The sequence below is a fragment of the Tetranychus urticae genome, chromosome 2 (genome assembly GCF_039701765.1).
Source record: "Tetranychus urticae isolate SD_2017Ah chromosome 2, NJAU_TeUrti_SD_1.0, whole genome shotgun sequence".
NCBI lineage: Eukaryota > Metazoa > Arthropoda > Arachnida > Trombidiformes > Tetranychidae > Tetranychus > Tetranychus urticae.
Window position 1 is genome coordinate 22065348 of NC_142959.1, and position 143880 is coordinate 22209227.

At 32.3% G+C, this 143880-nt stretch overlaps 10 protein-coding genes, 4 long non-coding RNA genes and 1 other non-coding gene across 33 annotated transcripts; 7 read left to right on the forward strand and 8 right to left on the reverse strand.

Moving 5' to 3' along the window:
• Positions 1–35527: 35527 nt before the first annotated feature.
• On the reverse strand, positions 35528–44494 carry LOC107368973 (uncharacterized). 13 transcript variants are annotated; one of them, XM_089268020.1, is made up of 7 exons: positions 44352–44494; positions 44243–44281; positions 42735–43254; positions 42575–42663; positions 42301–42496; positions 41193–41478; positions 35528–41005 (listed from the first exon to the last, which is right to left on the reverse strand). In XM_089268020.1, the coding sequence occupies exon 7, from the start codon at positions 39918–39920 to the stop codon at positions 36414–36416; it is 3507 nt and encodes a 1168-aa protein (XP_089124146.1). In that variant the 5' UTR covers positions 39921–41005; positions 41193–41478; positions 42301–42496; positions 42575–42663; positions 42735–43254; positions 44243–44281; positions 44352–44494; the 3' UTR covers positions 35528–36413. The 13 variants fall into 13 exon arrangements, with proteins under 13 accessions (XP_089124146.1, XP_089124143.1, XP_089124145.1 ...); XM_089268017.1 differs by having other exon boundaries at positions 41193–41716; positions 42195–42496; XM_089268019.1 differs by having other exon boundaries at positions 41193–41716; positions 42195–42496; positions 44239–44281.
• A 362-nt stretch (positions 44495–44856) lies between these two features.
• Positions 44857–50847, forward strand: neur (E3 ubiquitin-protein ligase neur). Of its 3 annotated transcripts, none has more exons than XM_015936894.3 (6): positions 44857–45438; positions 46039–46157; positions 46306–46815; positions 47788–48040; positions 48503–49215; positions 49329–50847. In XM_015936894.3, exons 1-6 carry the CDS (start codon positions 45434–45436, stop codon positions 49514–49516), a joined length of 1788 nt encoding a protein of 595 aa, XP_015792380.1. In that variant the 5' UTR covers positions 44857–45433; the 3' UTR covers positions 49517–50847. The 3 variants fall into 3 exon arrangements, with proteins under 3 accessions (XP_015792380.1, XP_015792381.1, XP_089124147.1); XM_015936895.3 differs by having other exon boundaries at positions 44857–45341; XM_089268021.1 differs by lacking the exon at positions 44857–45438 and having other exon boundaries at positions 45976–46157.
• A 3675-nt stretch (positions 50848–54522) lies between these two features.
• On the reverse strand, positions 54523–70400 carry LOC107369011 (uncharacterized). 4 transcript variants are annotated; one of them, XM_015936934.3, is made up of 4 exons: positions 70063–70400; positions 57392–57538; positions 55594–56212; positions 54523–55500 (listed from the first exon to the last, which is right to left on the reverse strand). In XM_015936934.3, the coding sequence occupies exons 2-4, from the start codon at positions 57485–57487 to the stop codon at positions 55484–55486; spliced, it is 732 nt and encodes a 243-aa protein (XP_015792420.2). In that variant the 5' UTR covers positions 57488–57538; positions 70063–70400; the 3' UTR covers positions 54523–55483. The 4 variants fall into 4 exon arrangements, with proteins under 4 accessions (XP_015792420.2, XP_015792419.2, XP_089123658.1 ...); XM_015936933.3 differs by having other exon boundaries at positions 57392–57542; XM_089267532.1 differs by lacking the exon at positions 70063–70400 and adding an exon at positions 67089–67263 and having other exon boundaries at positions 57392–57542.
• On the forward strand, positions 58770–58840 carry TRNAG-GCC (transfer RNA glycine (anticodon GCC)). Its single transcript has one exon. It is a non-coding gene; the product is annotated as a tRNA-Gly (tRNA).
• A 3635-nt stretch (positions 70401–74035) lies between the features above and the next one.
• On the reverse strand, positions 74036–78870 carry LOC107368892 (uncharacterized). Its single transcript, XM_015936777.3, has 4 exons — positions 78299–78870; positions 75283–75644; positions 74923–75029; positions 74036–74247 (listed from the first exon to the last, which is right to left on the reverse strand). The coding sequence occupies exons 1-4, from the start codon at positions 78404–78406 to the stop codon at positions 74216–74218; spliced, it is 609 nt and encodes a 202-aa protein (XP_015792263.2). The 5' UTR covers positions 78407–78870; the 3' UTR covers positions 74036–74215.
• Positions 78871–79693: 823 nt separating this feature from the next.
• Positions 79694–81646, forward strand: LOC107368920 (vacuolar ATPase assembly protein VMA12). Of its 2 annotated transcripts, none has more exons than XM_089267533.1 (2): positions 79694–80982; positions 81090–81646. In XM_089267533.1, exon 1 carries the CDS (start codon positions 80312–80314, stop codon positions 80942–80944), a length of 633 nt encoding a protein of 210 aa, XP_089123659.1. In that variant the 5' UTR covers positions 79694–80311; the 3' UTR covers positions 80945–80982; positions 81090–81646. The 2 variants fall into 2 exon arrangements, with proteins under 2 accessions (XP_089123659.1, XP_089123660.1); XM_089267534.1 differs by having other exon boundaries at positions 79694–80963; positions 81090–81294.
• Positions 81647–82727: 1081 nt separating this feature from the next.
• LOC107368923 (uncharacterized) lies at positions 82728–83908 on the reverse strand. The gene is made up of 2 exons (XR_001570233.3): positions 83735–83908; positions 82728–83544 (listed from the first exon to the last, which is right to left on the reverse strand). It is a non-coding gene; the product is annotated as an uncharacterized LOC107368923 (long non-coding RNA).
• On the forward strand, positions 83538–110492 carry LOC107368918 (BICD family-like cargo adapter 1). The gene is made up of 7 exons (XM_015936811.3): positions 83538–84809; positions 106854–107069; positions 107969–108085; positions 108171–108572; positions 109277–109489; positions 109591–109977; positions 110235–110492. The coding sequence occupies exons 1-7, from the start codon at positions 84444–84446 to the stop codon at positions 110403–110405; spliced, it is 1872 nt and encodes a 623-aa protein (XP_015792297.2). The 5' UTR covers positions 83538–84443; the 3' UTR covers positions 110406–110492.
• Positions 85761–86560, forward strand: LOC149094135 (uncharacterized). The gene is made up of 2 exons (XR_016198680.1): positions 85761–86085; positions 86166–86560. It is a non-coding gene; the product is annotated as an uncharacterized LOC149094135 (long non-coding RNA).
• Positions 89077–92238, reverse strand: LOC107368924 (uncharacterized). The gene is made up of 3 exons (XR_001570234.3): positions 92067–92238; positions 91389–91967; positions 89077–90981 (listed from the first exon to the last, which is right to left on the reverse strand). It is a non-coding gene; the product is annotated as an uncharacterized LOC107368924 (long non-coding RNA).
• Positions 96917–98748, reverse strand: LOC107368919 (uncharacterized). Its single transcript, XM_025162239.2, has 2 exons — positions 98612–98748; positions 96917–98537 (listed from the first exon to the last, which is right to left on the reverse strand). Exons 1-2 carry the CDS (start codon positions 98661–98663, stop codon positions 96991–96993), a joined length of 1599 nt encoding a protein of 532 aa, XP_025018007.2. The 5' UTR covers positions 98664–98748; the 3' UTR covers positions 96917–96990.
• Positions 103200–105345, reverse strand: LOC107368925 (uncharacterized). The gene is made up of 2 exons (XR_001570235.3): positions 105105–105345; positions 103200–104619 (listed from the first exon to the last, which is right to left on the reverse strand). It is a non-coding gene; the product is annotated as an uncharacterized LOC107368925 (long non-coding RNA).
• On the reverse strand, positions 110428–111843 carry LOC107368921 (uncharacterized). Its single transcript, XM_015936815.3, has 2 exons — positions 111332–111843; positions 110428–110803 (listed from the first exon to the last, which is right to left on the reverse strand). The coding sequence occupies exons 1-2, from the start codon at positions 111711–111713 to the stop codon at positions 110529–110531; spliced, it is 657 nt and encodes a 218-aa protein (XP_015792301.2). The 5' UTR covers positions 111714–111843; the 3' UTR covers positions 110428–110528.
• Positions 111844–117244: 5401 nt separating this feature from the next.
• LOC112539563 (uncharacterized) lies at positions 117245–118832 on the forward strand. The gene is made up of 3 exons (XM_025162231.2): positions 117245–118410; positions 118488–118652; positions 118721–118832. Exons 1-3 carry the CDS (start codon positions 117454–117456, stop codon positions 118784–118786), a joined length of 1188 nt encoding a protein of 395 aa, XP_025017999.2. The 5' UTR covers positions 117245–117453; the 3' UTR covers positions 118787–118832.
• Positions 118833–120686: 1854 nt separating this feature from the next.
• LOC107369017 (uncharacterized) lies at positions 120687–123173 on the forward strand. The gene is given in 3 exon segments (XM_089267424.1): positions 120687–121001; positions 121003–121155; positions 122343–123173. Coding segments are annotated over 3 exon segments (1224 nt in total). The 5' UTR covers positions 120687–120761.
• Positions 123174–143880: the final 20707 nt, after the last annotated feature.

Sequence of the window (143880 nt, forward strand, 5' to 3'; positions counted from 1 at the left end):
GCAAATGCAGTTGTAGTTTATGAAGACAATCAATGTGCAATAGCTATGAGCAAAGATCCAGTTCATCAGTCACGATCAAAACATATTGATATCAAATACCATTTCATTAGAGAAAAAGTAAATCAAAAAATTGTTGATGTTCAGTATCTTTCAACTGAAAATATGATAGCTGACATTCTAACTAAAGCTCTTCCTAAAGATACATTTGAAAAATTAAGATTGAAATTGAAGATAATCTGAATTGAGAGTGAGTATTGGTGAATTGAACAATTCATATTATCCAATTTACGTCAACATAAGTATTGTTACAAAACGTTAGCCAAATGGACAGTATTGTTGGACTATTGTTGATTGAGAAAAAGACAATTAATTACGTTTACCATTCTTATCCTTTAAATCATATAAAACCAGTTTTCTGTTAAAACAATTTAGTATTCATTAAATAGATCAATAAGTAAATTACGATTTTGTCTGAGTTGATTCAATATAAACCAACTCTTGTCAATTCAAAATTCAATCTTGTTTTATTCAGAATTTTTTTGCAAAAATATTGGACAATGAAAAATTTCCAAATAAGTTTGTAAGCTTCAAGTTTATAAGCTGCTCGAGAAAATCTTAAGTGTATCAACTGAAAATGTCCAAAATCTGCAAATCGTATTTGACTTTTCATTTGATTCTTCATTTTCCGACTTCTTTTTTCAAGGAAAATTCAACATTCATTCATCCGTTTATAAGGGTTTCGTCGTTTAATGATCATCACAATGAAGTGTTTTCCATGTTTGGATTCGCACTCTGTTGAACTACCAAATAACTTTGTCTTCCCATTGTAAGCTGTCTCGAGTGCTTGTAAACTCAAGCATTTGCACCTGGAAATGCCGTTTACAGAGCTGATTTGATAAAGATAAACTTTCGCTTCAAGAAACTGAAATTGTGTTTAAAACGAAAAAAATTCTCAAATATCTTTGGAAACTAAAGTTGATTTGATCCTAATAAAACATCTACGAGCCATCGAATTCATTTTGAAAAGTTTTCCATTGATCCGTTTTCGCTGTCGAATTGTTCCGAAAGATGATGAAATCGTAAAAAATTGAGTTGAAAAACAACAGAAATTCAGAAATCTGAGTTTCGAGTTTGAATTTTGTTAGGTTTTCATTTTACGTCTAAAAAGCTTGACTTATTACTTGATGTGATACAGTTTCGTTTTGATGAACATATTGAATTGACACTTTTAATTACTCAAGCTAATGGTTTGTTTACCCTGCAAGATGAAGATAAACTGTGTAATAGAAATTATATTCATACAATTTTCTTTTTATGAGCAAATGGAATATTTGTTCAACTATCATCATCATTATTGATTAATGAGCTGAATAAAAAAGTAGCAAATGGTAAAAACGGAATTTTGTTATCAACTGAAGAAGAGTGAAGAAGAAGAAGAAAGTGTTTTATCAAGTGACGATAATAATGATATTATTCGCCTATTAATACATTCGTTTGTGTTCCCAGACAGTAATTGTGTTGAGTTGAATAAAAATTGGTAAGAAAAAAAGGGAAACTTGATAACACTGAATGTTTCCGTTTATTCATTTTTTTCTTGATCAGTTCTGAGGATGAAAATTTTCAACAATTAGAAGAAGGAAACAGGAAATTCTATCAAGGTAATTATCATGAGAAACATGTAGAAAAGAAACTTTTTTTTCTCTCTTCATCTTCGTAATTAAATCTTTTTCTGTCCATCTCTTTGTTGACTTTAGTTGAACTTTTTTTTTCTCGCTCTCTTATCGCTTGATCATGATTTGGAACTTTTTTAAGTTTTAAATTTTTCTCTTTTTTCTCTTGTTTCAAGTCTTTCAATACCTTGTCAAGTTAAACTGACAAACCAAAGAAAACAAAGTTGTAAAGATGCACGAAAAAAACATATCAACGAAGGAATGTCAATGTCATGATGAATTCCAATTGTCAATTTTCAGGACAACAAGCAACAAAATGTCTCCATTTTGCGCAACTAATTGATTGATGAACAAGAATTTCATGCAAAAAATACTCCAATCCTTTAAAACTAAAGCTCATTAGGTGAGATGTTATCGATATCGAAGCGTCTGAATCCAATTTGAAAAATTTTCTCTCTCAGCGAATTCATTTTGGAAAAATTTGGTTGAGTCGAAATGAGTGTTTTTCATCTAAATTTAGTGTTTTGGAAATGAAGGGAATATCGATAAATAAAATATAAATTTTCATCATGAACGACTCTGCATTTTCCTTGATTTCTCAAAAAATTCAAAAGGCTTCATACATCAAAAATAAGTATAACTTTTAGTTTTTGAGATTCTTCGGCAATTGAGTTTAAACAGTATTTTATGCAAGTCCAGTGCAAGTCTTTACTCCGCTTTGACACAGAGACTTAGACTTGAGAATTTCTAGGCGTCAACTTCGATAAAAGAAAATTTAACTTCGATTCTTGGGTTCATTTGCAATTTTTACGGGTGAAAATACTTGACACCTTACAGGATACAATTACTTGTGCAGATTTTAACTAATATGCACTTGTAATCAAGATTAAATTGAGTGAAAATCATCGCTGTGTGCATTTTTGTTGCATTTACGGAAGGCTGATTGTGCATTCAAAGCGCGTTTCGAGAACTCTCTTTATTCATTTAGCACACATTTGATGAGTAGAATCACGACTCTTGATGTTCATGGCTTATCGCCTGTTGCATAATTCATTTACACTATTTTACTATGCATAAGATCGAACGCTCTTGAAAAACAATGACTAAACGCTAAGCAAATAGAAAAGCAAAATTTACAAAATATCGGCACTCGAATGCAACAGTCAAACCACCATCGAATCTAGAAACAGCGCACAGTTCTCCAAACCTGAACTCATTATTACCTTTACTCTGAACCAAAGTCTTTTCAATAGCAAATCCCATTCATTGAAAAAGCTATGTATTTACAATCGAATTGAAACCTTGTGAGCAAATTTTGACTTCAAGCCCAGCAATGAATGGACCTTTTCCTTCGTAATACATTGAAGATTTTCCGTTAATACCGACCAAATAATGCCCTTTTAAAGCTTAGAAAAGCAGCTTTAGGAAAAAGAAACTTTTTTCTGCTCTAGCATCTATTAAGATTAAAATGGATTTACATGAAAGATTATTTTGTCGTTAATAATGGTCAATGCATTAAAAGGTAACTGATCTTTTATCATCAACACATTTTTTAGTCATTTTCATGTTTATGTTGCTTGCCATTTGAAGAAGCGAGCTTGACTGCCTTGAGCAGTTCAACAACATCAACAGCAAAAGCAAAAAAACATTCATTTTGACATTTACAATAACATCAATAATGAACAAACAGTTGAACAACATTGAGTCGATGAAGATCATTAGAACCAAAATGAGCACCTTAACTGTCGTTGATTAAAAACAGTAAAAGGCTGAAAAGGTAACCAAATAAAGAATCAATTGAAAGTTCAAGTTTCAATAAGAAAGAGAAACATTTGAATTTACAATTGCATGAGCAGCAAAAGAGTATTGAAAGAGGCAAAAGAAAAGAAGAAGAGAAAACTGATGAAAATGTTTTGTTGAACTTGAAAAGTTGAAAGAAAAACAAGTTGAATCGATGAAAAGAAACTGGGTTATGATTGATTTTACACTTGATAATCATTGTTATTATTTTCACCATCATAATCACTATTTATGCTTCCATCGAGAAACCAGTTCTGTTGAGAAGATGAACACTTTCATTCAGATTCAACTAAATTTGCTTTTCTTCTCATTATGTAGCAAAAGAAGAAGAAGAAAAAAAACAGAAGAAAAATGGTTCTCCAAATGCTCCTACTTTTTTGCTCTCTTCTTGTTCATCTTCATCCTCTCTTGATCCCTTCTCATCCGCCTCCTTCTCCCTCTCCTCCTCAACTGCAACACTTGCAACTCTACTACTGACTGACTTGGCTCACTCTCACTCTCATTTCCCTTCACCTTACAAAAAGGTTGGTATAAAAAGCAAGTTACAACAGGAAAATGTATCACGCTAATCAAGATACTGTAAATTACTCCACAGGGGTGAATATAAAAGAGACTGTTAAAATGTTGCTTCATTGGCTTTCAAAATCATTTGGATGGGGATCAGTTGAACAGAGTAAAAAGCCATTCCAGAAACGTTTCTACTTTTTTCTTGCCATCTTTCTTTTTCTCCTGTTTGTTTGTTTATTTGTGTGTTCATGTTTAATGTGATAAGTTTTGTTGCTCTCTGTGTGAAATGGCAAAGTTTTTGGTGAAGCAACAGCGATTCATGAAGTAAAGAGAGGAACAAAACAGCGCATAAAAACTTGCAATTGATTCTTTCAATGTTTCTCTACGAAACTTTCCTCAAAAGTGTTTTACCGCAAAAAAAACGATAACCATTATCACAGGCTGGTCAAAGAGTCAAAATACAGATATTGAATATGAATAAATGGACATTTCAAATGTCAATAATCGGATGCATTTACTATTTTTCATTCTCTCCATTTTCTGCCCAAAAACGACGAGCATCAAGTAACCACATAGGCTTTCTGGTCTCTTTCATACTGATTGCCCATTCAAATCTATAGTTTCTTACAAGTTTCTTACAGTTTCTTATTGTTAGTTCAATAGAAAAGTTCATAACAGTGAGTGAATCAAATAACCTTTAGATAATCTTGACTAGCTTGCGAAGTTGATTGATAAATGAAGCATGGACTCAAGGTTTCTTCTTGGCTAGATGGGCTTTCATCTCGAAAATCACAGAATTACAAAATTTAAACTTTTGCAATTTTTATAATTCGATCTGAAATCCTTCGAAAAACCAAATATTTAAAGGAATGTCGATGAATCTCTGAGTAGAATTTTTTTTCCTTATTAAATACATTTTGTAAAAGTGGCCGATTCAGGATTGCCGGTCAGTCGGTTAGTTGGGTTAGGTTGGTAATCAGATGTTAGAATAAAATCAACTTCTTTTGTTCATCATTATTACAAGTCAATTAGCTGTTGATGCAAAATAACTCGCTGATCAGCATTCAACTTTAGTCACAACTTAATCTCCCAACTAACCCGGATCGACTCAAGTTATTAGTACTAATTTGACTGCAATAAATAACTGAAAAACGAGCATCTTTAGTCTCTTTGTTAATAAATTAATTTCAATCTGTTTCTCATCTACATTGACTTCCACTGTGATTTTTATGTTTATCTTTTTCTCCCGTTTCTTTTGACAAATCTACTCATTGACTGAGACCGGAAATTATCAGATAACCAAGACTAAAGATTTAATTTGATTGTCGATTTCAACCTCGCTTCAGTTCGTTTCTTCATTTTTTTCCTCCTCTTTTTTCTATTCTTTCTTCTTCTTTTCTCTTTGTATTTCGTATCCAATTACTTTTCCAATTTTACCTGAAAAGAAAAGTTCAATCTAATTAAGGTTTACATTTGCCTACCTTAACAGCCTACCTTGACAGGACTTTAGATGAAAAGCAGAATTTATTAAGAAAACAAAAATTTCCAAAAAAATGCAAAAACTAATGAAATCAGTAGTCGATTAAATGACATTTAAGTGAAGGTTGAAATGAACAGAAAGCTGGCCAAATTGGCCGACAAGATTCAATCAAAAATGAAGCCCACATTTGAGCCATTTAAAGAGCAAAACTTTCACTTGAAAACACGCTTCACAAAAGGCTAACTATCCAAGTGAACAGACAGGTAGATAAAAAACGGTGAGAAGGTTTAGAGAGAAGAAAATCTCTTTTTTTCAATAACACAATTCTCACAGTTTTAGTATAAAAATTTTTCTCTTTACCTTATTTTTACCTTCATCCATTTGCGCCAAACTTGACCATAAAAATTGTTTGATTCAGTTTGAACCATTCATGATAAACTCTATGAGACTGAAGAAGAAGAGAAAAAAAATGATGGCTTTTTTCACGCACTTCAACTGACTGTTGAACCATTTTCCGCTCTTCTTTACAAACTAACCTTTATAATGTACCAAAGATTACATTAGCCAAAGGTTAACAAAAGGTAAATCTTATTGGATCAGAAAAGGTGCAAAAAGCTGAAGATTAAAGGAGAAGAGAAGAAGAGGAAAAAACGATAAAATGAAGCAACAAGGAGCAAAAAGATTGTCCAAATTGCACACAAAAACATTGAAAGTAAACTGGAAATTTTGAAAGAGCAAAATCGCTTTGAAAAAAAGTTCTAAACTTTTCGCTTCGCTTTCTTGCCATTTTTTCACTTCACTAATCATTTATATTCAACAATCTGAATCTCGATTCCATCATCATTTTTTTCACTTTTGCATCCTATTTAACTGTTGATGAGTTAATCATGATAATTGGATTTGAGTTTTGCCAACAAAACCAGTTTAACTTTTACTTCGGCGTAATAACAAAGCAAACATTTCCTTGCAATTGAAAACAATTAGTTTATCATTTGATTATTTTGGGTCAATTTGTTGTTGTTTTATGAAACATTTATCAATGAAGTTTCATTGAAATGGTGAAAATTGAAATGGAAAACGTTTTGATTTAAAGCAAAGTAATTTGATGAAATGAAGCAGTCAATTACATTTGATGGTGTTAATATTGAAACAGCTTTATTGAGAAGAAGCTTGAATGGGTAAAAGTAAATGTTTCAAATTCTTGTGATCATTTCAATTCCATACAATTTACAGTTTGCTTCTTCCATCAATAAAAGAGTCACAACATGTAAAACATCATTTATCAAAAGGAGAAGCAAAAAAAGCTGAGAAAATGTAAAATTTTTTTGCTTCCATCAAATATTCATCTTTACAACATTATTGATATTTTCAGTCGACTCATTTTAATAATCAATGAACGGCTCAACAATAGACGAAAATTAATGGCCAAACAAGTTTACCTGGAAAATCGAGTTAACAGTTTAATTGCATTTGATTAGTTCAATTGGAAGCGAAGCAGATTGAGTAAAGTGTAAAATTGTGAATATCATTTTCCTTTTTCTCGATCCGAATCTTGAGTCAACATTAATATTGTAATTCAATATTGATCAAACTCGTGGACCTTTCATCTTGCTAATCTTTTTTTCGCACTTTTCACTCCCTTTTGATCATAATTTTCATCTTGCTTGCTGTTGATACAATGATTCTATCATCATGATGATATTGCATGAAAGCATCATTCCCTTTATCATCATCTTTCACTCTTCGTCTTTTCTCTCCTTTCTTCTTTCATTTCGCCATTCTCCAAATTCCTAACATTATTTCATCGCCATTTCAACCTGAATAATCTGTCTACATTTATGTTTCCTTTGCTCAGGCTGTTAGCAATATGTTAATGGCATAAAATTAACGACACAAACACACATACTCACTATGCTGGTAGAGCTTAGGGAATATCAAGTAAGAGGATGAAAAGGGATGAAGAGAATTACACAAAAAAATGAGAAGAAAAGAGAAGATGAGAATTCATGATTGAGAAGAGAAACTGAGCAAGATGATGAAAGGTCTAAAATAATCATGAATGTCATACAGTTTTTGCTACCTTCATTTATAACCTGTCTTATGGGATTGAGACGATTTTTTCCATCTTTTCCAATAGCAAATGAGTTTACTTTGAAACAAGGCAACAGCAACTCCATGAACATGAACAAACGTAATTTGAATATTGGTCATGCTTGAGATAAACTTTTAATAGTTGAACATCCGGTGTCAAAAAAGAGTCCATTCAGGTTCAACTCTCAATCATCCATACATCCAACTCACCCACCTTGTCATCATTTGTTCACCATTAAGAGACCATCGAGTTTCGTCTTTACCCTTTTCGATATGAAGCTGCAAAGAAACGGCACTTTCTCCGCTTGATTGTCATCATATCACGGGAAAGTGCCAGGTTAAAGGTAAACAATGGTTCGCCATTCAACTGATAGTTTAGCCCATTGTTTTATTGGATTATATTGAATACAATTTATTACCAGTTTTCATTCTGCTTTTTTTTCTCGCTTCTTTCCTATCACTTTTCCAATGCAACTTTCAATGGGCAAATAATGTTGATAATTTTATATTCAAGTGAATAATCAATAGTCAATGTGTTGTTGCCGTTTTTTTCACTCACTCTCTTTCTGTTTGCATTTGCCATTTTTGTTTGGTTAAGTTGATGTTTATGCTGCTGTTGCTCCTTACATAATAATGTTAAAAAGATGAAGAGTGAGTGAGTGAAAGATGAAAAAAACTTGATGGTGAGTTAAATTGAAGAGGAGGAAAAATGAGTTGAAGAGTAAGTACAGTAAGTGAATGAGCAAAAGCACAAAAAAAAGTAAAAGAGGAATGATGATGATCGATGAAGCAAGGTGATGAATGACCACATTCCTGTATGATCTTGTCCACTCTTGTAGACCCTTTTTACACTTTAATCATTTCACACAACTGGTTACGTATCAGCAAATAAGTTTACTCGAGATTCTTGTTTTCACTTTTTTTAATTCTCTTGCAAGCTTTTTGTTTCTCGTAAATTTCAAGCCAACAGTCAACCTAAAGCTTAACCTACAGCAAGCTCTTCTTAGGACAACTTTTTACCAACACTTGGCTTGACTTCGACTAAACATGATTTCCACTTTTCTTTCATTCTTAGACCGTTTTTAAGAGACTAATAAACTCTAATCAATTTATTGTTATTACAATTATTTATTTATTTATTCAATTATTGCCATAATTTTTCTTCTTTTCTTTAAAAAACTTCTAATCTTGGATTCGATACTCTTGTTGAACCAATTGTTGGGTGAAGCTGTGTAGAGGGCAACTCTTAAAATGATTGGAACCGGAACTCTTGGAATGAAAAAAACCATAATTTGATTGGCATGGGGAGGAATCAATATTATGAGCTAAACTAGGAGAGATAAAAAAGCGGTTGAAAAAATGAACAACAGAAAAAAAGGTGTCACCAGGGCCAAAGAACTTATTTTATATCACTTTTTGCACACTTTTTTTGTTTCTTTTTCTTGCAGATATATTCAGCTGATTCGTGTTCATCATGTTTTATTGTGATGACTTCAAAGAAAAGTATTGATCTTAAATCGTTTTATAATTATTTCATGTTTTCAGCATTTGAACAATTGAAGGTTAGAAGATATTTTTTGCACAAAATTCATGTCCAACTCAATGAAACTCGTGTCAATTAAATGTCACTTATTAAAAGATTTGCAGCAACAAAAAGTTATCCAACTCGAATTGAATGAAAAATTGTTATTCAAAAGTGAGAAAAGCTAAAGATAAAAATAGAGAAAAAAATAAACGCAATTTAATGGTTTCATCAAAATTGAAATGAAAGACTTGAAAAAATGAGAAAATTCAACGATTATCAAGTTCTGATGAACAAAAAATTTTATCGAATTATTTTCAACTCGAAATAACTTTTGAACTCAAAACAATCGGAAAAAATTTCGAATCGAAAAATCGCTAAATTTTCTTGCAAATTTTACGATAGAATCCGATTTTTACGATTGAACTAAACAATTCCTTCTTACCTTATCATGTTGAATGGAAAGTAAGAAATGATAAACACTGAAATGTGATTTTCCATTTGAAACAAAAGAGAATGAAAAAGTGAGCAAAGAAAGTAAAATGTTTTGAACAGTATGTTGATGGTTCAAGGTAAACTTGTTTACAGGTAAAGTGATTTAGAATGAAAAAGTTTCAATATTTGACATATCACATGTTGTTGACACGTTACAACGTTAATCATGTTTAATAAAGATGAAAAAAGTATTTTTTCTCATGTTAAGTCGATAATAATGACGGCAAGCAAAAAAGAGATTGAAAACATTTTCTTCTTCAATCACTTTGATTTTTTGTTCACTTTTCTTGCTCACATTACAATATTGAACATGATCTTAAAAGAGACAAAATCATTTTTTCCTCTCTTCTTTATCATCATTTTCATCATTCATTCTTCTCACCTGTTTACCAAGCTTGTTGGCAGAAGCGGGAGAGAGAGAAGAGAAGAAAAAAAAGAGAAACTCAAATTTTGCTTCATTCTTTCACCAATGAATATCATGTTGATAAATCAACTGACAGTAAGCATATACAGTATAATATGCTCTATCATTTCAGGCTACTTTTACTGTTTATGTTATTACTATTGTTGAAATGCTCTGCAGGGAATTTATTTACCCTGACAATGTATCTCTCTTCCTTCATCATCTCTCATTTTCATCCACAATTCTTATCGTATGTTTATGAGAGTTTAACATTGTTTTTTATCTTTGCTTTTTGCTTTTCTCACTCTGTTCATTGTTTCCATGAAATGTTTCCAATTTCATAGCAAACTTTTTTTCCCTCTTCCAAACATTCACTTATCACATTTACCTTGACAACAAATTGAGGTGAGCTCAAGTAATTATCACTATTGTCACCTTTGATTCTAATCTTGATTTAGATTGTATTTTCTGATTGGAATGGAATTCAAATGAATCAATATTGATTGTGTTATCAGATTGGTTTGGATTCACGATTTTTTCTTGGAACGTCATTTTATAATTTTAAGGGCTTCACAGAATTTCATAGTTGGATTGAAATGAATAACCGTAATTGGGTGAAAAATGAAGACAACTTTTGATTAGTAAATCATTTGACGTGGTGATGCAGGTGCGGGTGTTGGGAGATAACTTTTTAACCTTTGATAATTTCAATTGTTCAACTCAACATTTACCCGGAATCACAAATGCACCATTTCAGGTACATTTTGATGCGAGTTCTACTGCACGTAACACTGATATCATAGACACCCATAAAAAGAGTTTTCTATGAGAAGAAAAAAAGGTTGAAATGGTCTTTTAGATCGAATGGTCAACTATTGAAGTACTCGATGAAGATCAGCAATCAAGATGAGACTGGGATTCGGTCCCATCAAGGATCAAGTTTGCAATAATTCTTTTGCTCTTTTCAGTCAAAATTTTGACCATTTTTCGAGAATCCTGTCAGGGACAGTTAATGAGTTGACAATATTCAAGTGTTTTCTGTTTAAACTGATTCTGTGATTAATGATAATGGGATTGTAACCGAGCTGTGACGAGCTCGTCTCCACTAGTAAACATCAAGTCGTTTACTTGCCTCATTATTCACCATTTGCCAACCCTATTGTAAACAGGTTCAATCAATTAAAATATAATGTTCAACGCTTCAAAGCTAAACTTGTCTCTGAAATTTGCATCGAAATAGAAGCAACAACAGATTGTATGGATTCCGAGAACTGCTCAAGTTGTTATAAAGTATATTTCACCTTTTATTCGTGGAATGTCAAAATTGAGCTTAAATAAGATTTTCATGTGACTTTAATTATAAACGTTTCTTTCATTAAACCTTGGATCAGCTTGATCAGTTTAACTGTCAACTTTTCTGGTAAAAAACAATTTTTTTCCTTCGGCAAAAAGTGGTCGACATGGTCATTCAAGGATTGAACAGAATCAATGCAATCTAATCAGATGGCTCTGTAATCTCTGAAAATATTCAAACATTTCAATATTGTACAAAAAGTGTTTTGATAAAGATACTTTCTCAAAGCTAACACAAAGCTTACGCAAGAGTAATACTGGCAAAGAAGTAGATAAATGTATTTCCAACGTTTTTGTATTTGCATTTTGATGATCGCGGCAGTCTCATTTACTGGAATGAAAAAAAGTTTAAATTAATGTTCATCACCGGATTATTCAGTATTGAACTATTCACTCGATTTTGACCAGAAAATGAATGAAAAATCACATCCATTCAACTGGTGACAACAAAGATGATTAAAGCTTTGGTTCTGAATTTCATTTCTTTTGAATAAAATTGCTTTTCATCCAGACACAGCAAAAGTAAATTAATGTAAAGTAAATGTTTTCAAATGATAAAAGCAACTTTTTAATTTAGTAAAAACAATGTACAGTTTAATTTTGAGGTGAGGTTAGTTGAGGTTTACTAACTTCTTGGACCACATTCATTAGTTTTGAAAGAAGTTAAAATTTCATTACAAGTGTTCACGGTAAATCATAAACTTCTTACTTTGTTCACTCATAACATTGATAAAGTTTCATGATATTTTGGGGAATCATTAGAAAAGTGAAATTAAAAACAATAAACTTTAAAATGCACTTGAAAATTGAACGAGACATTTGAAGACATGAAACCACCGAATGAAGGTCTAGTTTGAAATGATGATGAATAGGAACCAGGAATAAGCACGTAAAACTTTTTCTTTCAAATTCTCAAGAACTCTTTTGATTTAGCTAAAATCAATATTCTGAAACAAAATTTCAAAATCTTTTCACAAAATTCATTAAAGTCAATTTCTTATGGAAATTTATCACCTTTTATTCAACATTTTGCAACTCTTGTGATATTGTGATAAAATAAGAGTTAATAATGCGTGAGTTGATTCGATTTTCAGAGTCAAGTGTTATATTAAATAAAATTAAAGGTTAATATCAAGTTAATATAATATGAGTTGTACAATTTAGCACTAATTAACACATTTGCTTTTGTGATACTTGAAGAACTGAATGTGCGAGATATTTTTGCATCACATTTTTGTAACCCTTTTGACATCAGAACCTTTTTATCGATATATTTATAAGTTGGGGTTATGCTCTTATCAAGGCGAGACTTTTGAGAGCAGAAAAAAATAGAAAATCATTTTTGCCCAAACAAATGATGTTTGATGAACGACTTTGATTTTTCCGAAATTAGGTATTCATGAGAAAATTGTTTTTTTGAAAAAATTATTAAAAATAAATGTTAGTCTCATCATCTAATGATAGTTTATTTGAAGTTAATCAAGAATGTGATTTGACGTTGTTTTATCAATTTAGATTAGGATAATGGTCAAGGTGTTGAGCTATTTAAAGTAAAACAATCAATCAATTTGCTAATAACTGAGCACGATTTTTGAAGGTAAAAGTTTTGTCTTTTATTTGATTAGCTTCAATATCGGTATAATAATGATTATGAAAAGGCCAAACAGTTGCTATAAATATTTAAACATTTTCACCTTTTCTTGTTCATCTTTTTTGTTAATTATTCATTTTATATTCTGATCACATTGCTTTACTTGGAAGGAGAACCTTTTAGGTTAAAGATTGAAGCAAGAAAAAGATGAAGTTAAAGGTAACTTGAGATATTTCATGGTAAATAGCAGTTGATAATTGATGGTTGAGGCGAAGGTTGACACTGATAAAAGTGGTAATCAAGGTGTGACTCCAAGTTTACGTTATAAGATATCAAGTTTTCGATCCAATGAAATTCATCATTTTTTGCCTCAAAGTTTATGCGTTTGAATCAAAGTTGATAAAATTTTACTCAAAATTTAATCAACTCATTTGGCATTTTTCATCATTACTGCAACATAAATGATCATTAAACAATATTGATCGCTCAAGTTGATTTGACTGCTTCAATTTCACTCAAAGTTTGCTCATCGAATGTCTATTCGGGTTGTTAAGGTAATTTCAACAAGAAATTGTTTAGATCGACCGATAAAAAGACAAACTACTCCAATGGTAAAAGCTAAGTGCAGCTTAAGTTTTAGGAGCAAATTTTAAGAAAAGTTTTCAAGAATTTGAAGGAATACTTAAAAACGAATTGACTAATTGATTATTGATTTTTGGCGTGATTTTGGCTTTGATTAACAATTAGAGTTTGGAAAAAATTGGGTCGAATTGGATTAAAGAGTGAAATTTTAGTTTCTAAAGTTTTTTAAATTTCCTGCAATTCTGTACATTCTAATGCGATAATGGAGTTTAAAGTCTGACGAATTCATTATTCTGCATTTTGTTAAAGTTCATGCAATTAATGCAATAAAACAGTTGAACGAAAATAGCAAATGAACTGCTCAATAGATTTCTCAGATTTCTCAGACTCTTGTCTTCGAGTTGAAAAAAATTTGCCGGAAAATTTTAGGTGAAAGCGAAAGAAGAGATGAAAACTGCAGCAAAGTTGAATGATTGCTAGATGATGTTATCAGAAGAAGAAAAGGTCTTGAAAATATGAAGATGAAGAGATTGAATTATATTGACTGGGATAAAGTGAGCAGTTGAAAGACACAAAAATGGTGAAAATTTAAGCACTTAATTGTGTCAAAGTAGCACAGTTGGTAAAAGTATTGCAAGGGAAAAAAGGGTCATTTTATTATAGTTTTATAGTTGAAATCATGTAAGACTGTGAAATAGATGAAAAGAGATGAGAAGGGATGAAAAGGGATAAATGAAAGGGATTTGTGTGAATTTGCTCTGCAACAAGAAGAGAAAAGAATGAAAATAAAAGCAGAAAGAAGAAGAAAAAAAATTTCTCGATAAAAGGTAAACTTTAAAGTTCATTTTCTATGAGAAAGAAGAGTAATGTTGCCATTTAAATATTTGATATAAAAAAAGGTGAAAATGGTTATCAAAGTTTAAAGTGAATGAATGGGAAAAGTTGACCAAAAACTGGAATCCAAAAGATTACCATATTCAATGTAACGGGACGATGAAAACATTCATTTCGGGTGGTCTCGAGTGCTTCACAAAAGTTATCATTTTTTACCTTCAATGACAGTTTCCATTATAATGGCTTTTCTCTCTCTCTTCATCCCTGCATCTTCATCATCATCTTTTCTTTACCAAACGGAGCAGTTTCTCCAGTTGATCGATGCGTTCATTAAAACCCATTTTTACTGTGAAAACAGATGGCACCAAGTAGCATCAACTTGCGCATCCTCATCTTCTTGATTCTTCAAATTATTAGTCTCTTGATGTTAACCTTTCAGCCCACCCTCACTGTCGCTCATCAATAGTACTTTACTGTCATCCTTTTTTTGCCGAGCAAAAACTCTCAACTCGCTTCGTCGAAAAATCATTGTGATCCAATTTAAAGGTTCCTTGGACAATTCAATGAAAGAGTCGAAAAGAACGGGAAAACATCAATTGAATTAAAAGGTCTCCAAAGATTTAAATATAATGTTGTATGAACACAATGTATGGATGACAACAAAACCAATAACATTGCTTGTTGTAAGAAAACTTTTACTTGATTCACTTATTTTTTTTGGCCTGAAAGATAAAGATTTTTCTCTCTTCATTTTAAGCTCAAGGAATTTCAAGCATCTTTAATGCTCAATTATTGTTGCTATGAAAAGCTATTCTCCTTTGCGTTGTCGACAAAAAACGACCTAAGTGAATGTTGCATAGAGAAAAGGTCAACATATGAATGGCATTCTCGTTACTGTCGCTATCAAGTTTACTCGAAATTGCTCAATCTATTATGACCAGTCCATTGAATTCGGGTCAAGTTGCATTTCTCAAGTTTTGTCCAAAAAGTAGTTTCTCTCTTTATCTTTTCACGAGAATTTTTGGTCCAAAAGAAACTCTAAAATGAAGTCGAATCACAGGCCCACAATGTTGGTTAATGTTGTTCAATAGCATTGAATGATTAACATAAGATTATCATTCACATCATCAGTATCTTTTAACCTTATTTATTGGGAAAGGAGTGACTCTTTTGCCTTGTGTGGATGCAATGTCATGTCAACTGTGCGAGTAGACTCTGGGCTTCTCCTTTTATCTTCATCATTGAAACACATTTTTCTCTCTCTTCTTTCTTCTTCCTTCTCTCCAATAATGAACAAAAAATTATCAACAATGAAACAACCTTGTAATAGCTCCTCATCATCATCATCTTTTAGACCATAACGGTGATGTCAGTCGCTCACAAAGATGATGATGACAGTGAAAAGTTGCAATAATTTTTTTTCTCGACAAAAACATTTCTTTTCTGTATATTGCACTCTTCTTGTAACTACTGGTGAGACTTGTTTATTTGTTTATCATTTGCTTTAGTTGCCTTTTAGTTGATTCAGTTTACCATAGATAACAATCAGGTTGTGCTCAACTGCTGGTTACAGGCTCTCTTTCAGATTTCAAGTTTCCCTTCAAAACAAACAAGTAACCAGAGAAGAAGAAGAAGAGAAAACAATAAAAACCAGAAAAAACACATTGAAATTCAATGTAAATACATTTGGTTGAGTTTTTTCCTGTTGCTTTCTGTCCAATTTGTAGTCAGGTTTAATAAAAAATTAATACCAAGATATTGAACTTGGTTTTACTTCATCGACCTATTTTGCATTACAAAGTTTTCCACTTCAGTTTTGATATTTTCTCATTTCTTTGCAACTAAAGGACAGAATCACTCGATTTGAATTCATTCACAAGTCGTTTCAATTTAGCATCATTGTGAAATGTTGAATCAAATCACAGAGCTTCAACAAGTGAACACTTGAAAATTGAAATTTCAAAAGATTCATTCCAACAAAGTAAGTTGTGTTTGTGAACAAATATAATGAGGAAATGGTGAAGAATCAAGAAAACTGTTTAGGAAAACAAGAAATTAAACACTTTGGAATGGAATGATGAGTCGATGTGAATGAGAAAAATGCCATGAGAGCAGGATGAGTTATCGAAACCTTTGCACGGACTTTATCTCTAGACTGAGCGATCATTATAAATCACTAGAATGTGGAAAATCTAATAATCTATTCTCGCCTCTTTATTTATGCAGTGCCTCTTAAAGCTTATAACAATTGATTTTAAATGAGTTTCTAATAAAAATGCCCTAAACTCAACCCCAGATCTCCAGATCAACCCACAGATAAAACTCACTAAGTTATTCCATAATTCAGTCTGATCAAGTACTTTTTAATACAATCAGTTTTAGGAATGCCATCAAGATCCCTTGTTAGTTCAACAAAATCTTGACTAAAAACAAATAACTACAACAAAGAGGAAAACTGCATTTCCAAAGTAAACTGAATACACATGCAACGGCATTGAACCACAATGACAATGTTTATGATTTATTTGAAATTTTATCCAAACTCATTCAAAGTTCAACCAATTCTTCAATCTCAATCTGTTCAAATTCAAAAAAGTTGAACTAATTTCAAAAATTCATTAATTTCCTCGATTTTAACAGCAATTGTTTTGCTCCTAAATAATTCAAAGGCAAAAAAAATGAACGCAATTTATCTAGCTTGCATTAAATTACTTGAAACAATTAACGCAATTTTTGCAGAAAATGCGCTAATAAATTTGACAAAATAAACTCCAACAAATTTTGTCCCATTCAAATGTGATTAGCATGATAACAATGGGAAAGAATGTATTGCAATATTATTTTACATTAAATGGTTTTTTAGTTATTTTTATTATATTACCATTTATTATCAAGATTATGGTGCGAGTGAATGAAGGAAAAGCTAAAATTTAGTTTATCTCTGTGGGTTTATTGGTCTATGTAAGCTATAACTGAAGAAAGCAAAGCCACAAAAAGTCTTATAACTTATGATGAGAGTTTTGTGTTTACAATACTTGTACTCCCTATACATCAAATGGTCTTTGTAAACATTGTATTTCACCCAAGATGATGATGATGAAGGAAGAAGAAGAAGAAACTAACTTTTCTTTTCCATTATTATCAACAATATCGTATGCTCTTTATGAGATCAATACTTGTGATCTTTTGCCTTTCATCATCCATCTCCTCATCCCAGTCATCATTATCATCCTTTTCTTTTGCTTTTCATTTTCAACAAATTATGGCAAAGCATAAGTAAAGAATAATTTTTGTTTCTTTCATGAATCAAGAAACAGCCATTTCTCCAGAGTCTATCTCGTTGACTTTATTCAGTCTCTAATTGAGTTTCAATGGGTGAAAAAAAAGTTGTCGAATTGAGAATCATGAGGCAAAAAGAAAAGGTAAAAATCTGAAAATCTCATTTAATCTGAAAATGTGTTTAGACTTGTTTGCATCTCACGTTTTCCTTTAATTTGCCTCAACAAGTGTAATGATAATAAGAAGCGAAACTCGGTCTTGGAAAAACAAAGTTGTGCAAAAAAAGCACTTACAGTGAGGTTAAAGGTCGACAAGTGAATGTCATATTGACTGGTGAATATCTGGAAAAAGATTGAGCTTCCAGAGTCCATTGAACGTGCTTTGCCCTTTCAACTGGATAAATGTTTTCTCGCGAAATAAAGTTGAAAAGAATTGCTGAAAAACAGTTTTCTTCTCCATTTACCAGTCAAATGTTTTCTGCCTTTTTACAGCTCGCTTTGTTTCTCTCCTCTTTCCACTTGTATATTTACTCAAGAAAATTATCATCCTCCTTCATCATCATTGATCAATGACTGGAAACACACAAAAAAACTAAATAAAATCTTCTCATCTTTAACTCGTAATCCATCTTGGTGACCAAAATTTCAACCCAAATTTAAAACCAAAGTGAACACTAAAAAGTCCCATTTTCTTGACTTTCACATGGAATCTTCAACATAATGAGGAAACAAAATGTAAGGAAAAAATGGTCAGTCTCATGAAGTCATGATTCAAGGTTAATCCATTAAGGATTGTCAATTAAAGACTCGTTGCAACTCATCTCTTCATTAATTATCATTTATGAAAATCTCGTTTAATTCGCTTCTCTCAATCATTTTCATGTTTCACTTCTTTTCAATAGAATTGAGATTTTGGTGAAAAAAAACTTCATTAGATGACTTCAGGCAAGATGACAAACTGAAAAACCTTTTCTCCATGAAATGAAGAGAAAAGCAAAAAATTCAATATACATGAGAAGGTGAAAAAAGTTCCGAGTTTCAATTTTTTTTTCTTTTCTTTATATCATGAAAAGGTTGATGATGACTTTACATTGAATAAACAGTTATCAATGAAAACAAAGTAAACTTGGGAAAAGCAAAATGGTCAAAGTAATGAAGAAGAGAAAAGTTTCCAACATTGAATTTCCTCTCAACCTTTTCACCCAAATGATGATAAATACAAAATATTTGTTTATCTTTAGATAACGTTTTGTTTTGTAGATTGAAGAAAAAATGTTGAACATTTTTTTCTCTTCTTCAGGTAAAAATAAGGTTAAATGTTCAGGTTTGAGAAGTAAAATAGTGTTAAAAAGCGTTTGGTGACGATTCAAGTTTTTTGCTTTTCTCTTCATCATCTTCTTCATCTTCTCTCTGTGCATTTCAAGAGAACCAATTACCTGTTACGCTAACAACATTTCAAGTGGAAAAGAATCTTCTCTGCTCACTGAGCATTTCCGTTCAAGAAGATGATGAAAACGAGAAAGGTAAGAAATAAGAAGAAACCAAGATTCTCTGTAACGTCTCTCTTAACTTGAAAAATCACGTAACTTCTTCTTCTCTTATACTTCCATGTCTAACCTTTGTCTTCATCATTATCATCCGCTTATTCTGGGCCATCTTCTAATCTGCTTCTTCTCTTTCTTTCCTTTTTCTTCTCATCATTCTTATCATGGTTTCCTACTCAACATTACTTATCTTACCTCATCAGATTACCAAGCAATATGAGAATTGGACGATTTTTTGGGCCAAAATTGAGATTTGAAACTTTGCCTGCAAGTTCGTGTTGCTGGTTGCTTTGAGAAAGTAAAACAAAATCTTTAATCATCATTAGACTTGTCATTTGTTGCAATCAATCCTTAAAATGATTTAATCAGGCATAAAGTGAAATTCATTATCCAATCAAGTTCAACTGTTATCTTGATGTTTCTTCAATGAAACTGTTTTCTTTCATGGCAATCTTGGTAATTTCAATGAGATTAAACTTAGTCAGATCTTCATTTTGGCTGCAAAATCACAGCTCATTTGCAATTGAAAGACTTTACATCTAAAGAGTCTAACTCTGAGCTTCTGACTTGCAAGACTTCGATAAAGTCTCAATCTATTAGAACTTTATTTTGTCTGATTCCAATGCGATTAGTTAAGAGTTTAAAATTTGTTTTCCCTGTTTAAGGTATAACATGGTATTACAAGGAATTAAAGTTAATTTGGAATAACTCATTATGCAATTGATTTTCTCTCAACTTCTTAAGTAACTATTGTAGTTGATAATTAACAATATTGTTGTTCATCTGTTTACCTTTGATTTACTTCCTACAAGAGCATTGATTCCATGATCAAACTCAGTACAGTCTAAAGAAAAATATTTAACAGCAACTAGACAAGGATTAAGGGTGGATCCGGTTAAGCAAAAATCTTAATTAAAAATGAATTAATGTAGATTAATAAATTTAATTTGAATCAATAAATCCTTAACTAGATCAATTTTCGCGGCTTGGCTCATTGAAATGTTTTGTTTACTTCTTAACCGGACACTTTTGATGTGTTTAAAGATGAAAAATTAAAAAATCTTATCAATTTTAATACAGATTAAATATGATTAAATAACATAGATCTAGATTAAACTACCTTAACCGGATCCACCCTAAGTTTGCCAGCAAATGTTTGCTGTAAAACAATTTGCTTTTATTGTTATCAAAGGCAATTCCTTTCATTTAAAGTTGATTCATTTTCACTTTGATTACCGGTTCTTTTCAATCAACAATATCATGATAATCAGAAGGGAATATCATTATTCAACAAGCATGAGATGAATTTTTTCTTCCTTCATTTTATCATCACTTAACTTGAAAGATTCAGAACTCAACTTGAAATGATGATTGAACTTTTCTCAAATCGCTTACGAGCTAAAACAGTTATAATTTCAGTCATTTGGAAATGTTACAAGCCAAGTAATTGAGTCACCTTCAAAGATTAAGAGGTTCGGTAAGTCGTCATTTCACGAGTTGAGGTCACAATAAAATCAGAGTAATGAGAAAAGCATGAATTTCAATTAGAAAAGAGAAGTTGAAAAGAAGCAAAAGTTATTTCATTAAGCATCTGATTAAGCTCTAGATTTAGAGAAAATTTTTAACTTTAATTTGAGCAGTAAAATCTTTTAATCTGGAAATAATAATCCCAAAAGGTTATTTTCGAAGATTAAAAAACTCGATTTTCAGTTTTGTTTTTCATGTGACTCATGACATTATTCATTGATTACATGAATAAATAGTTAACTGTAAGAAAACAAAACGTTCATCTTTAACTCGATACAGGAATCAGGTAAAGAAACTGAAAAAATGAAAGTTTGAAAAGATTGCAAAATGTATTGAAAAGGCAAAAATTAACAAAGTAAAGTTGAAGTGAAGCAAATCAATTGAAAACTTATTCAATAAAAACGGATAATTTTCAAATTTAAATTGAATTAAAGCTGAATTAAATTGCTGTCTGAAGTGCAAATGAACATTTTGATGATTATTATTGCTCTTTGTGTGATTTAACCACAATAATCAGTTTATCAATTTTCAATTTGGGTTCTTGTTTTCAATTGATTTTGATGTTTTCAAGTGTCTTGAGACTGAATTAATTTGCAAATTTGTTTAATGACACTAAACGAACAGCATAAAAAAGACAAATTTGGATGGACACTTTGACCAGGCTTAATCGAGAGTCATTTTGATTAAACATTAAACAAGGTGAGATTATTGAATCGATGGCAATTATCTGTTGCTTGTACTGGTTTTGTTTACACCAACAAAAGCAATTGTTTGCAATAATTGAGACAAAATGGTTCCTTTTTTTAGGGTAAAATATTTTCACTGTTTTTTTACTTATTGACCGACTTGTTTGGCAAAAGTCAATACTCGAGTTGAACCTATTGAGGCTCCTTTACAGGTTTAAGTAATTCAATAGTAAAAAAAGCTATAGAAATGGTAAAAATGGCGAAAAAATAGAGTAACAAAAGGTTAGGCTTGAAGGGAATGATGGAGAAACATGATGACAAGGTAAGGAGGAAAAGGAGAGTTTCGAGGAAAAAATGTTCAACTTTGAGTTTAATGTTTTTGCACAAACAAACCAAAGGACAAGGGAACAAATAATAAATGGAAAAACGACTTTGGAATAAACTTTTCAAACACTTTTCTGTTAATCAAATAGTAAAAATTAATAATCTAAAGTTGATGTGCTAAACCCTGATGTGCCCAAAATCCAGGCCATTTAATGAGTCTTTTAACTTCAAGTGCAAAAACTCAATAAAAATAGTTCGCCAGTTTTCAGGTTTTCAACATTTACTTTTGGGTTTGCTAAACATTTCAAGATTTGGTAAAAGCCAAAAATTCGATGTCAAGTTTATCGCAAGAGTCGACCATTGAGATTGACAAATGGCTGGTTATTGGCCATTAAAGGTCCAGTGTTTTTGGCCATTTGATGAACGTTTGAATACGAATTTTGCAAGGAAAATATTGATGTTAAAGGTTAAGATGTTGGTAGGAAAAAAAAGGTTACTTTTTGAACTTTTGCTTGACAGCGAAAAGAAGAAAAGAGAAGAAGATTGTCAAGAGATGACAAAGGGTATTAAGAGAAGAGAAGAGGAGGAGAAGAGAGATGATAAAAGGATGAAGAGGATGATAAGAGAAACAGCCTGAAGCAACTGCAATTGGTGATGTTTAGCTGATGGTGGACATGTAAATAACATCCTAAGGGTAGAAAGATGTTCAATCCTTCATTGAAAGTTGGTTGCTGTTGTTGACTGTTGATTGCTTTTTGCCCTCAAATCTATCAACTTGATTCAACTTTTTTTTCTGCTTTACCTGCAAATATAATAACAATAATAATGGTAAATGGTAATAAAATAAAAATAATTATGATAAACTGTTGGCAAGTAAAAATCCATAGAGAGAGTTTGGACCCAAAAAAAGAGTCGATATTTGTTGACATGAAAAATGTGAAACATGTAATTCAGTTAAGACTGCCTTTTTAGGTTTTCAAAACCAATGGGAAGGTCGAGGATGGAGGTGTGAAAGGATTAACCCTGGTTGCTGTTTAAATTGAGGAGGACCATTTCCGTCCAGATCGACAACAAATGCTGGAAATTTTAGGCCGAAATATCTGGTGTAGAGTCTTTTCGCAAATTGAGAACTTTCAAATCCGTTCCCAGTAACTCGCTAATTTTGGAAGAAAGGATTAGGATTAACACAAATCAGGGAAAGGGTCAGCAAATGCTTTTGTTGTTTCCGAAAACATCTTGCGAACACATTGATTTTTTTGAAATATATAATCAGGAAAAATATGAATTCAATTCATTTCAGCTATTTCTTGTCATGATGGAAGTTTTTCAGTCTCAAAGAGGTGGCAAGTTACTTGTTTTCAATGAATTTCTGTTCAATTACAAAAATAAAAATAGTGATGTGATCTATTGGAAGTGTTTTGAGTCTCAATGTGCTATATTAGTTCATACTGATTATACTTATAATTTGCTCAGGAGTAATAATGATCATAATCATGGTGTTCATTGTCAAAAAATTGAAAAAATAAGGTTGAAAAATCAAATTTTGGTTATGGGTTTTAAAGCTTTTGACTTTCATGCTTAACAACTAATTTTTAAACCATGTTTTTGCTCACTGCTTTGCAAATAGGATTTGCGAAAAGACTCCAAACCGAAATATCTAGTTGCAGGTTACAAAAATGGACCTCAAACCTGCCCTTCAAGTGTACTCATAAGTTGGCCAAAATGTTAAGTTTCTTGCCAAATTGAACCGAACCAAAAGCGTAATTTGAGCATTTGGTTCAGCATTTTGAAGGATCTCAGGTCAAAAAGAATGAAAGCATATCAAAACTAAAGTCGCTTCAACCGACTCAATCATTTGTACTTGTTTCATAATTAACTGACTTTTATTAGAAAAAAAAGATTTTCGATTTTTTGTCAAATTTTTTCTAGATAAGAGCATAAAGGTAAATATTCCCATTGAGTTGCAAGATTTTTTGATTTTTCGTGTTTCCATAAAGTTGCATGAAAGAGTAAAAACGAAAGAGCAAATATCAATTTTGAAAAGTAGAAGAAAATTTTACATCAAAAAGCTTCCTTGTTGGTTTGGAGTCTTTTCGCAAATCCTATTTGCAAAGCAGTGAGCAAAAACATGGTTTAAAAATTAGTTGTTAAGCATGAAAGTCAAAAGCTTTAAAACCCATAACCAAAATTTGATTTTTCAACCTTATTTTTTCAATTTTTTGACAATGAACACCATGATTATGATCATTATTACTCCTGAGCAAATTATAAGTATAATCAGTATGAATTAATATAGCACATTGAGACTCAAAACACTTCCAATAGATCACATCACTATTTTTATTTTTGTAATTGAACAGAAATTCATTGAAAACAAGTAACTTGCCACCTCTTTGAGACTGAAAAACTTCCATCATGACAAGAAATAGCTGAAATGAATTGAATTCATATTTTTCCTGATTATATATTTCAAAAAAATCAATGTGTTCGCAAGATGTTTTCGGAAACAACAAAAGCATTTGCTGACCCTTTCCCTGATTTGTGTTAATCCTAATCCTTTCTTCCAAAATTAGCGAGTTACTGGGAACGGATTTGAAAGTTCTCAATTTGCGAAAAGACTCTACACCTTCCTTGTTGCATCTCGAGCTCATTATTTGTTTCGGTCTGATGATTACCTTTAGAAAGTTACTTCTAATCATGAAATTTGCATTCAAATTGAGTTAACCAATGAGAATCGATTTCAATTTAAAACCGTCGCGATTTGAATCGATATCTTGTCTCAATGCAAACCACTGTCTCGAGTAATCATTTACAGTTTGTCTAATCAATAGTTTAATGCAAACTAACCTGATGAACTGTAAGCTTTGTGCAGCTCAAATTTGAGTGAAACTTGTAAACCAAAGACATTATCTCATGAAAATTGGTGTTCAACTTGCAGAGAACCTCATTTGGATAAGCTTTATTAAACATCAGTCAGATGCTGTTATCAGTTTTTTGTTACAACAATAAGTAACCTTGTGACTATCAAAGTTGACAATATTGAAAGGTTAGTCTCGACTTTGAGTAAAAACTTTTACGCAAGCAAAAACCAGAGAAACAGAAAATTTCTTCAACAGAAACTCGAGTTTCTTTGCATTTCATGGTAGAATCGGATAAACATTGAAATATTGACGCAGATAATCATCGACTAAATGTTAATTAATCAATCAAGTTTAACCTTTTTTTCCTTTCCTAGTCAATTGATTTACAGGTGAAAATATCTACAGAATAGGCATTTTCCAGCATTCGATAAATGATGAAAATTGTTTTACCCAGATTATACCATGACAGTAAAGTAGCTGTTATTGATGATTATCTGATTCACACCTTTTCTCATTCAGTTAAATAAATGAATTTCACATTTTACCTTCTCTTTAATCATTTTAACCTCAACAGTTTATTTTTGAAATAATGTTTCAAGTTTACAGCAAAAAAGGCTTCAGGTTCAATCTTTTAATTGAAGGAAAAGGAAACCTTGATGAACGGGAACAAAATTAAGAACTTTTTTACCTTCTCTTTGCACACAAACACACATACACTTGAATGATAAAATGAGATTGCAAGTTGATCATTACAAGTTGAACTCATCATGATTATCAATGGTTCAGATGAGAGAATTGAAATGAAGAGAAGAAGAAAAAATGATTGGATAATCATCAACAGGTTTGTTTCAATTATCATTAACAGCAAGTTGAGGAGCAAAGTGATAACCTGATAAATTGAAACAATTCAACACTGAAATCAGGTAACATTCATCTTGATAATTCAATCATTTTTGGTACTTGAATCAGGCCAAGCGATTCCACAAAAATGGACAAAAATGATTCCTGGACAATCGATGTTCATCTTTCCTAATTGCATGTTTTTTTCAGATAAAATGTTCACAATGTAATAGAATCATGTTAACAATTGTTATTCAGCATGTAAAGTTAATGAGCAAAAATGCAACTTGGAATTGTGAGTTTACTTTTTGAGGAAAAAGTTTTTTCTATTTTTGTCAAAATTCCAAAGTAAAATATGCTCAAGAAAGGTAAACTTGAACTAAACTTTTTACACCTTGAGTCAATTTATCAATGGCAATGATCAGGTAAACGTAAAAAAACTTAATGACTGTCATATCTCAACATATTGAGCTTTTAAAGGGAAGATAAAAATTGATGAAGTAAAGGTTGATGCTGATTAAGATGATGACAAGATGGAAACATAAAAGTATCCAGAACCAGGAGGAAAAAAGATGAGAAGAGAAGAGCAATTTTTGTTCAGTTTATTCCTCTGATGAACCTTTTTCATGGCCACACACAGGAACAACATTGATGGAAATGCAAATGAAACTTGAAAAAAATGTTTCTTGCAATCTCATTGTTTTGCCTCTTCATTACGATAAGATGATGAAGAGAAGAAGAAGAGAAAACAGAAAATTTTGAAAATTGCATTTTACTGCCTTCTATCTTGAGCTGAATGCGATTTCGCCTTTTCCTCTAAAGTAAAGCTAAAGTGACTCTATAACTCACTGTTTATTTATAGGTTTCCGGTTTGTGTGAGTTGGAAAGCAAAAGAAGGAGAAATAGCTTTAAGTATTAACATCATCATCATCATCATTTTAATCATCATCCCCATCTTCATCAGTTTCATCGTCAAGATGATGATGAAAAAACGCTTTCAATCCGCGAAGTGAAAAGTAACTCTCGCTCTTTTTTTTCTGCCTCATTTTATTCATCTTTTCAGCTTCCTTTTTCTCCTTCTCACATCATCATCATCCTTCTCTCTGGTCTTTCCATCAATAATCTTTTCTCTTCAGTTTTCAACTTGATCCGATTCTCATCTCTCTCTCTTTGTCTCTCTCAATCAGTAAAAAATTTGCTCATGAACTGAACTCATCAGATTAATATTTCACAACGGAAACGGAAATGTGTATGTTGATAACGGGGTTCACGTGATGAGAGTAAATGATGATAATGATGAGAAAAGATGAACGAAGGCGAGGTTTGAAAGTAAGAAGGGAAAGATGTGAGTAAACGGTCCAATGAGGTGCAATTATATTATGCTATTGATATCAATTGATGGCTTGAGGCGTTAATTTGCTTGTTAATGATGATGATTAGAGATGATGAACGAAGAAAACAGATCGAACAAAAAAAATACAAATTACAGTCTAATGTAAATAAAAGCAAGTTATCAGCTTGCATCAAGTGTCCGTTAAGAAACGATCAAACTCTTTTTTTTCAAACTTATCCGTTTTCTCATTCAAAAATGGTAAATAACCCAATGACTTAAACTTTGAGTAAAAGTCGGTTAAACTTGAATCATCTAAAGACTCAGAACCTCAACTCAGAATGAAACTCGTCACTTTTCCATCTAACAATTTTATCACAGTAATGATGCAAAATGACAAAACTTTGAGTGTAAGTTGGCTAAAATTTTGTATCTTTATAATTCTTGAATCATCCGAATCTCAACTTGGACTGAAACCTTTGATCGGCTTTTCATTTCAAAATTTTCTTGTCACAATAATAATGTAAAATAACCCGATGAATGAAACCTGTGAGCTTCAAGTTTGAATAACAGTTGAGTTTTTGGCTTGTTTTTGTTTCTGTTCAATGTCGACTAATATTGTCAATTGAATCAATTTTGCTGATTGTCACTTTGAAAGAATGTAATGAGAAAAGTAAACAAATGGTTTAGAGAGTGATTCAAAGGTCACCGAGGTGGATTTACCTGTGAAAGGCAATTGTTGAGGGTAAATAAAGTGAAACAAATGATAAGAAAAGTTTTTTTTTCAAAGGAAACAAAAGATGAATTTGATCAACTTGAATTTCTGAGGTAAAATGGCAGCATTTTCATGTGTAGAGTGTGAAAGAAGCAAGGAAAGGCCAAAGTTTGATTATGTTAATCAAATAAAAAGCTCAAGAAAAAGGAAATGCGTGAGATTAGGTTTTGGGTTAAAAAGGTAAGCAACCTTTTCAACTGTTATTTGAAACTTTGAATTACAAATGTGAGTCAATGATAATTGACGATGAAATTATTATCTCAATAAAGGTTGAAAAAAAGTGTTATTTTGTCTGTTCGTGCATCTTTTTCCTACTAAAGGCAATGGAAGTTAACTCATTGTGAACTTTACCTTCTTTGGTTAAAGGGTTTAAAGGCTTCTGTTTTACTCAATGAACAACTTCATTGAAACGCAAAAATAATCTGAGAAAAGAGAGAGAGAGAGAAACGTAAAAGAGGGAGGAAGAAAAAAGGATGATAATGATATGAATGAAGAGAAATAATAAAGTAAATTGGGTTAATTTGAGTCCAACCAATTATGTTACACATGATGCTGGATACCATCAAAGTACACGATAAAATGAGAGGAAAATGGATGAATGAAAATGGATGGAGAGACGATGATGTAGAAAGGAGTTAACCCGCAAAAGGCACGAAACTTTCATCTCATTTGCAATAAACCATATAAATAATCATGTTCACAAAGCATCAACAATTTTTACTTCTCCTTCTTTTCTCTGGGTACCACTCCTTTCAGGGGATCAAGATGATGATCGTCTTCATAATCATCTTCTCTCCCTTAAGGAAGATGGATCTGTCATCACAGGGTCTTCAAGTAAGATACCAAGATTCTTCATTTTCTTCTTCTTCTTCTCTTCTCTTCCTCTTCGTAATGATTACCAACATTGAACTACAAGGTAAGATAGATTATGCAGGCAAGCCGATTAGCTAAAGCAATAGCCAAGAATTAACATTGCTCTTTCGCCATCTTTCCTCTTCTTCCTCTCATCTTAAATCAATCTTGCTCTTCATTTCATCAAACATTGTTTCTTACTGTTTCTTCCCAAACAGATTTCAACCTTCTTCTGTTTATACCTCAATCAAATGAAAGCAATCATTTTCTGCATCATCAAAGTCGAATCATGAGTCTCTCAATGGCTTCAATTTGAATCCATGAGAGTGAAATTGGATGAAATGGGAATAGAAGAGAAAAAAATGTTTTCTCTTTTTATCACAAAGTTTACTTCTAAATCTATCAGATAAGGATTCTGATTTTGTTGGGATAACAAAGTTGATAAATGTTCATTTTTAAAGCTTTAAATGCTAAACAACATCAACTTGTAAACGATTACAATTTGTCACAATAATGATTTGACAATTAAACTAATCAGAATGTTAATCAACTGCTTATCAATTTAAATGTAAAACAATCAAATGATGAACAAATGTCTGAATAAGGCGGTTCACTGGAAATGTTATTTAAATCAACATTGCGCTGGATTCGGTCAATGTTGAGATCAGGATAAATGAAAAGTGATATCAAACGATTGTTTAACGCATTCATCTGGTTGACAGTTTTTTTTGATAAACCTTTGCACCTATTCAGAGGACAAATCAGTTGGAAATGGGCTTTTTGTACAAAATGAAAGACAAGAGGAAAAAAAAGTTTGGATGAAAATTGATGGAAGATGAAAATGAGGGAAAAAGCAGAAGAAGAGGCAAAAGATATTAGCCACTTCCTACATTCGTTTTGCCTCCTTCACACGTTACATCAGTCATCATCATCATCTTGATTCACTTGATTCTCATCCTCCTCATCTTGCAAGTGTTCAAGATTCTTATAACTTTCTCTTGCTTTTCTTTCTCATCTTCTTCTTTAACTTGATAATCTTTCCTTAAATCAACATGAATTTATCAAGATAATAATCATAATCAATTATAATGATATTAATAAGAGCATTTAATTTGATAATAAAAATGGTAAACAAACAGAAGAAGGAAAAAAAATGATTTCAATTGTTTACCCAAACATTTCATTTTGCATTCAATTGGCGAATAGATTAATCGATTATTTAGATTCAAGTTGACATGGTAAATACATGATGATGAGGAAGAAAACATTGAGTTGCAAATGTGATGAAAATAAAGACACAAAAATGATGTTACATGTTTGACATTGTTCAACCAACTGTTGAAAGGTAACCTTTTATCTTCTCCTTTTAATCAATATTGTATTTACTTTCATCTGATCATCATCATAACAAGCTGAATCATTCTCACTCTCATTATCATCTCTTTAATGAAAAACTGTGTCAATCAATCAAAGTTGCCAGCAAAAAACTATTTACTTTTTAAACAATTGCAACAATTACAATTCTTGTAATTGAATAATTTGATATTAAACGAGAATCTTTTTTTTCTCGCATTTTTTCACCAAAAAAAGGTAAGACTTTTTTTTGGTTAACGATGATGATATTAATGAAGTCAAGGTCAAGGTTTCTTCTCATTATTCAGTTGAAGGGAAAGATTCATGATTCCACGCCTCTTATCACATTCATTGGACTTGATAATGATGATAGTAAAATAATAAAAGTCTTATCATTATATCATAATTGTCATTATTACAAGCTGAAAAGCTGTTTGATCAAAATCAGACTCTTTTCACATTCGTTTCTGTTTAAATGTTATCAACTTTACTCAACTTGTTCCAATTACCTGAATCAAGAATAACTTGAGAAGTGGAAATAACAATTGAACGCCCATCAGAATCATTGTCTAATTGTAATTAATTGATCAACAGTTAAATTAAGAATCAACAATCAAGTTGGAAAAGTTGAAAAGACGAAAAAAGGTAAACTTGAGAAAAATAGAAATGAAGAAAAGTTGGAAAGAGTTTCAATTGATTCGGAAAAGAAGAAGAAAAGTTCAAGTGGAAGATGAGAAAAGTTGAGCAAAATGAAAAAGAATAAGATTATTGATTAGAAATTCTTGATTCTCTTTTTTTTCTGGGAGTTTTCTTACTTTTATTTTTCCTTTACACTCTTGTTAAGCAAATAAACAACTGATAATGATATACTTTTAGCTTCAATTATCCAAACTGTTATCGGTTTCTGTTGAATAAACTTGTGACAACTTTTGACTCGATTTTTCGGTCCTTCTTTTTTGGCACTTCATCATTGTTCATTTGTAGTTCATTTTTGTTTCTCGTCTTCATTTGTCGCTCATAATTAGTCGACAATTAGCTGGTTAATGATGAGATTAATTTGTCATTCAATTGTTTAAAACAATTGAGCTTTACTAATGAAATCAAGTGAATGTAATAAAAGTTTAAAATATTTTTTACTTTTCTCACTCAATTTGACTGACTTTGTTTCTAGTTTCATCGAGTAAATGTGATTTAAATATGATGACAAAAATACATTGCAATTAACATTGGAATTGGTGAGAAGCAGAAAAAATCGATTGATTGTAATGAAGAGTTTCAATGAAATCGGGAAATTAAGGTAATGCCAGTTTTTACATGGTTAATAATGATAATGATAATCATGATGAATAAAAATAATGGTGAATAAAATGAAACAGTAAATAGATAATGGTCGTTATATGTATAAATGTGATGATAACAGAGTAAACTTTATTTTCTTTTATCATTTTCTTTCCTTTCTTTGCTGACTTGAAGGGAAAATGACAGAGAATCACGAGAAGGAGAAGAAGAAAATAAAAGTTCTTTGAGAGGATGACAAATGATGAAGAGAATTATATTTCAATGTTTTTTTTCTCTTTTCTTTTTTTCTGCTATTTCTCTTGTTCTCCATCAAAATAATGTGCAACTTTTCACCTTATTGAAGGGTTATTGATATAAAATAATTTGTTAACCCAACGAAAAATGATTGAAAATCTTTTCATTGGACAAGTTTTTTCTGTTCGATTCTTGATGGATCATCTGGTCAGGCATAAAGAATTGAATTAATGTTCAATTGTCTAACAATTTTAAATCTTTAATTGATTGATTTTGGAATTTGCACTCGATTCTAATTTGCAATCGGAACTTTGCAAAAATAATTACAACTGAAAATTTGCTAGCTGACAGGATTGAGACTTTGGACATGAAATTTCAACACAAACATGAATTTTCTTTGAGATGTTTTGAGATCTTAAAAAAGATTCATGGTCCCTTGAAATGGGTTGAATTGGTTTAAGTGCAAAACTTTCGAATTTTTACTCGAAAAACTCGTTTTAATACATCGTTAAAATTACTTTAACGGCCTTTATCAACGTGAAATGAGCTTAGATACTGATGATTATATTATTTTTATCGGCATTGATATAACTCTAAAAATGAAACAAAAAACTCTGAAGGTTATGTTCATAACATTTATCAATCTGTTATCAGTCTCTTGTCAGAGTAAAGCAGTTTGCAAAAGCATGAAATGACGAATGACAAAATGGATCAGTTTTTGATTCAGTCTGGTTAGTTGAACTTGAATCAAAATTGAAACAAAAAATATCTTTTCAAGGAAACAGCAACATTGACTTTTCATATTTTCATCCAATTCGTTGTCACAATAACACAAAATAAAGATCTTAAACCTTTAAACCTAAAAATAGCATCAAATGAAAAAAATTGTTTAATTTACATTGCATTAAAGTTGTCATTGGAGAGACTAATTACATGAGCGATAAATGAACAATCGATAAAAAGCCATCATGGAAAGCAATGAATGAGAAAAGAGAAAAGTCTATTTTTTCAACTGCAAGTTGATTAAAAGTTTGATATGTAAATGAAGAGGTCAAGAAATGTGGCCAATGAGAAATAACATTATTATTGAATGTTGACATGGAGATGAAATTTTCCTAACCAAGAAGAAGAAGAAGAAATAAAATGTAAATTGTGAGTTGCATTGAGGTGTATTAAAATGCTTTCTGTAAATGCTTTATCATGGCTTCTGGCTGAATAAAAAAGAAGAGTAAAAGCAAGTTTCCTCTCATCCATTTGACCTGAAAATAAATCAACTTTACTGGAAAACAGCTACAACAAGATATAAAATAACAGAAGTAACCCGATTCTGGGAGAGAGATGAAAAAAGCTATGCGTGAGTTGAAAGAGAAGAGATGAAGAGAAGGATGATGAAGGATGAAAAGACAAGTCAAAAACAGGGAAAACAGATATTATGGCTTAGAGGAGAGAGGAGGCTGAAGATGGAGAAATGATGAGATGTGTGTTCGCCATGAAAGAGAGGAAAATGATGAAAACGGAAATGCACATCTAAACTTCATCAACATTATCATTATTCAATTTTATTGGTTGAACATTTGTTTATTTTAATAACTTTTTTGTTTCTTGCTTTCAACTTAACCATTTCAGATTATTATTGTTTATTATTGCTCTTCACCTGTAATTGTTAAAGTAACGACAATTTGTTCAATTGTTGTTGATTGAAAACGTTTGGATGAACAATCAGCTTTTCAGGTTTTCACTGTTCATCATTATCATGAGATTAACTAATCAATACACTTTGAACATAATGATGAAAAGAATGAGAAAAACAAGAGAAAAATTGAAACACTTAAAGAGATTGCAAATGGAATCATAATCAACTAGAGATTCAATGAACATCTCGATTTTCAATGAAACTCATGAAGAAGCCTTGAGCACAATCAGAGATCTGATTTTCCTTGTTTATATAAATATTATGTTATTCATAGCTAATCATGAAACTGAATTAGTGAATCTAATCTTGCAAAGCTTTAGGCTAAAACAGATTGAAGCTGATTAACACTGATAAAAGGTGGAAATGGCGAAACGCACCTGAAGACGGCGTCATAAAGTGCATGTTAACGCATTTACGTTATTAAGTTATAAGTTTTCAAGAAAAGCGAAAATCAAGTTCAAAAAGCAATTCAATTAGATGAAGTTTATCATTTGGTTTATTATCATTATTATTGCTATCATCATTACTATCATCATCATTATCATTATTATTACCAATAATATTGTTGCTCTTTAACTGTGAGAGGAAAAGAGTTGCAAGGTAAAAAGAAAAGGTAAACGGAAAAAGGTTCCTGTAAACAGTTTTACCTTTTTTTCAACTTTCTCTTCCTAAAGTTGTTAAAATTGAAAACAAATTAAGTTTCACGAAAAGGTAAATTGCAATGAATTATCAATCAATCAATTGATAAAGTGAACTGTTGAGCTGCAAGAAAATGACACTTTTTTTCGTCACTTTTCGTTTGTTGACCTTTCTTTTTTATTTTGTTTCATGATGATAATTGGGTGAATTAATTGTTACACATTTGATTGTCAAATTGTGTATCAAAGGAAAAAAAAGTTGAATAAAAGGAAAATTCAGTGATTCTTTTTTCTTCATCTTTTTTTTTGTAACGTTAGTGGAAAGCAAAATGATGGTGTGGTGGTAGTGGGTGAGATTATTGTTGATAAAAGCTACTGAAATGGAAAGTCGTTAGAGATGATTTTGGATGATGAGAGGAAGAAAGGGAGCGATGAACGCAAAGAGACAACATATGATGAAAAAAAAGGAAAAGCATGAAAGCATGAAGAAGATTTGAGGAGAGCACATCAAGGTTTATCACTGTTATTATTGCTATTATTTTTATTATTATTATAATCATTATTTAGCTCATGTTGTTACTGTGTTTTTTGTGTTCTGTAACATTCAGCTTTAGAGCAATTGAAAATGTTCACATTTTGGATTCAATTCAATAAGAAGTTGTTGTACGTTGAGAGAGAGAGTTGCAATGAAAAGACTTGAACTATATATTCGTGAAAGAAAATGAATGAATTGCAAGTGGAAAAGGTAAGATGATAATCATGATGATGATATTGGTAATGAAAAGTGGGATTGGGAAAAGAGGTCAACAAGTTTGACTCAAGAGTTGGATGAATGCAAATGAAAAGATAATTTGGTTTAATGTAAACTTGAAAGGAAGCCAAGGTAGACACTTAATGTAACCGATTAGCTTCACTCTTCTGGGTTGAGTCTTGGTCTATGCACTGGGTCGGGCCGTGAGTTGGTTTTGTCCTTAAAGCATCTTTCAAACTGAAAGATTTAATGTTTAATTATTAATTAGCAATTCATTTGATCAGCTTTGATTACATTGAACATTACTGAAAAGTCAAAACCTTTTGTACCAAATGTAAATGTGTGTTTAAATCCACGATTTTGTGTCTTTACTCTTTGTGTTTGGAAGCAATCATTTTTGCAGAGAGAAGAAAAAAGAATGATGAAGAGAATGAAAGGAAAAATGATGAATCCTGAAGATGATGTTGAAAGAAGATGAAAATAAGCAGAAAGTAACTTTCTCTGTCTATTATTTTCTTCCTTTTTTCCCTTTTTACTTCTTTCTCTCTTTTTCTTCCCTTTTCATCTCTTCTTTCCTTTTTCCTGTTAATCTTCCTGTAAGTGTGTTACCCCTTAAATTAAATGCTCGTTACTCTTTCTCTTCATCTTCTTCTTTCTCTTTTCTCTGTCGCTTTTTTGGTTTCTTTTCGTCTTCATCACTCACTTTTTTCTCTCTTTCTCTCTTCCCTTTTCTTCCCTGGTTTAAATGGTATTTTTACAAGAGATTTATTGAAGCCCGCCTAAGGGGCAGACCAAGTATGAAGCCTCCTTTTTTTCCCAGCATATCAGCATTGCGAATTGATGGGGAAAGAAGATGAGGATGATTTAGAGGGAGAGAGAAGGGGAGTCTGTTAAGAGAGTGAAAAGAGATAAATAGAAGAGACCATTTTTCTTCAACATCTTCTTCGTTTTGCACTTCTCTTCTTTCACTTCTCCAGCTCAAGTTGAGAGCTGATTTATGCTGATAAGTGATACAAACAGGTTAACTGCAAAAATCTTGACGTTGAGTTTACTTGAGATGTGCTAAAACCCAGACCATTTTGGCTTTCATTTTTTTTTCTTCTTGATTCGCTCATTTCTCGTTTTTTACTTCAAACGAAAATGTTCAATTCTGTAAGGAATAGAAAGTAATGAATAATTTGAGCCTGAAATAAATAATATTCTTTGATATCAGCTATTTTTGTCAATTTCACTTTTACTGTTAAAAGATTGGCATTTTGTAAATATATTTATAATATAATACACACACAGAAATATATATATATGTATAAGTTATAATACAGAATCTGGTCTCTTTGTGTTTTCTTCACAAAACCAGTGATGACTTGAAAAAAAATAAGTTTGGACAGAGGAGGATTGATGAGGATACAGATGATGGGGTGGCGCAAAGTTGAAAGAGAGGTCATTTTCTTTCTGCTTTTTTCTCTTCATAATCACAGATTTTGAAAAACTTGAAATGGGTCGCTCGAGAGACGCGAGCAGCTCACAAAAAAGGAGTTTTTTTTATGGTAAAGCATGAAGGTTGACATGGATGATTACTCTAATGATTAGTGGCCATGATAGGGAAGCAGAAGAGCTAGAGTTGATGATGATCATGACGTTGAGCAAAGATAGAAAAAAAGGAAAGACGAGAAGAACCAAAAAAGACGATGGATGAAAAAGAGTTAAAATGAGTTTCTTTTCAAGATGAGAAGCTAATGTAAAGAAAAAGGTAAAAATATATTTAACAATACAATAAATAAATATATAAATATATGTATAAATTTATAGCTATATACAGAAAAAATTAAAGTATCTTTTTACTAACTGGCTGAATGTACTTTATATTATTTATACTAATGTAAATTTACTTTATATACATAATTATATACATCTATTTGTTGTTTGTCTCTTTTTTCTGTCTCTCTTCTTGTTTCTTTCTTGTCTTCCTTATCTTCCTTGCTCTTTTCTTTTTTACTCTCCTTCTCTCATCTGTGAAGTATGGATGAAAGCATCAGAAACAAAAAGATGTCGGAGGGTGAGAGCATAGAACAGGATAAAAATGAGAAAATAAAAAGAAATTCATGGTACCCTGAGGGTTTCAATACCAAGTATTTCACGAATAGAGTCATCCAGGGAAACGAGCTCGCTTAACTGTGTTGTATCCTCGACAGAGGGGTGATGAGACTTGCATGAGGTAAGAGCATTTGATATCAAATTGGCTGTTGACAGGCACAAAATTTCAATATTCACGTATTTGTTGAAAAATTGATCCTTTGAGAGGCCCATTTGTTTGAGAATATCACACAGTTTCAAGTAATTTTGGGTATACAAGTTGTTGTTTTTACTATTGTTGTTGTTGGTGGTTCCATTTGTAACATTAAAATTACTTTTACTGTTGTTGGTGTTGTTGATTGATGATGAAGATTTCTTGGTTGATTTCGGTGGACAAGCTGATCTAACAATAGATACTGCTGATCCTGATTTTATCCGATAGGTTGGAAGATGAGGTGTATCGCTTATTTCCAACAATAAATCATTGAGATCATCATTTTCATCCTCACAGGGAACAGATTCTTCATCAAACACATCAAAACCACTTTCCTTTAAATCAAGCAAACGAGATGAACCGGTAAACTTCCACGGGAAAACTGGACGATCCGACTTTTCGGGTTCAGGGTGAGGTGGAATTTCACCTGTTAAATCGTAAATGAATCCTCGAAGAAATTGAATCATACGAGAGGAACGGGCAAGCTTCAATGGAGTTGAACCCGTATAGGTGGCAATGGTTGGATCAGATCCATAGGATAAAAGGAGTCGCACAATTTCAATGTGATCACTTTCAACTGCATCATGGAATGGCCTTACTCCACCGGTTGCAGAGGAATCAATGTCTGCTCCGTGTTCAAGTAGTGCTCTAGCAATTTCCAGGTGACCTCGGGAACAACATTCATGTAAAGGTGTATAACCAGCATTATCACGAGCATTTATATCACAAGTGTTTGTTGCCAGGCAATAGCGGACAATGTGCGTGTAACCTTGCCGAGCTGCTCGGTGAAGTATTGTCTCACCTAAAGCTTTATTAACAATTATCCGTTTAATCTCAATTGGAACAGAGGTGGATGATAAAGAGGAAGATGATAAGCTACCTCCACAACTGTTTCTCATTGAACCACTTGTACTGGTGGTGCTGGCAAGTGGTGAACCATCATCAAAGGTTACTTTGTTATTTCGCTTAATAAACTCATTGTCTTTCATCTTTCCGTTTAACCTAAACATTGCTCCATTAGGATTGGGTGATTTTACTGCCGAGTTGTTGGAAACATTTGCTGATTGGTTTGATTGTTTAGCCTTTTTACGACTCTTTGCATTTCTTATCATATCTAGACCAGAACGAAAACGCCGACGACGAACACGTTGACTACTTGGTGTTGTGGGAGTAGTTGAGGTTGATTTTAAAGGTGCTATTGATTTGTTTGATGTTGATTGTTTAGCTAACGGTAATGTTTCACTTGGTGAACTTGTCTCAACTGTAACTGGTGTAACTGTTGTTGCAGGTTCAACAGTGTTTTGACCTGTTAAGCTGGTTGATTCCAAATCTTTGGTTTTCTTGATTGACGATGTTTTACCCAAAGTTAATAGTGACTTAGCTGAGCTTCCATTAACAGTTTCACCTTGAGCCGATGAAACTAATTCAATATGCATAGTTTGCTTTTTATCTACATTTCCAGACTGTTTCTCTTCTGCTTTACCATCTTTCCTAATGATAACTGATTGCTGTTGATGGTGTTTTTGTTGTTGCTTTTTAGTACAATTGAGTACTTCACTGCAACCTGCAGGTAATTTTGAGTCAACACTTTTCGATGAGATAACAACTGAAGAATCCAATTTTTTACTCTTCTCATCAGCAATGCTGCAAATTAATTTATTGTTATTTGAACTGCTACTATCACTACTGCTTATACTACATGATACATTGAATTGATTGGCAATTAATGAACTCTCTTCAGTTTTCACTTTCTTCCTAACAGGAGTCTCAATTAGATTGCTTGCACTCTGTTTTATATTTGAAGTTGTAACTGGTGTTGTTATTGTTGTTGACTTTGTGATTGGAACTGAAGTTGTGGACGAAGTTAAAAATGTCGCAGAAGGTGTCGAACTGCCCACCTTGGAATCACATTTATCACTTAAAATTACATTTTTAGTTATAACACTATTGCCGTTTACTCCATTGGGTGTTTTCAGGTTAATGTACAGATTTGAATTTGGATTTGCATTCTTTTTCCTTCGCTCCTTCCAATAAGCAAACATTTCACTCTGATGACATGTTGTCGATGCGGTTGATGTTGGTGTCGCAGAAGATTTAGAGCATGGATAAAATGGTTCGCTTTTAGAGGACGATGTTGATTTAACCAGTGTCGTCAAAGATTTGGCTGAAGATCCATTAACTTCAGCTTGAGGAGAAGAGATTAGCTCAATGTGCATCGTTTGTTTTTTATCATTATTTCCAGATTGTTTTTCTTCCGATTTAACATCTTTTCTGATGATAACTGATTGTCGTTGCTGGTGTTGCTGTTGTTGTGGCTGCTGAATTTGTTGTGGTTGAGGTTGGTGTTGTTGATGATTTTGCTGATTTTGCTGATGTTTCTGAAGCTGCTGCTGCTGTGATTGTTGATGTTGTTGTTGCTGTAATTGGTAAAGATGCTGCTTTTGTTGTTGCTTTAGCTGTTGCTTTTGGGCACAAATTACATCGCCGGAACTTGGAGTGAACTTCGTTTCAACACTTTGAGAGATAACAACTGATGCATCCGATTTTTTACATTTATCCTCGTCAGTTTTACATATAATTTTACTATTTAAATTGGAACAATTGTTGTTTAAAACACCTTTATAATCTCTTGTACAATGATTGTTGGATATTGAACAATCTTCAACTTTGACTTTCTTTTTAATCGGAGTTTCAGAGGCATTATCTCTGCTTAAACTATGATTTGATTTAATTGGTGACGACGATTTAGATAATATCGGAGATGATGTTGTACTACCCACTTTAATATCACAGTTATTATTTGTTAAAACATTTTTACTGATAACACTATTGCCAACTCCATTAGATGATTTCAAGTTAACATTTAAATTAAAATGAGGACTCCTTTCTTTACAATAATCAAACAAATCACTCTGATGGCAAGGAGATGTTGCAGAGGTTGAAGATGGCATACCAAAATGATGGAAAGGTGAAATACCACAACATGGTTCAGAGTAAAGGTGGTGAAAATGATTAACAAATGTAGGATAGTGATGGCTTAAGGGAAACAACGGAGTACTCGGTGGTCCATCTATATGGTTAGGAAAGGAGAGTGGAAAAGATACTCGTCGAGTTAAATCGTTGAGTTGTTGTTGTTGAAGTTGAGAGTGTTGATAAATTTGCTGTTGCTGTAATTGTTGTTGTAATTGTTGCTGTTGTTGGCCCGACGGCGGTGTCGATGGTGTTGCTAAAGACGACGGCGGTGGTGGTGCCCATGAATGGGCCTGATGAGGGTGGAATGGTAAAGGAAGGTGAGGGAGAAGAGGGGAAAAGTAAGACATTTGAAAAAAAGTTGATGGTATAACAAACACCAGGATTGACACAAATACATGAACGCTAAAAAGCAAAATGAGAAACCAAACACAAGATTCTTGGTTACTGAGTTGGCTGAGTGTATTGAGTGTATTGAGTATCCGCCTATTGAGTGGCTTCAAAAGATACCAGCCTTGTTACACCAATTTTGCATTACATCTGCCATCTATTGAATGTGAATGCAAGCCAACTTTTCTCTTTTTCAGGGACAAAGCATCATGTGCATTGTGTATGATTTGTTTTCATGGGATGTTTCGAAATTCCAATTATGTTATTCCTTTATTCCCATTACTCGGTGAACCTTTCCTAATCAGGGTCTTTTAACTCGGGCTTCCTTGGATGGAGTGCTCTTCATGTCCTCAAGGTTTCTGGATATGTGTAACAATAAACTTCAGAAGCGCGTTAATCAACTTAACTTTGTAATCACTTGAGTCTGACATTTATCTACAAATTGAGTGATTTATAATTAAGCAATTCTCATGGAAGATTTCTTTTAACACATTGCAATCAAAGGTAAATACAATTGTTTTTAATTTCATTAATGAACAAGTGTATTTACCCATTGATAATTCTAGGTTAATCATTTACGGTGACGGAAAGTTAGGCAATTAGATAAACTCTTCCAATAGCTCTACTTGGTTTTATAATGTATCATAAATTGATTTGGATATGATTAACTCGAAAATCTTGAAGAAAAAGTTTAGTTATAATAATTTACACTGACAATGTTGTGAGATACTTATCATTCAATTGTAGATAAAGCAGATATTTTGCAAATGTTTGCAGAATTGTTTGCAATCGAAAGATAAAGTTTGAGTTGATGTGGAAATCGGGCGCAAGTCGAAAAGGCAGAAATTAATCAATGAAATGCCTATTAACGATTTGAACTGGTCATGACGTGCAGAGAGCCTTTCGTTGTTTCATTAATACAGCCATTTCAAAGTAAAATCCATTTAAAAATTCGACTTGAAATGGTCCAAGAGTCAAATTGTTTTTGTTGACTGAATGATGGGAGGAATACGTTGCGATATCGTTGTTGATTTATGATTGGTATCTGAAAATGCAATTAAAAAGATTGATTAAAAAACAATATCGATTAATCGAACATAACTAAAAGTTGTGTCAACAGATGACAGTACTGTCAGAGATGATGCATTGGATTAGTCGCCAATTGGTGGCGCCACATGAGCTGCAACGTAAACGATCAACAATTATCGATGTTGAGCGGCCTTAAGACTTACTGACTTTAGAAAAGACTGATTCTTACAGAAAATCAAATCGATGTCTGTTTACCAAATCTTAATGGTGGCGCTCTAAATCTGCTTAACAACCAAGAGCCATTTTAATCACTTATCTATGTATTTCCAGACATTTTGTGCTTTGTCCGTCCAGTGAGATAAAACTTGAAGCTGTAGAGGAAGCTCAAAGCCGATCTCTGCTTATCTCGGTCTTTGCTGAGTGATAAAGGTTTCCGAATGGTCCAAGTTTATCAATTGGATTAACCATTGATGCATACGGAATTTTAGTCTAGAGGATCAAAATTTGGTCGTTAAAATGTCAAGAATCGTTTTACTTAAAGCCATATGATCGGGTAGATTAAAGTTTCATTTTAACTGAATTCTTGTTGAAAGATGTTCATATTTTTTCAATAAGTTTATCTGTTTGCTTTCCTAATGGGTTTCGTGATCTCTTCAATTTTGTTTTCCATATTAATTGGTTAATCAAAGTTGATTCCAAATGAGCGCTTTAAGTTCTGCCTGAGAAGCTAATTAATTACAATCTTCCGGTTATTTAAAGATGATAACAATACAATTAAATTATTGATTGTAATTGCAATATTATTAAAAACGAACAATACATTTCTTAAGAAGCGTTATTATCAATAACTCATCAATATCCGAAACAAGTTAATGGGATTCTTTTGCGTCTTACGGTTGTAAGAAAAAAAAGTATTTCTATTGTAAATATGTAATAATGGAATCTGCGGTTCTACCTTTACTATAATAAAGGCGAACTTGAGTTATTTTCGTTTCTTAAGAGCATATATCTTAATAGGAAACTCGGGTGTGATCAGTTTAAAGAGCAACGGAAGTTTATGGAAGAGAAAATAGGTGGACACCATTTCCGTTCAAAGGAAATGTTAAATTTTTCTTAACATTCTAAGACTCCATAAACTTGCGACCTTCGCCTTTCTCTTCTTGTTAATATGTCAACAATCAGAAGCAGGAAAAACAAAATCAAACCTCTTTATTTTCCCATTGTTCCGTTTTGGTGACTTTCTTGTCTCTTGCAAGCTTAATCAACAGAGAGTAACAGCGTCAAGTTAAAAGTAAGCATTACCGTGATTACCTTGCTTTTCTCAGGTAACCTTTAACTTTCTCAGGATAATGAATTATTCACACAGTAAAAATCGTCAAATTATCTAAATAACTGATCCATATACACAGTATATGACTTTTAAGGGTAAACCATATTCAAAGACAAATAGTTGCTCTCATCGTCAACATCAACCTCTCAAATTTAATCTGAGAATTAGAGATTTTACCTGTCAAAAGAAAGGAAAAATTCAATTTACAATTTGTTAGACTGAAGAAGTGGTAAAAAGGTATCTCAACTCACTTACATTTAATGTTGGTGGATAACAAGTTTAACACTTCGTTCTGGCTTTCTCTTCTTATTTTTAATTCCTCAAGTTCCAATGACTGATATAATCTGTAGAGGTTTGAAGAAACAAAAGCATTACTATTCCTCAAAGTTAACAGTCAGCAGTAAAGGTACATTACCTAAGTATGATGAAGATTCATCGGCAAAAAGCTTGAGAAATGTCAATAAACGTTGTGACATTCACCATCATCATTAAATGCTGTTAATTAATTATATTAAGTTCATGAATTTCAGTTTTACTCTGAGCCCTCATCATGGTTACTGGTTGTCATTTGTAGAGTTGATCACAGTTTTGACATTTGGTTGAGTTTGAATTAAGTAAAAGGCAGCTAAAAGGTAATAATATTGGTCTTGTGTCGATGATATTGTTAAGGACAAGCTGGACAAAGCCAGATGTTGATGCATAACCCATAGCGATTCATCGTTTGACTCGTGGCAAGCGTCTGTTGAAGGTCGATTGGTTAATGTAAATGCATTCTGGTCTCTCTCCATTTCCAATTCAGCTGTTAGAGGCTGCAACACGTTGAGGATAAACCCTTGTTTTAAATTCATTAGGAGAGTTCATTTTCGTTTCGTTCCAACAATAACATGAAATTTACATTAAATTGAAATTTCCAGGCAACAATTCCAATTCGATAACTGTGAATGATATAATTATGAAAATCAAAGATTAGAAAGTTGAACAAAACACAATAAAATTTAGAAATAAATGATTTAGATTGACAAATTTGGTTCATTGGAAAATAATTTACTATTAATGAGTGAATCATTGGCAACTCAGTTTCTTCTTTTTTATCTTTTCTCTTGAAATCGTTTCAGTTTTCTCGAATCAAATTAGCAAATAAAACTTAAGAATCTATCAAAGAATCGGAAACCAAGATCATTGAGATGCACTCAATCCAGCGAGATAGAGGATAATTGAAAATAATCGAGGAAAATGCCAATTACATTAAGACATCAAGTTGAGCAAAAACAAGAATAGCTTTCATGATCAAAGCATCAAATGATAAGGCTGTTATTAATATGAAGATTTGTTATTAAATTGTTTATAAAGACATCTGTAGTAGATTCTAGGTGGAGTCCAAGGGAAAGTGCTAAGCATTTTATAATAAACAGGATTTGCTGATTCAAAAATGGTGAATATTCATCTGTATAACCTTTGTTCACTTTAGCTGTAAACACGAAACTGGAAGATCTGTAAACGGTAATTGCGCTAAGACAAAATATTGAAAATTAGCCAAAATCTGTCCAAATTTTTAATGACTATCATAAAATTAAATAAAACAATCCTTCAATTTCTTGACTAACTGAAAGATGGATGTTTTCAAAGATAAAGAAAATCAATTGAACCTTGAAAGCATGGGTCAGGGTAAAATGATTATATTTTGTGTAACACAATCAAATTCATTATTGAACTTGGCATCAATTGAAGGTTGATGTTATGTTTCGTCTAAACAACAAGGGATGCACAAAGCAAAGAAAGTTATTTATAAGAAAGAAATTTGAGAAGCGAGGAACCAATGGAAAGGACAACAGAAAATATCTCAAAATAGAAACATGGAGAGAGGATTTATGTGAAAATTAATCAACAGAGAGAAACAGGAATACAAAACCAAGACATACTTACGGATTATAGTTAATAATTTTCACAAGGCGTACAAATATACTGTTAATTGAGATACCAACGGATTAAGATTTGGAAATAAAACTTGAAACAAAGAAAATCAGCTCCTTACTTTGAATCCATTTGAAGGTTAAGAAGAGATTTAAGTTGAAAAATTAAGCGCTAAAAAATTGTTTCTATGAAGACAAAGCAAATCAACCAATGGCGTAACAATAGTTACTCATCGCTTTTTAGACGACACATTGTCTAGACTTTAAGTCGCTTCAATTTTAATATTTTCATCATTTGACTTCAAAATGGTATCGATTTTTAGATTTTTTTAATCTTTAATGTTTTCATTAACACTTTAATCTCATTTATTATTTTGCTTTTGATTTTGTGATTTATATACCAATAGATTGATAAAGTTTAGTTGTCTGTGAATCGATGTTTGTGTTTTATCCTGTGAAGTTAATTTCATAAGTTCAGTTGGATACCAGTTGAACCAGTTAATCTGCATTGGATGGAAAGTTTTTTTTGAATTGTATTTCCCATAATCGTAATAATCTTTGGATCATTCAAACAATGCTTGGTTATTTGATGAAAAGTGTTTATGACAAGATTACAAAGCTACCTTGAGACAGTTTTTTTGATTAAACTATTTTTTTATATCTGATAAAGGGTATGACCGGCTTTATTTCATCAACTTTAACAGTATCTTTTAAAGGTGTTGGAATGATTATCAATTGCTGATAATTATTGCCTCATCAATGGATGCAGCTAAAATTGAATTGATGATGTAACAAATGACGAGTTGGACCTGTTATCTTTAAATAAAAGTAACTTTAAAGCAAAAAAGAGACAAGATAAAGGGTCAAGATGGAAACATTTGCCAAGAAGAATAAAATTATCAATGAAAATGGATCTAATTTTGGACTGAAATGGAACCTTAAAGGGTCGTAAAGAGAAAAGAAAAGGAGCGAACCAGATTAACCCGAAAAGAAAAGGACAGAGAATAAAGGACTAAAGAGACAGAACATAAGAAATAGAAGTTGAACGAGAGCCACGAGCCAAATAAAAAAATCGGAAGCTGTTGGCACACAAGAAGACGCAGAACAAGATGGTAAAGAGGGAAAAAAAGAAAGAGCCAGGAGGATGAAAGAAAGACTAAAGAAAAGTGATACAAAGGCAGATGTCAGTTAAAGTATTGAGCAAATGTTGTACGTGTTCGCGTGGCACGCGTTAAGTCATTAAGGGTATAAGGAAGATAGAGAGAGAGAGAGTAAGTGAACAGACGTCGTTTGATGTCGATAAAGAGCCACGCGACCAAAAGGCATAAACAAGGCCTCAACAGACAGAGATGGAGAGGAGTCAAAGGAGATGTTGATGTTGTAAGGGAGAGAGAAGCTAAAAAAACAAGCCTGATAAACAACAGCCGCTGTGTTGAGCGATGAGTGAGCTAATCTTGCTAAGGAAATGAGAGAGACGAACCAATGGATAAGAATAAGATGATGAGGGAAAAGAAAATTTAACCTACGATTCAATGGCATATGGTATACATCCGTAGAGCTTTCTTTCTCTCTCTCTCTCTATCCGATCCTTTTTTCATCTTCATCATTTTCCCCATTTCCGATCTTCTCTCTCTTTCTCTTTCTCTTTTCATCTTCTCTTTTACACATTTTGAGTCTGCGCTTCTCTCTCTTCTGATTTTCATCTTCTTGGTTGTTTGTAAAATTTGTTTTCATTCATTCGTTTGCTCTTGCTCATGACTACAGTTTGATTCTTGTTTCTTATTATTGTTGGTCATCTACTTCATCTAGCTTTTTTCCCCTTAATTGTTACCATATCTCGGATAATTATTACTGTTCTTGTTCTTGTGTATACATATTCTCATCATACAAACTCACAATGAAGATACTTAAAAAAATTAAGAATATAAGTAAGTATTAATCTTCTGTTTTCCACTCCAAACTGTTTACCTTCTGATTTTCTATTTTGATTCTAATATCGATTTTTCTTCTGCTCTGCCTTTTCTATTACTTTTCTTTCCCCCTTGTGTTGTGCCTGGTTACATTAAATCATTACAGCTCGATGTCCTAAACACAAACAGGATAAAAATATTACCAATCAACCTACAGCCATTTTATTTCACCAAGTTCATGGTGATAATATTCGTTTATCTGGCAATGGAGCCATTGCTGAACGATTGGAAAGTTTTTGTGAAGGAATTGTTTTCTCATCTCGTCCAATTAAAGTTGGCGAACATGTTTCAATTAAATTTATGACCTCTTCAACCAATTGGAATGGTGCTCTTCGTTTTGGATTCACTACAACAGATCCAATCAAATTGAAGGGTCAACTACCCAAATATGCTTGCCCTGAGTTAACCTCTAAATCTGGATTCTGGGCCAAAGCATTAAGTGATCGTTATGGTGTTGTCGAAAATGTTTTATCGTACTGGGTCGATGAATCTGGTAAAGCTCATTACTCAATCAACGGTGATGACAAAGGAGTATTTTTAACTGAAGTTGATGTTTCAAAAACGATATGGGCTTTACTCGATATTTATGGATCTACCACTGCAATTAGATTTTTAGGTAAGAATCAATATAAATTAATTTTGAATCATTCATTGAAAGTAAACATTTGAAATCCAAGTAGCAACCATTCAAGTATTCAAATTTTAAATCAAACATCCCGAAATCGTTCTTACATTTTAAGTTTGAATCCTATCATTTGACATGTTTCAGTTGAATTGGAAAAGAAATTGTTGAGAATTTAATTGCAAAAATATTAACTGTTGATTGGTGATAATGTAAGAAAAAAAGTGTGGAAACTTAATTTTCCATGGTTCAGTAGATAGTCCAATAATGATTCGGTCAACATCCTACTCAAATAAAGATCAATATTTTATTTCCCTTTTTCAACTATTCTTGTACTATCCATCAACTTGAAACAGACCAGTAGAAGAAGATGATGAATGAAGAGGCGATCAAGAATGAAAAAGAAGATGAAAATTAGGGCGAAAGATTGAAGAGGAGGCTTGTAAAGGGCGTTGGTATGAACATTAAGCAAGAACATGCCTTGAGTAGGCGATTATCAAATAAACGAATCTAACTTTTTTTCGTGTTTCTCTCAAAAGAGACTTATCATACAGCTATGTAATGAAAGTATGCATTTTTGTACATCAATATCACCAAATTATTTTACTTTGAGCGTGTTGATTAAATGAGACAAAAAAAAGTTTAAATTAAATGAAAATAAAATGAAATAAATTAAGAATCAAAAACAAAATGAAATATTAAGTTACTACCAAGCCTATTCTAGGTATTATCATCATTAGTTTATTATAAAACCTCACCAAGCTTCTCTTTCCTGTGCTAACAATCAACCTTAATAGGTTAACCTAGCCTTCTGAGCCTAACCTTGTCAAGTAATTTGTTCCTTTATGGATTTCTCTTTACAATTATTTCTACCTATGATTCCTTTTTTTTGGTTTACCTAACCTTTATTTATCACAACTAATCCACTTCTTCCTCTTTTTCCAATTTTCCCTCTCTTTTCCATAGATTCAAGGTATATTTGTGAAAACAGGTTAACCGAATCCATCTATTCAACTCCTAATCACCATCATCAACCATCATCATCATCATCATTACCATCACCATCCGGTTCATCTTCTTCTCTCCCTGAATATTCAACTATTCGACGAACTTCGGCAGTCAACCGAGAACCTTTACCTCAAATTTACCGAGGAAATAACCTATCACCGTTACCTTTCCATAGGACTAGAGGATGTAACATCACTTTATCCAGTGATGGGTAAGTTCTTATTGCTATTTTCTTGTTTTTCAACTCAAAAAAAAACGGAAAGGCAAAAAATGGAAAGATAATGCAATGAGGTGTGATAAATGAGAAAAAAAATGTAGCAGAGGAAAAAATTAACTAGCAAATACTTTAGCCTTGTTGATGTTTACGATGATGTTGCCCTTAGTGGATGTCAAGGTTAGGGAAAAATCTGAGATGAGAAACCTTGAATATTTAATTTCTTTTCTCTCATAGTAAAACATAATCTTGCGCATTTAATTATTTCATTCATGTAAATAATTTGTCCAACAATTCAAGTTTCTTGAATGAAAACAATGAGTTAAAAATGATTCTACTTGTTTATCTCGTTTGCTTTCTCGTTTTTTGTCATTTGATACTATGTTTGTGTTTAATTATAAAACAGCATCTAATTATGACTATTTTTCTTTCTCTCTTGTTACTTTAACCCATCAATAGATGTGTTGCTGAACGATGTGACTCTCAATATTCCCGTGGATACGTTTTCTCTCAGCGACCCTTACGTTTAGGTGAGAAAATGGTTATCCAGATACTTAAAACGGATGAATTGTACACTGGAAGTTTAGCTTTCGGTTTAACAACCTGTAATCCATCAACATTGAATACTGATGATTTACCTGATGATCCTCACATCCTTCTTGACCGCCCAGAGTATTGGATTGTAATTAAAGATGTTGCCAACAAACCAATTGCCGGAGATGAGATTGCATTTAAAATAACTGAATCTGGCCAAGTTATTATGACCAAAAACCGTCAACCTCCAATTACTTTGATGCATATTGATCAAACTCAAAGTTTCTATCCTTTCTTCGACCTTTATGGAAGTACAATCAAGGTTAAATCACTTGGAGCTATGATGTGCGAAAAAGTGAATTCAATCAAGACAAATAATCAACAAAACAATAGTCAACAAAAACAGTTAAACCTTAAACAATCACCATCTTCCGCTTCACAAGTAACTTATTACTATTCACCACCACCTCACCATCAGTCGAGAATGCCATCAAAAAATATGGTCACTCTGAGACAAAAATACTGGTCAACTTATGGTTTATCCTCTGAAAATGATTCATCATTAGCTAATCTAAGTCCATACCAACAATCATCGAAATTATCTACATGTCAAACTATTCCATCCAGTCATTCTACCGGTAAGTTTTCATTTTTTTTAACGTTTCTTTTTTGTGTTTAGTTTTAAAATAGCTTTCACTTTTTATTTCTTTTACAATTTACTAATAATTTTCTTATCTTTTCTTCTATTCAGGATCTTTGAATGTTGAGTCGGAATGCACAGTTTGTTTTGAGGCGCCCATTAATTGTGTCCTCTACACTTGTGGTCACATGTGTATGTGTTACGATTGTGCAGTTAAACAATGGAAAGGGCAAAACGGTGGTCGATGTCCTCTTTGTCGAGCACGAATTTTGGATGTTATCAGAACTTATTATGCTTAAAACATTCGTTTCCCGTGCTTTACACATTCAAGTTTTATCTCGATATCATCTATAAATTGGTTACTATTATCATCGTTAAGAGCAACACGATTATGGAAAGGTAAATCCTTTTCATCGATCAACAACAGTCAAAGTGAAATCTAATCAAACGAGGTTCATTCTGGTCGAGAAGAGATAACATCTCCTCATAAACATAAACTTAAACGTAAAAAAATGGAAGAATCAACAGAAGGAAATATTGCCATGGTTTCATACATGTTATCATTTTCTACATTTTCAAAACTCTACAGTCAAGGGAAAGTTTTTTTTCGTGAAGTGAAAAAAAATCGTTTCTACTTTAAAACTGTAACATTACTTACCAAGCTGCCTATTTGACATTCAAAAGAACAGTCCAAGACTAATGAAAGCTCAAACCAAAGCCTCTATTAACCATGATGTAATGAGAAATTGAAATCTGATTTAATCTTGAACATCAAAATTGTCAGCAACTTTTCTCATAACTCATTGGCAAAGTTTTTATCCTGTTTTTCCTGCTTCATCTTGTATTGACATTTTACAAGCAAAAAGGGCAACATCAAGTGCAAGGAATCAAGAATACATTCACACAGTAAATTTATAAAACAAGAGACTAATTTTAATTATGTATTCTTAGTCTACCAAAAAAGTTTGGATTCTCTTCGAACGGAAATGGCGTCCACCTATTTTCTTTTCTCCAAATTTTCTCCTCCATAAACTTCCGCTGATGTTTTTTTTAAACTGATCACACCCGAGTTTTTCATTTGAAAGATAAGAAGCAAGCAACAAGAAAAAGAAAAGAATCTTATACAATATGTATTAATACGAACGAAACAACGGTTTTACTTATAATGGTTATAAGAATAACAATTTGTAAAGGAAATGGGCATCATCATGATGATCAACAAAATTATGCTGCATCTTCCTTCGTTTTCTTCCACTATGCATTATGTTTTCATCTTTTCTCATCTTTATCATCACCAAGCCCAGATCAATAAAAAAACTGGGCTTGCGAAGTCAACTAAAATTATTTACAAAATGTAATAATATATTCAAATCCTTTATTTTTTCACCTAAATGTATAATAACTGATATTTTTTTCTGGAATCTCTGTTGTAATTAATCTTTTGAAAATGTCTTTTGTTTTCATGAAAATTAAACAAATTGGCAAACTGAATCTCTTCACTGCTTGTACAATATCAAGTCTTGTAAATAGTATAATGTAATGGTTATACTTTAATGTAAAAAACGCTAAAATAAGGATAAACTGTGAATTAAGATTGAAAAATAAATTTTTTTATATTCAATGAAACAAAGTTTCCATTTTTTTTGTAAATTTAAATTAATTTTATACCTTTTCCCATCCAAAGCCAGGCTAAATATTAAATGGGGATAAAATTTGATTATCTGGTTTTGTATCAAGGCTTGGCTTGAATCTGTAAGGTGGTGATTAAGAGGATAATAGTGAGACAAATGATTATGATGATTTAACTAGACTTGGCTAGATTAACCTTGAAATTGATCACGAATTTGTTGAATGTATAATTTACAAATGATCAACCTTTGCGAGGTGAAAGGTAATCGTGATGAAAGGTACAAAAGTCAGAGAAAGATGAAGAATAGATGGCGAAGAGGATAAAAGAGATCAAAATGGGAGAGGTTTAGTTATTATTAGCAATAATAATGATGATAATTAACTAATGTAGAGTTTCGGTGAAACTAGAATCTCAGCAAAAACTGACAAACAAAGGTTATCTCAATGATGAATTAAGACCCAATGTAAAGCTAAACTGTAAAGCTAATTGAAGCTGTTCTTATTAGAGATTAATATTTCTGAGCTGATTTTTCCAATTGAACTGAAGACTGAGTTATCCTTTTTCAAGGAGCTCCAAAGCCGTAAAGATTAAATATTGAACCCTGAAAAGTTAATCCAATTTATGAAGCTTTCTTCTCATTGAACTTGCCGGTCATTCCTCTACTCTGAGCCAGATGTGAAATTTCAACTGAAAATTAAGTCCGACATTAGCAATTGCTTTACTTGAGTTAGTGAAAGTTAATTGACAAATTTAATTGGATTATATTTATATCTTTGAAATGTATACAAACTGAAACAATTGACTTTCAAATAGACAGGATTCTCGTCTCTTCAACAGCCAACACTAACTTGTTAGCTCTAGTTTTGGGTTGACCTCATATACTAAAAGGTTACAATTGTTGATTCTTTGGTCTTATTGACTGGGAAATGTTAAATTAGCATTTCCAAAGGCGATGATAGGTTTATTGTTGTAGCAGGTAAAGGCTAAACCTTGTAAGCTTGTTTTCTTGAGAAGAAAAAGTGATTTCCTTTTGACGGAAATAGCATCCACCTATTTCAATGCTACTCTTTTATTTCAACTTTGAACTTCCGGAGCTCTTTATGGTTACTATTTTAGGAGTTTCGGATAAAATACTGAGCACACCCTTCATTTCTTGAGAGTTTATAATACAAATAACAAGGAGAAGGCAAGAAAATAGTAAAAGAATAGTAATGAGAATAGGAAAAAGAAAAGAAAGTTTCAATTTTTTAGGAAAATTTATTTTTTACTGTATTCTTTCTATTCATTTATATACATTCACGTAAATTGACGCAAAATAGCGGCAACAACGGGATAGGTTAAACTGAATCATAACTATTATTAAACAGAGAAAATATTACATCCAAAGGAAATACAATTTGCTAATTTATATTCTATTCTTGATTGTTTTTCATCAAGGTTTACTTCGTTGATTTGGGTTCATAGTCAAAACGAACTGAACCAGTATAGACGTTATTCAACAGGTGAATTTAATGATTCAAATGCGATGAGACTAAATATAGAGACTATTCATGTTGTTTACTTGATGGTCCAAGTTAGCTTGATAATGAAAACTCTATTGTATTGTTGTTGACCTCATGATCTTGTAAACAATATTGTTTTCAATAAATCATAAGGAACCTAATTTTGAGCATTTCTGTGTTGCTTTTTTTGGGTTGGTTTCGACTCGCATTGGATCCATATTGAGGGTGGAATGAGATGTAAATTATGCTCCAGATTGACTTGTTGGATGAATCCTTGGTTGAAGTCACGACCAAAGAGACTTCAAGATAATTTAACACATGATTGTGCTTCTTTGGCCTTTTGATAATCAGGTTGGCGTTGTTGTTTTGGTTTAAGGTGTAATATGATCGTGACAAAAGTAAGTGATGAATGAAGGAAACAAGAGTAAAAAAGATGAAAAAAGAGACGAAAGGAAGAGGGGTGGAAATTTGGGAATGGTTAACATTAATCATTCATTAAAGGTATAATGAAAAGATAGTTTCTTGTTTCACACTGATAGACCAAAAGAGAAGGAAATGAGAATCGTTTAACATGATTGAAGTAGAAAACATTTCGAGCGATTGTTGATCAATTTGATGGATGCAAGTAGAGAGTCGATTAGCTGATGATTTGATTATTTCTCCTATGGTATAAATCAGCTGAGATGATTCAAGGTAACAGGATGTATAATTTTTACGAAAATCAGCGTAAGTAGTGAACAGCATGAGCAATTTAACCAATAATTGCTAAACCTTTGATGATTGCTATAAAAGTTGAATTGAGGAATATTTTCTAATAGTATAAAAATCATTCTTTTCGAGTAAATAAGTAAAAAGTTAATGTAAAGAATCAACAGTAAATTAAGACTTCACTAAGAACTAAAATAAGATATCAAGTGTACTTTCACAGGCTGAGTCTTGACCATTCCAAAATTGTGAGCAAATAAGTTTCAGTAGCAATAGCTTGATGCGAGCTTTTAAAATATGACATCTTCGAAAAATTATTGGTTAGTTGAATCTGTTTGGACATTTAACTGGTTGGCACAATGGAAGATAATCGAATCTTGAAGGATTGAAGATTGGCATCGATGAAGAGGAAAGATTAAGTAGAAGTCTTGATTTTTGCGAGCTATTAAACATGATGAAAAAAAATCTAATTTGCTTCGCTCCAAAAGAACTTTAGATTCAGTGTGATTTCCGCAATTCCAATAACTTTAAATTTGAAAAAATAAGAGCTGTGAATATTTGCTTTAGCATTTCAATAATGATGGTTATCTGCAGAGTAAAATGCTTCAAGAGCTCCTTGTAAAACAATATCAGGAAGCTTTGATTTTGTCCCATCCAATGGACAAGTGATCAAATCATTTTTAAATACTATCATTGATTGTGGTCTGAGATGGTTCCATTCGTTATGAGATTTTACCTCCTCTTGGTTTAAACAGAGAAATTGGAAAATAGCAGGTTGAGCCAATTCATTTGTTAACAGCTCTTGTAAATATCTTTCTAATTGTTTCCTCCTCTCTTGTATCACGTTGTTATTCATGTTTCTCATCTTTTTTGGTGGGAAATTGGGTGTTACACAAATCTTTTTCAATTCCTTGTGAAATTGGTAAAAATCTCGATACCTTTTTTCGATTCGACGCCAAGATCCGTTGTGGTATACATCAATCATGTAAACAGTGTATGTCTGACCATTGTCCACACGACGGTTTTCATAGCAAGGAATAATAAGCTTGACCATTTCCGAAGTTGCGAAAGACTGTAGTAATAGCTATTGCACGATTTTAGAGAAATAATAAGACAAAGACAGTGGAAACCCGATACTAAGATACAACTAGATCGTCATGTGCCTAACTAGCATTATAAACATCTCTTCTAATCAATAAGTAATCAAGATTAAGACAATTGAACTTCAATTGTTGAAGAGCTTCTTTTCAAATAAACATCAACATCGAAGAGACAAACATAAACACAACGCTAGAGCCATCTATCAAAAGACATCGACATTCAATTGTCAAGCAAGATCAGGCGCTTTGTTGAGATTTGAAGTTGGATTTATTTGAAAAAAGTGGGTCTTAATTTGACGAAACTATATCATCATTTGAAGCATTGAGGGTGATATTGATCCATTTAGGGAATGAAATAATTGAGAGAAATTTAATCAAAAAGAATTTAATTAATAATGAATTTTTCACTCTAAATTAAACAAAAAAGATCGAAACTGAACAAGCATTTTCCAAATAAAAGTTTAAGTGATGAATATGATCAAATTGAACATGAATAAATATGATGAATAGCACAAAATTAAAATAATGATATTCGATAAGGAATAGAGATCGGCTGAAATATACAGTAGAGAGCATAAAAACTGTCACTCATTTAAACACTTATTTCTCATAAATATGAAAATTAGATCATTGAGATTTGCTGAGTTGAAACATCATGAGTTGAAGATTAAAATTCCAACAATTTAGACTGTTATGGACGTCCTTTGGCTTTTATAAACATAACAATTTGAGTTAATATTGACTCAAAGTAGGAAGCTTAATACTTCTATGGAGGTTTTTGAAGGAATCGACCAAGCGCTGTCTGTCGGTGGGTTGACTTAGGTTGATTTAGGATCAACCCGAATTAGGACCTCTAGCAATCGCTCCAACATTTTCAAGTCCATTTTTAATTCTAAAAATGGCTCTAAGAGTGACAACACACACACTAGCACTGTTAGTGAATTAGTTTGTAATATTGTAATCGAACTTGTTAACATTTTTTGCGGATTTTTTTAATCGAGGCCAATTTAACAGCAATTTTTACATCGAAATTTTGCTCTATTTGCTGACACTTTGTTAGTAAAAATCGTATTCTCTGGATACTAATTGGTATCTCTGAAATTAGTTTGATTTTCAAGCCTAATTTGAGAGATTCCATTTTAAAACAAGCATAAAAAGTTGACAATTTTTATGCTCTCTACTGAATATTATTCACATCTAATTTTAAGTTTAACTTCAAGTTAGCTGATAAATATGAATTTGATAACAATATTTTTATAGATTTATCATTATTTTTGTTTTCTTAATCGTTTGCATGATCTTCTTTGATTGCTGTTGCTTTTTTGCTCCTTAAAATGGTAACAAATCTAGAAGAGAATAAAATGAATGAAAAGAGAGAACAAAGATTAGTAAACAATAACCATAATTGGTGCGTTTATAAGTAAATTCAGGGAACTTACTTGACGTTTGAATTGATCTTTTACCCCGCATGGCGGCAAAAGGTCGACTACGCTTATAAGCACCGACATCATTAAGATTGGCGAAACTGATCAAAGGTGAGTCTTCCATGGCTCCATAACCGTTCCTGTTCATCATGTTTCTGATCAATGCTCCTTGCCTATTATTGACTGGTGAAGATAAATCCATCTTTTTACCTCTCATTCCGGTGAAAGCGGCTTTCTTCCTGTAGCCATCGAAGGCTGTGTAAAATGAGTCTGATCTTGGATGAAAGAACAGATCATCCTTACGTCCTCGAAGCGGTATAAATCTTCTCTTGCCAGGTAAATCGACAACATAATCATCAGCAAAATTTTTCTCGTTCTCGTCAGCTGATGTAGCTAAATAACTGTTTCCTTTGGTACCATATAAATCATACAAATTATTGTTGTTGCTGTTCCTTAATAAATTTGCCACTGATGAAGCTGATGATGGAGATGATGGAGTCAAAGGTGAAGAAGATGATGATAAAGATGAAGATGATGGCGATGAAACTAATGGAATAAGAGACCTTTGATTATCCAAAAAGTAGCTTAAGCCATCAATACGTTCTTTTCCATCCTTACTTTCACGAGAGTTCAACTGGCAATGAAAAAATAACGAAATTCATTTGTAAATTAAAAATATTCATCTTATTAAAATCAGATTAATTTGGCACGAAAGAAATCAATTTTCCAGCTTTTGATTCAAATTTTACTCAAAGCGTGCTCACTGAGATTGAGCTGGTGTATGTTTGAGTGACTTGAGGATACCCGGTGGTTTATCACACAGTATTTGGTGAACTCTTAATATACTGAGCTTGGATTAAACATTTCACAAATAAAATCACATAATTTGCATATTTTGGTTCATATTTATGACCAAGCTTTGCCACTTTTCCTTGCATTTCGTACGTATGACTTTCGACTTTCCCTCCACCCTCATTATTTTTCCAGTTACTCCAAAAGGCCAGAGCGCGTTTGATTGACATTCTGTAATAAATCGTCTTTAACATAAGCCAAATTGCCTGATATTATGTACTTCATATTCATGTGTGGTCTCATCTTTTCTCAACACCAAAAAAAGAGGTTACTGTGATAGACCTTGCAGGTAGATTCAAAGTCACTCAGCCATACCCATGACTTTTTGAAATTTCCAGAAAACAAAGAATCCTCTCAATAATATTTGAAAAATAATATTTCCATTTCACTGATTCCACTGACAGCTGTGAGATCAACTGGTTGATCTGGACCAAGTTTGAGTCACAACATTTCTTACTCACCTCATTTAGGCTTAAACACGAAAAAAGAGAAACTGAGACTATTTGGTGACATATTTGAACACCAAGAGAGTTCAAATATTACATTTAAATAAATTTAACACAAATAAAATAAGCAATTGATACCAAATAAAATTAACAACTGATCAGTTAACATCTAAAATTTAAAATCTCAAGTAAACAAAGAAAGCTTTTCTTTCCCTTCAATAGATGTCGTACAAGTTGAATCGTGAATAAAGCAAAAAGTTAAACTAAAATTTCCAATTAATTAGCAACAATTAAAGCCTAAGGAAACATAAAATATCCAAAATTAATAGCTACTTCGACCTTTTAAATAGCCTCAGAATGGCCATCATCCTTAAATCACAAACTTAAGCAAAAACTGATTCAGTGATAAATGGTAAAATTGTTAAAAAACCTAAAATTAGCAACATTCAACAATTGATTAACAAAAATTGTGTTTCCGTAAAAAGATGATTAATTATGACCAATGAAAGGCTCACCTGATGATCAAATGATGGTTCAACTGAATCTGAAGCCCAAACCAAAGGCCAAATCCCAAGAAGGAGGATAAAAATGGAGCAACGAACAAAAGCCATTGATTGACTGGATTAATTATCAATAAACACTTGTAATCACCTTCAATTAACCTTCCTAGTCAGGGAAGAGAAGAAAAGAAAAGGTAAAAAATTTCAATATTAAAAATTACAATTAATCAATGGATCAACTCAAATTTCGGAAGTTAATCCAAAATAGGAAACAATGAAAACAACGTAAAATGTTGACAAAAAAACGATTTGAAAAAGCTTAAAATAGCCAACCTTTTCAATAGATTGTCAAACAAAAAGAAATTTGATTCATAATCGATAAAAGTTGATTAATCATTTAACAAAATGGTTAATAAAATCAATTAAAGCCAACCTTTAACTTTAATCACAACACACAAAAGTTGTCACAATTAAAACCTTTTCAATAAACCTTTCCTTCACAAATAATGGGAAACATGTTCAGGGTTTTTCAGCTTATCTTGAAACTAATTCACCTGAACTCGGAACTAATTTGCTAATCATCTAATTAACATGATAAATAGCTGACAATGTTTCATAATCAATGAACTTTACTCTTTGAAAACAAGTTTCAATTGAAGGAATGCATGTTTACCTTTACTCAAAGAAATGATTGATTGTTGTTGATGAATCAAATTAAAGACAATCAAGCAAAATAATATTTACTTTGTTGTTAAACGTTTTCCTAATTATCAATGAATGAACAAGATTTGAATAAAATAAGCAATTTAAATGTTTGCAAACATGAACATTAACCTTGCGCACGTTGGAAATTAATTCAATTGAAAAACACACATTTTTTGATTCTCACCGGTCTAATTTAATGAACATTTGATTTGGAAATTAGAGTTTTTTTTATTGTTGAATCAATTTGTATGTTCAAATGAAAACGAAACAATCTCAATCCATTTTCAGGTCCATTTGTGCCTTTAATTGTTAATCAACTAATTGAGCTAAACATGCCCATAGGTTAAGGTTAAATGATTTACTGTTAATTAAAGGCACGTTTGTTACATTGAAACTGATGAACCCTTTGTTCAACTTGATTAATCCATTAGAGTTGATACAGAAAAAGTTGTCAGACTTGTTAGACTAATTAAATGAGCAATCCTTTTAATCAACCTTTTAAACCTGTTGGCAATGTTATCATGACAAATGCCTGATTAACATGGAAAAGAACTGATTCATCATCGATCATAAAATATTTAAAAAGAGGAAAGAAGATATTAATGCATTTGGAGCCTTCAAGGCAAGAACCATCAATCATTCCCAGTTTCAAGTTTATGTAGTGTTGTGTTCAAATGTATGTATAGTCGCAATGGTGGTTCAGTGGTAGAATGCTCGCCTGCCACGCGGGCGGCCCGGGTTCGATTCCCGGCCATTGCATATTTTTTTTCGAACTTTTCAAAAGTTCTTTTCTTTGTGCGAAACTACTTTTCACACTGTTTTTACATCAATGTCCTTTAACGGCAATCCTTTGGTCTAATCATTTATTGAAACTTTTTTGATGAATGAAAAGTTGACAGTTGAATAGCAGATAATGAGAATCAATTTGTCAACGGTCCCTAATTAAGGTGGAGTTAAGTTTCACCAAATTTCATTTCCATTTCTTTAATTATTAATTTAATTCGTGGAATATTAAGCAAAAAACTTCGGCTGTATTTGATTAAAGAAGATTAAAAATCGTAAAAATACGCTGCCCAGTCTAACTGTAGCATTAGAACTGACTGAAGCGCGAGCAATTGGTCGACAAAATTTAATAAACTAATAACTTTTTAAAAGTTGATTTGAATGTCCAATATAATCATTTCTCAAAGATTTCAAGCCTACTGAACATATAATTTCTGAGAAAAAGGTCAACTCACTTGTACAAAATTTTTCCCAGCATTTCATTATCTGGTATCGTCACCAGATTCTGATGTTTTACTCTAGCACAAGAGCTGTTCCTGAATTTGATTATCTGTCCTTTCAATCAAATTGTAAACTAATTTTCTACAGTTTCTTGATTCCTTGGCGATTTGAACGTAGACACATTTGGACAATCTTTGACCTATTTCAGGCCAAAAGCTCATGAAAATTTTATTCGATGGCAGCTGAATAGGAAAGCAATCGTTTCGCGATCATCAAAAATTTACCCATTTTCTGGTTAAGTTTATTGCTAAAAATACTTGCCAATTCAAACAGAAAGGCAAAGTTGTACTATTAATATTATTGTATTACAGGCGATGATACATAATAATGTAGTTAACCACATGAGTCTTTGACCTTTTCCGTCAACTGTTCGCGGAAACGATTAATAGTTGGTTCAAAATAACCATTCCTGATCCATAAAGAAATCTCAATCTTTCAATCACTCGAGTTAGTATACAAAATTCATGGGAAAATTTGATTAAAAATGGATTTGAGTAAATATTTACTTCTTCATCCAACAATAAATTGTCCAACAAATCGTATTCAATTTCAAAGGAGAATCCCAAGGATCTTTCCCTTTAAACTGAACCAAAAAACGAGAGAAAATTTGAATCAAAAGTAATCCAAATCACTCAGAAATGTTGCGAAGTTTCTCATTCTTAATTAGATATCGATTTTCAGAAAGATCTTTAATGATTTTAACTTAATCCCAGCTTTTAAACTCAGTAATGAACAAATTCTTAATAGATTTCACCTACAAACAGTTCTAAGTGATTCTGTAACAAACGAGCGAAAACAGAAAAAAGAAAACTTAAAATTTGATTAAAAAAAGATTCCTATTTTCATGGCGTTTCCGACGATTCTCAGTGAATTCAAAATTGTACGAAAAAACAAAGTTTTGATGAAAAAATGTTTGAATAAAAAATGATTGGAAAAATATTTCCTCCAACTTAATATGGAAAGGAAGCAAAATATAAACACAAATTTCACTTTTGACAAGATCATGAGAAAAAGTTGGATAAATTTAAATTCATTTCAAGAACCTTTTCTACCCTGAATGGATTCCACGTTCATTGTCTGGCTTTTTTCATGGAAACAAATGGAATGAGAAAAATTGGAATCGATTTTATTTCCACTTTTGTTCCTTTTATTCCTTTAATGATAATAATAATACAATTCATTTTATTGTTGCAATTAATTGCAAGTAAATTGGTAAAGTTGAACAACGTTTATGGATTAACAGTTTTCGTTAGCTAATTGTTATCAAGTTAATTACCTTTCATTCCCTGAACAGGGAAACAAGTTTTAGAAACTAATGAAACAATAAAACAATCAATCGTAATTCTACATAATTAATCACCAATTACCGACCATTGGTCATTAGACCATAATCAATCCAAGTGTCGAAAAAGGGTTTAATGAATTGCCTGTCAAATTCAATTACGATATGAATAAATTTCCAAATAATCCATTTAAAATTCGATGGAGAAAATTTCGACAAAATTTTTCTCTCAACTTCTCAGAATCATGAAACTTTATCAGAATCAAGAAGAACGAAAAAATTGATAGAAAATTTGAAGAGGAGAAAAGACAACAAATCTTTAATTCAATTGTTTATCGAGAAAAAAGAAGTTCAATATTTCCATGTTGAAGTGCATTATCATTATCAGAATAATGGTAAAATTGACTTTTCTGTTATTCTGATTAAATTGAAACTTCGATCAAAAGTTTCCCTCTTTTTGTCTCAATTTACTTGATTGTTGGTTTGCCTTTAAGGGTAACAACAATTTAATCATATTAACAGTCTAACAATGTTTTTAAATGAACCTTTGAAACTTTTCACTTCGAAGTTGAAGTTGAATAAAATTCAGTTTTTTTCTCAATTAAATTATCGATTCTTCAATTGCCTCAACTTTTCCAACCTTGAATATGAATTAGTAAATGAAAAGTTGGTGAAAATGATTCAAAGAAAACTTTCGACTTTAATCAACGGAAGTTGTTAATGAAAATTTTCTTGAAAATTTTGTTCCATTCCAATAATCGACTGATTTATCAACATTTACAGAGTTTTTTGCTTTCGAGTTTCAGAAAATTTTTAAATTCTTTTTCTTTTTTAATGAACATTTTGCAAAAGATTCATTGAACGATTGAATCATTTACTTCACAGTTTTGATGGAACCTTATTTGTCCAAAAGGACATTATTTACACTTGAAACCAACATGGAGTAATTGTAGTCAAGGGAATCAGGTTTATCATGAAAACAATTGAAAAGGTAAGATGAAGGAATAACAGGGAAAAAAGTTGAAGATAATTGAAGCTTTTCTGTTGTCCAGTTGAATGGACAAAGTGAAACTAAATAAGGTGAAAATTGTTGTTCCCTTTGATGATGATGATAATGATATTCATTGAGAATCATTGTCAACCATCACAATGAAATTGTGTTCAATTTCGTTGGAAAAGACTGAGAAACGAAAGAAAATAGGTGAATCATTAGTAAAACTATCCCATGAGAAGTTATTTGATATTTTCCGTCATTTTTTAACCTTTTTTTCTTCACTTATTTTCAACAGTTTATATCGTTGTTATAAACTTTAATAAACTTTAATCGACTTTAATGAAAACCTTTTCAACCTTTGTCTTTGCCAAAAGAAGGTGAAAAATGTTCAACTTGTTGGACTTATTAAAGTAAATGAAATATTTCATCAACTTTTCAACTTGAAGTTTCATTTTTTCGTCCAACATTCATCATGTTCCAGCGTATTTCAAGATTTCTCAACTGCAAGGTTAGATGAGAGTAAAAGTTTTCATTTCTCTTTTGATTGTTGCCTTGATCTTGATGAACATTATTATTATAAGAACAATTCCCTGGAAGTAAAGAGTATTAAAGTTGATTCACTGTTGTTTGTTGTTAATTTGCGTTAATATGTCTATTAATAACGTTGTAATCTGTTGAAGATTTGAACGCATTCCTATTGAGAAAAGGAGAATATTGTCAATCTGTAAGTTTACCTTTAATAGTAGAGATTTATTAATGGTTGACAAGTGCAAATTAACATATAATACCTGCAAGTTGACATTCATCTGTAAATGTTTCCTTCACTTATCCCATCATTTGTCACAACTTGAACAAGACGAAACCCAAAAAGGTACAAACTTGCAGCTTAAAAATTCATTCATGCCAATTTGGGATTAAAGTATCAAGCTTGCTCAATTTTGCCTTGTTTTATGCAACAAAAGTTTCAGTAAACCAAAGACTTGTTTGAGTTGAACATTTTCTGCGAAAGTTTACAACTCGACTTGACTTTAAAGGTTATAAAGCATCATTGGTTTTGCATTATTATTTGCAAGCTTAAGTTTAATCTTCGATAAAGTCGCCGAGTAAAGCAACAGTAAAGACACAAGACAGTTCGTCTTTTGCAAATATGCATTTATTATAGAATAGAATGCTATTTTCTCGAAAGTCTCGTATTACGAACAGATTATTTTCATGCAATGAAAGACTATTCAATGAATTAAACTTTTCTGGTTTGTATAATTGCTCGAGTTTCTATGAAATTAAGGTTATTAAAACAATGTTATGATGTTTAAAATATGAAAGAAAGAACTGATTGTTCACTTTGAGACAATTATTGAAAGAATTAGTGAAAGAAAAGGTTCCTTTTGTTGCTAAATTGTGTTTTCTTTTAACGCATATTAATATCTTAGCATCAGTCTGAGTGAAAACTAATGATTCCAGAAGAGATTCAACTCTTAACGATGAATCTCGCGTCGATATTGAAATATAATAGTCTAAAGTCTAGTCAAAAGGTACATGAATATGCTTAGAGTTGCATTAACTAGACTTGAAAAGCTAGTAAATGAGCGATTTGTTTTGTTAAACAAGATAGACATCAAGTGTTTAACGAACTAATGTTTGGTGCTACTGATGTAATGATCAATATTGCTTAAACCGATTCAACCTACCAACGAACAAATTGCTGGTCAGAGTAGTGCAGCGCATCCATTCAAAAGGTTGTACCAAAGTTTGTTCAATCGTTCTTTTTGCATCGCATGAATGCATTGATCGAATATGAAGACTGAGACCAGGCTACTAAAGCTACGCAAGTTGAAGGAAGCAAATACATAAATACATTTATTCCAGGTATTTGCTTTTCGAATGCAATAAATGTATTGTTTAGTTCAAAATTGGATATATTTAGGTTCTGTCTTTCGAGGTTTGATGCAACGTGAGGAATCAAACCTTTTCCCATAATCGTGACAATAAATTGATGAAACAGTTGTATTGATTGAGTTTTAATCATTTCAAACTTGAAAAGTAGTCAAGTCTAACCTGGAATTATTTTACAAGTAAATTAGTTGGAAAACATTATAAATAAAAATTCACTTTTGTACATGATGAAATATTCATTGACGAAAATTAGTTGAGAAGAAAAAGGTTTCTCCAAAATTTAAACTCCATGATAAGAATTAATTGCAAGCCTACGACAGCTCATTAAAATGAATCAATTTGAAAACCACAAGAAAACATTATTTTTTACATCTTTACACCGAAAATGCAAGAGTTTCTCATTGAAAAGAAGCAAAAATAAATTAATTTCATCCTTTCATCCAACAAAATAACAAATGTTATTGTTTTCTAACCTTTTCATCATAATCATTGTCATGATCCATTAACCAATACATGGAAATAAATCAAGTCTACATTTTTTCTGTGTTCATTTCTGTTTGAGAAAACGAGGAAAGAAAAGGGTTTAAACTTTGATTGATTGATTCTTTGAATAATGAAAATAATGGATCAGACTTTTTCGCTGTTAACCATTCATCATCGAAATAAGAATTTATTGTTGCTTTCAATGAACCAAATTGAAAGGGAAATAATGAAATTATCATCAAATCTGTTTCAAAAATCAATCGGAAAGAATCGAAAGAATTGGCTAAAAAGTTTCGATCGCTATTGCTATTAAACAAATGGAAAGCAAATTAGCTTTTCTCCTGAAAATTCATCAACTTTATTTACCTTTGCATATTGATTTATTCTGATTAACTTTGAGAAGTCATTCATTTCTGTTTGCAAAAAGATGGAAAAGTCTAATTTGAAGATTATCCATAAAAGGTTCATTTCATGATCGGTTAATTTTTTCCCTTTTCCTCAACTGTTTGCTGGTTAAATTGGTGTTTATCTATTCAAATGTGAATAACATGAGCTTCAGTTTTAGCCTTAAATTCATAAATTATCATAAGTTTGTAAAACTTATGTATTCTCATCATTAGACTGATGATGAGAAAAGTTTACTTAACTCTCTTTTCAAGCAAAAACGTTTACAATATCAACTGTTTACTCTGTATTATTTGAAAAGTTAAAGGTTAATTGAGTTAAACTGTAACTTTTTCCTGTTTGGTTACCGCTAATCAACTTGATGTATTAGGATTTATAAAGCGATATTTGTTAACTCTTCTTCATAATGCACTTTACAATCGCATTTTGCATTATAATTGACTCTAATCGTAATTGCACTGCAAAAGCTCGTTGGATTCAACTTACATTGCAAGTTCATTTAAGTTGTGAACATGTCTGTCAATATTTTCAGCATTAATCAAGGTAAAAGAAACAAATTATCGACCTTTACACTGCTTTGACCAATGGTTATTGTTCAAGTGAAAAACAGTGGACAAGTTTAGCAAAAGATCAATGGATGTTTCCTTTTTTAGTAAATTGTGTTTGAACAATAAACCTTTTCATACTTTTACTTTGATTAAAATCGCAGTTAGACTCTGAAAGACAAATATTAAGTGATATTGAAACCACAAACTAGAGGTTTTAATATTACCTGAACATAATCATCGATATTTGAATATTGATATAGCAAATTTTATCGACCAATTCGTCCATCAATCAACCTGAACTGCTTAAAGTAGTCAATTACTATGTTTATTAGCTTTCGATTGTCTTCAGTCTGGTAAACTTTTGCAATAGAAGTCCTTCTTTTTTGGACAGAGTACATAGAGTAACTTAAAAGCTCTAAGGACTGCTATCAATGTTAGAGGAACCACCGTTAAACTGTGCAATTTGTTTCCTGGACTGACGACTTGAGGCCATCAAAATGAAAACTTTTGCATGTTATTTACATCTGAAATCGTTAGTTAACACTTTTAACCTGCTCGGAAAAAGTTTGGTACAAATTGTTAAGATGAAATTTAACTATTAAGCGATAGTAATCATTAAACATTTTATATATCAATCAAAAGCTGAAAATCAGTATTTTCTAGTAGGGCCATTTAATCCGCCCTCAGAGACAGGATTAACGCTTTTTTTTCGTATTTTGCCATAGGCTTCAAAATTTGCCCTAAAAACATTTTTTCGAAGAGTTACTTTAATTATTTGTCTGTATTATTTGATTGCGATAAGTTTTGAGTCCTAAAAATTACCAGCATATACTGCGAGCTTCAGGTGATTACAATAGGTTTTTAAAAAAAGAAATTTATGAAGGCAATAATAATTACATGACCTGAAACCTAACTCATGGAAAAGGGTATTCAGAAATTCGGCATTTTGGCTGAATGAAACGCAACTAATTATTGGAGAAATCTAATAAACTAATCAAGCTATTTTTCTGAAATTTGAATCGAATAGAGATACTATCATTATGATCATTTCTAGAAAGTTTCAAATCTAATGAACAAATAGTTTCGGAGAAAAAATATTAACTAACTTGTACCAAACTTTCTCCGAGCAGGTTATTAAAAATATAACTTATTTCTCTTTAATATCATTCAAAACTTATGCAAAAGGTTGATCGAAGATGCAATCTGATTAAACTGACAGTTTAATGGATCTTTCAAAGTGAATGGACAGATATGAATCTTAACAGGATAAAACATCTAAAAGTTGAAGATCAACAAGATACATTTTTATTTGTGTAGCTTTTCAACTAGAATGCTTATAATGATCAACGAAAAGTAAACGAAGTCAAGCATTTCAGAATCGAGTGAAATAGTTTTTGTAACTTAACTGCATCACTAACTGTATCACTCGAAATATTCACATATTTATGATGATTTATTGATGAAAATCGGAAATGAATTGTAAACAATCTTCTGTTCATTTTACATTTTTGCTTTAAAACGATTCCTATTAACTATTTTTGACCTGCAAATGAAAAACAAAACTCGTGTAAAGTTTTGAAAGAGTATTGTTACAAGATTCCATTTACTCTTCATGGAACTAGTTTACTTCATTCCAAGTTCATTATCATGAAAGTACAGAAATAACCTTTAGGTTACATAAATAGTTTGAATCAGAAGCGATTCTTTTCTTTTTACCTGCAAAAATATTGAATTTCCATTGTTTTCCAGTTCAATTTTATTTCCAATTATTGAAGATAACTTGAACAATATGCTTTAAAACTGTTTTCTCTTCAATTTATCCAAACTCTCTGTGAATGTCAATTGAAAAGCTTTACCTTTACAAGGTTAATCCAAGCACACATTCAAGTTGAATGAGGTTAAATCAATCGTTTGACTTGAAGAATGACCATGAAATGTAGACACTGAAAGTTCTAAATCAACAGTAAAAACAAAAAGTCAAAAGGATAAATGAACAAGATAAATTCTGAAATCTGTAACCGTGAAACTGGCGAGAAACAAAACAACAAATTGATAAACATGGAATCGTTTTTAAGTTTGAAAGAAACAAAAATAAAGAATCAAAATTTTCAAGTTTACCTCTTCAGTTGGAATAAAATTTGTGCCAATTTCTGCATCACATTATTTCCATTTTCACATTTTTCACACCTGAAAGGTTCACCACTGAATACACAAGTAAACATGAAATGATCAATCCATTATCGTAACACTGGAAAACTTTCAAGGAGCAAGTTGCCAATCAGAGGAAAAGACAGCAAGAAAAGAAAAAGAAAACTTGAAAAGTCGAAAGACATTCACAAAGAATCAGAAAAAAGTCCAAGCCTCACTGGGAGTTATCACTATCAATGAACCAACTTTATCAACTCGTAAACATTATCTATTTTTGTTTGCTTTGCTCATCATCATTATTAGCATCAAATATTTTCATCAAATATTCGGATAAAAAAGATAGTCCAAGATTCCGAGAACTGTTGAATTTCAGATAAGGTTAAAAGTTAACAGTGTAACCATTAGGATTGATGAAATTGTAATGATGAACCGAATGTATTTCACTGAACAATTTTTTCGCTTTTCCTTTTTTTCTCTCATTTGAATTATCTTTATTGCTCTACTGATGATATTATTATGAAAATTGGTCAAAGTGTCTTCAGCATATTCAGCCAGTTATCGAAATTGTTTACCTCTTATTTGTATAAAAAGGTAAATGATATTTTCTGTTCATCTTTTTGCACTTATTTACCATTTCCTTCTTCCTTCTTATATTCACAATTGGATTAACATCAATTTTCAAATTCTGTTGACCCTTTGGATATATTTGAATAAAATGGCAAATTTCATTCCATTATATTGATGGATTTATCAAGATCATTTGTTGACTATAGAGATAATCATGAACAGCATTTGAATGTTTTGTGAAATGAAAAGATTTTGAAAACTTTTAGATTGAGCAATTCGAAGCGAAAAATCAGATGAACTTGTTTTCCGAGTTAAAAATACTTTCAAGCTCAACATCCAATTCCGCGTTGTCAATCAAAGATATCAATATTCGATTTGAATGAACAATTTTTGAGTTGCGATATCGTTGCAGTTCAACATTAACCTTGCAATAAACTTAAAAATGGTTGAAAACATTAAATTTAGAGTATTTTTGACGACCCAATGTTTCAGTTTTGTCCTGATCGTTAGGTTCAGTTTGCTTCGAGTGTTTACTCTACAGAGCTTAAATGTTTAACTGAATTTCATTAATAAACAAACAGGACAATGTTTTGAGCTCGAAATTGATACCGAAATCTACCGATATCTGTTTATGATTGACCCAACTTAGCAAACCGAAGTTTAGTTAATGTTAGTCCATATTCAGGTTAGTTTTAGAAGATTTCTACACTTTAAGATCATGATTTTTGTGGTCTCAATCTGAGAATTCTCTCGCAACTTGGAGCTAAACTTTCGATTCTTACTTCAAAAGGGAATCTTTTATTTCCCTTTGCAAGTCGATCCAAACGTTTGAGAGTATTCTTGAAACTTCAATCCCTGAATGCTTTATAAAGCGTTTGCTTTTGATTAGAAACGCAGCAACTTGTTTGAAGCAACTTTTTTGTTTGAAATATAAAATTAAATACTTCCATCAAAATGCTGAAAACTCTTAATTTTACTCTCATTTATTCACTTTCGTTTTTCAATTCGAATGGACATTCTATTCTTGGTTTGCTTTAAAAACCTAAAACTTAAGGTTGGACAGAACTGCTTTTTAAGCGAATTTAAAGTTAAAAATTTCCCTGAAAGAGTAGATCAAGCTCAAGCTCGAGCTAAAAATTTTCTTACGAATTGTAGTTCAAATTCAATTTTACTTTGTATAATTTTCTTCATCGTTTCTCTCTTCGGAGTGACCAACAAAATTTCCATTTCTGTCAATTCGTCATTTTCTTTTGACCTTAAGATTACTTGCAAATAAATGGCTGGTTAATTGATCAATTGTATTCAACTGATCATGATTAATCATTCATTGAATTTGTTGATGAAAGCAAAATTGGCTTTTCTAATCAAAATTGATCAATACTTAATGAAACCTTTGGGAGTTGAAATGAACAATTGAAAAACATTTTTCTTTTTTTCTCATGTTCGTCTTTAATAAATAACCTAATCAATCATGTAACATTCATCACGGCGTATAAGTGCATCAACGATGATAATAACAAACTGAAGATAAATATTAGTTGAGAATATAAATAAAGAAGAAAAAAAGAAACAAAATTGTTTATTCCAAATTAAATGTTAATACAACTTTAGCCTGTAGCCAGAGAAGCGTCATGATAGCATTTTAATGATGATAACGATGATAATAATACTTATACTTATCGTTATTCTTGTTATTCTTGGCATTTTCCTTTCCCTACTTTTGCACCTTTTGTTCATTTTCTTTGAAAATAAAATAATTTCTTTGCTCAAAGAAATGAACAAGAAAAGGTTAAAAATCACGAAAAAAGACGATTATGTTGACATGAAAAGGTAGTCATTTCAACATTGTTATTAACATTATTAATAATGTTTGCTGTATCATGAAAATGAGAAAGCCTGAGATTAGAGGAGAAAATAAGTTTCAATGATTGATTTAAATTTGAGAAAATTTGAACTTCTCTTTCAATGATACTTTACTTTTTGATTAATATTTTTCTTCTTCTTCTTCAATGAAAAGTTTTACTTGGAAAGAAGATTCACATTTTTCTTATAATAAATGACAATAAGACTTGATAATGAAGTTGATAAATTGAACTATTCATAAGTCAAAAGTCCATGAATTTCAACCTTTTCTCGTTTTTTGTCTGATTTAAAATTCCCTTTCAATAAGTCTCTTGTTCATTCTGTAATAATACTTCAAACTGAGACGAAAATTTGTTGATTTTCACTTTCTTTTTCAGTCAAGAACTGTTCATGGACAGAATAAAGGAAGGCGAATAAAAAATGAAAATGAACGCTTATTGATTCAACACATTTTGTCAACAAAAGTGTCATTTGGAATTCAGTTTTTTGTTTCTTTTTACGCTACTGAACTTACCTTTATCAGATTTCCTTTGATTTGTTCAAATCCAACAGTTTGAAATTAGAATATGAATAAACTGAGAAAAGTTGATGCCGATGAGTTGATTTGGTTCACAAAGTTTTTCTGTTCTAACTGTTCGATGCACAAGATCACGTTTGGAATTGTTGAATCAACGGAATGCTGAAACGTTTTATGAAATTTTCTCGATGTTTTTTTCAGTCTTTTTTCGATGATTTTACTGTTACATGAGTGTGAAAGAAAATTGATTGCAATTGCAAAGCTTTTTAATTATTGAATCAAAAATTGATTGAACAATGAAGCTTGAAATGAAAGCGAAACTTCGTCAAGTGCAAAAATACAAGTGAAATGTTTGTGAAAATTTCGTTGCAAATGTTGTTATTTTTTCTTCTCTCTTATCCTGAAAAACTGAATTCAACATGCGCATAATTTGATAACAATTGGTGTCTGAATGAAATGTTTTTTTCACTGTCAATACTTCATCATGACTCAACTTGAAATGATATTTTTCTCTACTTTGGTTTCATCAAATTTCACCCAATTTCAGTCTCATTTTTTGGGTTTTCAATCTTTTGTTTTTTATCAAAAAATCAAGTTTAATCTCTCGTCTGGCCTTTCGGTTTGCGTTTCTTTAAAATGAACCGTTTTACTTTTCATCTCTGGTTTAAGCGGCAATAAAGGACTCATTTCTTTGGGAATACATTTCATGATTGTTTATTTGAAAGCGTGAAAGGTCAAATATTACAATGAGAAGCAAACAAATGGAGTTATAAATAATGTGAATGAAGCACCTTTGGGAATGAATAAATCTCACTCCCAGTTTGACGTATGTAGGAGTTGGATGAGGCTCTGCTTTCTTTGGCGAGGGTTTGTATTGTTAGTTACCTGTCATAAGTTGCCGATTAAATGTTAAACAATATTTTTAATCTGAAAGTTTTACTTTCCATTTATAGGTAGTCAATAGTAAAGAGTTGCTCAAATGTCTGATTGTTTCGTTACGTTTTCTACTCTTTTTGATCATTTCATTTTGGTCATTATACAAACAACAGTATGAATGGTCGAAAAATGATGATGAATTCATTATACAAAACAATTAGTAAAATATGCCTCAAATAACAAGAAAAGGGATTTTACTGGTACGATTCGATTCGGAAAATTTCATGATAGATCAATAAAAATAAGTTGTAAAAATTGTTAGGACCTGCAAATTTTCGCTTCAATTTGTATTCAATTTTGAGTCTAACCAGACCTATTGTTATGAATTGAAAACGATATCGTTTTAAAAATGCAATAATATGTCGATTTTTGATTTTTCGCATTAGATTTTCTTCTAATTTATAGATTTAATTTAATTTTAATTTGAAAAACGAAAACAAAACCTTATACTTTAATTTGTTACTATGATTGTAGTTTTCTAAGCAACAACGCTTAGGACAAAGCTAAAGCCGATTTTCAAAAAAAGTTTTTGAAAAGTCTTTTAGGGTTAAACATGGTGTGTCTACGCTAAATCGGAAAATCTTGACTCTTACATGTTAATTTTTCCGTAGGTTTCTGAAAATGTTTGACTCTTTTTAAAAAACGATCCGCGTGCTATTTATGCGTCCCAAAACTCACCAAATGAAAGATATTAGACTGAATTTTTTTATATAAAAAAGACTGTAAGGGGTTAACATTCCACTAGTCTCTCTTTATTTACAGTTTGGAATTCAATGTCTATGCCCTTAGTTGAATCTTACATTTTTTACTCCTCTTCCTTTTGTTTAATATTGTGATGGTTATTTATCAAGATCGTTAAAGATATTATAGATAATTATTGGCCTCTAAAGTGCTGATAAGAATTTGGGTACTTTGTTCGATCTTGATAATTTTGGCCACTCGAGTGGTTGTACTTGACCAAGCTATTTGTTAAAGTACTGATAAGGTCAGCCTTCAACATAGTTGTTGCTTTTCTGGTTAAAAACCCGACAAAGGCCCTTATAATAGACATCGTTATCGTCCTAATCTAAAATGTATATAAAAGCTCCGTCTTCTAATCTGGCTAGCCTAATTGACAACATTAAACTCTATTTTATCAAAAATTTAATTGGTCCTCACAATTTGGAGGTTCCACCGAGAGAATTTATTCATCATTTCATCTATTAGTTCTCACAATATTGTAATGAGATTGTCTAATGAGATGATATGTGGCCACTGAAGTGGCTGTTCCTACGAAATAATCAGGAGGGGGAGAATAAGGTTCTCTCATGCAGTTTGTTCAGGGCTTGCACCCATGCTTCTAGCAGTCATAAGATGGTTATCCTAGCTCTCGTAACTGTCGCTCTAGTCGTAACTGTGATTTGCGACAGTATTTTGCTTTCCCAACGAATTGAATTCATCTTTGTTGTAATCATTTGATTAACGTTTGTGAGCAATGCTGACAATTAGTATTTCTTACTTGTGCTAATAAAAGTATTCTCAGTAGATTTTAATTGTGATAATTATTTAGATCTTAACCATCCCTTTGTAAACGCTACAACCTTTGACATCCCGTAGTGCCATACAATAATTTAACCACGTATTGATTAATAGTGTTGATTATAACTTAAGTTATTGAGAAACTGATCTCAGTTTTAATCTTTTCCCCACCCCTTAAGAGACCTTACAAATCTAATTCAAAATCTGACATGATATTAGATTTTGAAGTCAGTATCATCTTTTTCTTAACTCTTACCATATGAAAAGCGCTCATATTGGTGCAGATTCCAGAGTCAAAACTCATCGAAAACTAAAAAAGTTAAATGACATTCTAAGAATCTTATTAAAAATCATGGCCATAAAATAAGATATCGTTGAAACACGAGTATTTGTCGTTCCTTGATATTTTCTTCAAAAAAATCATTGCATTTTGACCAGCGTTTCAGAAGTTATTCAAATTTCAATTTAGTTTCATTTTTTATTCATCAGCTCTTATTAGCTAAGAATTCGTTTGAAGTTTTTTTCCAAATCAGTTCCTATCAAAGTTAATATTTTGATAACTTTTACTTTAAATTTAGCCAATCCAATTGAAAATGAATAAATAAATCATTTACATTTAAACTCGATATTGATGCAAAAAGGCAAGTTAAATGGACCAATGATAAGGTGAAATGTTACTTGAAAAGTCGAACTCTTTTTGAATCGTTTACCTTGTTGAACGTTTTTCAATTTCAATAACTTGAATGTTTCATTGAAATAATTTCTCAATTTGTTTCACTTTTATATTTGCCCAAGTTTTGCCCAACTTTTTTCCTCGAAAAAAGTTTATGCACCTAATTATCATCAATTTACCATGAAATTGTGAACCAAAATTTTACTCAGTTTAATCATAAAGAACAAAACAGTTTACAATTAGCCAAATTGGGTTGAATTGTTGAAAAAAAGGAAACTGAAAATTTTCCAAAAAATAAACTTGAACATAATCTGAATAAGTAGTCTAATAAAGATACTAAGTGAGTTTATCATTAGTGAAAAAAAACTTCTTAATAACATTGTTAATTTTGTCAAAGGATATTCGTGATTCGAATAATGATTATGATAATTCAATTTAAAGTAATAAATTGATTGAAGATGATGATGAAAATGAAGTGGTTGATGTTATTTTCACATTGATGTACTTTCTCGAGAATAAAATGTGCACAGAATGAATTTTCAATCAAATTTGTAGCACTTTAAGATTATGATCATGATCATGATCCTAGCATTTTGCCAACTTTTTGTCTGCCAACAAAATGGTTCAAAGAGTCAAATTTTTAGACTTGAACATCAGTCTAAAGTTGAACCGTGAAAATAGACTCGAAGAGCCACGAGTTGAAGCAGACTATTAACTTGCTGATTAACCTGGAGCTTGCCTGGTTAAGGGTCACGTTTGTGGAAACATTTGCTAGTCCAAAAGTCACCATTCATTGTATAACTTGAAACACAAAAATGAAATAATTTTCACAAATTGAATCCAAAAAAATTACATTTTAATATTTTTCTTTTTTTGGCATTTCGTCGGAAATAAATTGAACGATTTAAAAGGAGAAGAGAACAAAATTTTGTTTAATTTTCTCTTCTTCAAGTGTAGAGACAAAAGGATTTTTTAGACATTTTCAACTTTTCGTTTTCCATGTTTACAGGTAAACTTGTCCTGTTATCCTCTACTGGCATAGAATCGTGCTCGTCCTTGGAATTGTTCATGGTAAAAGAAACCGAGAAAATGGTTAGCGAATTAAATTGTTGTCAATAAATTTTGATTAGTAAAAATTTAAATATTAAAATGAGAGGAAAAAAAGTTTGCCTCCAAGTTTTCTCTCAACTTATTTTTTTCTTTTTCCTTTTTTCAGGATAAAATAAAGATTATCACTGAAATTGAATAAGAAATGATAACAATGGGAATATTTTTTAATGTTTGCTAAATTATGCAAGTTGTTTAATATTGCAGTTTTATCTTTAGTTTTGCTGTTTGCAGGTTAAATGTCTTTGGGTGAAACAAAAGGTAAACTCAATTTTTTGGATGCTTTTCAGTTAACTATCATGAAATGGTCTGAATGCAGAGAACACAGAAAATCTTGCGAATTTCAGTTACCTTTCTAAACATGCAAAGGTGGAAATGATTTTCTTTGGAAATTCTTACTTCTTCGAAGTGCATGCCTTTTACTTTCATAGCAGCAAAATTGAGTCGCAAGTTAAATATCTTTGGATAAAGCAAAGGTAAACTAAATTTTTGGATTCTTGCAGTTTACTATCATCATCATGAAAATGGACTGAGAAAATATTGTGATTTTTCTGAGGCTTTTTCTTCTGCTCAACCATTCCAAACATGAAAAGGTGGAAATGAGTTTCTTTGGACATTCTTACCTCTTCGAAGTGCATACCTTTTACCTAGCATAGCAGCAAAAGGTCGAGCTCGTTTGGCAATCAAATTATCATTTGTACGATTCCAATGATAAATGCCAAAAGAATTTCTGAAATTGACAAAAATAAGAATAAATGTCGAGCTTGCTGATGGAAAATTCAGAATAATCAAGTTTTCTAATCGAAAATTTAACCAAAAAAGTTCCATGTTAATGAATGAACAAAAAGTTGACAGAAAATCTTTTTTCCTCCAAATTTTCTATTCTTGTTGCAATTGAACTTTTCAATTATTTAAACGAAGCAAATTTTGAAATGTTCAATTTAATGATTATAAAATTGTGATAAGTTGATCAAAATGTTTACCTTAAAGTATATGGTGATGAAGGTAAAGGTAAGTTTACCTTTTTTCCTCTCATTCCATTGAAAGCAGACCTTCTCCTGATCCAGTCATTTAGATGTTGATCCAATTGAATAAATTTTCTTTTCCCAGGTAAATCAATGAGATTGTTTCCATTCTCAGGTGAATAAGTAGACTCTCTAATTCCGTATAAATCGTAAAAATTATTTTCTTTAACATTATTTGAATAGATATTGTTTTTCTTATTGAACTTTGGTGAAGTTGATAATGGAATAATTGATCTTTGATTATCCAAAAAGTAGCTTAAACTTGATGTAGCGTAATGTTTACCAATTTCATTTGATTTAATTTCATGTGAATCGAGAATCTAATTTTTAATCAAAAAAGGAAGAAGAAGAGCAAAAATTATTGAATCTGATTTTGCGAAATTTGCATTAATTTCATTTAATCAATTGTCTTATAACCAGCCAAGTGTTGCCGTCTAATAAATTCATTTGATTAACCTCATTATGTGTGTAAATCGTCAACGAAACAGCAACGAAGTTCATCATTTTTTGATATTTTGTTGAAACTTGATTGAATTTTTTAAGAAACTATTTTTGTTCTTTAATTTATTTTCTCTCTTTTTACTTCAATGTTTATTGAAATGATCAACTTGTTATTGTTCAGTCGAGAGGATAACTTTGTGATTGTACAATTAGGTGCAAAAATGTTCAATTTGTTCAACTTTTTCTTTTCTTCTCTCAACTGATAAATGTTATTAGATTAAGTAAAATGTCTATTAGCATTATTCTGCCTTGTGAAATGGAAGCTCAATTCTGTTGGGATTTTTTAACTAGATTTAACTCATGAAATCTTCAATGAACAAGGCAAGAAAACTATTGTTGAGTAAACTTTCTGGTTAACATTATTTCATCAATTTGTTTGATTTTCCTCTCTTCTGGTTGACATTCAAATTTAATCACTGAAACATTTTCGTTTGTTGATAAACTCAAATCTGACTCGGTTTGGGCAAACATTTCGTCAACATTATCAAGTTTCAACTTTTCCGGGGAAAATTGAGTCAATTTTTTCTATAAGATATTGATGAAACAAATCAAAGGTCAATCTATGTTTTTTTTGTATCAAAATCTAACTTTTAAAATTAAATGAACAACAATTTTTTCTCACATTCTCAAGTCATGTCTGAAGTCTGAATTTTTTCAGATTACAGATTTTTTAAATTCGATTATTGGTTTCGGGACAACTGCAAGTGAATAGAGGCTAATGGAGAGTCGACCCTTTACATTTTATGCTACAAAGTTTCTTGTTTCAATAAATCAATCTTTTCGTTTGGATTTGACTTACTTTTGCTCATTGAAAGACGGCTTTTGCTTAAAATTAAGGTTAAGCTTGAGGCAGGATAAGCAAACTTTTAAATCAAATTTGTTTGAATCAAATCAGCAGTTTCTTATAGAGATTGGTAAAATCTGAATCAACATAATCTGTTCCTCATTAAGTTTGTTTGGTTTCTACCTCTCGAACTCACTCACACTCTTTTTTAAATTGTTTAAACATACGAATGGTCGATAGCCTTCGATATGACCAGCTATTACCAAATCTCGCACTGGTTCCACACTATTGTACTTTTTTGATGACATTTTGTAGAAAATTGAAACAAAACAAACTTCGAACGCCGAACTCAAAAGGTTAACTCTAATGCAAAAATTTTTTTCTTTTAAACAGAAATGTCAAAAATAAGTTAACCTTTAGTGTTGATCTTTTCCTTGACTTAAAATCTTGTCTATTTTAAAGCAAAACTTGTCTTTTCATGTGCAAAATTTAGTCCATTCTGACCGAAACGATTGTAATGCAAAATAACCTGATGATTCAAATTAAACTCTGAAACGAAATTTGGCTAAATTTCGAATCTTGAAAAGTCTTTTATTGTAGCGAAAAAGAAAAATTAAATGACAGCAATGATAACCTTTCTTAGTCAATGTATTTGGTTGAATCTTGACACTTGTTTTCACAATAACAATGCAAAATAAACCGATGGTTAATCTGTCGAGTTTACTGACTCCCTGATTTAATCCATGAACCAAGACCTTTCGTTACCCAAATCCTTTATCAACAAGAAAAGCTTCAACTTCTAAGGGAACAACAAATTTCCCTGATTGTTACCATGTTTGTCTGGTAACAAATGAACAAGAGTTAACCTAATCTTCCTACGTACCTCAAAAATATAAAAATTGTCTTTGCAAGACCAATGCTAATCATGTTGGGTGAAAAAAAGACTGACGAGCGAGATGAAATTGTTAGCTTGAAAATGACAATGATTGAGTTTGTAAATGATGGTTACATGAGAATAAATTGAATGATAATTAGATGAGGAATAAAGCAGCAAGATGTATTCATGTACATTCATTGAAAGGTTTACTTTTCATTTGATAATTTGTTGAATGTTACAAGGCAAAAAAGGTAAAGGTGAACAACAATATCCAGATGAAATTATCTAAAATTTGATTCCATATTTAAATGGATATTTGAGAAGGCAAAGCAGATTCACTGATCGGTTGAATGAATTTAAATAAATTTAAACATTTAAACAACAACTTATTCAACATTCAATGCAACATGAAAACTTTTCCACATCCATCTATATCCAAATATACTTGTATTGAATAGAAATTTGGAAATTGATGAAAAGAATCTTTCATTTTCTTTTTTCTTCACTTGCATGATATTAAGTGAAGAATCAAGTTGATGGATTTAAATTTATTCAATAACAGTTTATCCATTTTTTGTTGACTAAATTCACTTTTTTTTCAGGGAACAGAATTTCAACATTTCGATAGTAATGAGTTATTTATCTAGCAAATGCAAGTAATTGATAAGATATTAAACTGAGCGAAAAGGTTGAACAACTGAATCGATAATTGGAAAGCTAATTGAACCAAGTTTTCAGTTTCATCTGTCAAACGAGTTTTCAATGGAAATTTGAAATGAAAGTGGAAAAGAGGGAAAAACTGATTGGCTTACCTGTTGATTGAATGGTGAGTCAATATTATCAGAACCGGAAACTGAGTTCCATGTAACACAGAGGAAAAGAAGTGAGAGAAAAAGAAAAGAACCATTTTTAAGCAACATTTCAATGAAAGTTGCAGGGAAACACTGAATGGAGAATAATGATGAAGATGGCGAGAGAAAAGTAATTGAATCGAATTCTTTGGATGACAATAATTTCAAGTTATCATTAATATCATGACATTCAGTTGAACTTGTTTATTCTCTCTTCTCTCTTCTCTCAGTCTTGATCAAAGTTGTTAACGTTTTGTTTATCAAGTGTACAGTTTCAATGGTAAAGATGAAGAAAAGGATTAAATTTTTCGATTCTTTTTTCTTTTTTCAGTTCGACTTTGTTCACCAATTTTCACTCTTTCAAGTCACAAGTTATCATTATCATGAAAACTGAGAAAAGAAATAAAGAAATAAATTTAAAACTTTTCTCAGGTAGAGTTTGCTCGATTGTTTGTTGTCTGTAAAGACTTTGAAAGTTGCTTCAAGTGTAACTTATCCAGCAACTTATAGACTCTAATCAGGTCTGATGATGACAATGTTAACTTACTTGATCATGATATTGGATATCAGAATAGGTAACAAGTGCTCAGGTAATTGTGTTTTAAGATAATTTCGTTAACAGCGCATGAATTTATCCAACTTGTTTGATATCAAAAATTGATTCAAATATTGGGAAGAGAATCATTTCTATTTTGGAATTTTTATCTTTTTTTCCAATTTTATGTTCATTAACTTTGGAAACACTCAATGTTGTAACAAATTAGTTTCTCACTTGGTGATAAATGATTTCAATTTAGCCATGAATCTCCAAAATATGGAATTTCTTTTTTAGAAAACTGGAAATTTATTTGGAAACCAAATGGAAGACGAATTATTTCAGCTCAATTCTGCTGAAAGTAATTAGATAAGAGACGAAATTAACCAATCAGAGAAAATGTTTTGGTTTTTTGTTTCAACCAACAATTTGTAAATAACAATCTTTTTGTTATTTAATTTTTCGAATCAGTTTGATGAGTAAATTCCTGTGCGTAGGAAGATGTTTAGTTTCAATCGAGTTGGTTAAATTTTCCTGGCGATTCAGGAATCGACTTTGAAAGTTTCATGGTTTCATCAAGTGTTCAATGGAAACATTTCAAGAGTTGGTTTTAAATCAATAATATTAGTAATAAGTTGGGATAACTTGTAGCTCTTGTCTGTTAAATTGGATAACATTCATGCTCCAATCAAGATATTTTCTTGCATTAGACATGAATATTGAACAGTTCTTGAATAGACTCGTTTAATTAGTAAACATCAGGTTTAAAAATTGATTAGTGTGTCAATCTGTGCGATTAGGAAAAGATAGACGGATTGTAATAATAATTTTAATATGTTAAGATATCAAATAACATTACATGATCGATCGTTGAAAGATAGCTCGAGGACGGTAATCCTTGTATTATTATAGACTGAGCTATTAACACAGAAATTGAAATATTTTTCATTTGACTTGGAAATTGAGGTTAGACGGTTAGGGCTTAGAATGGCTAGCATGACCACTGGTTATTAACCAGCAACCGCTCAATTCAACCTAATGGTTAAGCTAACCAGTAATCGTTAGTTACTTTGGAGGTTCAGAGTCATCTATTGATAGATAAATGAACAATGCATTAAAATTGTAAGAAGCGCCTCTAGTGATAGATCGAATCACTTTCATCACAAACAAACCCAACATCAATTTTATTGTCAATTTTGGATTTTCTTGTTTAAATTGAAGCAGAAAATACGCTTTGAGTAAGACGTGATCCAAAAAATAGTGTTAATCAACCATTTTTGATTAAAATTTGACTGGAAATTAGTGTTTTCAAACTTTGCGCCTGAAACATTAAACGGACAGGTAATCAAATGTAACCAGTTACTTCTCCTCCCCTACTTACCAAATGGTTGTAACAGTTTCACCTTTACTTTAAAAGGTTTTCATCTTTTGTCTTTAAGATGGTTAAATTTAGTGAAATTGAAAATAAACAACTGGATCCCAGGGAATTCGAATATCGAATTAACAGTAAAATTCGTAAAATTATTACCAAATGTTTAAAGCCTGATGACAATAAAGATGCAGATGATGGGACCATCAACAGACTGAAAGAAATCATGGATAAAGAGGAAGGTGATAAACAAATGGTTTCATATGATGATCTCAGTGAAATACACAAATGTTTACAGAAGCTGGATCCTTCTTATGACTTGTTTTTTTACCAATTGCTTGAGGAGACAAATGTAATCATTCCAATTAGTAACAAGAAACCTGAACTGCAAGCTAGGCTGATCAAGTTAAAATGTGAAGCTGCTGCGAAAGAGTACAAGAAAATGACCGATGGAGTATGTTTGGTAGCAAGTAATTCAAAGGAAAATAAGAAAAATATATCTAGTGAAGTTAAAGAAATCAAATCGCTTATTACGGCTTTAATTAATGGCGTATTGGTGGTACTTTGTTCATTTTACTTCATTTATAAAGTTGTTGAGTATTCGTTGCCCAAGCAGGATATACCTTTCCAGATAATAGTAGCTTTAGCTGCATCCACTGTGATTGCGATTGCAGAGCTGTATTTTTTCATTCGAGTTATGTAAATATAAAACTTCAATCAACGTCAGTAAATCACTTCCAGGCAATAACATTACTCATCTTTTTTTGTTCGCAAAAAATTAACTTTCAACACGAAACAATCAATTAATAATTATTTCTTCTACTTTTTTCCTTACCCTTAAAATACAGCTTATCATCGTCATAAGCATTTTACATCGTTCAAAATCATTAAGCAAAAATCATCATGATCATCGTCATAATTATCGTCATCAAGGCTGGTCAAACCGCATCGACATCACAAATATACAGTAGACAGCACAAAAACTGTCACTCATTTGAACACGTTATTTAACCACGATTTTAAACGAATAAACTGAGAGAAATAATGAGACAAGGACAGTGGGGATACTGTGATACAACTAGATCGTCATGTGTCTAACTAGCATTATAAACATCTCTTCTAATCAATAAGTAATCAAGATTAGGACAATTCAAGAGCTTCTTTTCAAATAAACATCAAAACAGACATAAACACATCGCTAGAGCCATCTATCAAAAGATATCAACATTAAATTGTCAAGCGAGATCAGACGGTTTGTTGAGACTCGAAGTTGGATTTATTTGAAAAAAGTTGAATATCAAAAAATTTGGTAAAGAGTGGGTCTTAATTTGACGAGACTATATCATTCTTTAAAGCATTGATGGTTGATGTTGATTAATAAAGTATTAATCAATTATACTAGAGAGCATAAAAACTGTCACTCATTTAAACACTTTTTTCTCATAAATATGAAAATTAGATCATTGAGATTTGCTGAGTCGAAACATCATGACTCTTTCTAGCAATCGATTCAACATTTTAAGTCCAATTTTAGTTCAAAAATGATTTTACGATTGAAAACACACTAACACAGTTATTGACTTGTTAGTTTGTAACATTTTTCAACACAGATCAACTTTTAATCTTCTTTCTTGAACTTAAACTTGGATTTTAGCTTGTAAGATTTTTTATTTGAGGCCATTTTAACAGCAATTTTTACATCGAAATTGTGATCTATTTGTCGCCATTTAGTAAAAATCGTATTCTCTTGTGTACTATTTATTATACCTGAAAATTTGTTTTGATTTTAAAGTCTAATTTCAGAGATTCCATTGAAAAAAAACATTAAAAGCTGACAGTTTTTATGCTCTCAACTGTACTGATCACCAACAGTGTTATCAACCAAAAAGTGAATTTGAATTGGATTCATTTCGGTAAATGAATGGATAAAATATGCATTGATTAATAAGGTAAACTTGAAAGGCTTGTAATGTTTTCACTATTTTTTAGATTCCATTAAAAGATTCAGTTTTGTTTTTGAAATTTTCACTAAAAATTGGTTGTTATTATTGGTGAAGGTTTGAGTTTAAGGTGAGTTACAATTAAAGCATAATAATGCCAAGTGTCAAAAATGAAACGAGTTAATATATACCCACAACCGACGCAATAGTGATAATGAATGTTGCTATTAAAATGTAAACTTAAAATTCATCTCTTATCGTTAAATGAGATAGCAATTTGTAGGTAAAGAAACTCATCTTATAGCAACAGATAGAACCATTAATTGTGGTTTATCAAAAATACTTATTTATACACATTACCTTTCACCTGAACCACACAAATGACGGGAGAGAAAACAAAAGAAGGTTAAAGATAAAACCCTTTTTGAGTGATTCCATCAAAACCCAAATGTGTAATAAATCTATTTAACCAATTTACAATTTTCAAGCTTTCATTGAGACAAATTGTGAATCGAGTTGCATTCAAACACTTAACCGCCTCACTAATGACTTATTGAGCTCAAAATTTATTGTTTTACCCTTTACCGAATCAGCTGTAATCAAATATATAAAACATGAATATTATTTGCGATAGTGATAAATGTTTTGGCCTCACATCTTGATGGTACAATCATTGGGATTGAGCTCTAAAGTCAGCTTTTGGGTTAGTGAGATCAATGTATTGATGTTTTGGGTTGAGTTGAAGATTGAAGTTGAAAATTGCCTGACTTGCGGGACGATTGCATTTTTGCGGGACAAATGATTTACTCTGGCATTTTTGATCTTCTAATGGTATTTGTGGGTTTCATCAGAGGCTTCCGGGAGCTGCAAAAACAGGAAATCGGTGAGAATGAGAAATGTGAAGTCAGTGAGAGAGAAAGAGAGAAATGTCAACAGAGGAAAATAGAAAAGGTCCACAAAATTTAGACAGATGGAAACCAAGTGAGGGAAAATACTGAGAGTAGAATAGAGTTGAAGACTAAGATGAAGACTAGGGGTAGACCTTGAGTAAGGTAAGTTATGTGTGTATTTGAGAGAGGGAGAAGGGGGAAGAAGATGATAATGATAAAGAAAAGGTGAATGAAAATAGAGGAAAGAGAAGATAAGAGGGAGAGAGAGAGTGAATAAGGTTTTTAATGGTTGTTGTATCAACCCAAAAAGAGGTTGGACCAGGTAAATGTTGATCTGAGCAACCGATGCTTGTCATTTTGGTAACAACGTTGATCCAGTAAACTTTGTATCCCAAACGGCAACTTTACTTCAATTGATTCCTGTCTTGTTATTGTGTGCGTCTCTTGTTGTCGCCTTTAAAACGTGCCTTTCCCTGAAAATATAAAAAAAACGGTGACATTAGTAAATTAATTTTTGCAACATTTTCCTGCTCATCAAAGTATTATTTATACAAAAAGGTTACTTTCTGTGATATGTAAAGGTACCAAATAGTGGTCAAAACAATGTATGAAGGGCGACAAAATAATTTCATTAAACAACAGTCATAAGCTTTTGATACTTACACTTGAAGCTGACATCAACCAGAAGACGAAACCACTCACATCACGACCAAAGAGAGTCCAATTTGGATTCAAAAATGTCCAACAAATGTGATGTCAAAACATTAAAATAAGGTGACAACAGATTAATAATTGTGTATCAATATCAAGCAAAGAGTTAAGTTTTCATGTGTAACTCAAAAATCATGTGTTAGCGTTTGTTCACCACACAACGGCAAAACTTGTAACTTCTAATGTGTTGCCAATGTTTCATCAATAAATCATCTTCATCAACTAATCACCACAATTCATCGCTATCAACTCAACTAATCCCATCCTTGGTCATTGGCCATGGTTACGAAAGCTGTGACAAATGTTTATTACCAGTTTTATCTAAATACCTTACAGGTATCACCAATTATCAAAGATAATCCCGGATTATTACTTTTGTTAAAATTACTATTTCTTTTATTGTTATTAGTTTTATTTGATTATCACCATTATTATTATTTTCACCATCTAAATCATCACATTTCCTTTCAAATTGGATAAAATTGAAGGATTGTTAGGTGTTATTAACATTATCAACATAATTTATATACAACAACCAGAGCCTCAACAGTTTGGACAAACGGTTTACTTTTAGTGTTTTGTTTGTGATCTTTTTTCACCATTCATTTGTTTTAATTTTTGCTTTAAACATAATTTTTTGTTTCATTTTAATTGTACAATAATGTCGAGTGGCAAGACTTTAATTGATCATGCAAGTAACCCGGTTAAAAGTAAACTAATCAATGGATCAACAGGCACAGCAACTGGCTATGGTGATCTCGAGGATTATATCATGGAGTTACAAAGTCGCTCATTGCAAAATGGTTCATCTGAGAATGACAAGAATGGCATCAACATTGGTAATTCAGTTAATTCAGTGATTAATGGGGAAACAAATGTTGATCCAACGGAATTATTGTTACAATTGGCTCAAAAGGAGAAAGATTTAATTCTTGCCGCTGAATTGGGTAAAGCATTGTTGGAACGCAATGAACAACTGACTCGGGCCAATGAAAGGATTACAGAGGAATACTCACATAAACTTGAGGTAAGACTAGACTATTTAATCAGCCATTGATTGGCAATTAATCATTTGACAATCAAATAACATGAAACTGGTTAAATGTGACCAAAAATAACCCGAAAAACTCTGTCTTGATCAGCTGTGTTTGAGTAGTTGAATGTTGTCGAGTTACTTTGCTAAATCATTTCTAATCCTGTAAACCGAGTGTAAACATTTTACCAGTTGATTTGGTCATTAATTAAATTTGAAGACTCGTGGTTAACTCAAGGTGAATTGATTCAATTGATTATAATTATTGAATAATTGACCGTAATAATGAATCAATCTTTCTCATTGTTGTTGTTGTTTACTTATGCTTATGGACTCTTAACACTTTTGTGTTAACCTGCTCATAGTGAATCAATTGAATAGATCATGATTTGATAGTTAAATATTTACCTCATTGATTATGGTTGTTCATGATGCTGCAACAAAAATGAGAACATTTAATTGTATTGTTAACCTTGGACTTGAAAATATTGAACTTTTTGCTGCTCAAACCTTTCACCATTTTTCATCGATTTATATCAACTTTTATACCTTTTTTTATTGTACTTTTACTAACGCATTAATCAGTTGATTGAAAGGGTCAAATTTAATCTTTTTGTTGTCTAAATTAACCTTGATTATACCTTGTTTTTGTACCATAGACTGAACCTCTTGTTGCCAGGCTTGATCGACTCAGGATTTCCTTCAGATTTCACTGGCAACTTGAAAGATTTCTATTGCTTTCGTTGAATTGTATTATTTGAATTTATAACTCAGGTTACAATAGATTCCATGATTTCAATCATAATAATCGTTATTTGCTTTTGAAATTGACATTCCCTTGAAATAATTACTCATCTTGCTCACAACATTATCTCAATTATAACACTTTCCCTAGAAACATTGTTTCTCGATTTTTCTAAACCCTCTTTTTCCCCTCCTGTCCATCTTGATTTGAAAATTAACGGTTATTTTTACAATGAGCAATTCTTTGGTTAATTTCAATTGTTTAACATTTAATTTTGTTGTAAACCTCTCTGTTTTTTGTTCAAGCATTACTTTAAATCAGTATCCCTGAGATTTTTGTTTCTTGTGTTCAATAAGTTTTTCTCATGCCAACAAATTGACGCCATGTTCAAACAAAGAGAGGTTACAAGCTTCTCAAAGATTCTCTTTGTCTTAATGAACGTTCATCTTCAACCTGTTGTTTAACCTCTTGTCAAGCTACAAGATATGAATTTTTACTTCAACTCTGACAATCTGGGATCCACAAGTTTAGTAAATCTTTGCTTTTTAATCTATTTTTTTTTGTCTATTCACATTTGAAATAAGCCTTTGTTTTTTCTTCATCAGGTTTTTTTGTGTCATGAAAGTAGACTTATTAAGTTGAAACTAGCGATGAAAAGGGAAATCCATTTTGCAATTTTCTTACGACATGAAAGGACAACACCCAAGTTGAAGCCAGGAATGTGATCAATTGTAGTGACAAACCACAAATACAAAAGCCTCCATTTCTTGAAGATTGAATCACAAATATGCTATTAGTGAAAAAAAGAGTTTAATTGTTCATTGAACCCTGCTGTCCTTAGTATTTGCTAATCCAAGAAAGGACCTTTAAAAATGATTGCATGAAACCAGGAATGATGATGGTGATGATGGTGATAATGGCTACAAACAATATGTAAAATTTACACTAGAGTAACAATGCGTTAACATGTATTAATAAATACCATCTTAACACTAGCAAACTCATTTGCCCATGAAAAAAGTGTTGATAGTAATCGTTGATTCACATTGAAATACTCAAGCATACCCAACGTGAAATGGTTGCTTCAAGGAGTTCAAAAAAAGTGTATCATTAATGAATTATTGTATCATTTAACCATACATATACAACTCTTATGTTGAAGCTGTTTAAGTTAATCTCTCTTTCAACCAACATCCAAGGAAGACAAAAAACAATACAATAATCTGGAAGATACACTTTTGAACATCATCCAACTCTTAATCAATAACAATCAATACATGAATATGGTGAAAATGAGTTTCAACAAGCAACACACAAACCAGAAAACAAGAGTCTCATTACATGTTGAATAGTGTTTTCTTTCCGATCGTAACACTTTTCTTTCAATTGGACAATCAGTTGAAACAATACGCTCTCAATTGTTATAAACCAATTATCATGAAATGGCTAATTATCGATTCATTTGACTGAAAAGAGGAAATCTTCTGCATTCTCTCTTTTACCAATGTATACACTTTTTCCCGCCAACCTCACTAATCAATATTGAAATGTTTTGTTTTCACATAAAACATTTTGTTCCTGGTTAATCACCAAGGTGACCAAGGTGACCAATATCAATAGCAGTCGAGGGAATAACCTCAATTCAAGTATTCATTATTTTTACCTTCTCCTCCTCTTCCTCAATTGTCATCATCATCTTGTCTGTCCATTGAAAGCTATCTGTTGACAAAATGAAACAAGCAAGTGTTTGACTTTCACCCGATAATAATGGGTAAAGCAAAAGGAAACCTTAAAGGCACTTTTCATCTACTCAACGTAAACGTGAAAACAAATGGAAAGAATAATTTTTATTTACCTTTTCATCTTGCAAATTAACTGTTCAAGTTCAAGTTAATCTGAAGGTTAATCATGATAATGATGAAGAGCACAGAGATTAAAGTGATCATGATTATCATTGGACTAACGGATTTCAAGATTTTTAAACAATTAATTTGTTTTTATTTTCTTTTCCTCATTACTGTCCCTTTGAGATGAAGAAGCTACTACTTTGCTTTCGGACACGATTGTTATCAAAGGAGAAGAATAGCAAATTTAGATAATTTTCATTCTTAAGGTCAGTTTAAATTGACTTTAATAAGCAGATTAGAAACCCTTTAACCTTTCCCTTTATCAAGCAATGTAATTATGTCAAGTTAATTGTAAACTCTGAATGTTTCTCCTATCATCTCAAACTGACAAAATTAACAAACTAGATTAAATTTTTCTCCTTTTGTTTTCCATCTCTAAATGATCTTTAATTTGGTTAGCTTTCATATTTAATACAGTTAATTATCAGTTGAACCCATCATTGGTATAACTTCCGTATCCAGCCTGCTGAATTTCTTGATGAAACTTTGTGTACTTATAGAACTCGACGAGCTGAGTCCAAATATATAGGTCATTTTATGCGGAAACGGCCCCTAGCGGAGAAAATTGTACTTGTACGAAAACGCGTTTTAGGCCATTTTGAGCGTCGCGCATGCGCATAGAACCATTTTTTTGACCTTGACTGACCTTCACGGGCTGACCAACGTGTATGCGAAGTTTCGGGACTCTAGCAATCATACTTGCAGAGATATGGGGCAATACATAAAATACACATGTAACAGCGAATACATGTAAAAAGCCTCGAAATTAAAAATGAAGTATTAAGAATTCATTATATGTATGTGTAACAGTCTAATCAACAAATCTACATGCCCGAATCTAACCTAACCTAACCTAACCTAACCTAACCTAACCTAACCTAACCTAACCTAACCTAACCTAACCTAACCTAACCTAACCTAACCTAACCTAACCTAACCTAACCTAACCTAACCTATGTCATTGAGTACCATAATTACGATTCATGTGAAGTGTTTAGTGTTCACATATCGCCATTTAATGCCTTTGAAATGAGATTTTATTGTTTTCTAATGATTTTGTATATGTTTTGTATTTTATGTATATTGCCCCATATCTCTGCAAGTATGATTGCTAGAGTCTTGAAACTTCGCATACACGTTGGTCAGCCCGTGAAGGTCAGTCAAGGTCAAAAAAATGGTTCTATGCGCATGCGCGACGCTCAAAATGGCCTAAAACGCGTTTTCGTACAAGTACAATTTTCTCCGCTAGGGGCCGTTTCCGCATAAAATGACCTATATATTTGGACTCAGCTCGTCGAGTTCTATAAGTACACAAAGTTTCATCAAGAAATTCAGCAGGCTGGATACGGAAGTTTAGCCCCATCATTTGTTAATCTTGTCACTGGACTTGAGAATAGCAAAGAATAGCCAATTTCCTGGCTTCCATGTAATGTTGAAACAAGTTGACGTCAAATGACATTTGAGTGTAACATGATAATTTTACTCTGAGAATAGGAGAAGTTGTTTCTCTGGGTGATTCTTGTCCAAGAACTATCCTGAGCAAATCAAAGTGCAAAAGAAGGCCAAATTTACATCAAGTTTAGCGCTTTTGCAGACGGAAAAGTAAAACTGAAAATTGATAACAATTTTTACTTTCATCTGATATTTCCTTCAACTGGAAAAGTTGCAACATGAATACACATAATCATGAATATTCACAATTGAATTTCAATCTCAATTAACAGTAAGTGTTAACTTGTCACAACCTTGAGGGTGATTACAGTGAAAGAGGTGATAACAATTAAGATAAATTGAGATACTTCAAGTTAATAAATTGAACGTTTTCTTGAACCATTCAACAATTCATTTGTATTACCTTTGTCAGGATATTGAATTTCAAATCGTTGCTTGGGTTGGTAAACAAACAAAAGCCGCAATATAACCATGAAACAGGAAAAAATGTGAGCAACTTTTCCAGCTACAAGTTTCTCAATGTGTAAGCAATGGAAAGGCTGAAAAAAAATCAAACCAAAGTGTAAATCTAAATAATGATGTAAGTTCTGGATGAATTGAATTGAAATCAGTTTCTTTTCCAATAAAGAAAAAAAATTGAAACTTCATCTTGAAACTTGTTCGTCAGACAATTTTTCCCAATATCAATTCAGGATCGACTTCATCTCAAGGATAGTTTGATTGTTTTTCAACTTTCCGTTGTGAAGCAAATATCATTGTCGTAATGATATTTATTTCAAGAGTCACTTTAAAGTCACCCTTTTACAATTTAAACACACACAATTCAAGTCTATTTTACATGAGAAAAGTGTTGAGTAAATCTGTTTCAAAGTCAATCCATCATTTATGTATATTGGTCTTGATTATTATCATTAGTCAATTCTAATATATACATTGACCTGACCTTTTGCTGTTGATCATTGTTGATATTGTTGTTGCTCTTGTTGATGATCATGTTGAAAATGAAGTTGATGATGATTTATGTGAGAAAGAATCAGGATTCTCTGCGGAAGTTCCAGTGAAACAAACAGTTATTCTTGGTTAAGCTAGTTAAGTTTAAATAGCATCGTGATCATAATTAACATCAGGCTCTATCTTTTGTTGAGGTTACTTTAATGTTGAGAGCTTTAAATATCTTTACATCTTTATAATGGTGACCAGCTTCTTGCAGTGAGTAGTAGCCTCAACATTACACCAAACTCTTAATAAGGTATTTTATAATGAAATTAGCGACTCTTGTCATTGTATGATAATCAACTTTTTACCTTTGATTATCATAATTTTCGCCACCACTTAAGGTAACATTAAACAAAATTATCATCTCGGTTGAATGTTGTTTTCGTTAGCGGTTGAAATTTGGGCCAAATTTGCTGGTTAGACTTGACAGACTAGGAAATATAAATCTTTTGTTCAATCCATCATTTCTTTGTATGGTAATACAACTTTGATCCTTCTCTTGGTTCATCATTTTTGTTGCAATTGTCATCAATAACAGCAATCACTATGGAAACTGGTCAAATAACATTTACCATAATCTGGTTTGCAATAATAGAAAGTCATAAAGTGTTAATAGGAAACAATTAGAGCAATTTGGTTTTGTAACTAATTGCTGGTTAGCAGACTTAATTGTGTCTATGCTAATGATTCAATTGTTTCAATGTATATGGCCGTACATAATGATTGTAGTTCAATTGTTGTTTAAATATTATTGTATCCAACTTTTGATTTACTTGATCAACAAGAGTGAATCCAAATAGCGCGGAAGTAAATCTTATTTTCATCATCTTTCAACTTGTTATCCAATTGTCTTTAAGAATGGCTCATCTTTTTACTTCTCCATCATCATCAGCAACATCTTTTAATTTCTTTTCAAATCTTTTCCACTTTGATGATAAACTTGATAATGGTGCTCCTTTCAAATGCTAATATAAACCACAATCGTGAATTTTTGAGTGAAAAACAAAAGTTGATCGAGAATAGCGTGAAGTTTTGACTTTCTTCAAAATGCTGGGCTTCCCAAAACCTGAAAAGTCAAAGAAAACAAAAACCAAATTAAGCCATAATAATTTAGTGTTAATAGAACACAAAATTGACTCAAATGTATTTTCATTCAGATTTAAACCAGATTTAAATTTATTCAACATTGTTTCAACTTCAATTTAAATCTGATAATAACAATTGATTCAATTTTAATTGAGTAAATTAAATGTTCGGAAGAAAATGATGACAAGAAAAACAAGCTAATTGTAAGCAAATTAAATAGGAAACTTTCAAGTACCACGATGCATTTAAGTACAGAAAAAAAGGTAAAAACAATCACTTTTTGTCTCTACTTTGAACAATTAGAATTGTTTCCATTTTTTTGCAAAAAATTAACCTGTCAACTTTTCTTTGGTTTGAAATATTAACGAATATCAAATTGATAATCACCTGAAAATTTCAAGATAATGTAGTCATAAATTATCATTACATCTTGATCTCAATTTGATTTGATTCCAATAGGCTTTTTTCCCTCCAATATTGATATCATTGCCATCTACTTAAGCTGGTACTCTGTTTACCATCCAGTTGACTCGATTGTAAAATGTTGGAAATTTTTTCATTTGATGATGTTTGTGATTCAAATTGATTGATTTAAGGCCAACTGAAAACGGAAGTTCGTGACTGTAACCTTTTGTCGTGCCTTACATATGCAAAAGCAGCTGGACACGTGATGAAAATACGTGTTTACTGAACCATATGGAAATTGTGAGGAAAATGGACTGTTCAAATTGCTATTTCATGAAGGCTGTAAAATATGGTTTCGCCCAATTTGTCATCATCTCAATGCCTTCTGATCAGTTACAGATGATAAACAAGCAAATAGAGCTGAAGAACCAGAAAATAGCTTTTTGCCATAACCATTATAAGCTGTAACGTTACACTCGAGTTCGACCACTGATATCCAATTGTTCAACAAGCCCATTTTTGAATCAATGACAACCAATAAATGTCGAGACAGGCCATGAACTAAATTAAAAATGATATAAAATGAAACAAAACAAATTAACATCTCCAATTGGATTGAAAATTTCAACCAGAAGCCGTAAAATCCAAGTTAAACCTTACATAAGTTCATATTAAATATCACAAATTCAGCTGAATGTAAATACCAATTGTGTTTTCACTAGCAAAAAAACTGATTAAGCTTTCAAATCAAAAAAACTAAATTTAAATAAATCACAAATGAAAATTTAATAAAAACAATTAAACAATGAGACGATTTCTGGTAAAATAAAAATGCAATCTCATGCTGTGTCATAGGAAATAGGGTAACACAAAAGGGGAAAAAGGGTAAAGCGCGAGGTTCAAGTTAACCAAGGAAATTAATAAATCATTGATATCTTGATAAATGAAATAATTTAACTTTTCCTCCAATCAACAAAGGTTAATGTATCCAAAACAATAAACATAACCATGAATAGATTTAGCGTAACCATATAAAATGGCTAATAAATTAATCAACCTCATAATTGAATCAATTTTTGGTTCAAAGCTTTTCTCAATACTTTCAATGTTTCAATCATTTTGTTCAATCAGTTTTCCCAATTAATCTCTCAATATGATACACAATTCACTAAACAATAACTTTCCCTGAACCTTTTGATTCACCTTTTTTTCTGCTGCTCATTTCAATTGCAACCTTTCCTAAGGCAAACCATTTCAATCAAAACAACCTTTACCTTTACCTTTTGTTAATCTCCTCACCAGCTTATCTCCTTCCCGGTTATATACTCTATTGGATTGAAAACCTCATTCTTAGGTGTGCTTTTTAATCATAATTATCTGTTGGGAGGAACAATTTCATCAGCAAAAAATGAGTAAAATTGTGATTCATTTTAGTTTTAAAAGGTTCAATTTATTTTGGTCAGTTGACAATCAATTGCGACTTTAACTTCAAGTTGCTTTCAATCTTTACAATCAGCTTCTCGTAAATATTCAAAGATTGTAAGTCAACCCGAGTTGTTTGAAGACAAAACGATTGCAAGATTTTTAATTATGAAGCCAAAAGTGGTTCCATTTTTTGCAATATTTTTGATTGTTTATTGTGACAATTAAAAAGTCACATTAATCTTGTTGCTATTGTTGTCAACGCGTTCATTGAGAGTCACAAAAAAGCCACAAAAACGTTGCAAAAGGTCATTTCAATTGTAATGGTAATGTTCAAAATGAATAGATTAACCTTGTTCAAATGTCGGACAGCAAAACTAAAAGGTTAACTCGAGGTAAAATGAAACGGACTTTTGTTGACAAGGTTTTCAGGGAGTAAACCTAAAAGCTTGGACTTGGCTCAACCAAAAAAAGGTTCAATTGATTAACCAATTGTTTAAAAATAACATTGGCCCAGTGTGCTATTGAGCCAGTAAAAGTAAAGACAAGAGTAAAATTGAGTAGAATCCAGAAAACCGAGACTAGAGGAGAAAACACCAAAAAACAAAAAAAAGAAGCATTTCATGTGCTGGAGTCAATTATGGAACTTGAGTTTATCGAATTGGAACATTTTGATTAGCCTTTGAAATCAGGTTTTCCCAAGATAAAAGTTGAACTCAAAGTGAAACAAGTCAAGGTGACAAAACCCAAAGAGCAACCAAAAAGAGTCGTAAAACAAAAGCTCAGCAAAAAACGCATTACCAAATGATGACAATAAAAGTATCATGAAATTCACATGCAACCAAAAAAAAGAATCGGCAAATGATGGAAAATTAAAGTTCTAAGATCTCATTCCAAGGCCAAGGTTTCCTTTGGTTAGTCGTTTTTTTTGTCCACCAAAGCGTCTAATGTGGCCGTGATTTGTAAACTGTTCATTATGTTCATTTGTAATAATTGATTGTTGACTCATGAAACCTTCAAGGCTTTAGATGCTATTAATACCTGAAATGAGCGTTTCAATGTCCTAACCAAACCCTTTTGTTTTTCTTACCTTTTTATTTTGCTTTACTCATTACCATCAGGCCTGATGCTGAATAAACAGTATCTTGTAACATTTGATAATTATTGATGTTTCCGGCTATAACGTGACCTTCGTACGGTTGATAGCAGGTGAAACGTTATCAACGTGAATAAACTTAATTAGACACTAATTTCTGAATCATTTTCCTTTTTTTTCACCAACTCTTTCCTTCTCATCAATACTTGAACATTTAGTGTTCATCAAAAATTCAACTCAATTCAGTAATTAAAAGACTTTGTTCCAATCAAGGTTGAACCTTTTCTCGTTTCAACCAATTTCCAATCAAGGTAAACAATGATTCAACCATTCCAATGAAACTAATTTAAAACAAATTACAAGACAATTTAATATTAGATCATCGAAAAAGCAGAGCAAATAATGAAGGCGATTCTTCCAATTCAAGGTGTGTTCACATTGAATCCTTTGGAAACTTGAAAAACATGATCAAAGTGATAGTTAACATCATCATCATCATTATGAAAAAGGCATTTCTTCTCGATTCATTTTCTTTTGAAGTTACCAAAAATTGTATCAATTTTGCCATTTGAATCTTTCCTGTCAACAACCTTTAAGGTGTAAACCTGATTAACAGATTACACTGATTGGGAATAAATGAAGAGGAAAAAAATGATGATTTTACTGTTGATGCCGTTTCGGTAATCAACTTTACCTGTGAATGACATTTGCAATCTTTAATCATTTTCCCAGCATTCAAATTGCTTGAGATCAGAGTTGAATAATGAATCAGTTGAGTTTCTCTCACCAATTTCACCATTGATTGTCCAAATGGATAATCATTTTCATCTAAAAAAACGATAATCTCTTTCATCGAAACTCTCATCATTATCTTTTGTATCATTTTACTAGTCAAATAATTAACTCTATCAATCCAGGGTGGAATCGCTCATTGTTATCTTTATTGTAACATCATCAGCAACACGATAACTTACTCTTCAATTACCTTGATTTAGATTATCTTTTTCCGTGTCTTTTCATCATCAATCCATTTTGCCATCGAAACAACCTCAACCTTCATTGAGACACAATACCAATCAATATTGTCCGCTAACCTAACCTCACCTAAAAAAATGTAAAATGTTCAAAACAATCGAACAAAATTGAAATCTTTTCTCTCGAACATTACCTTTCATGATAACAGTTTACAAGTTTCAATCTTATCAAAATAATCAACTTTCTCTTCTTCACCTGATGCTGATTAGACTCTTGATTGTGCTAATTGTGCATAAATTAAGTGCGTTAAAAGTGAATCTAAAAAGATCACAGATTGAATCAGAAAATTGCATGAAAGTAAAATGAAAAAGTGAACAAGAATTTTGAATGAAAAAAGAACAACAAAAAACGACTTTTCACATTCCTTGATAAAGGTCTCAACTCTTTATCTGCTTGTTAAACGTGTTTACTGTAAAACAATCATCTGAATGAAAAATTGACCCAATTTAAGGAACTTCTTAATCATGTTTGACAATAGATTGGAAGCATTTAAAAAAAAGAAACAATTCGCCGCTCAATTTTCGATTGAAATTTTCAGATTAAACAGTCAACTTGATTGCTTGAGGTTAAGGTTATCGACAATTAACATAGTCCATTGTTTGGTTATTTTTAATCAAATTTAATCCAATTTTCGCGATTTAACCTTTTTCCATTGAAACCTTTACTTTTTATTGAGAAAACCAAAGTTACAGTTTTCCTGTAAAACTCAATTCTTTCCAATAATATTGCAAACAAAATTTCAAGGTTTACTCAGTTTTGTTCAGATTATTTCAGGAATTATCATTTTCCATCAATCATTGAGAAATGGCAAAAACGATTCTTTTTAGTCAACAATTTCATGATTCAAATGAAAATTGAATTTTCATCATTTAACATTCAACTCTTGATTGTTATTAATAACTCGTAACTCGTTAACATGATCACAGCTTTTTTATGGCAAACTCAGATTTGGAAGATTTCATTATTACCCTTTTCATCATTACTGAATTCATGATGAATTTCATCTCGATGGCACGTTACAGAACAGTTGATTTGCAAAAAAAGATGTAACAATATTTATCCTTTTAGATGAACAATAAAAAAGGTAAATCTTTATAAGTTTAATGCTCAAGATAATAATATCTTAATCTCATTAAGGTCAATTTCTTGGGCTTCTTGTTCACCTTTACTTGATATTATTTAGGTAATGACAATTTACAGTTGTGATGATGGAAGAGCGAAGTCTTTTTTTTTTGAAAATTGTTTTTCTTTCCATTCTTGTTTGACTTTTGTCCAACTTTTCAAGTTTCAAGTGTTTATTGTTATTGATATTAAGAGCACAATTAGACGGTAATTTGAGTTGATTATTAAAAATTAAAGGTAATTGGTGCAATTTTGTAACAAAATCTTGTTAACTTTGATTCTCCTCTTTTCTCATTCAAATTGATTCTTTTTCAGTTGACCTTTCATGATTTGGTCAATCATGTTGATGTTTATTAATTTTTGTCGTTAAAGTAGGACACAGCTAAATTTAACAATTGATGAAGTAAATTGTTTTCCCTTTGATAACAATGATGACAATTTTCATCATTTGTATAATGAATTTGTTATCTGTATTAAGCTGTTGGTTTATTTGTATTATCTGAAACGTGAACTTGTTCATTTCATTTATCAAAATCATTATTTATATTTTTTAAGGTTGACATTATCATATTTTGATGATAAAATTGTCTCTTTTGTCAATCTTGAAATGATTACATTTGGATGCAAAGCATGGGATAATGATGGTCACCAGTTGTGATTATATAATTTGCAGTTGACAGTTTTCACGTTTGACCATAAGTTTATATTTTATATTTTAATCTACAATCTTTTCGCTAAGCTTGGTTTCTTATGTTGAATATTGGTTATAAAAGCCTTTATCTTTCATCAATCTTCATGTTTAGGTTGTAATTATGCGAATGAAGGAGAAAAAATATTTGTTTTAATGTCATTTATTAAATAACATTTGGTACATAATCAATGAAATGGTTTAGTATTTAAATAAAATGCTTAGTGTTGAACGGCAACTGAAGCAGAGTTTGAAGCACCATTTTCATAAGCACCATTGATACCAGAGTTGGCATATCGACCTTGCTCAGCTTCGAATGAGGCTCCACCTCGGGAAGCGTTTGAGTTGTCATAGCCTGAGCTTCTTGATGCTGAACCATCGAATTCATTTGAGTTTGATGATTGAGATCCTTGAACTCCACCAGCACCAGCTTGGAACTGAGATTGTTGTTGGGCAGCTTGTCCGTGGAATGCAGATTGTGAGTTATCGAAACCTCGGGAGCTTGAGGCATTATCGTAGTAACCATTTCCAGCTGATCGTACAGCTTCTCCTTGGTTTTGGTAGGCACCGAAGTTTCCTGAGTTGTATTGACTAGAGCTAGCTTGAGCTTGAGCTTGAGCTTGAGCTTGAGCTTGTCGTTGGAGTTGGGCTTGACGTTGGGCTTCAGCTTGTTGTTGGAGTTGAGCTTGACGTTGGGCTTCAGCTTGAGCTTGAGCTTGACGTTGAGCTTGAGCTTGGGCTTCGGCTTGTTGTTGGAGTTGAGCTTGGCGTTGAGCTTCAGCTTGGGCTTCAGCTTGTCTTTGGAGTTGAGCTTGTCGTTGAGCTTCAGCTTGGGCTTGGGCTTGACGTTGAGCTTCAGCTTGGCGTTGAGCTTCAGCTTGAGCTTCTTGTTGTCGTTGGATTTGAGCTTGACGTTGGGCTTCAGCTTGGGCTTGAGCTTGACGTTGAGCTTGAGCTTGGGCTTCTTGTTGTTGTTGGATTTGAGCTTGACGTTGGGCTTCAGCTTGAGCTTGAGCTTGACGTTGGATCTGGGCTTGGCGTTGAGCTTGAGCTTGAGCTTGAGCTTGAGCTTGAGCTTGAGCTTCGTATTCTTGAGATCGACGTTGGTTTCTTGAATTGTATTGGCTTGAAGCGCCTGATGAAGCGCCACCGAAACCTGAGGTGATTCCTCGGATGGATCCAGTTGCAGATGCAGCAGCATTGGCAGCAGCATTAGCAGCACCTGAAGCTACACCTCGAATTGAACCGGTTGCTGATGAAGCAGCATTGGCAGCGGTAGAGGCTATACCTCGGAGTGATCCAGTTGCAGAGGCAGCAGCATTAGCAGCAGCATTGGCAGCACCTGAAGCTACACCACGAATTGAACCAGAGGCACCAGCAACAGTGTTGGAGATAGAACCTTGTAAACCATTAGCAACATTCATAGCTGTGTTAACTTTAGATCCGAGTAAACCAGTAACTCCACTGGTAATTCCACCAACAGCACCTAAAGCTCCTCGAACGGTTCCACCAATACCAGAAGTAAGACCTCCGATACTGCCAGTAACACCACCTAAAAGATTACCGATTCCACCTCCACCGGAACCTCCACCTAAACCAAGACCAAGACCAAGACCAAGACCGGATCCACCTCCACCAGAGCCAGAGCCAGATCCGAAACCAATACCGAAGCCTGAGCCAGAGCCAGAGCTAGCACTAGCACCACTACGAGAGCTGGATCCTCCACCAAGAAGACCACCTAATCCACCACCGCATAGAAGAGGTGAAGCTAAGAAAACAAAAAGATTTATTAGTAATTCAGTAAAAAAGATGAGAACTGAATACAGTTAGACAAGTACTTACCGGATGCCATGAAGGCGCAGGAAAGAACACAAGTTACAACGAAGATCCTCATTTTCAGATGAATTTATTAGAACTTTTTAACTTTGAGTTTGCAAAGATATTCCTATGAAAGTAAACTATTAACCGAGCAAAAGCAAAGTTAATTATGAGATTGAGATACAAAATCAACCCTATTTATAGTCAAAACTTAATATCATCTGCAACATTGAGACAATACTCTACCATCATCTGGACATTTATCATTTGAAGCGACAGAAGGCTGGTGTTTATTTCCGTCATAGTTTATCATCAAAATCTATTAATCAAATCCAAAAAGGTGACATTTCATTCCAATAAAGAACAATTCATAGACATCATGATTTTCCTCGCTATATACGCATGAAAAACATGAATAACCAATGAATACAAATCAATGAAAAACTTGGCCATTTTGATCACAATTTTATCTCTAAGATTGAAAAGCAACCGATTATAAAAGTCATTTTAAATTCAGCTAACTTGATATCTAAAATTGAATCAGGAAAAGTAAATTAAATCAATTTTCTAACATTTAATCTTTTTTCACATCAAATGTTGATCGATAGATTTTGATTGCAGTTCCTGAGAAGCGAAAAAAGGTGAAATTCAATCATTTCAATCATTCAAACTAAACGTCAAAAAAGTGATTTGTATAATTAGCAGAAAACCTTGTCAGCCCAAAAAAAGATTTCAATTGTTTATCCATGAAAATTATCCCGATCAATTTACACCAATAATAGCAACCACAGGCTTTGAATTCGAATTTTAAAGTTTCAAAATTTCCAAACTAAAGTTGGAACAATTTGCCATCAAAGGACCCAAATTACATTGAAAATCGGGCAAATGTCCGATTAGCAAGAAAATTCAGACTTCAATTCATTTCCGAAAAATGGAATCAATTAATCATCTGAAATGTCTGTACTGTTGCTTTTTTCATCATTTAGCAGCTAAATTTTAGCTTCAGCGATTTACACATTTTGTTATTGTTAACCTTTACCAATTAACAGATGCAAATTGAAATCTAATTAATCACTTTGCTCATAACGGCAAGTGTATGACGCCAACAACTCTTGACTTGTTCAATTTTAGTTCAGACCTTTTATTCGAGTGAAATCATCAGATTCAAGTGATGATCATTCTAGCCATTTGTGAATTATGATTAAACTTAACGGCCTATTTAAAAGTCTTTTTTTTATCCTTAATCTGTTTCAACAAATGATTAAACCTTTTCTTTGATTGCAACTGGTGAGATTTTAAATTGTTATCAATCTTTACCGGATCATTTATTGTACCAAATGATGACTTGGTTCAACTGAAAGAGCAACTCTTTGAATGCTAAAATGTTCAACTTGAACAATTGAGTCTATCAACATTGAGATTGGAGCGACAACAAGAAGCAAAAAAGAATCAAAAATATCCTTTTAATCATTAATAATAATTCATTTTACTCATTCAGTTGCTCATTTCCTTGTGAGCTCAACATTTTTCAATTAACTTGCAATGATTGATCAACAAGTAAAATTGATTGTTTTCAAAGAGCAACTTCATGATTTAATAAATCGCTTATGCAAATTGAAGGAAGAAAAAAAAGTTATTCCCTGAAAAAAAGCCATTTCAAGTTCATTTTTTCAGCCAAACCAAATCACAGAAAACAATTTTAAAAGTAAAGATTTGAAAGTGAAGTGAGCTTATCAAATCATCATTTATTAGTATTAATCATTTGAACAGTTGAGCGTAAAAAGAGTTTCAATCCTTTTTCACCTCATTTCTGGAAACTTTTACCCTGAACAATAAACAATGATAATTAAACTAACGGTAATAACAGTCAACCCTTAATTTAATAATGATAATTTATTGAGCGTTTTAAGAGAGAAAAAAAAAGATTCTCTTGAGTTGATTTTTTGGCTCGTTCAATGTTCAAACAACCAAATCGGTAGACAATTTTTCCGTTACTTTCAACACTTTAATTATTCACAATTTAACAGTTGTATTGATGACAGTAAATTGATGATTTTCAATTAAACCGAAAGACCTCTTCAATTGACCTGAAAATGGGAAACAATTTCGAGATATTGCAATGAAACAATTTGATAATCTTTGTTGAAGCTTTTTTTTTTTGATGAATTAACTGGACAAAATTGAATTAAATTTGAAAACAATTTTTGCTGCCTTTGAAGGTGTAATTGGTTAGTTTCCATTTTTATTAACTTTTCATTGATCATTTCAATCATTTCAACGTTTCTCTTGTTATTCAATGAACCCTGTCTAATGGCTAATGAAATGTTGCCTCCAAAACCATTTACCTTTGACCCAATTGTTTCTCACTTAATCTTTCATTTTATTGTCATCATCACCATTATCCTCATCAACAGCATCATCTTCACGTTCACTTCATCATCGTTTTCGCGTTCAATTCATTTTCATTTTCATCATCATTCCAATCATCTTTATTGTTGCCTTCTTTGATAAACCCCTTAAGCCTGACAATTTGTTTAATTCACCTCTTAATAGCGTTCATCATCAATCACAATTTAAAGTAGCCTTCTGTCAATGAGAAGAAAAGATCGCTTTTTTCGCTATTGTCTTCTGCTGACCAAAGAAGATACAAAAAGCTAATTAACTTGATAATAAAAATGTTAATCAAATCATCAAAATGCTTTTCACTTTTCAAGAAATTCAGTTTGTTCTGTTCACGAGTAATTGATACTTGGTTTGCGTTTATTATGCCAATCAAGTTGAGAATGGAAGGAAAATTCATTTTTAAATGTAAAAAATTGAAGAAATCATTTTAGCCTTTTAATCAAATTTTTTTTTCTTAACCTGAGATTCTCATTGTTTCCCAAATTATCATAATTTCACCCAAATTTAACTCAATCATTAATCGTTTTGGTTTCGTTACGTTAAACATTGAGAACAGAATAATGAACAGAAAATCATTGTTACCCTTCTAATAATAAAGATAATAACGATAATGGTTATGATAGGGATGATTATGATACTTGGACTGTTGGCTGGTCATTTGGGTGAGTTGGCCCTTTAAAGGGGACAACAAGTAGGTTTACTTGTAGGAGTGAATAAGGTCAGTATGGGAAAGGCTCAGGAGTGTTGAGAGTTTTTCTGGTTTTTCTGGTGTTCATTCATTTCGTTGGCTTGTAAAAGGTTAACCTTGAAAGGTTTAATCAATGGCAATTATCCAAGAGTATTTGATTAACACTCTAATTAGTTGATCCAGTGAATTAAATTTAAATTGAACCCCAAAAAGTCAAATTAGATTAAAAACAAACAAAATCTTTTTTTTCTCTGCTTTTCCCATTTTCAAAGTTGCTTTTTTTGGCTTCCAAATCTAACCTTCATTTTGAAAACCTACTAACCTGCCAATGAATCAATTGTTGATAGTCTATTAATAATTAGATGATCACGTAATTAGGTAATGGATATATTGGACATTAATTGTCCAAACCTTGGACCGTTTATTGATCGCTATTCGTGTTCCCATTTTGCACGTAAAATATGAAATTATTATTGATCAAGCTAATTGTCTGAACCTTTTTGGGTATATTTAATGGTAAAAGTCCGTTGATCCTTTTATGATCATTGCGTGTTTAAATGATATTATTACAGTTATTGGAATAGCTTTTGTTTTTAAACTTGATCAACAGTTAAATCATCTTGATGATAAACTGTTTTTTTGCTGCTGCTTCTGCTTGCTCAACAACCATTAACATTGACTGAACTTTAATGTTAGATATTTTTACCTTGACAAAAACCTTTCATTCAATAATCAATATTTAATCTAATTATTGAAACAATAAGCGAATGCAATTATTTGGAAAGTCTGTAAAATGTTTAATTGTGAATAATTAGTAGTTTTTGCTTTTCTTGCCACTTCAATTGCACCTTTTCCCTTTCAATTTTTACGGATAAATTGTTAAGCTTCTTTAACTAATTGTTTAACTGGGATCAATTGAATTAATCAACCAACCATTTCAGATTGAGAATAATCTGTTGAATGATAGTTTTAGACAATTAACTTTGCTGTTGTTTTTCCCATTGAGAAAGTAAAAGCCTTTTACTGGCAAATTAAGTCAATTGACGAGATTTCTTTTTCTGATTAAATCTGGTTTTTCAACGTTTTTTAGTTGTGATTTGTTTGAAAATTTTTGATTATTTGATTAAAAATTAAATTTTGTTTATTTCATGTAAAATTTAAGTTTAAATTGAGCGGTAAAAAAGAGATTTGACAAGATTGCCTGGGATTGGTTGGAAGTGAATATCAGATTTTGCCTTGTTTTTGGGTTAACATTTGTTGTTATCTTGATTGTGGCTGGTTGTTTATTAATTGTGTTTTCAATTGTTTCTTAACCATCTTTACCAACGAAATGTTTACAATTGTTGGTCTACCTTTGATTTGTTTACTGGATGATTGATGGTCTTTTATTATGTCTTGTTAACTATTAATTAAAGTAAGGTGTAGCTTATGGATGTTACCAAGCAAAGAGAAACAAAATAATCTATTATTCAATGTGATAGGTAAACATAATAACAAAAGGTAATTGCAATCATAATCGGGTAAACAATTTGAAATATTATTTAATTAATTGACTAATGAACCTTGATCTAAGTGATTGGTTACAATTAATGTTTAATTTGTTTTTCACACAAAATGCTTGTTACAATTTGTTTGTGAGTAATACAGCTGCTATTGTTTCCATTGGTTTATAGTCAACAAATGTTTACTAATGTGCTTGGTAAATAGAGATGCAAGAGTTGACTTTATTTGGGTTACAATTTCATAACAATTTAAACTTAATTTAAAATTTAATGCTATTAAATGGCTATTTAAGAATCACCTTGAGTTCACAGTTGATTGTGGATGAAGCCTTCATTTCTACCTTGATCTTACAATGTTAGGTGTTGAATTAAGTGAATGAGAAAAGGTTAAATCTAGTTTAGGAAGGTTTTCGTCAAGTTGAGCCATTGAATTTAATGAAAATAAGATCCATTCATTATGTACTGTTTATTAGAGCATGTTTATTAATTCATTAATCTCCGAGCGAACTGAATAGTGCTAATAAGAACAGCTCACAATACCATGATTACCAGGTAAGACAGCCTTGATTAACTTTCGCCTTTAAGATAATTAGAACGTTTTGGTAGATGCTATTGTCGTTTATGACGATGACGATGATGATGATGATTCTATGTTATATTATACTTTGATATAACTGTTTTCTTGAAGCACATCAATCTTAACCTCTTCCTTCTTCCTTCCGTTTAAACAACAAGAGGCAGCAACAATGAAAAAGGAGAGCAACAAATAGACAAAACAAACTTGCAAACAGGTTTAACGATGCAAAGCAACAAGTCAACAGTTAATTGTCTCCACAATACCAAACTTTGATAATAAATGAAATATTTTTTATTTATCCTCATCGATGCATAGTAATCGAGGCATTTATCGTTGCTAGAGTGGTATAAAAAAGTTGTAGACAAAATGGATAAGCACATCAGAAACATCAGCAATGAAAAAAGCCAAGTATTGAAGTATAAACTTTGTTGCTGTTAATGTTGATGGCACCTTTGTATCTGATGGTGATGAAGATGATGGTTGAAATTTACGGATCTATCAGACAACCATGAAAATGAATCATTTGATGGTTGTGGCTTGTTGTTTAGGCTTAACGGTACTGATTATTGTTGTTGGAAGGTCTTTGCAATGAACGAGAAATCGTTTGATTGTGGTAACATTGAAGCAAGACGGAAGTTAACGGGAAAACCTTTTCTCTGCAACTGGGTAACTGTAACTTTGACTTTTTCTTGATTCTTCTTGTTCGTATGTACAGCGTTTAAATTGGCAATCAACAACTGAATAATCTTTTGATCAATCTTTTGATAATCTCAACCATCATAATTAATTTACTTGTTGGAACCGTGATTGTTTCATTTGTAAAGACTTATTGATGTCCAAGTTAACGAGTTTGATCTTTTACCTGTTTCAATATAAATCAATACAACAAGCATTAGTGTAACATGAATGAAAAAGGTCATACTTTTACCCTCCAATTCAATGGTGCAAATCATTTCGGGCCTAAACTGTTAAATTGATTGAAATGGGGTCAAAATTTGACTATAATGGATAATTTTACAATCAAAATGTTTGAAGTAAAGTGTTCATTACATGTTAATCTTAAAATGTTTCCATTAGTTTATCAATTTAACATAAACAGTTAGCAATGAAGAAAGGTTGATAAAATAAAAAAGAGAGAAAAAATAATGATAACCAAGAAAAAAAGTAGAAACTAAACCAACAATAGGCTGAGAAAAAGAGAGAGAGAGTTAAACTTTCCGTCTTTTTATCCCTAAAATGAGCTCAATTTATTGAAATTTCGGGTATACAATATCATGATTACCATTATTATTACCTTCATTATTATTGTTATTAGAGGGACAAGAAACAAAAAAAAATATAATTTACCTTAACATTATGATAATCATTTCGGTAAACAGGCAATCATCCGGTAAACACTGAAAGTGAATGAAATGGTCAGTAGAACGGGATTATATTGGAATGATTCAAGCGATATCATTATTTAATGATTGTCAAGTAATATCCATTATACAGCTGTCAATGTCCACTAATAATAAAAAAAATTAATAATGTAAATCCATTACTAAAACCATATTAACCAAGATGGAAGTAGAAATAGCGCCAAAACAACAAGCCATAACAAATTAATCAGCCGTTATCTTATTAGTTTGTCTCTCAATAACCAGATGGAGATGGTTGAGCTTGATATTTTTTGAGATTTGAAATTTAAAGTAAACTCGATGAAATAATTAGATTATATCGTTCAAAGTAATTCAAAGTTTTTCAATTTGTTTAATCCTGTGATCAAGATGATTACTGTTTTAACACTTGCAATAGTCTATAACTGTTCAATGTTGTATCCATCAATTGTGTTGGGACTTGCTGTTTGAAAATAAATGATAGCTGTTGTTGGTTTTACATGTATTCATCAATCACAATGGTTCAATCATCATCTTTGATTTGAATTGCAATCAATGGTGAAGTAAAAACTTGAAGTCATCAAAAGATTGGTAATTGATTGAATATTAGCTTCCATTGTAATCAGTGAGATGATTAAAGGTGAGGAAAAACTGATGGTTTTATGATGGTTTTACGATGTGATGTACAATATGATTGTATTATTGTAATTGGTAAAGAAGCGGCCTTATTGATACATCATTGAATTGTTTGTTTAGGTGATTAAAGTGAAAATATTGAGGTTAATTTACCTCAATTGGGGGACAATAAACACCAAGTGAAAGAAATCAATTCATCTTGTGGCCAACTCTTTCATTTACAATGTTAACATGCCATGACTTTACCATAAGATCACACAGTGCAACCCATAAGATAGTGATTTGAATGCTTCTTTAAAATTGTAACCATTTCTCTCAATTTACTTTGATTGTATGTTTTTAATAACAGTTACACTTTTATTGTTACCATAATAATTAACTCTGTGGTTGCTAATTATCGTTAAAACTGATACAAAAAGCTCTCAATCATTTGTCTGTCAGCAAGAAGCGTAATAAAGCGCAATATACATGAAAACCCGATTGAAATTGTGTTGAAGTCAATAAGATTGAAATTGATTATCTCATGCAAACATTTAATTTCAAAACTGTGTTCAATGTTCATTACTATTGAGAAAAGAATAATTTTTATTGATCTTTTCAATCCTTTGGTTGAGGGAATCAAAAGATGATTACAAGTAAAGGTTTCGTTTCAATATAAAATATCTTTTTCACTATATTAGTTAAACTAACCATTAAATCCTGGTTACATTATAATCATGATCATCAATTTGATTACCAACTGAGGGTAAAACATTATTGAAGCTTCATGGGATATTTGGCTAAACACATTGTTTCGAGTCAACATTTTTGTTAACCTTAACCAAATGGTAAACATTAATTGTAAATCCAATTGATGAAGCCATCTTTTGATCATAATCACTTAACCTGTCAACAGCAATATAATAAGCATAATTATCAATAGAAAAGACAATCAAATGAAAAGTGAATTATGTCAATCAAGAGATGCTTTCAATGGTGAAATGAATGAATAAAATGCTGATCAAGACAATTGTCAATTCGTCAACTTGCGTCACTTAATGATTAACTCTAATTGCTTTACTTTTAATTTCTTACTATTTAGTCATTGGAACAAGAGAAACATGCACTTCGTCGGAAACTGGACAATCTGGAGGGTGAATATGAAGGACGAGTCAGTGAATATCAAGCCGATTTGACTGCACTCAAGAAAGAGCTTAATGACCAGCAGACTACATTGAAACAGTATGAACGGGAAAAGGGTAAAATGGTTCAAGAATTGATGGAACAGAATCACAGGTTAACAACAGAATTGAAACAAGTAAGTGATTAATTGGTGTTTATTGATTGCTATTTTGTCCCTTTCAATGGGTCAACATTAAAAATAATTGAAATTAACCTTTTAAATCTAAAGATTGACTTTACTGTCTTTGAGTAGTTGATCGTTTTTTTGCTTTGTTTTGAATACTCCAATTTTAACACATTTCAGACTATTAATACACTGTGATAATAACAGTGAGAAGATGATTATGATTATGAGTCTAATAATTGCAATTAATTGGGAATGCTTATCATTTACCGATATAAATTACAATTTTAAAAAAACCCTTTGGGTTATCAAGTGTTTTATTAATACAGAATGGAAAGTGAATATTGATGAAAACTAATGTTCATTATGATGGTGACTACTATTGGTTATTAAAAATATTGATTGGTTCACCCAAAATCAATTGAAACTTGACCTAAGGCAATCTTAGTTAACCTTATATCCACCTTTATCATTTGGACCATTAAATGATATCTTTAACCTTTATCCGTTTTTATCCAGCAAAAATGAATTTCCATTCTCACCTTCATCAACTCTTTAGCCATCTTAAGGTTTGACCTGTAAGAACTAAAAATATTGCCAAAAATGGCATTTTACAGTTTACTTGTTTACTTGTTTACTGTAACCTTCATTATCATCCTTTCATCATAATCATAAACATCAACATTATACTCTCTGTTATCCAATTGGTTGTGTTTAATAATTTAAAAATTGCACTCAATCAGTTGGCTGGTAGCCATTGGTTGTTGAGCTCTCTTCAAATCAGCCGTTACTTTTAAGCTTTCACCATTGTCTTTTGTTTTCACCATTTCATCTCTTTTCGTCTTTCACCTCATCTCGTTCATTTTATTTTATTTTAATAATTACCTTTTTTTAATTGTGGTCATCTTCAGGCATCCGAATCGGAGGAACAATTGTCAAATCAATTATTGTCCCTACGTGAACAGTTTAACGCGCGCCGTTCCAATCTTAACGACCACGTTGCCCAAATGGAAGGATTAAGAGAAGAAGTAAGTAATATCGTCTGCGTTTTTTCACCTCGCTTTTGTCTTTTGCAGTGTTTACTAATCTTGTACCTTAATTTGTTTGTCTTAGATTAATTTACTGAGTAAACGCAAAAGTGATTTAGAAAAAAGAATAAGTGCCCTTAACGAGGAGAGAGAACAGATTAGCTTGGCCCTTGAAGAATCAAACGAGAGGATATTAATGTTGGAGAAAACGAATCAAGATCAAACCATTACAATCAACAATCTACAAAGGGAATTGGAGGAAGCCCGAGTGATTAATGATCATTTGAAACATAAAATGGACCATTATGGGTCAACGACAAACACACCTAATTGTAATGGAACTGGTAATGGTGGCGGGCAACCAACATCACTGTATAATGAGATTGAAATGTCCTCATCCTCATCAATTGAGGATGATCTTAAATCTAATCTTAACTTGGATGAAGATATCTGTGATTATTCAAAGGATCTTGATGAAAATTGGAAGGTAAATTATCTTATGCAAATCAATTGATTGATCCATATTGCCTTGTAATGGTTAAATTATAAATGATTGAAGATATTTTAACCTTCATACTAATTTATCTTCATCTATCAAACAAACATTTTTAACCTTTTCTATCCCAAGTAAGGTGTTTAAATTTGTATTAATTTTAACCAGCAGTCAGTTGTGGGTCAAGGTTTAGATCTAATTTTTTTATAAAACACGCTCTAACCGATCCACCAACAATCAAACATGACAAAAGAAATCATGATAATCGATCAATTATTAGGAAATTTAATTTAATGAGCAATGAAATGCATGGAATTAACTCCTGCAATTTGATTGCTAAATAGAGTCAACAGTACGATCTATTAGTCGGCTGGAAATTTTATCAAATTAAAAGTGCAAACATTTACAGTTAACTGTATTTCATGAAAACAACAACAGTAACGGATAATGTTAGTTTCCTTAAACACTTTGATAAGCTTGTTGGTTGTAATAATTGAAATTGATCATTAGTGTAAATTATGAAGAAAGGTAATTGAAGGTAATCATAGAGCGAAAATTATAGCTGAAGATTATTTAAAAGCCATTATATTGGTAAAGGTTAATTACAATTGAACCCTTTACAAGCAAATATATCTTTCATAATCTGGGAAATTTTCACATCTAATCTGTTATTTTTCTCAATTTTTTCACACCAACAGAATGGCCAAGAATTGTCTGAATTATATCATGAATTACGTCGCATGTGTCAAGATCTTCATCGTCGCCGTGAGAATAGTGGTCATTTTAATTCAACCGGAGACTCAGGTATACCGGCAACTCCTGAAGATATCAACTGTAACCATGTGAGGCCGGGAATGATTTCAGCTGCTTTCAAAGAGTACAAACAATTACTTGAAGAGATGGATGATTTGGTATGTATTTGATAAAGAAATTAAATGATGATTATTAATATTTATAATCTGTTTGAGTTTATGATTAACACTAATTTGGTTTTTGTTTTTTATTCTTACAGCCTTGTGTCTCATGTCAATCAATTGCCAGTGAACGTTTACAGTTAGAAAAGATGGCCAAAGAAGCAGTTGAGAGGGATGATGAAATTAAGCGTAAAAATGATGAATTGATGAAGATGGCAACTCAAATGACCATTTTAGAAACTGAATTGAAAGCTGTTAAAGAAGAAAGAGATTATCTTAAAGAATCAGTTGATACTGACGGTGTAATGGGTAAAGATGAGCTTGTTAAAAGAGCTTGGGAACTTCGAGATCAAGCAGTTGCAAGAAAGAATGCCGTTGAAATTGAATTAGCCAAAACACGAATCGAATGTATGCACATTAATAGTCAATTAATGGAAGCAATCCAACAAAAGATAACATTATCACAACAATTGGAACAGTGGCAGGTAATTACCATTTTTTCATCTCCAAACTTTGACCAATTCTAAAGGATAAATGATGGACAGTAAAGCTTTTCCATTCAATTGGACTTCTCAGAAAATGCAGTTTTTTTTTATTGTTTCACATTGAAGCATATTTCTCTAAACGATTAGCTGTCATTTGATTTAAATTTTCAATCACCTTTCATCAACTTTTCCTTTATTTCCTTCTCTATGCTAATGTTTTGAATTAATTATAAAATTTTTCTTACACTCTTTCATAGGTTGATATGCAAAGCTTACTGGATGAGCAACTCAAAAATAAACTTTCAAGCCAAGAAAAGGAAGAGAAACGTCGCCAAGCAGAATCTCGAAATTTAAGTCCAATCTCAGCGTCAACTCCAAGCCTGGTTAACAAAACAAAGCTTTTAAGATTGTTTCGAACGGCAAATTAAATATGTTCAATATGTATATATATAATAATGAAAACAAAATATTGTAATAAATGAATACAAATAAATGTACACATGATTTTAACTGTAGATAATCAGTTAGATTGTTGTTTACTTTTAATTGTTTCAGTTTAAAGTCAAAAAGGAAGTATATTGAGGAAGGAAATGATTAGTTAAGGCATTTTGGCTGATTGACTGAGCGGTGGTTGATTGTATTGCAAGGCGTTTATCGTGAGTTCGTTGGTGTTTCTTTAGATGATCCTTGCGACCAAATCGCTTTGAGCAAATTGAACATGAAAACGGCCTTATACCAGTGTGAATCCGTCGATGTCGAGTTAACTCTTCATTACGAGTGAATGTTTTCATACAATTTTCATGATCACAAACAAATGGACGTTCACCTAATCATCAGAAGGATAAAAATAAGAATCAATCAATTACTTGAAACTAAGCTCTTCAAGATTTTCATGTGTTTACGGTTTAAACTGGGGAGATAAGTTAAGCAACAACGAACTTAATCCCGTACAAGTAAATTGAATAATAATCCCGATTGAATGAACTTGTAATTGGTTGATGTAAATCAATGAGCAACAAACATACAAAAAGCTATGAAATTAACGAAACAAGAAATGCGAGTTTTTTTGTTTAAATCGCAATCTTTTTATCGAAATGTTTAGTATGAAACAATTTACTTGGAATTTAGCAATTTTTTCAGATCACTCGAGAGTCTCGAGACTAAAAGGCAAATTACTATAGGAATTGTATTGTAAGCATTTATGATCATGTAAAGTTTATAACTCAATAAAATGAAAATTGGCTTAAATTGATTTACTCACAACATTACAGGCTTTTATAAATCAAACTCATATAATAACGGAATCTCTATTTAGTCATTGTGATTGTTATGAATCTGCATTTAATGTACTAACCTGTATGAGTCCTTATGTGTCCTCTGAGTTGTCCGTTATTTGAAAAGGCAACTTGACAATGTGGACATTTAAATCTCTTTGCTCGCTGCTTTTTTTGCGGCACATTTGATGCTGATGAAGATGCACTTTGATGGTGATGATATTGATGTGGAGTAAACACATTTAAACTATTATAATATGGTTGAATCAATTGAGAGCAACACATTGACTTTGATAATGAAGATGGTGATGATAGTGAAGATGAAGACGAAGAAGGTGGATGAGACAAGGTTGATGAGGGAAACGATGAAATTGATGAGTTTGACGAGTTTGATGAAGATGATGAAGATGATGATTGATCCCAGGGTCTAAAAATATGTACATGACCATCAACACCTGACATTTTTAGTGACAGACAAAAGACTGGGACAAGTAAAAAAAGGATTATCAAAAAATATTTGAAAATATTTTGTAAAAAATGGGAAAATAACTTGGTCCGTTTACTTGAAAGTAAATGAAAATGAAAAATTAATACATTTTTTTGGGTTCCTATTCACAAAGGTTTGGCCTATTTGAACTTCACGGGTTAGCAAGGAGGAGCTTGAAACATCCTATAGCTAATAATAATATGATGAGGATGAGGATGGGGACAGAGATGAAGGTGCACGACACCCACGTTTCCAAATTTGAGGGCCTAACCATATTAAATATTACAACTTTGGTGATTACTTGAAAACTTGGGTAAACCTTAACGATAACAAAAAACGCCAACCATTCCTATTTGCTTCATCATCTCAATATGACTTTTACTGTTTGCCTTGTCCTCCATCATCCTAGTCTTACTTTCCTTCTCTATGCTAATGTTTTCAATCAATTATAAAATTTCCTTTGACACTCTTTCATGGGTTGATATGCAAAGCTTACTGGATGAGCAACTCAAAGATGAACTTTCAAGTCAAGAAAAGAAGGAGAAACGTCGCGGAATCTCGAAATTTAAGTCCAATCTCAGCGTCAACTCAAAGTCTGGTTAACGAAACAAAAGCTTTCAAGATTTTACCGAATGGCAAATCCTTTCATTGCACTTTCATATCTAAGGAATGGTAACGACTAAAATGATGATTCTTTGCCAATCATTTCATTTTATTACATGCTATAATAAAGCTATAAGAGCTGAATACCAAAGAGATTTGGATCAACCTTTTGTGGCCAACTCTTCTTTACCGATAAACCTTTCATTATAACTCGAAAGACTAAAAATTTGCTGTAAACCAAACCTTTAATTAGTTTAATCATATGAGCTTGTTCAGTCTTGAATCACTTTATTATCATCTCTGTTTTTTTGGGCCTTTATCTTGTCTTTCTCTCTCTAATTTTGTTTCACCATTTTTGACCCTTTTACCCGTGAAAATGAGCCTTGCTTCCTGCCCATTAGCTATTCATCTCTTCTCGCCCCTCATCTTTAATCATTTTCAAGCTTATCTCCTCTATTGATTGAACTGTAGCAATATATCATGTAAATGGTGAGATTAAAAAAAACTTAAAATTATAATATTTTTGTGCTTTTTGATCTGCTATTAAATTGATCATCATCAACATGCTAACAAGACTAACAAGTAACCCTGCTGATGTTTAGTTCAAGCTTTACAAGTAAGAAAAAAAGGATCAACAAATTATTTAAATCAAGGTGCTTGGAAAGGAAAGACGATGATGAAAAAAGGAAGATCCAAATTTAGTCAATCATTTAATTCATCATCACAGATAAATAGCTTTGTTACCACAGCGGGATGCTGATGGCAACACACTCGGTGGTCAATTCAACATAACATAAACTACACCTTCTTTTTTGGCTCTAAAAATTTCTTCAACTCTGCCAGTCATTAAAATACATACATGCAATACACACTCAATGCATTGAAAATAAAATCAAGTCGCTAGGTCATCAGCTAGGTAATCGTTAGACATGGACTGATCCCTACTGTAGCTGCCTTCACAACTGTTTCCTTATGTGTGACTTTGTCTTGACTTTTATGCTTTTAGCGTCGGTCAAAAGTTGTATCACATTCCAATTGAATTCCTCATCCTTTCCATTTCTACTCTTGATCTAAATTCAATGATTACGATAAACTGTTACCTTGCTAACGATAATTTGTTGGTCTTGTTGATTAGCTTGCAATGAATAGCAAGCCAATATAAACATTAATATCGAACCTTACTTTACTTTTTATCCTTTCCATTTCTACTCTGCATCTGAATTGAATGATTAAGACAATATCTGCTATCAATGGTCTGAAATGTGTTAAAATTGGAGTATTCAAAACAAAGCAAGAAAAAGATCAACTACTCAAAGACAGTAAAGTCAATCTTTAGATTTAAAAGGTTGATTTCAATTATTTTTAATGTTGACCCATTGAAAGGGATAAAATAGCAATCAATAAACATCAATTAATCACTTACTTGTTTCAATTCTGTTGTTAACCTGTGATTCTGTTCCATCAATTCTTGAACCATTTTACCCTTTTCCCGTTCATACTGTTTCAATGTAGTCTGCTGGTCATTAAGCTCTTTCTTGAGTGCAGTCAAATCGGCTTGATATTCACTGACTCGTCCTTCATATTCACCCTCCAGATTGTCCAGTTTCCGACGAAGTGCATGTTTCTCTTGTTCCAATGACTAAATAGTAAGAAATTAAAAGTAAAGCAATTAGATTTAATCATTAAGTGACGCAAGTTGACGAATTGACAATTGTCTTGATCAGCATTTAATTCATTCATTTCACCATTGAAAGCATCTCTTGATTGACATAACTCACTTTTCATTTGATTGTCTTTTCTATTGATAATTATGCTTATTATATTGCTGTTGACAGGTTAAGTGATTATGCTCAACATGGTGAAGGAAAAAAAAGAATCCGATCAGATGACTTATGGTTTATTGGGTGGTTAATGGGCATGAAAACGATTTTGAGTTGAGTGTTTCGGCCTAATAGACTTAAGACATAAAGACTGGAGCTATTTGTGCAATTAAAAACTTTCTTTAATCGATGGTTTTTGATAAAATCACTTGTAAGTTTCAAAATTTGATCGAATTTTGTTCAGCTGTGTAACCAGATTTTATTGTACATTTTATTTTTTCTCATTTTTATGTTGATTAGTCTATTAATAATTTAAGTCTTTTAAATGTGGATTGAATGTATTGTGGTCAATACAATTGTGGTCGATAAGTCATGATCGGTTTGTAACATTTAATGTAAAAAGTTGTAAAAGTTGATTTGCTTTTTTTACAACACAACAAAGTCGCCTCTAACTAATCACACAAGGACAATATGGTAAACAATTTGGTTTATTCTTGGAGTACATTGATTATTCTGCTAAGTGATTGTTCACTTGATGCTATCTATTTGAGCCAAGGAATGCTAATTCAAGGGAACACCGAGAGTAAAGTTTATGGGGAAAAGTGGAGGCCTCAGTATCACTTTTCACCTCCAATTTCATGGCTCAATGACCAAAAATAGTGTTGGCCGATCTAGCACTTAAGCTTGAATCAAAATGAACCAAACTGACAATACTGACAATGAGTGATTGAGAGTGAATAACAGAAATGAATCGTTCAAATTGTAAATTTTAAAAATAAATTTGAATCAAGTTTTTTCTATAAGAAAATTTCTGACATTAGATCGATTTTCCATATTCCTAATCGAGTTGCACCAACAAGTCGATCCTCGATTTAAAATCGATTTTCAATTGATCAAAACCCAGCACTTATCCAAAGTTTGGATTCCAAACGATTAACTTATTCCAATTGTAAATACCATTTGTTTTATCAATATCATTCAGACTCACTGGTAATCCCTTGTACCGAAACCATACAACCTGGAAGGACCTTCTACGGTGGTGTTATAAAATAAACCCATTGTCTTGTATCCTGACCAGACTGGAGCAGCCTTTACAGGGTCGGTTGTTATTGACTCAACCAACATAACTGGTCTTCAGGTAAGAATGTCAACTCTTATTTATTTTTGCTTTAACACCTACTTATCGACTCAATTTCACACTTTTCACTTTTGAATTTACAACTTTGTTAGTTAATAATATTACCCAATGTGAAGATGAAACATTTATTTTTCTGGTCTTGCGATCATCTGAGTTTGATGTGAAAACTGAAAACCAAAGTTAAACGTTTTTTACTTTAAAAAGCTTTGTCAGTGAAAAGACAGTCTAAAACTTGGAAAAAATTGTCGTTCATTTGTTCGTGCTTTATCCAAACAATTTATTAATCATTTATTTTCAAAATTCTTTTCTAGAAAACGGCAAATTCAAAAGTTTTGGTTGCAATATTTACTCGAAGCAACGACTCATCACCAACTCCACAGACCCAACACTTGGCCTACAGCTACGATGGCATAACATTCAACAATTATGAAAATAACCCAATCCTGGTTGACCCATCAAAACGCGATTTCCGTGATCCCTCTCTCCTTAAATATGGCGATGGTTACATCATGTCACTTGCTGCTGGTGATGCAGCCATGTTTTACAAGTCAACCAACCTAATTGATTGGACCTATTTGAGCAGTTTTGGAGAGAAGCCAAGTCAAGGTTCGCATGGAGGTGTTTAGAAATGTCCAGCTTTGATACGATTTGAGGTCGATGGTCGTGAGCTTTGGGTACTGATATTATGATATCCTGGGCATTAATCCAGGAGGTCCAACTGTAGGTTCAGCAACTTAATACTTTGTTGGAACTTATGATGGAACACGATTCATGAATGAAAATCCGGCCGATCGAGTTCTCTGGTTAGACTGGGGTCCAGACAATTATGCTCCCGCTCTGTATACCAACACTACTTCACCCAAACCAACCATGGTTGTATGGATGAACAACTGGAACTTATGCTTGCAATGAGTTGACAACACCGGTTGAGTCGAGTCAAGTTGAAACTTTGATCTCTTTTTTACAGTTAGAGACATCAGATTCTTCACCTAACTCTTGACTCTTTATACAAAAGACTATGTTTTACATGTAATTCTGGTACAACAATGAACAATCGGCCTGAAAACAAAAAAATTTACCCTCTCAATCATTGTTATTGGTTACAGATTCTGCATTTTTCCCCTAACCTGATTTAGTTCTGACTATGATTCGGACATGTAGTTAAACCATGCCTTTCTGGCTTTGTAAACATTCTCCGTAGAATCCGTTTAGTTTGGCCACAATTTTTACGCAAAAATTTCATGTTTTGACTTTATATATTGTATGGATAAACATTAAATTATGCAGATTTATGTAAGTTTCTGAAGTCCTTAATGGTAATTTGACAACTCCGGCCTATTTTCAATTACAACAGGCAGTCCTTTGAAGATCACAGAATAACGAGAAACAGATTGAATTAAAGATTCATTTTACCATAAATGTATTTAGAAATCTTGAAAACTGTTGCTCTCTGGAAAACAGAATCAGTTTTGATGAGAATCAGTTTTCAACTTGAATCAAACTGAGTGTCATTCAGCGATAATCAAACTTACAATTGTTAGTGGAAAGTATCAAACTTAAATTTCTCAAGTATCGCCATCTAATGAAGCGTTTTAGAGTTATTTCACATCAAAGCAAACAATTAAATATTTTCAAACCATTCAACAAAAATTGTCATTTGACTTGTAGTCAAAACAATTGGTCCTTTAATAATTTTCCCGATTCATGGAAGTTGATCAATTTTTCTAATGAAGTTAAACCTCGTTAATTTGCGTGAATAAATCTTTCTTACAATCCATTTGAGTTATGAATTAATGATTTCTACAAGTTTAAATATATTTGATATCAAAATGCTGTGACTTACATCGTCATCTATTAGTATCATTGAAATATAATCATTAAGCTGTGTGATTAAATTATCATTAATTTTATTAATAGATTTCATTTGATTTGCAAGTAAACTCATTAGCAATAAACTTGGAAAGTGATGTTCAATTGTATCGATTAGACAATGAAAAACGGAAGCCTCTAAGGTTTAATTAACTTAAAAAAATCAGTATTTGAGTCACTTTATGTCTCGATGCAAGTTCATCATGAGAATGTAAAATGTTATTTCAGGATTAAATATTTCTATTGTCATTCCTTGATAGCTACACAAGCAAAATTGTACATTCAATGGAACCGTTGAGCGATTCTCATCCCAATCAAACATTTCTCTTGTCGAGCTTTCTGATTAGAAAACAATTCTTTTGGCTAAAATATTTACCTTTACCCATCCCATGGTACAATCGAATCGTGTTGACCTTTGGCTCGCTTGTTCACCTAAGCTTTCTGATCAGGATTTACATCTACAATTTTGTACCCCTTGACCCACTCCTAGCTCTTTCCATCGGTGATTTCGCATACGATTTGGTTCCCATTCACAATATAATTTGGTTTGTTCATGCTTTCTGGTGGGCTGGTTCAGTCTTTACTTTTCATTTACTGAATAAAACGAACAATTCGGTGAAAATGCAAACTTGGTTTACTTGTCTGTCAATCTTGGAAGATGGAAAAGATGATTTTTTCGACAAACCAAACGATAAACTGGTTCACGCATCAAAGCTCTACTTTTTCAATGCTAAATCCACGCTTCTCGCTGGTCCGACATTTTCCTTTTGCATGTTCATTCCACACATGATTAACCATTATTCGAACGTCCCATTACTGATTGTAATCGTTATTCATGCACTGATCACTACTGTAGCTGCCTTTACAACTGTCGTCTTGTGTGTTACTATGTGTTACTTGTTTGGTTTTTATGCTTTCCTTGTTGGTCAAAAGTTGCATCAAATCGCCGAAACGTTTAAAACTCAAATCGATCAAGTGATTAAATCGAATCGAAAAATTTTAGCAAACTCTAGCAGATTCCTTGGCTTGCTGAAAGAAACGCATTGTGCCAGCTATTTTTGGTCCAAATTGAATTCCTGTGCATTCATCAATACATTTTTTCCTCAAATTTTAATCTTGTATTCGGTTTGTTTTGTCCCATTGAACAAGATTCATTTCATTTGTCTTGTTGGACTTGGAACACTAAACTTTGCCTGTGGACTATCAGTTAATTTCCTTGGTGGAGCTTATGCAAGATTAAAGGTTGTATTTTGCGTGTATTAGTTGATTTCAACAAATTTCGGGGAAATTTTGTTCACATTTTTCGTATTTATTTACAGCTTAACCACTGTCAAAAGCAATTGCTTCGAGTGATCATTTTAAAAGGCAATAAACTCAAACTAAATCATAAGATAAAACTGCTGATTACTTCTGAATACTTGTTGAACAGGAAACTGTTTGCCATGTTTGCCTCTCTAGAAATGAATAGCTTCAACTACTTAATGGTAAGCAGATATTGAGCTTTATTGTAATTTCGTTCAATATTTCATGTCAAATATCCTTATTTTCATAGGTGTTCATCGAAATGGCCGCTCATTTAATGCTTGTCATTGTCAATGCAAATCGCAAGTGCTGTTAGATGTTTAAAGTGAACGGTAAAGATATGCGAGATCGAAAATCACACGATTGATGCACTTCTAATTGAAAATTGATTTACTTACAAATCCAAATCCAAATTCAAATTATCTTTTGTTTTGCAGTAAATCAGGATAGACTAAAAAATATTAACTAATTCCAAATACATTGATTCATTGAACAACCCTGTTTCGTTTGTGCTACGTTTTCTTTATCGTTATGAAATGTATTCAAATTTAGCTTAGATTTTTGCCCCCATTAAATATAATTGATTTTTCATAATAACCATGATTAATCATGATTGTATAAGAAAAGCATTTTGTCTCTACCAAACATCTTCTAAGAATAATATAACTATATTAGCTATACTACTCTTTGGGCGAAATACAAAACGTCAAAACAACAGAAAGTAAAAGCAATAAACAGAAGAAGAAAGGCAAAAGATTGACAAATGGTATGTGATAATTTTGAGCCACATCAGCATTTTGCATTTCTTATGTCTTTCTATCAATATCTACATTTATTGATATCAATAGTCATATCAATGCGTGATCAACTTGTATGCAAAACGCGTGGTGATAAAACACTCTCTATGGCCCATCGATCTTGTTTTTTTCATCAACATCTTTTTCCCTCCTTTCTTTACATCACCCTTGATTGTTCAAGGATACATCGAGTCATTTGATTAATCAAATGAATCAAGTATCTAATTGGTAACCCAGTAAATTTATCCCTTTAATAATGGAAATACAAGTGGAACTTTTAGCTGCTGTTAATAACGTGGTGATAAATACTGAATAAAGAAGTCAATGTTTGACACAAATTGCGATTCTTATTGAAAGTTATTGCATTTTCTCATTTATTATTAAACTATTAGACAATGAGTTGGATACTCGATTTGAAATGAGCTAATTGATTGCATGCAAAATAAGTGTTGGCCGAATGAATAATGTTTGGATGGAAAAGTTTTGTAAGAAAACTGAGAAATGACAAATGTAACTAAATATTGAATTATCTAGTTGAGCTAATCAGAACTGTCTACATGATTTGTTATCTGAATGGAAATTGATTTGTTATGAAAAAAACCAAAACCTTGATAATGATGGGTGCAACCCATGAGATTCATAGAATTCATCGGAAGATTATCTGAACACGAGAAACAATGAGTAAGCTTGCAAAAAATTCAAAGGGAATTAAGGTATGGGCCCTAAAGTTTGTCAGTATAATGGCCCAATGTATTTGAATTTAACAAAGTATTTAAGTTAAAATTTAGTGAAAAAATAGTCAGAGCTGCTGAACATGGTCCACTATCGATAATTATCTCCAGAAAATAATGAATTTTCAATTAAATACTTGTTAAATTCAAATACATTTGGGCCATTATACTGACAAACTTTAGAGCCCATACCTTATAACGATAAACACAATTCTTTTCTCATTTGGTTTACGCAGATGACGAATAGTTTGTGATTTTTGTTTGCACTACTAGCCCATTCTGCTAATGCATGTGTTGAATTATCAGGATAATTCTGTGAATCATTAATGATTTTATCTCGACATTGAAAATTGATTTTTGTTTCTCAACAAATTGTCTCAATTGAACAATGAAACTGTGATTGTGGGTAGAGAACGGAATCTAAAGGGAAATTCAAGCAGTATTCATCAGGTAAAGGTATCACCTGATTTTGATTCTGCCTGTTTTTCACAGCGTGATTTGTATTAGCTAATGTTTTAAAAAATTCTGATAATGGGTTATTTTTGACATCCTCCTTTGGGAAAATAATAATACATTTAATGTTATCAATGTCTATCAACTCCTCCTCTCTAATAATTAACTATTTTGTTATTTGCAATCAATTGCATAATGAAAAGTTTGCTTGGTATAAAAACGTTTTGTAAACACTATTTTGCTATCAAATATTTGATTCATAACCAAGTTTATATTATCTAAGCAACAAACTAGAACACACAAGGACAATATGGTGAACAATTTGGTTTATTCTTGGATAACATTGATTGTCCTGCTAAGTGATTTTTCACTTGATACAATTCAGTTGAGCCAAGGAATGCCGATGCAAGGGAACACCGAGAGTAAAGTTTATGGGGAAAAGTGGAGGCCTCAGTATCACTTTTCACCTCCAACTTCATGGATCAACGATCCAAGTGGATTGACTTATTCCGATGGTAAATACCATTTGTTTTATCAGTATCATCCAGACTCACTGGTATGGGGGTCCTATGCACTGGGGCCATGCTACATCGAGTGACCTTTTACGGTGGGAAAATGAACCCATTGCCTTGTATCCTGCCCCAGGTGGAGCAGCCTTTTCAGGCTCGGCTGTCATTGACTCAACCAACATAACTGGTCTTCAGGTAAGACTGTCAACTCTCATCTCTCCCTTTACACCAATTGCTTTCACTCTTAAGTGTCTTTTCATCTGAATTGACTTTCAACTTTGGCACTTTGAAAGCTCTTGTTTTTACTTGGGTCGCAAGTTTCACTTGTTTGCATTTGTTTATATCGCTTTCGATTATTGCTGCCATTATTATTGTTATGTTTATTTCATTTGATGAAAGCTGCGACTTTTTACCAGGAGCAAGTTCTCATTTTCAGATCATTTTACTTCTCTTTCATTTCTCACCATTTGTCCAAACCCATTCATCTTCCTCTAGCCATAACAGTTCAACCAATATCTATTGATAAAGTTAACCTTTACAAGAAACTAATGCGATCATGGCTGATCGCAAGTTTCTTTTAACCACCCATGCTAACTGTCTTTTCACGGTAATGTCCACCACCCAATCTAACACATTCGCCAAATCAACTAAATCAAACACCACTTTTTGTCCACCACTTTCATTAACCACTTTAGAGTGGCTTTTTTGCATTACATTTACAAACACTTTTTCTTATAAGATTATCCACCACCCAAATCCACCAAATTTTTGACCACTTTTTGAGATATGATGACGATTAATAGTGGACATGCTAGATGGTGTAAAAGTGGTGAAGATGGTGGTGGACAAATTTGTTGAGAAAAGTCTTTTTGTTGATGTTGTTTTAGTTGATTTGGTGGATGTGTTGGATTGAGTGGTAGACATTATGGTGAAAAAAGCCTTTCTTTACTCTTTACTCAAATGACAAATTTTTACATAAAATCCTGGTCCAACAATGAAACATCAACCCGAATAACAAAAAAGTTTTTCCCCCTCTCTCAATGTTATTGGATACGGATTCTACATTTTTTCCCCCATTCTCTATTTTCATGAATTTCTCAGAGGTCATGAGATTCTGAGGTTAGGTTTTCTATTTTTCGTCGTTGTAGTTGAATCAGGGCTTTCAGACTGTGTAATTTTTTTTCTTGGAACCCGCTCCGTTTAGCCACAATCTTGACGCAAAAATTTGATACTTTGACTTTATATATTGTATAGATTGTTTCCTCAATTTACAACTTTGTTAGTTAATAATATTACCCAAAGTAAAGATAAAGCATTTATTTTTCTGGTCTTTTGATCATCTGAGTTTGATGTGCAAACTGAAAACCAAAGTTTAACGTTTTTTACTTTTTACTCGAAGCAACGACTCATCACCAACTCCACAGACCCAACACTTGGCCTACAGCTACGATGGCATAACATTCAACAATTATGAAAATAACCCAATCCTGGTTGACCCATCAAAACGCGATTTCCGTGATCCCTCTCTCCTTAAATATGGCGATGGTTACATCATGTCACTTGCTGCTGGTGATGCAGCCATGTTTTACAAGTCAACCAACCTAATTGATTGGACCTATTTGAGTAGTTTCGGAGAGAAGCCAAGTCAAGGTTCACACATGGGTTTCTGGGAATGTCCAGCTTTGATACGATTTGAGGTTGATAATTCTGAGCTTTGGGTACTGATAACAAGCATAAATCCAGGAGGTCTAAATGTCGGTTCAGCAACCCAATACTTTGTTGGAACTTTTGATGGAACACGATTCATAAATGAAAATCCGGCCGATCGAGTTCTCTGGTTAGACTACGGCCCAGATTATTATGCTGCTGCTAAGTACACCAACATTCCTTCACCCAAACCAACCATGATTGCATGGATGAGCAATTGGAACTATGCTACCAATCAACCAACCACACCATGGAGAGGACAGATGACTCTACCTCGATCCATGGAATTGGTAAAGACGAGTGATAATGATTATCATGTGCAAACCTTTCCCATCGACGAAGTTAAAAACTTGCGAGACTCCCTTTTATACGAATTCAAAGGTGAACCAGTAACTGAATCATTGGCCATCCAGCACAACTCAGATCGATACCATTTAGAGTGCAGCTTCAAGTCTAACCGTACAAGTTTCGGTGCCGTCAAAATAAAACTGATGAATCAAGTGTGACTATTTTCATTTTTCACTCGGAGCACTAAGAGAGTGTGTCCCCTTCCTTTATTTGCCTTCTATTTATAAGGTATACATGAAGGGAGGGGAGAAGTGAATCTAAGTTTAAAAGCGACCAAATATGGTCCTACTGCTATTTTAGTTAAGCTTGGCAACATGCATTGCCAAATCTATTTATGTTACATATACCCGCTGTGTTTCTGGACAGTCCACTGTCCAGTTACATATATTAAACGACTTGTCCAATTTCAGTGACCTCCATGTTAATTTGGCTACCTTCCTCAACAGGCATATCGATAGGCAAAACTGTTAAAACGGTGGGTTTGAATCCAAACTGGTGATGCTTAAGAATTTTATCATCTTTGACCAATGTATGGTCACATCTCAGTATGGCGCCAACTGGCTTACCAATTTGTTTTTCAATCTCTGATCGTAGGGTTCTACCTTCAACTTCTAAGGGTATTCCATTAATCTGGAAGGTTTGATTTAAATATTTAATAGTGAATTTGGAAAATCTACCTACATGGCCCTTGGTGCAATGGATGGGGTTAGATATTGAGCTAATTTTCCTAGGGTTTGAGGAAAGTCTTTTGATGAGAATATCTTTTTCTTTTAACTGTTCCTCTAATTGTTTATTCTTCTCCCTTTCTAGTTCTAAACATTTATCTTGTTTTTCAATTGTGACGATTCCTCGTTGTAAAAGGTTTTTCGTAAGCGCTAGCTCTGCATGGAGTGAACTCAGTTCTTCCATACAGCAATCTAAATGAAACTGCTGGTTTCTATTTTTGGTTTTACACCTCAAGCAATTCTCTCTATTATATTCGCATTCATTGACATGTGAATAATAATCCCTTACAAGGAGGATATCGTTACAATTTGGATGGAAATAGCAGATACAATGTAACTTTTCAAAAGCTTCTATTGATCTGGGCCCATGTTGAGGTCTATCAACGCAGTGCAAAGGGGTCTGACATGTCGGGCATTTAACTTCTTCATTAGATTGCCTGGACTCTATTTCTTTTACTTGACGTTCTATATATTCGGGAAGACAAGTATCTGGACAGAGAGAAGTGAAACATTTTGCACAAGATTGTGCTTTAAAATGATCAAAGACAATATCTAAACAAATTCTACATTCAAAATCCTTAATTTCATTATGGTCAAATAGATGATTTGGTGTCAGTTGAAATGGATTTGTTGATTCGACTGGTTCTGTTCTGGATGTACTAGGGGTGTTGATATCATCCCAGTCGATTGGTCCTTGGTACCGTGGGCGCATATGTCGAGTTGCTCTATAAAAATCTGGCAAATCGTCCTCGTCTGTACTTTCAGCCTCAAGATCAACAACTGGTGGGATTTGACGTCTTTGTCTTAGCTGTCGAGGCATCTTTGTATGGAGGTTTACCTAAATTTGGAAATAATTGATTATGATTATTATTTGATTTGTTTTTAGCAGTAACTGCCAACTACTCTAAATTAGTATATATATTTCTATCTAGTTAGTTTATCTACAAATTTACTGTTTAATTAATGAAATTTTGACTAATATAAAGAACTTAGTGGTATAATTTTTTGTGTTCTAGTATTTTGATCAGGTAAGATGTTAACTGAAACCACTGGTTTTCTTATACAATAACAAATTGTTGAGATAAATTTTGCCAGTATAAGTAAAACAAAACATAGAGTTATGATTGCAAGTGAAAGAGTAATCAAACTTTTCTTTATCCATTCAATCCATGAATTACTCGCTATAGCTCCTTTATGTTCTTTGACCAGATTTTGCAATATCTCTATATCATGAGATAGAGTATCATTTTGCAAAGCTGGTTGAATGTCCAGTAACTTCCAATTTATTAAATTAGACATTGAAGTCATAGTATATTTTTCCAAATGCGCTAATTGTGTAACTGTATAAGGAGTATCATCAATAGAGAAATTCAACGTCATTGCAATTTTCAGGATCTTGTCTGGACATGTTTTAGTGTTTCCAAACAACGTTATATTATGGCCAACGCAATAAATATAAAAATGGTCATTTATCATTTTAACTTGTGGTTTTCTTATTTTGTATTTTGAATTCTCAACGCAATTTTCATTAGACCAAATACTTATATTGAGTGTTTTGTCACAATGCTTAGGATAATGAACAAGAAAACGTTGTTTGACTTCCTCTGGATCAATCTGGCAGATTTCAGTTGAAGATGTATTAACCACTATATATTGTGGTCCCTTATATCTTCTCAAACAAATTGAGTTTTCTTCTTTAGTAAGTAACGTAAAGGCATCAGCTTTTTGTACTGCCAGATTAGTTTCTAGTTCCTTTACTTTAAAAGTGAGTGACATATACCATGTTTCGTTACTTTCTCCCAAAAATTGACATTTAGCGTCTGTTACATCTTCCAATGGACACGAAGCACCACATGGTAATGTGAGATTGAAGAAGTCAAATGTTGATTTAGGTATAGTTCCTTGTGATATTATAAATTTCATTGTGTCTTGCATGGTTGATATTAAGCGATTCATTTCGTAACTTATATCGGCTGCTTTAAACGAATTTTCCAGAGTTGTATTTTCCAATGAGCAACTCTTATCTTTAAATCTGATAAAGTTGCTGACATTTCCATTAGTTTCGCCTGATAAGCTACAAGTATTTTAGATGTTTGTTCCATGAATTTATTTGTGATTTCCTCAGCTTCTGTTGGAGCACTACCGAAATTGTTGTAAAGAACATTAGTTCCAAGGACAACAAGTGAAGCTCCAAACAGTGCAGCTGATACACCGAAATCTCTTCTTTGTCTGCCATTACTTCGAGTTTCCATTGATGTGCATAGTTCTTTGACTTTGTTCATTTTCTCATTAATGTATTTTAGACAAGATTGGCGAGCTATGTAGAAAATATCGTTCCGATGAGTGTATTGAAAACAAAGCTGGTCAACCATCGCGTCACAAACAGGTCGTTTGAAGCCTTTTATTCCATCAACACATCCACGATAAGTTTTAGTTAGATTATCTATTTGCCACACGAATGTACAATCTGATTCGTTGAGGCTCATCATACCAATTCTTTTATCGAAATAGCTCTTATATTCGGGAATTGATTTGCAAGGATTCACCATCATTATGGTTTGGTTAACTGCAATGATTCCTTTCAGAAATTTATTTGTTGAATCTTTCCAAATCAAGGGTTCGCCAAATTCGAAAGGGTTGGCAATCGATATAAGTAAAGTCAAAATCATTAAGATAACACTTTTGGAAAGAATCAAATTATTTTGTGATCTTGAAGTTCTTGAATTCGTAGCATAAGGTTTGATTTGAGATCCATGTACTCTTTTGGGTTCAGAGTGTTCGTCTTTCCTTACTAAGTACGTTGTTTCTCCAATTTTCTCAATTATTTCGTAAGGACCTTCATATTTAGAGTCTAATTTATTTGAGCGTACTTGTTTCTCGTATAAGACTAAGTCACCAATGCTGAAAGTTCTTAGCCTGCGCCTTCTTTCATAATTTTTACTTTGCTTTTCTTTCGATTCATCAGAGTTCATTCTTGCTTGTTCCTTGACTGTTGTCCACTCATTATGAATGAACTCAACATAGTCTGATAGTCTCAGTTCTCTATTATCTGGATTAATTTTCAAGTCAATAGGTAAAGTTGGTTCCCTTCCGTAAAGCAAGTAGAATGGAGAGAATTGTGTACTCTGATTTGTCGAAGTATTGTAGGCAAAGTTCATCAATGGTAATATCTGAGACCAACGAAGACGATTTGTTTCTTGACAATAATGACTCAGCATTTCACAAATTGTTCTGTTTACTCGTTCTGTCATTCCATTTGTTTGTGGGTGATATGTAGTTGACAACTGCCATTTTGTATTCATGAATAGGGCAATTTCCTTTATTGTGTCTGCTATAAAATTTCTGCCCTGATCACTCACGATTGTCTTCGGACAGCCATGTCGACAAAGTATATTTTCGATCAAAAATTTTGCCGTGTTAATAGTGTCCTTTTTAGCAATTGCTTTCATTTCCACCCACCGCGTAAAGTAATCAGTCGCCACGATGATGTATTCTTTCCCAGCAGATGGCGGTAAAGGACCTAGTATATCGATTCCGATTTTTTCAAAAGGAGAAGACACGTAGATTGGTTTCAAAGGTGGAACTGCATTCCCAGTACCTTTTTTATTTCGTTGACATTCTTCACAAGTCTTGATGTAATTAGCAATGTCCTTAGACATTTTTGGCCAATAATATTTTGGTTTTAGTTTCGCATATGTTTGGTAAAGACCACAGTGACCCGAAACGACATCATTATGGTAAGATTGCAAAATTGTTTTCACAAGTGAAGCTGGGACTACTGGAACCCAGTTAGTGCCTGTTTCAGTCACAACTTTTCTCAGTAGTATGCCATCCTGTAATTTATGGTTTCGAATGATTTTATTCCAAATTCTTGGCTCTAATTTTTCGATGTCATTTAATTGTTGTATTTGAGCTTGAATTAATGGATCATCTCGTTGTTGATTCATTAGATTGATAGATTCATTTTCTTGTTCACTTATTAAAAGTGCAAAGATGTCATCTCCTTGTTCTTTATCATCCTCTCCGATGCTGTTGAATTCAGGATCGTTAGTTGGATAGCGACTTAAACAGTCAGCGTCCTTATGAATTTTCCCTGATTTATAAGTTATGGTAAATTTGAAAGACTGGAGGGTCATAGCATAGCGCATGAGCCTGGGCGGTAATTTAGTTTTCGATCTCATAAAACAGAGAGCACAATGGTCTGTTACAATTTCAAACTTGATTCCCTCCAGATAATGCCTGAATTTTTCAAACGCGTAGATAATTGCAAGGCATTCTTTGTCTGATATTGGGTAATTGATTTCAGCTCCACGAATTTGTCTACTCGCGAAGGCGACTGGTTTCCATTTTCCATCGTGTTTTTGTAATAATATAGCACCTAAACCCACATCAGAAGCATCTGTTCTTAATTGGGTTTCTAGGGTGTGATCATAGTGAGCTAGCACAGGTGCTCTTATCAAGCAACTTTTGAGATATTCGAAAGCTTCCATTTGATCTTGTCCCCAAACGAACGGAGTTTCTTTCTTTGTTAATTGCGTTAATGGTTGAGCAATTTTAGCGAAGTCTTTTATAAACTTTCTATAGTAGGAGCATAATGCCACAAAAGCTCTTATGTCTCTCAATGTTAGCGGAATAGGGAAGTTTTTTACAGCACGTATTTTCTCCGGATCAGGCTCTTGTCCAGCGTAGCTTATGATATGACCCAAGTAAAGTATTTTCCTTTTGAAGAAGAAACATTTGTCAGGTTTTAGAGTCAATCCAGCTGCTCTTAGTCGGTTAAAAACGGCTTTTAGGCGGACGAAATGTTCCTCGATAGTTTTACTGAAAACTATTATGTCGTCGATGTAGACCAAACAACACGAATATTTTAAACCTGATAAGCAACAGTTCATCAATCTTTGAAAAGTAGCCGGAGCATTACATAAGCCAAAGGGCATCGTGACATATTCATACATGCCAAAACTGGTAACAAATGCACTTTTTTGGCGATCTTCTTTGGCCAGTTCAACCTGATGATAACCTGATCGAAGATCCAATAAGCTAAAATATTGCGATCCTTTAAGTGCGTCCAGTGAAACATTAATATTTGGGATTGGATAAGAGTCCTTAACAGTAATTGCATTTAGTTTCCGATAGTCCACACACATTCTCCAATCTCCTGTTTTTTTGCTGACTAAGACAACAGGAGAGCACCAAGGTGAGAATGAATCCCCAATTATTCCATCCCTCAATAATTCTGCAACGGTTTGTTTTGTTATTTCTCTTTTTTGTTCACTTTGTGAGTAGGGTGATTGAGCAATAGGTGGGTGATTTCCTGTTTCGATTTTGTGTTGGAAGAGATTAGTTCTTCCTAGTTCTTGAGCCGTAACAGCAAAAGCTGTTCGATATTCATTGCATAGTTTAACTAATTCAGTTTCCACACCGCCAGGCATTCCACTCTCTATGTTTAGAGGGAGTTCTCTATCTACGGTCGACGACAGAGGATGATTTTCTGACTCACTTTCAGGTAAATCTGAAGATTGGATGATGTCTGATTCAGAAGAGACAAAGTCGTTTAGATCGTAAATTTCATGTGACTGTTCGCCTCTTGCCAATGACTGTTCTTCAGATGATTGTGGTGAAGATTCGTCATCAGTAGTGATTAATTCAACATGCTTTTCAGTTCCAATCTTGATTGTTTTATCACCGCAATTGATATTAATTTTTGCTTCGCTCAGTAAGTCCTGTCCAACTAATATTTTGAATTTGCGAGGTACTTTTTTCACCACTTGCAATTTAGTGTCGATAACAGCCACTTTCGAACCATCAGTGATCTTCATTTGAACTTTAACCTTACCTAATATTGGTAAAGGTTTGTTGTTAGCTGCGTAAGGAACTGGTCCATCATAATTTTTTACTTTCAAGTTCAAACTATCGGCCAATTCTTTAGTGATGAGTGAGATCTCTGATCCTGTATCTAACATCGAGTCTACTTTCACTCCGTTTACTTTGACAAATTGTTGAATCAAATTTTTATGTAATATGAAGACGACAGGGTTTATGATGTATTGTTCATCTGGTTCGTATTCATAATCAGAAACTGGTTCTTCTTCCGTTTCCTCATCTTGATAGGCCATCACTCGAACTTGTGGAGCTTTGCCTCGTCCACGTCCACGTCCACGACTAGGTGGTCGCCCTCTTTTAGGAGTTGCTGATCTTTCTCTTGATCTTCCCCTACGTGTTTGTTTAGGAGGTTCGGCTGTTTTTACTTCAGTTTCCTTTTTCGAGGTAGAAGGTCTGTCACGCCAATTTTCTGTTTCATTTTCTTTTTGCGGTGGTTTTCTTTCTGCAAAAGCACGATTTGTGACTGCTGGCCGTCCTGGTTGATAATTACCTGAAGCTAAGGCAGCTTGATAGTTATTGTTAGCTTGAGCAATTACTTGTTGATAATTTGGATCATTCATGATTGTAGGTTGTCCATAATTCATTATTGGGTAAGGTTGAACCGCAATAGGGTGGGTTTGGTTAGATTGGTTAGTACAGGGCTATTCAGCTACTTAGTATGATGTTGAACGCTAATAACACTGCAACCAAACATGCTATTGGCCTAGGAATCGAATATAGTGAGTTTGGGCGACATTCATTTTTTATGTTTCAAGGACAAGGTCATTCAAGGTCATTTTTCGGAAATCGCTGCTACTTATTTTAGAGGTCAATTCGAGGTCATAACATGATTTTTGAAGACTAAAAATCTTTTTGATCGAGTTCTGACACTCTGTAATGAACTTTGCTTAAGTTATTGACGTTTAAGTTTCCAAACTTCGTTATTTGAATTTTTATTTTTTATGCAAATTCGCATTTTTTTGCGCTCACTGGAACTTTATTAGTACCGAAATTTATTTTTCATCTTTTTTATCATAAATTTCAGTTTAAAAATGATAATCTGAATGACAATTGGTGTGGATTCGAAAAAAACAATTGATAATGAAGAAAGCAAGACAAGACATTCACAAAAGCTAACAATCACTACTTTCTTACGATTTAGGTCATACAGATCAGCTCCAGGAGTGCTTTGAATGGAATGGGTTGAAAAGTTTATTTTCTATGGTTAAATGCAATTTTTACAGCATGTAATGCAACCCTGTTGCAAAAAAGGTGCAATTAAGTCCACGTGAGCGCGAAAAAATGCGAATTTGCATAAAAAATAAAAATTCAAATAACGAAGTTTACACGAAGAGTACAGCGTCTGGTGAAAGTTTCCATGCGCTCTTTTATCTGCTGAACCTGGGTTTGTAGCTGTACTATCTCTCTGTTTGGTGGTTCAAAAGGATTTGCACAACTATGCATTGCTCGTTCTGCTAAGCGAGCTCTCTCTACCAATTCCTGTAACGTTTTTGGATTATGGAGCGCTATACCATACTTGATTTGGGGTAATAATTTTTCCTTAATCATGCTTACAATAAAAACTTCGGGAGTTTTTTCATGAATTCGGAGACAGAGTTCGTTCATTTCATATATAAAAGCAACAGCAGATTGTCCGATTTTTTGGGTTGCTTTGTAAAGTTCTTGTGAGAGATATGATCTATAATCTGCCGGACAAAGATCTTCGACCATACGATTTTTTAAATCTGTGTAATTCGTTGGTACATGTTCGGGCATGACTTGGCCAGAGATAGCATAGTACCATCGCCTAGCAGTACCTTGTAAATACGCCGGAATAGCGTTGAACATATCAGTCTCGCTCCACCCCAAAGCTTTCGCAGAGAACTCAAAAGTTTGAAACCAGTCGATGATGTTTTCATCATCGTCACCGGAAAAGTAATTTATAGTTAGTGAAATGTTAGGTAAGGGTAATGTAGGACCGGTTGTTACTACCGGGGCTGCTGCCACTACTGGAGCCGCTTCTTGTTGGTTTAATTGAGAGTTTGACTGACTCATACTGTTACTCGGAACAGTTTCTTTATTACGCTGGGCCAGAATGATGGTCAATGGCAAAACGTATTAAGAGTATGGCGAACCAGAGAGCAAAAGCAATTAATGGTGAGACTACTAGTATCAATTCAGATGCTATTATTTCTATTTCGTCCTCTTCTTCGGATTCTATTTCGATAATTATATCTTTATTTCTTGAAGGTTTGATTATTGGATAGCTGTAAATATTCATAGATTAAAGGTTTCTAATGTCGACTGATAAAGCGTCGTTCGTTTCGTAACATAGAAGGGTGAAATCAATTACAGTTTTATTTTGATGGTTATAAAATACGACTACTGGTTGATGTTCACTATAGCGAGGGTGAGGTATTAATGCAAACGCTACTGCATTAATTTCTATATTATTATTGGTTTCAGTCATCCAGTTATGCTTTATCTGAATCTAGGAGGTACAGGTCTATCAGTCGACTGTATACCAGCTATCGTACAATCTATTATTAATTTACTATTGTATGAATAAACTAAAGTAATTGGTTGTTTCCCTCCGTACGAGATTCGATTTCTTAAAGGAGTAACAACAATATTTAATTTTAAAGTATCATTAGGTTTTTGTCATAGATTTCTTTACCTTTTTTTTTTTTATCAGCAATATTTACAGTTTTAATTAAGTTACTCTTTTACTGTATATTATATACAGTTGCTGATGCTCAGATCAACACAGAGTCACAAGAGTTTATTGATTATTTGAATTTGACTGTTAAGATTAGTGTTTTTGGTTTGTTTTACTCTTTTACTGTATTGAAATACAGTGATTGATACTCAGATCAATTAAGAGTTATAATGGTTAATTATTCAGCTATACTGATAATTGATTCAATACGAGTTTCTCTTCTACTGCGAAATACAGTGATTGATGCTCAGATCAATAAAGAGATTCTCTTAGGTGCATTAATAAGAGGACTTATTGTCTTTTAATATTATTTAGTGAATCATTATCATTTAATCAAGAATGAATATTTTTATTAACCTGTGATAAGCTTACTGGTTACTTTCGGCTGTTACTAGTTGAATTATTGTAAATTATTGTAATATACAGAGACAATAGATGGCGTTAGTGTTTTCAAAGCATGTATATAGAAAATCGGTTATCTGGTGATATATTGATCGTTGAAATCTTTAATTTCTATTTTCTTTTTATTGATTCTTACGGTTGTTTAATAATCTCTGTTTAATTAGGTATTGTTGTGTATTAATTATTTATTTATTTATTTATTTTTTTTATACGTGTGGTATAACTTAAAATATAAGCCCTTAAATTAGCTGTTTAAAGCAGCTATTTGTGTAACTTATTATTACTTTCTTTTTAGGTAATTCGTCAAATCTTACTATTTAAATATTCCAATATTACTATGAACAATAGTGTTCTGATGTTATTAGCATGCTAGATATGTTTAGAATAAAATTAACAACTGTAACGAATTACCAAGCTAGATCTAAAAAGAAACGCTTTCTTACCTTTATTCGATAGGTAGTCTTGAATGGCTAGGGCTGCGTTATAGTGTTAACCAGGTTGCCTATTTCCTGTGGTGCTTGAAGTTTGTATATTTATCGTTCGACCAGTTGTATCATAGATAATGTTGTAATACATTTGTTTTGCGTTAGTTCGTATATTTAGGTTGCACTACCAATTATATCATATTTAAAGTTGTAATATAGTTGTAAATAGTTAATATTATTTATTTTTCTTGGGCTGCCACTATTAGAGGTTTATAGTTGTTTAAATCACTTTACAGTTGAATTTTTTAACTTTTTCACTTGTTGAACAAGAACAACTTATTAACTTATTATATTAGTATATTAACTTAGTATATTATATATATAAGTATCAGAGAAAACAGTTCAAACAAGAAAAATTAAGTTTCACCAGTGAAAATGAAAAAAACACTTTTTTCTACTAATTTGTTTGCCTACTCGGCATCTCCACCATAATTGTGACTATTTTCATTTTTCACTCGGAGCACTAAGAGAGTGTGTCCCCTTCCTTTATTTGCCTTCTATTTATAAGGTATACATGAAGGGAGGGGAGAAGTGAATCTAAGTTTAAAAGCGACCAAATATGGTCCTACTGCTATTTTAGTTAAGCTTGGCAACATGCATTGCCAAATCTATTTATGTTACACAAGCAAGCGGCGAACAGGTTACTATGAATTTGGACAATCTCCGAATCGAAGTAGATCGAAGTCAATCCGGGGTGGCAAACTTTTCTTCCGACTTTACCAAACTAATTCGAGGTTCCCGTATCTTACCCAGTCCTCAACTCTCTGTCGATTTGTTTTTCGACTCGTCAGCCGTCGAGCTCTTTTACGACAAAGGTCTCTCTTCCTTTACTTACCTTGTCTTTCCAACCCAACCCTATGATCTTATCTCAATTGAATGCACCGATTGTACAATAAGTTCATTAAGCATGTACCAATGAAGTCCATTTGGAAAAATGATTCCTGAAAAGGAACAAAGTTCCCAATGAACAGAACTTTTTTTGTGAGTAAAAGTGGAGTAAATTTTGACTCACAAAATTGTTGAATCACAATGCAAATAAATTTTCATAATAAGGGGTGATAACTAAAAAATGAGACAAAATTTAAACTCTAATATTTAGGTAATTGGAAGGTTTATTTTATCAAATTTAGTTTCGATTTGATTATTGAGAATTATTAATTATTATTAGGTTGAACTAGTCCATAATTTTGACCTCAATCCTATTTATTGAAGATTTGAAGTACGCGGTGTAAATGTTTCGCAGTAAATTTCAAGGCTTAAAATAAAATTGGCACCAGCTTTAAATCCTTTTAATTAACGAACTAATTTGAATTGTACATTGTTGTTGCGTGAAAATAAAAGAGGATAATATTTGCAATAATCTGAGGGAATTTTAATAATTTTCCCGATTCATGAAAGTTGATCAATTTTTCGGTGAAAATGCAAAATTGATTTACTTTTCTGTCAATCTTGGAAGATGGAAAAGATGATTTTTTCGCCAGACCAAATGATAAACTGGTTCACTGGTTGGCAAAAAGTTGTATCAAATTGCAGAAACGTTTAAAACTCGCATCTATCAAGTGATTAAATCGAATCGCAAAATTTTAGCAAACTCTTCTCGATTCATTTGCTCCTGATTACTTCTGAATACTTGTTGAACAGGAAACTGTTTGCCATTTTTGCCTCTCTAGAAATGAATAGCTTCAATTACTTAATGGTAAGTAGACATTGAGCTGTATTGTAATTTCGTTCAATATTTCATGTCAAATATCCTTATTTCCATAGGTGTTCATCGAAATGGCAGCTCATTTAATGCTTGTCGTTGTCAATGCAAATCGCAAGTGCTGTTAGATGTTTAAAGTGAACGGTAAAAATTTGCGAGATCGAAAAAACACGATTGATGCACTTCTAATTGCAAATTGATTTACTTTAAAATCCAAACTCGAATGATCTTTTGTTTTGCAGTAAATCAGGATAGACTAAAAAATATAAACTAATTCTAATTCCAAATACATTGATTCATTGAAAAACCCTGTTTCGTTTGTGCTACGCTTTCTTCATTTTCTCATTGAAAAGATATGAAATGTATTCAATTTAGCTTTAGATTTTTGTCCCCATTATATATAACTAGCGGAGCCCGCGATCATAATTGATCGCAATTACAAATTTGTAGTAGAATTGTGAAATTCATAATCACTGTAAAAATAATGTTAGAATATATTGTCAATCAATGAATAGCCATGAATAACCCATTAACAGCGCTTATACTTTGGTACTTTTTTGAATCGGTTTGATAAGAAAAGGTAATTTTATTCAATATTTTAATCATAAAATTTCTTCATAAACCATGTTAGTAGTATAAAAATGGCGTCTTTCAAGCCACTTTGTAATATGCAAATGAAGGGGCGGCACAAGGGGGAAAAATCGATGAATTGAAGAAGGGGAAGCAAGAGGGGAGAAATTCCTATAGCGATGTGAAGGTGAAAATAGGCGGTGCGAAGGGGAAATTGTAATATGTAGTCGACAGGAAAGAAAATATTGATAATAAAAAGCTGATTCTTTCATTAAGAAAGTCATTTTGTTGTTAACCAGAGCAAGAGTTGTTTGCAAGATAAAAATGATAATGGAGAGTGAACGAGTGTTTGGAGTGGTAACTTGCTTTCGCTGAGCATTATCATTGTATCAATTCTCAAGACAATCTATATAGAAAACATTAAAATGAATGATTTGAAACTAGCATGATGTAAAATATATCAATATACTTTTAATTTAATGCAAGTAAAATGTACGATTAATATTGATATTAATTGATTAAAGTCAGTTGATGAATTGTAAGCGAACAATTCTCAATATGCTTTGCTCTACATAATGGACATCTATTTACATTTATAGCGCAAGTGTAACAAGCCACAGCATGATCACATGGACAAAAAACTGTGCCAACTTCATTTTCCAAGCAGACTTTGCATGTATATCTTTCCAGTTCTTCAGTTGGTAATGGTGGTGGATTGAATGGTCTTGGATGTAGATAATGTGTTGTCCACTCTTCTACATATAAAACACCTCTCATTAGATAAATGTAGGCACATAATGGTGAAGCATTCACATGTTCACACATTTACCTGGATCATCATCATTGGATCAAGAAAAATCAGTTAATCCACAATGAAAACAAACTACAACTTCCGTTCGCCCTATTGATTGTAAATTAAATGGAAAAAATGATAAGATGGAATAAAAAAATCATAACTTGACTGTGAAGACATTGCCTCTGTATAAAAATCCAGCTTCTGTAAGTGCAGTAGGAGATTGATTATTTTCTTGAGGCCAATTAGAGAATTAATCCAAGCGAAATTGTAAAGAGACATATTCAGGCATAATCGGTGTAATTCGCCTGAATCTACTAGGAGTGATTCTATTTCGATATGTTGGAAACCTACGCTGAAAATCAAACCTAAGTTTCATGTCTCTAAACTCATTCAGCATTCTTAAGATGTCCAAATTTTCTACCAGAAGACAAATATAATCACCTAAATAACCAGATGACCGTAATATCACACACAGATATATATACATTTTGTTTTTATAGTTATATTTTCAGAAAAGAGTTGTGAAAATTGTATCTCTCTCTCCATATTGTATTGATTGTAAATTATAATTACAATTTACTGTGAGATGTATTTTTGCAAAACACAAACTAACTTAGTTGCAATCCTTAGCTGACCAATAACAACATAAAGTTTCTTATAGTCATTATCTCATCAATTTTCTCATTGTGTTGTAAGCTTTACTTATCAAGTGAATATGGATATGAAAATCATCGATGAAACTCACTTCAAAAATGACAAAAGGTAAATTTATACAAATTCTATTGTTAAGTTTCCTCAAACTCATTTTTTCATGTTTTGTTTTCTTGTTTCTGTTTTCAGCAAGCGATTTAAGTTGTGTGGGTCTTAAGCAAGACTTATAACCAAGTTAAAAGATATCCATTGTAGATTGCAAGTTACAACTAAAGGATGTAGAAACAACATCTTCAACAATGAAGAGATTTTTCATATTTCATCTGCAGTTGATGCTGCAATAAGAGCTCTTGAGTTAACTTTGCAGAGAAAACTGGAAATCAAAGCCGAATTAAGTGGTGACCAGAATGATGCTATCAGTAAAGTTAAGCAAATCATTGATGCAAGTCTTGACTGATTTGGAGGATTTCATCATTAAACATAAGTTTTTTCTCTATTTTGATTCCTTTTTGTATCTCGATTTTTGATTCCTTTTTCACTTACCTTGATTGTCTGAAGCAGCTGATTTTTTTCTTCAATGAACCCTTTAAACGGCACAAATCAATCTGCATAACTTTATCGGACGATTTTTCCCCCTCGCGACGCCCCTTCGTTTGCATATTAAAAAGTGGCTTTTTAAACTACTGATGCTAACTGTCTTGTTGTAAGAATGCTGATTTCGATTTGGTAGTTGAATATGTAAATTTAAATCAAATCAAACACGGGATAGCGCAACATAGAGTTGACCGTTAGAGAAAACAGGCTCTGGTAAATATAAGCCAACTTTCTCTAAAGTCCGGCCTTGAGATTTATTGATTGTGATTGCAAATGCTAACTTGATTGGAAATTGTCTTCGCTTGATTTTGAATGGAAGTTTCGTGTCCGATGGTGTTAAATCAATCCTCGGTAAATGGACAATAGACCCACTGTTTTTTACGGTTATAATCTTGAATTTAATTGAATTCTGGTGCATTTCTTCAACTGAAAGTCGAACGCCATTTGTTAGACCAGTTTTTATGTTGACATTACGCAGTAACATCACTATTGCTACCTTTTTGTGTTCCAATTTATGTGGAGGAAGTCCAGAAAAATTTGTCCGTTGTGTATCGTGCAAGCAGACTCTAATTGCTCATCAACTATAAAGTTTGTGCTGAAATAAATTCTTTCCTCTCCTGAAATGATGTCAATTATCCTCTCATTGATTTCGTCACAATGGATATTTTTCGGACATAAAATGGCTGTATTCGCAAAAAAATGAGTGAATTAGCATTCCCTCAAAATTTTGGAAATGGTGTCGGAATCAGACTCAATCATGTACTGCTGCGGGATTGCGATGATATTAGTAAGTGGCAAAACAGGCCAAGTTCCAGCTCAACTTTTCCACCATGGCTTACAACGGGTAAAGTTTGACGGAAGTCACCTCCAAACACAAAAACCTTTCCTCCAAAAGGCTGGTGCACTTGAGTTACATCTCTTAACAATGAATCAACGATGCTTAAAGCGTTGCTAGCAATCATTGATGCTTCATCCCAAATTAAATGTCCAGTTTTTTTTAATAAATCAGCCTCGACACTCTGAACCGTGATCGCGGAAACAGAACAATCTGTAAAACCTAATGGCAATCGGATTATGAGTGTGCTGTTCTTCCATTTCGCAAAAGAATATCAGCCATACCAGTCCATGCTACTGGTAAAACAATTGAATCGTGACTTATAAGAAAATTTATCAGGCATTTATAAATACATGTTTTTCCAGTTCCTTCAGGACCATCAATGAAAAAAACATTATTGAAGGGTTCAGTATTTTCCACAGCTGTACGGATTGTATCAATAATATCATTTTTTCTCAGCTGTTGCTTGTTCATATGCGTTTCGGAAAAGCTGTTCGCATTCCCTTCGCTGTGGTGTATCAATATTAGGATGAATCGGAACTTGGAAAACCAACTTAGCAAATCTACATTTGGTAAACCAAAGTCTGCTAGTCTTTTTGAATGTTAATTTAGTATCTTCTGCAAATCTATGAGCGTTAAACGATACGCATCCTCTAGCTGGAACTCACGGAGAAAATCTTCAGAGAGGTTATCTTTGAACATGCCAAATAACTGTGAAGCATTTGCTGGACTCGCAAATATTAAAATATATGCCAAAGTGTCTCCAGATGGGAAAGAAACTTGTGAAAGTTCAGACAAACAATCAGTCCATTCCAAATCATTCGTTATCAATCCTCTGGCTCGTGCGGCTTCAGTAAACGTATTGTAAGTAATATTATTATGTTTGCGTAGATCATCGAAGCATTTGGCATCAGAAATCCGAAACAAAAGCAGCCGCAAAGAGAATCTTTCTTGTTACCGTGGTGATAAGATTTGCAATCTCTTGATTTTTTTTACTTTTGATCAACCTGCGTGAGCAAGATGACGTACTTTTTTAAACAGCAATGTATCGGCATTTGGTGATAGGAATGATATTCATCGGTCGTCTTATTGTACTCGAAATCGGCGATTATCAGCTTCTATGCTACCATTTCGCAAAAAAGCTGTGTGACCATTATTGCGTCTTTGATAAAGTGGAAAACCAGCTTCATGCATCATCGTCTGTTCTTGAAATGGTTTGAGAAACGCTTTTGAACTTTTGTTACATGGATTTTTTAAATTTTGCTCACCGCAAGGTCCATAAATCATGTGAGAAGAAACCAGTGGATACAAAAATTCATCATGAAGTATATCTGGTATTTCAGCACAAACAACTTTATCAATAATCTCGGAGGTCATTGGTTTGTGTTCATCCCCCACTTTTAATTGAATTTCAGTATGTCCCCTCTTTTGGAACTCGATAACATGGATAGATGTAACAACTATGCTGAAAATTCCTTTTTTGACCGAAAGATCTTTGAGTTCTTGCACTTTACCTTCAAAAACTCTAATTATAATATCAGTATTCTACCTTATCATAAGGTGCCAATGATTCTGCAATTTCGGGCCAGTTTGGATTGCAAGTCATGGTGATAAAATAATCGGGTTCTTAAAAATGTCGAACAGCCATTGCACCTTGATACTTCATATTCATGTTTCTGGGGCTATCGGAAAAAGAACTAGCTGAAAGTATTTATTTTTCTGCCCTTAGATTTTAGACCTTTGAGCTCTCGCATTCAAAACATCGAGCAGACCTGCTATGCATCAGCTCAAGCGTATCGCGTACCCACTTTAACGGTGCTGTTTCAACTCTTGTATAAGACTCAACAATATATTGTTGTGTAAGTTTCCCGGCGTATATAGCAGGATTGAAATAGTTATCACGGTCAAAGAGTCTATCGAAAGCGAATTGTCTTATTGAAATTGATTTCAATACATTTGTTGCTTCAGATTCATGAAGCATATTAGGTCTCCAACCTTGATCACCATTTGGCCACAAAATGGTATAAGCCATTTGTTCTCACTTGCATAAAAAATCGAATTCATGTCGTTCGTTTGTTTAGGATAAACTCTGCAGCTTACATTAGCTGGTGGAGTGCCATCTTCAGTTTTAAAAACAGCCGCTATTTCTGATACAACAGTAATGTTTGATATATTGGAATGACGCATAGGATTTTTGAAAAAGTATAGAACACATTACATAACGGGTCTATGATCTAATCTGGCTTGGTTTTGCTCTTGAATTTGAATTTGGCGCAAATTTTTATAACTTATGGTATAAATATCATGATTCATGTAATAGGCGTTTCTATTAGCTTCATTTTTCTCAAATAAATAAAGTTGACCACCAATATTTGATGCGTTTAAATGGTTGATATGATGGTGAATATTTCCACAAATCTTGCAATAATACGTGCCAGGACCTGTTGGTATTTCTATTCGAGCGCCAAAAGTTACATATGAGAAAGCACAATTGTATTGGCGTATAAACCTTCTAAAATGATTTGAATGTCGATCATGACCAGTTAGAAGTTCGTGCAGAAATTCAGGGTACTTAGATTGTTGAATTTTAACTTTGCCTTTTCGACAGCAAATACTGAATTTTTTGTCTTTTCGCCTTTCATGTTCAAATACTTTATTGTTACAGTATTGGTAAGCCAAATATGATGACTGTAATATGAATTGAGTGTATCAGCAATGTTTGACTGAATCGCGATTCCGAAACATAATTTATCTATGCAGGGCTCTTCATATGAATGAAGACTGCGTCTATTACCATCATGCTATCTCAATCTGACTCTAGAATAATGAGTTCGTCAAGCTACAGTTGCTCTTCTCCTTGGTCTGCCTCTATTATGGATTTACTATAAAGTAGAAATCAGATATAAAAATTGATAAAAGATGCATTGAAAATTTTTTGTATCGATAATGATAAGTTATTTCGAAGACAAATTTCGTAAATATAAGTTATTCTAAAATTTTCATCCATCCCTATTCTTTCCGGATCATTTCTGTAAGATGAAAACATGCGATCGAATACCTTGTAAAAGCAACGATATTCCGTAAGAACCTGTATTTCAATTAAAAATCATTTGAAAATTACTATTTGATCTCAAAGGCAAAAAGAATATCAATATTACTCAGTACTTAAGCTGTTTATTAGAAAGTAAATATTTTAGTTCAAATTCTGTGTAAAAATGAGGCAACGAATGGATCAAACAAAAATGAGTGAAATCAAATCTGATATGAAAATGTAAATTATCCAACAATTTTTGTTATCAGTAAATCAGGGTTAAAAATTAAATTTTGACTTTTTTTAAATGTTTTCTACAATATTTAACTCTTAACTCTCAACTGGAAAACTGCAAAAAATTATCAATAGAATCCAAAAAGCTAAAGATAGACAATTTAATGAAATTCAAATGAAACAAAGATAACTATTCAAAACCATCGACATCATCCACCAACTCATCGGAGAGGTTTCTCAAGTCTTTTCCTATTTCTGCTACCGATTCATAGACATGCGAATTTATTGAAACAATATCGTTATTTATTAAAAGGGGCTGTTGATAAAGCAAATAAAGATAATCCAAAACTTGACGAAAATGCCAAGTTACCCGGCCTTGTCTGTATTTAAATAAATGGAACAAGGATGTCAAGTCATCATTGATGGGTCGGTTGAATTCATAAATAATGGTTATGAGAGAATTCTAATCCATTCCTATTTCCTCCAACTCCTTTTTGTGACCGAGAAAATACAATTCATGACTAAATAAAACGAACGATACAAATTAATGCCCTGTAATAAAATGAAAGAAAAAAATGAAAATTACTATCTATTCATGTACTAATGATGTTGATTGGAAGACTGTATTTATGGTTTGTCAAACTATTCAATCATTATTCAAGGAAATAAAAATCAAATCTAGATTTTATTGGACTTTTAAAGTAACGTAAGTTAGATTCATATTATATATCGCTACGTCGACGGCGTTTGGGTTTTGGACTGGATTTTTCTTTTTCAACAACGTTTTTTGCTTGAATATTTTGTTCCTTTATATCTTCGCATGGTGATGGACCAATATTGATCCAAACTTCATCATCATATTCTTTCCATTGATGCATGAAAAGTGCGATCTCAGCATCGGCTGCATATTGACAGTATTTGCACGCCTTTATCAGTATCAAATAAGAAAAAATTAGAACTCAGATTCGCAATGAGAAAAACATCTAATTGAAAGTAATTTTATCAAAGACAAACGATATTATCACCGAAGCTGATTTAAGCTCAAATGATAGATCAAATACGAAAAATGAAGTGCTGAACAATTTAATTGAAAAAAGTCTCTATAAAAAGTAATGTTTGATTTGGTTGAATTGTTAGATGAAATTCAAATCAAATCATCGGATTTCGTCAAGAAGAATAACAAAATTTGTTACACGAGCCAATATGCGAAATGCCGATCAAATTGAAATCGCTGCAACATCAACCATTGTGGAGCTGCAAGACTTCATGGAGAGCATCGTCATGGCCATCGTCTATTAACAACTGCAAATGATGCGTTGTTTGCTTCCTTCCATGCTAAAGCTTTTCATGAATTCAAAACTAAAAGTGTCATGTTCAGGGTATAGCTCATCATAGGTGATGGTGAAAGCTTTTTCTTCTTCCGATTCAATGGTTTCCAATTCTTCACTGACATCTGTCTGCAAATATTTATTTAATTGTACATCAAGTAAAATTGAATGAAATGTCCTCGCAAGTTCTTGCTCCTCAGAATTGCCAATGGGATCCTGTCCTTGAAGCAATAAGCTCAAAGCTGCAGTAACATTAGAACCTGAAATTCTCATCTCTGCAAGAAAAGATTTGTTATTTTGAAATAGAAGGATTCAAATCTATAGTTAACTCACTTACTTGATTGGTATTGTAGTAAATTTTTGCCAATTGTGGTCAAATGAAAGTAGAATTAGTTACAAAATATATAAAAAAGGTATGGTAAAAAACTCTAACTAAAATAATAAACAAAAACATAAAATCATTAAACTTCATTTTATGTTTAATCAGCAAAGTTTACACCAGGAAAATGAGTTTCATGAAAAAATCTGATTTTATTATTGAAATAAAGGCGATCAAAGCTATACTTCTAAAGCCAGCAATAGCTATAAAGCTGAATACAAAAAAATTTTCCTATCAAAGTCAATAGTAAGAGATACGGATTCTGCTTTTTTCCTACCCTGTTTGAATTTCTCAGTTACTTGAACTTTAAAAAGCTCTGACTATTTTTCGTGGATGTAGTTTAATCATGGCTTTCAAACTATGTAAAAATGGACAAATTTGAAACTTAGGTCTCTTTTAGTACAGTCGAAGCACCAGATTTTTACCAAACTCTTTACTCGAAAGACAGTTTTACATATACTCCTAATAAGCGCTAACAACAGCAAACAATCTAATCTAAATCAAAAATGTTGTATAAACAAAACTTACCATGTTAATGGTGGCCATTGTACT

Bases quoted from the DNA above. Each gene is read 5' to 3' on its own strand.
- LOC107368973 (XM_089268020.1), bottom strand. From the start codon at position 39,920: ATGTCTTACTTTTCCCCTCTTCTCCCTCACCTTCCTTTACCATTCCAC.
- neur (XM_015936894.3), top strand. The intron at 46,816-47,787 runs GTAAGAATCAAT...TCTTTTCCATAG, and splicing joins CACTGCAATTAGATTTTTAG to ATTCAAGGTATATTTGTGAA. The intron at 48,041-48,502 runs GTAAGTTCTTAT...ACCCATCAATAG, and splicing joins ATCACTTTATCCAGTGATGG to ATGTGTTGCTGAACGATGTG.
- LOC107369011 (XM_015936934.3), bottom strand. From the start codon at position 57,487: ATGGCTTTTGTTCGTTGCTCCATTTTTATCCTCCTTCTTGGGATTTGG. The intron at 56,213-57,391 runs GTGAGCCTTTCA...TTTCATTGCCAG, and splicing joins AACCATCATTTGATCATCAG to TTGAACTCTCGTGAAAGTAA.
- LOC107368892 (XM_015936777.3), bottom strand. From the start codon at position 78,406: ATGTTGCTTAAAAATGGTTCTTTTCTTTTTCTCTCACTTCTTTTCCTC. The intron at 75,645-78,298 runs GTAAGCCAATCA...ATTAAAAATTAG, and splicing joins ACTCACCATTCAATCAACAG to ATTCTCGATTCACATGAAAT. The intron at 75,030-75,282 runs GTAAACATTTTG...TGTCAATTTCAG, and splicing joins TCATCACCATATACTTTAAG to AAATTCTTTTGGCATTTATC.
- LOC107368920 (XM_089267533.1), top strand. From the start codon at position 80,312: ATGGTTAAATTTAGTGAAATTGAAAATAAACAACTGGATCCCAGGGAA.
- LOC107368918 (XM_015936811.3), top strand. From the start codon at position 84,444: ATGTCGAGTGGCAAGACTTTAATTGATCATGCAAGTAACCCGGTTAAA. The intron at 109,490-109,590 runs GTATGTATTTGA...TTATTCTTACAG, and splicing joins TTGAAGAGATGGATGATTTG to CCTTGTGTCTCATGTCAATC. The intron at 109,978-110,234 runs GTAATTACCATT...ACTCTTTCATAG, and splicing joins AACAATTGGAACAGTGGCAG to GTTGATATGCAAAGCTTACT.
- LOC107368919 (XM_025162239.2), bottom strand. From the start codon at position 98,663: ATGAGGATCTTCGTTGTAACTTGTGTTCTTTCCTGCGCCTTCATGGCA. The intron at 98,538-98,611 runs GTAAGTACTTGT...TTGTTTTCTTAG, and splicing joins CTGCGCCTTCATGGCATCCG to CTTCACCTCTTCTATGCGGT.
- LOC107368921 (XM_015936815.3), bottom strand. From the start codon at position 111,713: ATGTCAGGTGTTGATGGTCATGTACATATTTTTAGACCCTGGGATCAA. The intron at 110,804-111,331 runs GTTAGTACATTA...TCTGATGATTAG, and splicing joins ACACATAAGGACTCATACAG to GTGAACGTCCATTTGTTTGT.
- LOC112539563 (XM_025162231.2), top strand. From the start codon at position 117,454: ATGGAACCGTTGAGCGATTCTCATCCCAATCAAACATTTCTCTTGTCG. The intron at 118,411-118,487 runs GTTGTATTTTGC...ATTTATTTACAG, and splicing joins GAGCTTATGCAAGATTAAAG to CTTAACCACTGTCAAAAGCA. The intron at 118,653-118,720 runs GTAAGCAGATAT...TTATTTTCATAG, and splicing joins ATAGCTTCAACTACTTAATG to GTGTTCATCGAAATGGCCGC.